At 33.3% G+C, this 119,171-nt stretch overlaps 24 protein-coding genes across 34 annotated transcripts; 12 read left to right on the forward strand and 12 right to left on the reverse strand.

Annotated features, from left to right (window-relative positions):
- Positions 1-2,275: 2,275 nt before the first annotated feature.
- On the reverse strand, positions 2,276-8,806 carry LOC116345291. Its single transcript, XM_031774541.1, has 8 exons — positions 8,396-8,806; positions 6,982-7,177; positions 6,746-6,916; positions 6,469-6,678; positions 5,918-6,381; positions 5,691-5,835; positions 5,408-5,629; positions 2,276-5,338 (listed from the first exon to the last, which is right to left on the reverse strand). The coding sequence occupies exons 1-8, from the start codon at positions 8,695-8,697 to the stop codon at positions 5,228-5,230; spliced, it is 1,821 nt and encodes a 606-aa protein (XP_031630401.1). The 5' UTR covers positions 8,698-8,806; the 3' UTR covers positions 2,276-5,227.
- A 409-nt stretch (positions 8,807-9,215) lies between these two features.
- LOC116340870 (rho GDP-dissociation inhibitor 1) lies at positions 9,216-14,434 on the reverse strand. 8 transcript variants are annotated; one of them, XM_031767623.1, is made up of 5 exons: positions 14,218-14,434; positions 13,884-14,031; positions 10,923-11,190; positions 10,382-10,606; positions 9,216-10,309 (listed from the first exon to the last, which is right to left on the reverse strand). In XM_031767623.1, the coding sequence occupies exons 3-5, from the start codon at positions 11,104-11,106 to the stop codon at positions 10,116-10,118; spliced, it is 603 nt and encodes a 200-aa protein (XP_031623483.1). In that variant the 5' UTR covers positions 11,107-11,190; positions 13,884-14,031; positions 14,218-14,434; the 3' UTR covers positions 9,216-10,115. The 8 variants fall into 8 exon arrangements, with proteins under 8 accessions (XP_031623483.1, XP_031623491.1, XP_031623459.1 ...); XM_031767631.1 differs by having other exon boundaries at positions 13,884-14,057; XM_031767599.1 differs by lacking the exon at positions 13,884-14,031 and having other exon boundaries at positions 14,218-14,433.
- Positions 14,435-14,683: 249 nt separating this feature from the next.
- On the forward strand, positions 14,684-19,295 carry LOC116340857 (histone-lysine N-methyltransferase E(z)). 2 transcript variants are annotated; one of them, XM_031767579.1, is made up of 8 exons: positions 14,684-15,175; positions 15,265-15,395; positions 15,604-16,255; positions 16,339-16,499; positions 16,804-16,818; positions 17,751-17,851; positions 17,950-18,270; positions 18,346-19,295. In XM_031767579.1, the coding sequence occupies exons 1-8, from the start codon at positions 15,042-15,044 to the stop codon at positions 19,177-19,179; spliced, it is 2,349 nt and encodes a 782-aa protein (XP_031623439.1). In that variant the 5' UTR covers positions 14,684-15,041; the 3' UTR covers positions 19,180-19,295. The 2 variants fall into 2 exon arrangements, with proteins under 2 accessions (XP_031623439.1, XP_031623448.1); XM_031767588.1 differs by lacking the exon at positions 16,804-16,818 and having other exon boundaries at positions 14,689-15,175.
- A 74-nt stretch (positions 19,296-19,369) lies between these two features.
- LOC116346087 (chromosome transmission fidelity protein 8 homolog) lies at positions 19,370-23,387 on the reverse strand. Its single transcript, XM_031775995.1, has 3 exons — positions 23,119-23,387; positions 19,899-20,025; positions 19,370-19,755 (listed from the first exon to the last, which is right to left on the reverse strand). The coding sequence occupies exons 1-3, from the start codon at positions 23,136-23,138 to the stop codon at positions 19,465-19,467; spliced, it is 438 nt and encodes a 145-aa protein (XP_031631855.1). The 5' UTR covers positions 23,139-23,387; the 3' UTR covers positions 19,370-19,464.
- LOC116346076 (general transcription and DNA repair factor IIH helicase subunit XPB) lies at positions 20,161-22,973 on the reverse strand. The gene is made up of 3 exons (XM_031775983.1): positions 22,729-22,973; positions 21,635-22,659; positions 20,161-21,533 (listed from the first exon to the last, which is right to left on the reverse strand). Exons 1-3 carry the CDS (start codon positions 22,802-22,804, stop codon positions 20,235-20,237), a joined length of 2,400 nt encoding a protein of 799 aa, XP_031631843.1. The 5' UTR covers positions 22,805-22,973; the 3' UTR covers positions 20,161-20,234.
- Positions 23,388-23,691: 304 nt separating the features above from the next.
- Positions 23,692-26,822, forward strand: LOC116342077 (E3 ubiquitin-protein ligase RNF25). The gene is made up of 5 exons (XM_031769571.1): positions 23,692-24,032; positions 24,222-24,293; positions 24,367-24,826; positions 24,974-25,210; positions 25,290-26,822. Exons 1-5 carry the CDS (start codon positions 24,025-24,027, stop codon positions 25,587-25,589), a joined length of 1,077 nt encoding a protein of 358 aa, XP_031625431.1. The 5' UTR covers positions 23,692-24,024; the 3' UTR covers positions 25,590-26,822.
- Positions 26,823-36,260: 9,438 nt separating this feature from the next.
- On the forward strand, positions 36,261-40,072 carry LOC116345066 (glucose dehydrogenase [FAD, quinone]-like). Its single transcript, XM_031774116.1, has 8 exons — positions 36,261-36,520; positions 36,592-36,733; positions 36,798-36,934; positions 37,038-37,993; positions 38,092-38,338; positions 38,429-38,558; positions 38,640-38,674; positions 38,749-40,072. Exons 1-8 carry the CDS (start codon positions 36,365-36,367, stop codon positions 38,827-38,829), a joined length of 1,884 nt encoding a protein of 627 aa, XP_031629976.1. The 5' UTR covers positions 36,261-36,364; the 3' UTR covers positions 38,830-40,072.
- A 315-nt stretch (positions 40,073-40,387) lies between these two features.
- LOC116343435 lies at positions 40,388-42,546 on the reverse strand. The gene is made up of 3 exons (XM_031771482.1): positions 41,911-42,546; positions 41,007-41,832; positions 40,388-40,946 (listed from the first exon to the last, which is right to left on the reverse strand). The coding sequence occupies exons 1-3, from the start codon at positions 42,496-42,498 to the stop codon at positions 40,888-40,890; spliced, it is 1,473 nt and encodes a 490-aa protein (XP_031627342.1). The 5' UTR covers positions 42,499-42,546; the 3' UTR covers positions 40,388-40,887.
- A 2,165-nt stretch (positions 42,547-44,711) lies between these two features.
- On the reverse strand, positions 44,712-46,569 carry LOC116344865. The gene is made up of 2 exons (XM_031773682.1): positions 46,467-46,569; positions 44,712-46,304 (listed from the first exon to the last, which is right to left on the reverse strand). The coding sequence occupies exons 1-2, from the start codon at positions 46,509-46,511 to the stop codon at positions 44,736-44,738; spliced, it is 1,614 nt and encodes a 537-aa protein (XP_031629542.1). The 5' UTR covers positions 46,512-46,569; the 3' UTR covers positions 44,712-44,735.
- A 1,884-nt stretch (positions 46,570-48,453) lies between these two features.
- Positions 48,454-50,092, forward strand: LOC116346673. Its single transcript, XM_031776856.1, has 7 exons — positions 48,454-48,563; positions 48,628-48,780; positions 48,852-49,112; positions 49,200-49,298; positions 49,353-49,502; positions 49,573-49,809; positions 49,904-50,092. The coding sequence occupies exons 1-7, from the start codon at positions 48,522-48,524 to the stop codon at positions 50,009-50,011; spliced, it is 1,050 nt and encodes a 349-aa protein (XP_031632716.1). The 5' UTR covers positions 48,454-48,521; the 3' UTR covers positions 50,012-50,092.
- Positions 50,093-51,277: 1,185 nt separating this feature from the next.
- Positions 51,278-54,058, reverse strand: LOC116347628 (esterase B1-like). The gene is made up of 10 exons (XM_031778311.1): positions 53,799-54,058; positions 53,612-53,741; positions 53,249-53,542; positions 52,885-53,169; positions 52,626-52,723; positions 52,438-52,557; positions 52,191-52,372; positions 52,028-52,105; positions 51,845-51,970; positions 51,278-51,784 (listed from the first exon to the last, which is right to left on the reverse strand). Exons 1-10 carry the CDS (start codon positions 53,991-53,993, stop codon positions 51,535-51,537), a joined length of 1,758 nt encoding a protein of 585 aa, XP_031634171.1. The 5' UTR covers positions 53,994-54,058; the 3' UTR covers positions 51,278-51,534.
- A 6,021-nt stretch (positions 54,059-60,079) lies between these two features.
- On the forward strand, positions 60,080-62,857 carry LOC116343544 (zinc finger protein 883-like). Of its 2 annotated transcripts, none has more exons than XM_031771666.1 (9): positions 60,080-60,316; positions 60,439-60,664; positions 60,732-60,923; positions 61,039-61,303; positions 61,373-61,759; positions 61,822-61,905; positions 61,979-62,095; positions 62,164-62,545; positions 62,612-62,857. In XM_031771666.1, the coding sequence occupies exons 1-9, from the start codon at positions 60,191-60,193 to the stop codon at positions 62,747-62,749; spliced, it is 1,917 nt and encodes a 638-aa protein (XP_031627526.1). In that variant the 5' UTR covers positions 60,080-60,190; the 3' UTR covers positions 62,750-62,857. The 2 variants fall into 2 exon arrangements, with proteins under 2 accessions (XP_031627526.1, XP_031627535.1); XM_031771675.1 differs by having other exon boundaries at positions 60,738-60,923.
- A 37-nt stretch (positions 62,858-62,894) lies between these two features.
- LOC116348197 (zinc finger protein 91-like) lies at positions 62,895-68,811 on the forward strand. Its single transcript, XM_031779114.1, has 17 exons — positions 62,895-63,141; positions 63,221-63,452; positions 63,598-63,813; positions 63,885-64,133; positions 64,196-64,577; positions 64,652-64,678; positions 64,770-64,970; positions 65,040-65,421; positions 65,528-65,695; positions 66,045-66,447; positions 66,550-66,669; positions 66,744-67,017; positions 67,085-67,480; positions 67,582-67,637; positions 67,712-67,856; positions 68,040-68,418; positions 68,493-68,811. The coding sequence occupies exons 1-17, from the start codon at positions 63,016-63,018 to the stop codon at positions 68,682-68,684; spliced, it is 3,948 nt and encodes a 1,315-aa protein (XP_031634974.1). The 5' UTR covers positions 62,895-63,015; the 3' UTR covers positions 68,685-68,811.
- On the reverse strand, positions 68,812-70,396 carry LOC116343555. The gene is made up of 2 exons (XM_031771687.1): positions 70,010-70,396; positions 68,812-69,805 (listed from the first exon to the last, which is right to left on the reverse strand). Exons 1-2 carry the CDS (start codon positions 70,316-70,318, stop codon positions 68,942-68,944), a joined length of 1,173 nt encoding a protein of 390 aa, XP_031627547.1. The 5' UTR covers positions 70,319-70,396; the 3' UTR covers positions 68,812-68,941.
- Positions 70,397-71,148: 752 nt separating this feature from the next.
- LOC116341229 (HEAT repeat-containing protein 6) lies at positions 71,149-75,713 on the forward strand. The gene is made up of 10 exons (XM_031768173.1): positions 71,149-71,340; positions 71,412-72,449; positions 72,508-73,082; positions 73,181-73,328; positions 73,403-73,798; positions 73,876-74,002; positions 74,091-74,214; positions 74,305-74,632; positions 74,720-74,935; positions 75,007-75,713. The coding sequence occupies exons 1-10, from the start codon at positions 71,161-71,163 to the stop codon at positions 75,274-75,276; spliced, it is 3,402 nt and encodes a 1,133-aa protein (XP_031624033.1). The 5' UTR covers positions 71,149-71,160; the 3' UTR covers positions 75,277-75,713.
- Positions 75,714-75,840: 127 nt separating this feature from the next.
- LOC116341237 (pre-mRNA-processing factor 19) lies at positions 75,841-78,261 on the reverse strand. The gene is made up of 5 exons (XM_031768185.1): positions 78,066-78,261; positions 77,213-77,838; positions 76,880-77,133; positions 76,284-76,769; positions 75,841-76,198 (listed from the first exon to the last, which is right to left on the reverse strand). The coding sequence occupies exons 1-5, from the start codon at positions 78,082-78,084 to the stop codon at positions 76,048-76,050; spliced, it is 1,536 nt and encodes a 511-aa protein (XP_031624045.1). The 5' UTR covers positions 78,085-78,261; the 3' UTR covers positions 75,841-76,047.
- A 155-nt stretch (positions 78,262-78,416) lies between these two features.
- LOC116341246 (cell growth-regulating nucleolar protein) lies at positions 78,417-79,966 on the forward strand. The gene is made up of 3 exons (XM_031768196.1): positions 78,417-78,626; positions 78,722-78,801; positions 78,864-79,966. Exons 1-3 carry the CDS (start codon positions 78,548-78,550, stop codon positions 79,869-79,871), a joined length of 1,167 nt encoding a protein of 388 aa, XP_031624056.1. The 5' UTR covers positions 78,417-78,547; the 3' UTR covers positions 79,872-79,966.
- Positions 79,967-90,361: 10,395 nt separating this feature from the next.
- LOC116345220 (protein-serine O-palmitoleoyltransferase porcupine) lies at positions 90,362-92,467 on the forward strand. 2 transcript variants are annotated; one of them, XM_031774429.1, is made up of 7 exons: positions 90,383-90,472; positions 90,568-90,769; positions 90,837-91,038; positions 91,104-91,329; positions 91,408-91,514; positions 91,584-91,810; positions 91,871-92,467. In XM_031774429.1, exons 2-7 carry the CDS (start codon positions 90,586-90,588, stop codon positions 92,299-92,301), a joined length of 1,377 nt encoding a protein of 458 aa, XP_031630289.1. In that variant the 5' UTR covers positions 90,383-90,472; positions 90,568-90,585; the 3' UTR covers positions 92,302-92,467. The 2 variants fall into 2 exon arrangements, with proteins under 2 accessions (XP_031630279.1, XP_031630289.1); XM_031774419.1 differs by having other exon boundaries at positions 90,362-90,769.
- Positions 92,468-92,718: 251 nt separating this feature from the next.
- On the reverse strand, positions 92,719-96,245 carry LOC116348277 (serine/threonine-protein phosphatase 6 regulatory ankyrin repeat subunit B-like). Its single transcript, XM_031779211.1, has 7 exons — positions 96,221-96,245; positions 93,838-93,981; positions 93,678-93,773; positions 93,284-93,397; positions 93,116-93,214; positions 92,956-93,054; positions 92,719-92,891 (listed from the first exon to the last, which is right to left on the reverse strand). The coding sequence occupies exons 1-7, from the start codon at positions 96,243-96,245 to the stop codon at positions 92,719-92,721; spliced, it is 750 nt and encodes a 249-aa protein (XP_031635071.1).
- Positions 96,246-99,969: 3,724 nt separating this feature from the next.
- Positions 99,970-101,948, forward strand: LOC116343462 (sulfotransferase 1 family member D1-like). Its single transcript, XM_031771513.1, has 7 exons — positions 99,970-100,096; positions 100,173-100,178; positions 100,241-100,291; positions 100,376-100,684; positions 100,796-101,115; positions 101,255-101,349; positions 101,520-101,948. Exons 1-7 carry the CDS (start codon positions 100,041-100,043, stop codon positions 101,799-101,801), a joined length of 1,119 nt encoding a protein of 372 aa, XP_031627373.1. The 5' UTR covers positions 99,970-100,040; the 3' UTR covers positions 101,802-101,948.
- Positions 101,949-102,634: 686 nt separating this feature from the next.
- Positions 102,635-104,980, reverse strand: LOC116343963. The gene is made up of 4 exons (XM_031772304.1): positions 104,607-104,980; positions 103,984-104,542; positions 103,363-103,912; positions 102,635-103,296 (listed from the first exon to the last, which is right to left on the reverse strand). Exons 1-4 carry the CDS (start codon positions 104,675-104,677, stop codon positions 102,743-102,745), a joined length of 1,734 nt encoding a protein of 577 aa, XP_031628164.1. The 5' UTR covers positions 104,678-104,980; the 3' UTR covers positions 102,635-102,742.
- Positions 104,981-105,177: 197 nt separating this feature from the next.
- Positions 105,178-106,029, reverse strand: LOC116342834 (dnaJ homolog subfamily C member 24-like). The gene is made up of 2 exons (XM_031770603.1): positions 105,836-106,029; positions 105,178-105,741 (listed from the first exon to the last, which is right to left on the reverse strand). Exon 2 carries the CDS (start codon positions 105,735-105,737, stop codon positions 105,216-105,218), a length of 522 nt encoding a protein of 173 aa, XP_031626463.1. The 5' UTR covers positions 105,738-105,741; positions 105,836-106,029; the 3' UTR covers positions 105,178-105,215.
- Positions 106,030-106,041: 12 nt separating this feature from the next.
- Positions 106,042-107,643, forward strand: LOC116342826 (N(4)-(Beta-N-acetylglucosaminyl)-L-asparaginase). The gene is made up of 6 exons (XM_031770590.1): positions 106,042-106,329; positions 106,465-106,621; positions 106,683-106,908; positions 106,989-107,179; positions 107,241-107,266; positions 107,332-107,643. The coding sequence occupies exons 1-6, from the start codon at positions 106,221-106,223 to the stop codon at positions 107,634-107,636; spliced, it is 1,014 nt and encodes a 337-aa protein (XP_031626450.1). The 5' UTR covers positions 106,042-106,220; the 3' UTR covers positions 107,637-107,643.
- A 3,733-nt stretch (positions 107,644-111,376) lies between these two features.
- Positions 111,377-112,719, forward strand: LOC116345301 (F-box protein SKP2A-like). Its single transcript, XM_031774552.1, has 4 exons — positions 111,377-111,761; positions 111,827-112,340; positions 112,404-112,560; positions 112,636-112,719. Exons 1-4 carry the CDS (start codon positions 111,658-111,660, stop codon positions 112,689-112,691), a joined length of 831 nt encoding a protein of 276 aa, XP_031630412.1. The 5' UTR covers positions 111,377-111,657; the 3' UTR covers positions 112,692-112,719.
- Positions 112,720-119,171: the final 6,452 nt, after the last annotated feature.

Consider the following 119,171-nt stretch of genomic DNA (forward strand, 5'->3'; position numbering starts at 1 on the left):
CACAGTTTAAGATCGTCGAAAAAAATAACAAACATTTTACTTGAGGCAGATTATAAATTGGTTTTTTTACTATTTTATTTTATTTGAACAAGTATTGAGGAATGGTGTATGTGTAATTGTGTATATATGTCACTTTTCACCTTCACGGGGATTTTTTTAAATTCTTCTCTGACAATTGTATAACGTCGGCCATTAATCTATTTCGTTTTTGATCTTCATTTGATGCTTTTGTAATTCACAAAAAGACTTATGTCTGTTTCTGAAGTCGTTGAAAATTCAACTAATAACTCAAGTCCAATTTTTCTATCCTGACCGAAATATGTGTTGAAAACTATTAATTTTCTCTTTCAAAATGAAATTTGTCATCGGAACAGATTAAATGCAGCAAATCATTGCTTTAGATCTACTTATTTATTTTGATGTTTCCACAAACTGTCTTTGTTGATGAATTTCATTGTTCCATTGTTGCCAGTGTAATGAATGTCATTTTTACTTGAATTCGAGCCCAAATATAATTTCCCACTGTTGCCGATGTAATTAATTTTGCCCAAATTCACACCAATTGTTACCCGTGACGAATTTCCAATCACATCCAAATGTCCTGAATTTATTTTCATATCAATTTTATTATCATTGCCGATGATTCGCAAGTGGATTCGATTGTTGTCAATTGTGATGCGTTTGCTATTTCCGATATATTCACGCTTTTCCATTATTATTTTCTCGTCCAAAATATGAACTCACTTACATATCAACTGTCTGACTGTACTTGCATTGTAAATGTAACGTCCTTTTTATGTAAAAAAAAATTCGATGAATCATAAACGCCTGACACACACACAGAGAGACACACACACATTAGATATCAAAACTTTTGCTTTTCTTTCCAAATCTAATACCCTTCACAAGCACACAATGAACTAGCGAACGACTTGTTTGTGTCAACGTATTAGATACAAATAACACAATTAATAGATAACAAATAGCGTTTGGCGTATGAGAAACATCGAAGCGAATATAAACACTAATTGCAAAGTTCAAACGTAAAACATGCTTCAGTCGGTGTTTCCCCGAGATGTTTTTTTCCACTTTCATCGTCATTCATTTCGATTTAATCAACCGAATGCACGCGTTATGCAGAATATTTTTACGTATACAAATATAAATCAATCTGAAGATCACCACATTCCGATGGATGTGACGTGTTTTTCCTTCGTTTTTTTGCAAAAAAAAAAAGATTTTTCTTTATTTGGTTCGTATGACGTTTTGTAGTATACAAATAGAAAATTGTAATCAATGTTCAGTGTGGAATATGTAGATGCTCTTTTTTTCAATTTTTGTTTTCAATCTGAGAAGATGATGTTCAAGATGAGATGACTGAACAGCATTCGAATTCTTAGAAATCAGAGACGTGTACTTTTGTATCATTGATGATCACACCGAACTGACACGCATTTGAATGAGTTTGATCTTCGCGGAGAGTTTGGTTTTTGAGGTTTACAATCGTGTGTTAAAAACACTTAGTACAAGGGAATGCGATTCTTATGAGAGCCATGGTGATGGAACAAACCGTAGCACCATCTAATTAGTTGGGCTATTGAAATCTATATAAATTTTAATTGAACAATAAATGGAACATTTTAAAAGCTTAAAACGGGTGTGTGAAGTTTTTTCCTTGACATTCGAAATGGGAACTTCACAGAAAAATATTTTGTTGTGTTCCTTTGTTAAAGCCAGCGATAGAAACCGAAACCAATCCATTTTAAGAATCGAATCTAGTACTGCTTAATTAACTAATATTTGATGAAAGAATCATTGCGAATGTGAGAATAAGTGAGTTTTTACACTGACAAAACTTAGGTTATGTATTTGACAACTAGAAGTTGAAATGTTTCAAATTCCAACAATTTTCATATGCGTTTTGTGATTTGTCCAACATTTGTTGACAATTACAACCATTTACATCATAACCTAAGTTTTTTCACTGTAAACTCACTTATTCTAACATTAAATCTTTGCAATGATTTGTTCTTCAAATATTTGTTAAGCAAGCAGTACTAGATTCAATTCTTTGAATCCACTTAACTATGTTCAGTTCTGTACAATTCCAAAAAAAAATCTGTTCTCTTTTGAGTGGTACTTCTTCGATTCTGTATAGCTAATATAAGCACATGCAAGAATTGAATCTAGTCTCTTGAGTCTACTTACGCCAAACGGTGTCTATGTGCTTATCGATACCTACTGTATTATTACTGTATAATTAAAACAATTGTAGTGTTTCAGGCAAATATTGACTAAGTTTATTTCGAATATAAATGCTTAGCTGTTAACATGGTGTTCTTTACATTTATTTAACATTTTTGTTCGAAATTTTGTTGTTATTAGAAAATAATTTTTATAGAAATAGTGACCACATGCTGTGACAATAGTGACAACAAAGTAAAGAGCGAGACACTTCATGCTATGCGTCTTATTCTTTACTATCCTTTTCATCTGTTTGCATACAAAGCACTTGAGTGCTTGGGTAGATGAAGGGGAATGTCACAAAGAACGTACTAGAATTAAACATTTGAAATATGCAGTTGTTTGGAAAAAAAAAAAAACAATTTGTTTTCAATTACGCCTTTTTAACGTTTAATTCTCTACTATTCGGCGAATATCCGCACAAAGAGGAACAAAAAAAAAGACAAAAATGTGTCCGATCCAAGGGGACTACTACTACAATAACGTAATTCATATAATTCCATCTAGTACAAAAATAATCCCAGATAATTCCATATAGTTCAAATAGTAGTAGAATAGTGCAGATGACTTAAATTAGATGCTACACTCACTTCGATCGTGCGATACGGTGCCGTGCGGAAATATCTTCCATATATAGTGGACCGATATAGTATAGATATCGACACTATTTAGTGCTATTTCTATATGTTATGGACACACTGTAAGCATCTAATTTAAGTCATCTGCACTATTCTACTACTATTTGAACTATATGGAATTATCTGGAATTATTTTTGTACTAGATGGAATTATATGAATTACGATGTAATGGTGGTTTACCCCATGGTCTGATCATAGGATTGCTAATGCTAATTTTTGCATAGTATGGGATGATATTTTTTACTGTGTATGCTTTGAAACTGGTTTATGCAGTATTTTTTATGATTCACAAAAAAATTGAAATGTTTCTATGTTGAACACAACAGCTTCTGTCAACAGAACAGCGTATTTTTTGACGTTTACATTACCGTTTATTACGACCTAATTCTAGTACGTTCTTTGCGACATTCCCCTTGTGTTTTGGCATGCAGAATTTTATTTTTTGATTAAACATTTTTAATGTAAATGGCAACCGTTCAGGAATACATACATTTATGCTGTAGATTGAATGATGCATGCATCATTCAATGTACATCACATGCCGCAAACGCAACGCAAGCACTGTCGTTATGCGAAAGAGAGAAGTGAAAACTGAGAGAAAAAAAACATTGGTGAATTTTAACATTGATTATTTCTTATATTGCATATTTCACACACGCGCGAGCTGCCGTCCAGTACCATATCCGAACGCAAACGACAGTGCTTGCGTTGCGTTTGCCAAAGCACGACGACAATGCGACCCTCTCTTACAGTAGACTTTCAAGCGAATCGCCATTTGCGAGCGCCATCTCTGATTGCTCGTACAAAACAAAAAAATTTCATGTTGTGAGAAACTCTACACAGCTTAGAAAATATTATTTTTGTATATCTGTCAATTGTCAAACAATTGGTATCTGTCAAAATAAACAACGCAAACAACATGAAGAGAATATTTTTCAGATTAATTATCAGTATTATGCAAATAAAAAATTAAAAATGTTGCCAGTTCTTTTTTCTTCAAAAAATCTTAACGCAAATCTGCGATTCCATCCAAAAAAAAAATTTGTGTGTTGTTGCTCCAATTTTTTTATCTATAATAAATTCTATTAATTATTTTCGTTGCTACTATTGCAAAACTTATTTAATTTAAACAATTTTCAAATAAAATTGCAAGAAAAAAATATATGAGCATTTTCCGAAGTTTGCAAGCTTCATTGTTTTGTATGAGCACTCAGAGATGGCGCTCCTTCAAATACATTGTCAATATAGGACGTAAGAGAGGGTCGCGACAATGACAGCTGGGCAACGCAGCAACTTTATTATGATTGCCACTGTTTATGTTGGGTTGCACAAATTTGTACCATTTTTGATTGAGGCGATCGAAATGTGTGCCATTTTTTTGTTTCGCTGGCAACCGCTCCATGGCGCTACTGTCAACGTTGCTTGTCATCGTCGTGCTTTGGCGTTTGCGGCATATGATGTACATTGAATGATGCATGCATCATTCAATCTACAGCATAAATGTATGTATTCCTGAACGGTTGGTAAATGGTATTGATCGTTTCAATTGGGACTTTGTTTCATTTTAAAATTGCGAAAGATATTCTTAAAAATTATGCAATGCCCACGATCATCGTCAAATAATTGTTGCTATTTTCAGCGGCATTATATCCCGAACAAAAATTCAAATGGTAACAAATATCACGATATATTCATTTTATGAATTCAAATGCTTACATAGCTTATTCTGAAAGGCAAACTTGGTGAAAGAAAACTGAAACATTAAATCTCCCGAACTTTGCTGCGAGAACTCATGCATTCAGCTGATCAAAATCATTGGTATATTCTTATTCAATTCCAATGCAATATTCAACACATCCAACCCTCTAGTTACAGAACTAGACCGATTATTATATTGATCTAACCGATTAATATTGTATCTGATATCGCACATTCTATCCTATATAATAACGTATTCCAGTGGTAAATGAGATGAAAAAACTGCTTTCCAAAAATATATTGATTCCCAAATAATTCAAATTTCAATAAAAGTCATTCGTTTCTTATTTCTGATTACTTATTTGGAAGAAATGATCCTTTTCTTCATTTAAATTTTTTCAGAATATTTTTCCATCGTCTTTTTTTTTTGTATATTTTTAACATTTCTACCGAAATGGCTTTGAGTTAAACTCCTAATAAAATTCTTCATTGTAAAAAATGAAATATTATCGAAAAAACATAGCCTCGTATTAATGAATCTTAATGCTTGATTTGTAATCGTATATCGTTTCGTTTGAGATTCTAATTTTTTGATGATTTTTCTTTAATCGCGCAATTTCTTATTGTATTCACATTGGTTTTTATCTTACGCATTTGCTCGAATGGTCTTCTTTATAGCATGGCCGAGTTGCACTAGTTCATCGTTGACACATCTTTTGTCTGAACCCAAAACTAGTTCAATGGTCGCCTTGAATTTCTGTGAAAAGTATTACATTAGTTGGTTTCGAATTATGTGAAATCGAATTGTTCTTAATTGTACACTTACCGCATAATCTACGTCCAGGACTTTTGCGTACATCTTTTTTTCATTATCAACCATCTGTATAAGAGCTTTCGCACTCGCGCTGTCAAATGTTTTACCTTTTGGTTTGATATTGCCCAATGCGCAGCACAAAGCCGCTTTTGGACACTTCCAGAACTTTTTCGGCAATTGTCGCATATCACTTATGTTGATGGTATCCCGTGTACCATGATCAATGAATGACACCTGCAACAAATAATGTCCATTTAGTTTTGCGACAACAATTAATTTGAGGTTATGTGTGTACTTTTTGTGATTCGCCCATTTGCGCATCGATCGCCTCAACACGATGCCATTGATCTTTGTAGTAAGCAGCAAAATACAGTTTGCCTTGCTCGTCTGGATCGGTTACTTTGTACTCATCCGAATGGCGATTCAATTTGTAAAATTCACTGAAAAATTGAGTTTTTTTTTTAATGAATATACTTTTCATCTCAATGGTAATGATTGATTATCATCAAAATGTTTACTTACTCCATTTCCTTATACAAATTATTAATGTCGTCTTTATACTTGGGCAATCGAACGTGAACCCAGAACTTCAATGGATTGTTGACATCTGAGATGCGTACAGGAAGCGTGTCACCGGCGTGGATTTCACTTGAAATGTTCTTTATATCAGTGTAATCCTCTTCTTCGCTGTCCGAAAACCAACAATGTGCCATTTTCTTTCGCATTACTTCTTCGGATGTTTCCGATGGTGGCGAGTTGTCAATATCCGATACGCCGCAGTAATCGTCAGAGCTGGCTTTATTGACCGTCGGTGGTTTTGCTTTCTCCACATAATCATCCCATTCATTCTCTTTTCCAATGTTTTCAGTTGATGAATCCCAAACTACCTCTTCTTTTGGTCTGTTTGAGGGTTTTTGCGCTGAGCTCATCGTCGGAAGGTTATTCGATAATGATTTGTAATTCAATGACATTGCTGATGTGTGTGGCTGTGATTTTTTTTTGTCAATTACATTAAGTACTTTGAAATTCCCGTTTTCATTTCTTGTTTAATTTTAACCTTAATTTACACTTACTTGCGGTACACAGGTATATATGTTATTTTTGACAGTCGATCGTTCTTGTCTGTCATGTGCCTTTGCAACCAACCGCTGCAATTTATCGTTGTACATTGAACGTCTGTCATTAAATGCTGAGGCATCACTCGATGTTTGTTCATTGTAATGACTTTGACTTCCTCGCGGTAAATGAGCATCTTGGCTCTGCAGTAATTTTGTTTGCAGCATCTTTGGTAAGGAGAATTTTTTAAATGTCACTTTAAATGTTGTAACGTGTGTGAAAGAGAAAACAAACCTGATTGTATTGTTCGCTCGTTCGACTGTTTCTGAATGGTCGATATTCATCCAACCGCTGCACTTTATGTTTGTACATTGAACGTCTGTCTGATGTTTGTTCATTGTAATGACTTTGACTTTCTCGCGATAGATGCGCATATTCGCTCTGCAGTAATTTTTCTTGCAGCATCTTTTGTAAAGAGAATTTTTTTTGTCACTTTATATGTTGTAACGTGTGCGAAAGAGAAAACAAACCTGATTGTATTGTTCGTTTGTTCGACCGTTTCTCAATGGTCGATATTCAACCAAACGCGGCATTGTTGGCGAGCGATTTTGTGAACCATTTGGTTGTGTTCTTCGATGATAATTCGACTCTTCTGCTTGATTTGAACAGTGTCCATTGTACGTCGTTGAATTTTCTTGGAAACTTGATGATGGTGTATTGTATCTTCTGTGAAACCAAAATGTGTATTAGTAATGATAAAATATTTGATTTTAAATTCAATAAAATGTATGGTACACATTCGTATATATGTTTATTTTAGATGAAACTCAATTAATCAGTCCATTTGAACAAGTGGTTGATGTAATTGAAGAAAATCTTTTACAATTTCAAAAATGTTTTTTAAATGTGAAACTTGAAAAGATCATTTCAAATCACCTCTTTAAACTTATCATGCTCAAAATCACTATTTTTCTCTATACATATGAAAAAATATATCAACACCAAAAACATCGAAAACATCTCAAAGGTTGAAAATCATTCGGCTGATGTCACCCGCATGCAATTTGTTTTTTATTTATTTTATTATTATTTATTTATTCACCGTCTGATCACAGACTGATTTTATCACAATTATTTACAATTTCATTTGCAATAAAACACTACCCGATCGAGTACCAGCCGCCAGTCTTTTCGACTTCGGAGCAGCAGATATCGACTGTGTTCATTGTATATTACTATATTCATAACACAATTTTTCTTAGTCTATTTTACCGAATATTAAATAACAAATTGTCCAATTTAACAATACTATTTCTAAAAATGCTTCTCGATGCCGATTCCAAAAATGTTTCTCTTATTAAATTAAAATTCCTACACGCCAAGTAAAATGGTTGACTATGTGCATGTTCAGCTGTAAACATTCGTACTCTAATAAGTTCTGTATTCCTCAAATTTCTTTGGTTTACGTTATATTGCAGTCTTGTGTATATAAGCTTATCTCTAAGCGAACGCGACACTATTTTACCTAATGAGAGATCGTAAATTGAAAATATAGAGGCATTTATGCACCGTCTCCAAAGCGGTTGAATAATTAAAACATAACATCTAAACTGATACAGTGGCAATACAAAATTCTCATCTCTTTGGTAAACAAATCTCAATGACCATATCACAATTTTTTTCTGAATTGACTCTCTTGTTTTCATATATTTTCGTCTTGTATAAATAGCAGTGCATTGTGTTCGAAAATAAATACTTCATTTTTGTATTGTTTTGTCTCATAACAATTATTAAAATGACTAAATAAAACACATTTGCACCCGTAGATTTCTAACGGAATATCTTTGTTGTTATAATGCATACCATAAGCATCGTTTGCATACCGCTAGCTGTGATAAAAATCCAGTTAAGAATGCAATTTTCATTTGTGGTTTTTAATCTTACCTTTGGGTTGGTCTTCTCGTATTTTGGTTGTTTTGGTGCGAAATCAATTTCATGACATGTGCTGAATTTGCCGTTGCAATTGGATATAACATAGTTTCGAATCCTTCTTGTACAATTTTAATATTGTTACCAAGTTCTTCTTGCAAAAACGAACATAGACTTAGATATGAGTAGTCAGCAAAGGGAATCAAATGGCCCTCTTGGTATTTGTATTGTTTGTCCAGTTTGTCGGCAGCCACTCCGTTTGGATGGAGATTCATCAAAGATATTATAATCTTCTTCACCATGCTTAAGTCAGCCATTTTTCTGTACTTTTTTAATAGATATTTTTTCTTTAAACTTGCCGATTTCGTTAAATTACTTTTCTACAAAATTGTGTCACTGCATCTGTTCTTGACGTCTCTGGTTTTATAAATATCTAACATTTGTGCATACATGAAATGTCAATGTTGAGAATTGAGGTTATGTTCAGTTTTGAATCTGTAATGAAATTACCGATATTAACTGATTTTATTTTGACGTTCTTCGACGAAAATTTTTGGTATTTTTTTTTTAAATGGGTCTCAACATATTTTGTAAAAATAAAAAAAACGATTTATTTTTATTTTTTATTTATTTCATTTTTTTGTAGCAAATTTGTTTTTTTTTTTAATTCAAGAAAAAATGTTTTATTTTTGCGTTTCGAAAAAAAGTGTGTATAAAATACATATTTCAAATATAAAGTAATTTCGAAATGCGATGAGCAAATGAATTTATGGACAATCACTGAATTTAACAGAAAATTTATGTTGGAAAATGGAATTGAAAAGATCGAGAAAAATTGCCTTGTTATCATTATTATTATAATTAATTTTTAATTCGACAATGAAGCTACAAACTATCATAAGGATCTCCTATTGCATGTAATTTATTTGTTGGCTTCTTTTCATCATGCATTTTATTTATTTAAATCTTGGATGCATGCACTGTCAAAACAAAAATATCTATATCATTGACAATAATAAATCATTTTAGTTGTTTGTTCGTACCACTACTTGTAAAATGGTTGACTTATCAAAAGAAAAAAAGAGAACGTTAATGTTAATTTTAGAAGACACAAAAATAAATGAAAAGTACAATGAGTCGATTGAAATATGAATTTTAGAGCAATATTTGATTGTTTTAAGCGATATTAAAGGCAATATTATTACACAATATAATTGATTTTTGTTTAGTTACATTCTTCAAAAAAAAATTGTTCTTCATTTTATAGATATCGACATTTCATATTTTTTTTTGGTTTGTTAAATCGGAAGAATTATTTTCCCATGGAAAAGTGCGTTGAAAAGCGCCGGCGGTCACGCGCTTTAACCATTTTTAGAGCTAAACATTGCTGAAAATGGCAAGCCGTCCATTTTGTTCATTTCGATTTGTTCAATTACAATTTTACAATATAATACTTAGTTGCTTTTCATTTTAGTTATTAATTTTTATCTCTGATCTCTTCTGTTTGCTGATATTGTTTTTGTTACTGTTTTGTTGTTCGTACTGTTTTCTTTTTCTCTTCTGCTTGTTGTTCATTCAAATGGCTTAATCATAAAATTAATTATTTATATCATATTAAGTAGCGGAATTCTAGTTGAATAGCTTTTCAGCTTCTGAAACAAATGCCTCACGTTTTTTCTTGGCATTTTTGACAAAAGCTATATACGACGATACGACATATTCATCTTCAAATTGTTTACCAATCCTCTTTGATTTCGAATTTCCAGTCCCATTTGAGATGCTCATTTTTATCGTCGTCGGTGAAAAGTGAAGTAACTGAATATGTACCACGGGTGATCATTCCGCTTGGCGCTTCTTCAAATGGTGTTGTGTAGCTTTGCACTTCCGTTTTTGGTGGATATGAGCCGACCATATGTGTCATTTTATCAACTGAAAATTACACAAAAAATTTAGCTTTTTTTTCTTCAAAGACAAGAGTTTTTTAAAAGTGATGCAACTGACCTGGCACCATCAATCGATAAGTCTTTTGCACGTATTTCAAGCCATGTACGATTTCACGTTGCACCACGAAATCAATGCGAATTTTATATTGAACACCTTCTTTAATTGTGAATACTTGCTTCTTCAATTTGGTTATATCGCCCGTCAAGTCCAATTCCATGTCATCTCGACCGGGCACACACAGTGCCAGCTTCTTCACAATTACTTTACGTGGATCAGTTGCATCTGAATTGGAAATAAATGTGTAAATATAGGCGTTAGTTATATTTTTACAGTTGGGAAATTCAAATTGAATTGGATCAATGCAGTACTGCTTGATTTATTCAAAAAAATATTATTTTTATTTTAGTTTTTGAAGCATTTTCAACGATCTTCTCTTCTTTTCGATAATAATGTAGTAGAAAATATGTGGGAAATTCCTTTGCTCAAACGTTTTTTTTTATCTCTTGCCCAATTGTATTTTCCCATTTTTCGTCGCCTTCAATCGATATTTCATATTGACAGTTCTTGATCATAATAATATTATCATCACATTACTTACCGACTATAATTTTTTCAGATTGAGCGGCTCCCAATAGTGCTTCCTTGTATTTACGCAAACTTTCGTCTTCTTGATCGGCGGCTACGATTTCTTCGATCGTTTTTTGTGGTGGCGGCTGGTAGCTAGACTCAACTTCAACGTTTTCATTCTCATTATCTACATTAACTTCCTTATCGTTTGACATATTTGCAATTTGTCCTTTCGTTTCGTTTTTTTTTTCTTCTAACTACAGCTGATAAGCCCAATATATATTCTCTTCTTTTAAATGCTGCAATAGAATGATAAATCGAAAAAAAATGCATGAGAAAAAGCAGAATGTTAAAAATGTTCATTCATCAAGCGAATAATAGTGTAAAAAGTGAAGTTCTGTTCACTTGATTTTCTATGAAAAAAAATCCAGTCGGAAATGCCATAGTGTTCGGCGTTTCATAAATAATATCACAAAAAAATAATTTTGTCATAATTTCCATTTGGATGAGACAGAGCAATGGGAAAATGGTAATATTTCCTTAGGTCCACGGAATCCAAATTTTTTTTCATTTGTGATATGAAAAATGTTCACGCACCGTAATAAAATGAATGGCAAACAGAGACCGAAAGACAAAAAAAAGCGAACAAAAAAAGCACAGTGAATCACTTAAATTCTACTTAATTTCATATTATTTTTATCCATTTTCTGTTTACAATACACGCATACATAGACACATATTCGAAACCATGCTATTCTCTACGATACGATAAAAAATATTCCGTGGTACGGGCGAACGAGAGAGTATAAACAAAAATGCGTTCACACACAACAACAAAGACGATGGCTTCGACGACGTCGATAACATTTTTTTCTCTTCCCGTCATTTTCGTACGATGTTGGTGTTATATATGTGATTTTTTTTAATCACTTTTCGGCTTTGTTCTCTTTGTCACATTGATATGGCCAAAACGGCTATCAAGTATTGTGAATATTTCAACCGTTAAAATTTTTGTTTTCCTTTGGCCTCGTCATCTACTCGCAAACGGACGAACATTTTTTTTATTCATATGATTTAAAATGTTTGATACGTTTACACACATTCGAAATAGAATTGAATTGAAAGAGAGCGAAAACAAAAACAATTCGCCATTTTCGTTGAATGAATAGATCATGACAAATACACTGAATTTAACTTTATTTTATAGCGATTAGTCATCTGAAAGTGAAAAAAAAAATAATGATATTGGCGACCATACACCGATGAAATTGCCGAATGCATACCCACAACATTCAGTCGCACTAATAAAAGCGCACACACTGCACGACACAAACGAAATTTAACGACCAAAAATTACGATTTTCATCTGGAATTGGTTCGAAACGGTATACAAGAAAAAAACTGAACGAGCAAAAAAAAATCCAATTAAACGAAACCACATCCAATGACCCCTGCACAATTCATTTTTATTTTTCGCCTTTTATCTGAAATTCTTGTTGAATTTGTGCACTGCCTGCAATTATATACATTGTCTTTTTAATGATTAGTCGCACTATTTGTGTCATTTCAGCGGCCTATTATTTTGTCATACACAGACAAAATTATGTTGTGTCTATCTTGACATTCTCACTCTAAGTTTAATTCGTTTAATTAAAGTCAAATCAATTATTTCTTTGCTGGCTGGTTAGCTGTTGTGTTAGCATTTTTATGTTATTAGCATGCATTAGCGAAGTGAATTTTACAGCATGCTATTTGATCAAACAAAAAATGAAGTATATTAGTGTTTGTGTGCTGCCAGTTCGATGAATCGAACTAATTAAAATGATTTTGCACGAACTTCTGTGCCACAGATTGCAACCGTAGTATAATTTACATATTAACTATGATATGCACAAATGAGAAAATAAAATGAACGAAACAAATCCTTTGACACCATTAAGATCAAAGACGTTTTGAAAAACCGTTCGCACGGAACAATGAAACACGTTTTTTTTTTAAGTATCCATCAAACATACTAAACGCTTATCGGAGTCCGATAATCGGATGGATCTTTTTTTCTGTCGCATTTCGCATTTTATTCGGTTTATTTTCTTCGTTGAATCAAATATTGCACGCTTCTGACCTATTAACGCACTCCAGAATTCAAAAAAAAAAAAGACCGTGGACTTTTCTTTCTTCTATTCGGTTCTGTTTCCAAGATTTCTTCTCCGAATACGACGCAAAAAAAGATGAATTTGATCGTAACACTGCGTTATGTTCTTTTTTTTTTCAAGTGTCAATTGTTTATTTTATTGTCGTCGATACACTCTCGTCAATACGATAAGCAAAACCGGATAAAACTTTTGTCGACAATGAATGTTTGTGAGTGTACATGAATATACAAACGAGGAGTGAACAAAAAATATATATAAACGAATCGTACTTCTTTTTGTTGTTTATTTACAGTCACACATGAATTTAAACAATGTTTTCAAACCATATATACTATTTCGTAGAATTTACTTAACGCCAAAATGACGAACAAACAGAATAAAATTAGAAAAAGAAAAAGTGTTTTTTTTTTAATCAAACTAACCGAGATGAGCAACAAGCAAATTTCTATCGTTCTTTTTAACTTTCAACACTTTATGCAAAACAGAAGAAAAAGAAAACAAAAAAAAATGTTGCAAAAATTCGCAATATGTATGCGATTTTAATATTTACTTTCGCGTTGCTGTTCTTTTTTTTGCCTTCGGTACGGACGTACTGTCTTCGTTTTTTAGCGTATATAAAATATTCCGTATATGTTATTCTTAAGCGAATTTTTGTCGTCTTATTCTCTCTCCGCTTTTTATCTCTCTGGATATAGCGTTTATAACAATACAACGCGAACAACACACCAAAACCATATGCTCTATTCTTTCAATTTTCGCTATCTTTCTCTGTTACACTCTCTGTTTTATTGTGATTTCAATGAAAGCGAATACATGTATCGGGTTTTCATATACAATACCGTCACTGGCTGTTGCCTCTTGTTGTTGTTGTTGCTAATTGTCGGTATTTTTGGCTATGTGTGAAAAATGAAATGCAAGCTTTGTTGTTGTTGTTGTTATTCATCGCCCAAAGCAACTGTCATGTTCAAAATTTCATGTTCGTAATGCCTTCGAGAGGGCGATAGTGAAAAAAACTGAAATATGATTACTTTTTTGCAATATTATCTAGCTTTTTTTTTTTTTAATATGAAGTGAACGAATGAATAGCAGTGAAATATGCCATATAACTTGTGCTCAAGTATGAATGCAAAAAAAAATGTCAACCCCCTTAGTATTAGCCAAAAAATGAATTACCTCTGAAATATCAACGACCAGCAAACTGAATTTATTTATTTTTTCAATCGAAACGTTGACACAAAACTTTTAAAACCAACGAGAAACATAAACTGACTTTTTGATATGGATTCAGACAGAAAAATTAAACGAAACAATTCTCAAATGTATTCAATCGCACGTATTTCAGTGTGAGAGCGAGAAAAAACAGCAAACCAATTCGACGAGTTGTGTGACAGGCTGGTTCTTTTTGTTTCATTTCAAACACATGCACTAACACAATGCCAATACGGCACAACAAACAAAGACAATCAATTCAAATACATTCTCGCATACATGCAACGAAAGTAACACACATACAGTGTCGTGTTTTTTTTTTACTTCGGCGACAGCATCATAAACAATACAACCATTACCTACGCCCAGCGATTTATGTTTGTGTGGCTGTGTATATGTGTATGAACGCGCGCTATACTCCAATTCCATATTATCGGAGACGACACAAGACCCAAATGTCATTTGTGTGTTGCATTTATTTGCGGGAAAATATTGAAAGAAAGACGCTTAGTTTTGACTAGCGCACACCAACCATCTCAATCACCAAAGAAACCACGTTTAAATACAACACACATAATTTGTGTGTTATTTTTTTTATTTTCTTTCGTTCTTCTGTTTCACACATACGATTTGATTGTTTGCACTTTCATTTTGATAAAAAAAAAAACATTTTGTAATAAGTACAGTGTAGAAAATATTCAATTTTGTTGCTGCCATAGTTTAATAATTAGTTTGAGTGAGAATAGTGTACGAGTGCGAACAGACACACAAATTCAGATAAATAAAAAATGGCATCAAAAAATAATAGTGGTAAAGTTGGTGTTGACTGGAAACGAAGAGTCAAATCGGAATATGCATTGATATGCAAACAAAAACGACATAAGCGAGCTGATGAAGCGAAAATGGCATGGCATGAAAACTTGTAAGTGAACGAAAGGGAAATTACCTGCCATTCCGGTGAGTGAGACGAAAGTGAAGTTTTGACTTTTGTTTTTTTTCTTTCATTTGCAGCACAAAACTTCGTGCTAAAGAAGAACAAGATCAAAGTGAATGGACAACATCGGTCTTAAGCATGGACACAAAATGCGTTGATCCTCCTCATGTGAATTCCATGAAACGAGCCGAAGTCGTTTCGATTGATGGTAAGTAGAATGTTTTACATTTTTCTGTTTTTTTTTTGTTCAATTTGAGAACGAAAACGGAAAAAAACGGAATAGGAAAATGAACAATGGCACGAATAACGACAAAGGTTATGTTAATATAACTGAGTAATTAGCATTTGAAGACATAAGAACAAAACAAAGACACAAAATCAATACAAAATAAAAATGAATATGTTTTCGAAAATAGGTTCGGTTCAACGTTTGCCAATACGATCAATACCGGCGGTAACGCCGATACCCACAATGTATATGTGGGCACCGACCCAACAAAATTTTATGGTCGAAGATGAAACTGAACTTCATAATATTCCGTATATGGGTGACGAAGTGCTTGATAAAGACGGTACATTTATCGAAGAACTGATTAAAAACTATGATGGTCGTGTGCATGGCGATAAGGATAACGGGTATTTGGACGATTTTTCATTTATCGAATTGGTAAATGCATTGTTAAATTATCAAGAGCCAAGCGGAAAAGACAATGGTGATTGTCGTGAAAATTCAACACGTGAATTACGCGGTCGATCATCAATCGGTAGCACGACTGATGAGAAAAATACAAAGAAACAAAGTACACCGAAAAAGAACGATACATTACCACCGCCACCGGCACCAATAACAACATCAACCGATACACCAATGGACATCGACGATAAAGATGAACCCGGTAAATCGACTGCAAACGAATCAACATCGTCAATAACCGATAAAAAAGCATTGCCATCTTGGGCAAATGACGATCAAAGTAATGACAAAAAACCATTCCCATGTTGGGGCATTTTTGAAGCAATCAGCGAACAATTTCCAGACAAAGGCACAAAAGATGATTTAAGAGAAAAGTATGACATTTCTTTGACACCCGTTGTTTTTTTACTATTCATTTTATTTCAACTAAATTTCTTGCGTTCATTTCATGAATCAGATACATAGAATTAACCGAACGCATCGATCCAGATCGACCACCAGAGTGTACGCCAAACATTGATGGTCCCAAAGCCGAAAATGTATCACGTGAACAAACATTGCATTCGTATCATACACTGTTTTGTCGACGTTGTTTCAAATATGACTGCTTCTTGCATCGTAAGTATATATTTTGTATTTAGTTCGATTTAAAAAGTGGTTAGCTTGTGCTGAACAACTGCGGAAATTGATTCTCGATTTGTGCAGTGTGTGTTTTTGTATGTGTGTAAATAAACATGTTTTTAATCTCTTTCTTCACCATATATTTTTTTCCGCTTTTCGTACCAAAAACAAAAACAAAAAAACACAAATGTGTGCGTGTTCTTATTCCCCTCCAAAACAAACAAAACACTTTGCACATGTGAAACAAAACGTAAAACCTCCCCATTCTCAACTTGAATCTAAAAAAAACCACAACATACAGGCCACCAACTTCATGGTGAGTTTTATTGATGCAGTGAACTTAATTTTAGCACCAAATCAATATACTTTTTTTTCTCTCTTCAGTTTCGAATATATTTGATTTTCTTTTATTCATCAAATTGGCTATCTTTTGTTCTTCGATTCATAATTGAGATCAATTTTATCATTATACTCTTTTGTTTTTGACATTTCTGCACAATGTCGTTTCTTTTTATTATTATTTTGGTTTCGTTTCTTTTGACATTTTTTTGGTTTTAATTTTGTTTTTGCACCTTTCAACATAGCGTTCGCTTCATGCCCATTGGCTATATAACAAATGATCAATTTCACTTATTCGATGCGGCTTAAAAAAAAATCAGCAACCCGTGCATAAAACATAACCTCTCTCATTAACCATACTCATTGTCACATTCATCCAATCATATCATATATAGATATTTATTTATTTTCCTCATCCACCTTTTTTTATCATCATACATGACTTGACTCGATGAATATTTTGTCGGAATGTGGATTTTCATCGAGCGAAGCATATCAGTTTTAACATCTAAAATTACTTTAATATTCGCACATTAAAATGATATCGTTAATAAAGCAAATCGGTTTGATTATCGAACCGAAAAGTTCAAATCATTCATTATTTTCAACAAAAATCCATTCATTTGCGCGGCTAATCAAAATGAATAAGTCAAAAATCATTTTTAACTTGGTTCAATCAAACTCTCGTGATCGCCCTTTTTTCATGGCTCTTACTGATATATGCTATATTTACACATTCATTTATCAACTTTTTATTTGTTTGTTTTCATTTGAATTGTTTTAATTTTGGTTGAACATTTATTTTTGATTTCTTCAGTTTCATGCACATTTTTCAGTTTAAAAACATCTATTTGAAACATTTAAGTTGACTCAGGGACACAATGAATTAATGTTAATTTTGTAAAATAGGATTGCAAGCATGTCATCCGGGTCCAAATTTGAGTAGACGTCGTTTTATGGATTTGAAACCGTTCAGCGAACCATGCAGCAGTAGCTGTTACATGCTTTTGGTTAGTATGGCTTATTTTCAATTTTAGAATTTAGTTTTGTTTTGATCAAAAGACTCAGTATATGAATTATCATTATATCTAAATATATTTCCAAATAGGATGGAATGAAGGAAAAATTGGCTGCAACAAAGACTAAAACGCCACCCATGGATTCTGGCAACGAGGCCAGCTCTGAAGATAGTAACGACAGCAATAGTAGCGGTAGCAAAGATTTTACTGGGCCAGCAACAAAAGATGGTCCATCTGTGTCGACAACAAACACCGATGATATGTCATCATTGGTAGAATTATTGTGCACCAAAAATGATGAATGTGAATGGACTGGATCCGATCAATCGCTATTTCGTGCATTGCATAAAGTATTTCTAAATAATTACTGTGTAATTGCTCAAACAATGCTCACAAAAACATGTCAACAGGTAAGTCCCCTCCTCCCCGCCTTTATCGATTCCTTAATTTAAATGCCATTTGTTTTGTCATCGATGTGTGCACAGGTGTACGAGTTTTGTCAAAAAGAAATGGCCGATATGCCACCGGAAGATATATCACTGGACTATGCACAGCCGCGTAAAAAGAAGAAGTATCGTCAAAAGCAATGGTTACGAAAATTACCATTCCGTAAAGATTCGGTTTCGAAACCTGTATATAATTTCTCGCCATGCGACCATAAAGGGCCATGTGATGATTCCTGTACATGCATTCAAACCGAAAACTTTTGTGAAAAATTCTGTAATTGTAATAGTGAATGTCAAAATCGTTTTCCGGGTTGCCGTTGCAAGGCACAATGTAACACAAAGCAATGTCCATGTTATTTGGCCGATCGTGAATGTGATCCGGATTTGTGTCAAACATGTGGTGCTGATCAATTTAATTTGACAAAAATTACATGCAAAAATGTCAGCGTACAGCGTGGCTTACATAAGCATTTATTAATGGCACCATCCGATGTTGCCGGTTGGGGCATTTTCCTAAAAGATAGCGCACAAAAAAATGAATTCATTTCCGAATATTGCGGTGAGATCATTTCACAAGAGGAAGCCGATCGCCGGGGAAAAGTTTATGATAAATATATGTGCAGTTTCTTATTCAATTTGAATAATGATTTTGTTGTGGATGCCACACGCAAAGGAAACAAAATTCGCTTTGCAAATCATTCGATAAATCCAAATTGTTATGCAAAGGTTATGATGGTGAATGGCGATCATCGCATTGGAATATTTGCCAAACGCGCCATTCAACCGGGCGAAGAACTATTCTTCGACTACAGATACGGTCCAACGGAACAGTTGAAATTCGTTGGCATCGAACGTGAAATGGAATTTTTATAAATCTATCTAATCATCATTGTCATCATCAAATCAAAATATTTTAATTTTTTAATTATTATTATTATTTCAACATTCTCTTTTGCAGGATTTTCACAAACAAAAACACAAACCGATACGATTCGATTTTATTTTATTATTATTTAATTTAAATTGATTTATTTCTTTCTAATTATAAAAACGAAAACGCCAACTTTGTGCAACTGTTTATTTTTTTCGAAATCAAAATAAATGCGATGTTGTTCAATTAAAGTAAAAAAAAAAAATATTTTACTGGAAGTATTATTCTCAAACAGTTTTAGCAACATTAGCAATGATAGGTTTCGGTCGTGTTTTGAACACCAATTTCTTGCGAACAATTGCTCGAACACGATATTCTGTTGTTGTTTGGCTCTTGTGCTCAATGGCAATTGTGGAATCGAGAACGGTACGATTGGCTGTTGTATCTAAATTTGACGTTTGATTTAAGTCAATTTCTTCCGATTCGGTTGCGTCGTGAACAACTTTTTCCATTACAGCATATGGTTTTTCCATTTTCTGCTCTTTTCCATGCAAAATATGATGACCAATGATCAAAATCTATATTTTCGATAAGGATCAATATAAAAAATATTAAAATAAAGGTAAGCTAACTGAAATACATAATTTTTGGATTTCCTTCAATCAAGCAGTGTGACGACAAGACATTGAGAGTTAGAGAAAGATCAAAAGAAAATGCTTACTGGCTGTCCATATTTATCGTAATTCAAATCGCCAATGAATTGATTCTCCATATTTTCATCACCACGCACTTCCAAATCGCCTTGAAGCTCAACGATTCCCCATTCTTGAAGGCCACTATCGCTTTTTCTATGGATCGAATCAATGAATAAAAATTGTTTATTTTTAACAACGCAGAAAAAATATAAATAATATTTGCAGAAAAGAAAGCAAGAAAATTAAAACAACTACAAAAATGTCATTTTTTTTGTTCGAAATGTCGTTTTATTTGATTTTATATAGAAAAAGGCCATAAATGTAAATGTGAATTTAATGTGAAAATTAACCGAAAAAAAAAATTATCCGCGGAATTTTTTGAAAAGAGGATGAACATTATGAGCCGCTTTGCGTCGTTGTTCATAGTAAACAGCATCGTCGCCACCCGATACGGAGCTCAAGCCACCGGTTCGTTTGACACCAGCTCGATTTCCCGAGAATCCACCTTCGCCCGGTACACGTTCGTCTTCGCAGTCAATGTCGGAAGCTTGAAGAACTTGTTGCAATAAATGTCCTTGTTCTTCGCGCGATTTATAAAAGAGATCTTGATCATTATCCATGCCGGCCAAATGTGTGATCACCTTATAGCTATAGCCTTGATTCACCAAAAATCGTTGACGCTTCCGTGAATAGTTCATTTCCATTGTGTCTTGTGAAACTAATGTATAGAAGAATGCGTTATATTCTTCAGCGACGGCACCTTTTTTCGCACGTAAAATACGTCCCAAACGTTGTGCCTCTTGACGCCGTGAACCACCGTGCGATGAAATTTGAATGAGTACATTGGCTTCGGGCAAATCAAAACTTGTGTCGGCCACTTTGCTCACGAAAATCGTATTGACCTTTGGATTGAATTTGAAATTTTGCAAAATTTGAATTCGTTCATTTTGTGAGGTGGGACCGTAAATGTATGGCTTATTCATTTTGATGGCATAATGTTTCAGCGCAAACACATTATCACTGAAAACAATGGTTTTGTCACCACGTTGCTCATGGTATTTGATGAGAAATTGTGTTGCCCGGAATTTTGACGGATTCATTACGTAGAGTAATAATTTTTTCGATGTTTTTGTTGTGAGATATTCATTATAAAATTCTGGACTCATTGGACACCAAACCTCAGCACATTGTACACGTGCAATGAAACCTTTCTTTTGTAATTCCAACCAATTGGCTTCATACAATTTGGGCCCAATCAAAAAGTTCAAATCGGCAATTTTATCATCTTCACGCAATAGGGTGGCGGTTAAACCGAGTTTACAATGGCTTTGCACAATGGTCAATACACGACGAAACATTTTCGCTGGAATGGTGTGTACCTCATCGAGTACCATGATGCCCCATTCTTGTTCTTGTAGCCAACGCATCGTTTGTTCGGCTTCCCATGAACGTTTTTGTGTGTGCGTTATCATTGAATACGTTGTAACTAAAATACCACAGCCCATTGGTTTGTCTTTTGCGTCTGATGTGAATCGACAAATCATACTATCATCAGCCGTTGACCACATTTTAAATTGTTGCTTCCATTGTTCGACCGATACACCCGAATTGCACAGCACAAGTGCTCGTTTGCGTACCGTACAGCATGCGGTGACACCGACCTGATTGTAAGCCAAAAGAAAATTACAAATGGTTATTGTTTTTGTATTCCAAAACATCTAATTGAAATCAAATGATCACTTTTTTTTAAAAATCAACTTACCAGTGATTTACCAGCACCGCATGGCAAAACAATAACTCCCGACCGGGCACGTCCATTGCCAAACATTTTTCGTAAACTTTTCTCTTGGTATGGCCGGAGAACGGCGGTTGGTTTTAAATCCATATTTATATCCGGATTAACGGTATCATTACGAAAATCATATTCGGCCAATAATGGATGTTCAATTTCGATACATCGTTTTTGTAGCACTTCAATTTTCTCTTGATTCACTTCAAATGATACCGTATTCAAATTGAGAGCTTCCTCATCTTCTTCGTTATCAATTTTATCGTAAAAGTTGGTAATGTCATCGGGAACAATGGTTGCACCATCGACGGCCGTTATTGTCTTGTCATCGGTTTGTCCGGTCACCGTATTGTTTTGTGTTTTTTGATTGAATAAATTGGTTTTGGTTTTATCTTGTGCATCAACAATGAATCCATCACCATCTTCGGTGCGTTTTAGTCGACAACTCTGAACGACCGGATCTTTTAAAATCTTTTGTAAAATCTCTGGATGTGGACTTTCAACAAAATACTTATTGTGTTTCAAAACCAATTTAACTTTTCCGTATGACAATGTGCACAACTGAATGAATTCAATGATACCTTGTGGAATTGATGTTTTACTCAGACGCTTCAAATATTCAATGATATCATTTGTTTGCAAACCAACTGAAACAGCCGCATACAAACTGTACGCGGTCAGTTTGTATTCATGTATGTGTTCGGGTCGACACACTGGTTCCGAAATGGCAATGAGAAAATCATGTGCATGTTTGTAAACGGGCGAAAATGATTCCAAAAATATGTGTCCATTGGGCGCAACCCAGAGTGGTCGCGATGAGTGATCAATTTTCAATTCCATTTGGGCACGATAATCTTTTGCTCCATATTCATCTTCGTCTACACCTTCGTCATATTTTTCGGCATTTTTTGCAGCCGCAGCTGGCACACCACCGTCATCATCATGACTACTTTGTGAACTGTCATCATCTCCATATAAATCCGTTTGATATTTTTTATCTGTGATTTTATGATTTTTTTTTTATGAATTATTTATTTAATCATGACCACCAATGTTGTAAAACTTACCATATTTTGACGAAGTAGCCGAATTGGTAACTTTGGATGAGTCGGATTTTTTTGAAAATTTCTTTGGCGGAGCCATAGTTTATGTTGAAAAAATTCCAACGAATTTCACTTATAAATGCGAAAGAGTAACAGAAAAAAACCGTTTCACAAAATTCATTGGACAGTTTACGCGTGTTATTTGCGATTTTTCAGCAGCCAAATAACAAAACACCAATTGTCTCTGCGAAAATGCAGTGAATTTCACAAATCGAGTGACGTTTGTATCGTGGTGATTTAACCTCAACTTCATAAAAACATAAATACTAAATCGACATACAAAGACAAATTCGATTCAAACCCAATAACATGATATGAAAATGAAAACTAATCCAAAACTTTTGATTTACTTACGTTTTTACTAAAATTGGCATTTTTATGCATACGAAAATTTCACGGTAGAAAATGAGAAAATATTCTATTATTTGTATAACAAAACAATGACAACAAAAGACCAATTGGAATTTCGGCGCCAAAACAGGATTTAATTGCGCGATGTGGTGAAATAGTGTCTATTTCATTATGGATGGTTCACATTTGGTTTGTAAGTGTCAAAAGTTACCTAGTATGAGAAATTGAATTTGAAAAAAGATTTTTTTTAAACTCAACAATAAAAACAAAATATCGTCATTCATTGTGATTTAATTTGGAATAAGTGCGGTTTTGTTGCACTACATTGTGTGAATGTTGATTTTTATTTGAGACGATGGTGAAAATGTAAATGTCAATTGCGTATCGACCGAGTAAAACAAATACATGTGAAAACGTAGTTCAGTCAAACAGTCAGTGCTCAACACAAATGCAAAAAAGTCCAATAATATTGTGTTTATTGTGTGTAGTTTTATCAAGTGGCTGCACTAACACACACGCATGCACGAGACAAACTGTGTCGATAGAGACAACGATAATGGTGTTTGTACATTGGTAGAAGTGAGATCACATGAAAAATCGAAATCGATGCTTTTGGCCTGGCCGCACACTAAACTGCATTTTTATCCTTTTCGAATATTGTTGTGATTGAGTTTGTAAGATTCAACTGAAGCAAAAAAAAAAAACTGCTGTTGCTGCATAATCTTTGCGCATTTTTTTGCCCAGCTAATCGAGCGAATTTCGCGAAAGGTAGATAAAGAGTGAAAAATAATTTGGGGTGTCAACAGTGGTCGATATTTTCATATTTTCCATTTGAATTGAAAATTTTAAATCATTTCCACCGCAACTATCCGATAGATTTGTAACGTAAATTGAATTTTATACAGCAAAATGGATGCGTAAGTACAAATGCAAGCAACAAACAATTTCAAAATTGTTAAAATAAATCATTACACAAATGAAAACGAATAATAATGATTACATTCGATGTAATGATTTCGGTAGTTCTTTTTTTTAATGTAAAGCATGAAATGAAATTTAATGATTTTTGTTGTTGTTTTTTCTTCATCTGATTTCGGTGGATGCAGTCTTTTGGACGAAGTCGAATCATTGGAGGCGATTTTGATGGACGATGTCAAAATAACAAAAAATTCTGAAACGTAAGTATAAATAGCCAAATTATTTGATTCGATGGATGTATATAATCGATGTTATTTATTTATAATGCGCTAGTGGCATTCCGGAAATGATTGAAACTATTGTATTGCCAACGGTCGGTGAAGAGACTGATTCACAATATGTTTGCATAACATTGCAAGTGATGTTTACTAAGGGCTATCCAGATGTTGAACCAAAATATCAATTACGCAATCCACGTGGATTGGACGATTTTGGCATCGAATCCATTCGTCGTGCAATCGATGCAAAGCTCACTGAATCAATTGGTGCTCCGGTAGTTTTTGATTTGATTGAAGTGACTCGAGAGCATTTAACGCACAGCAATTTACCATCGGGACAGTGTGTTGTTTGTTTATATGGATTTCAAACGGGCGATGAATTCACCAAAACCGAATGCTATCACTATTTGCACAGCTATTGCTTGGTTCGTCATTTGGACGCGTCCAAACATAATTATGACGAAGAACTGGAAAAATTGCCCACATGGCAACAGAAAACTGTTAAACCATATCAGGTATGGCATCGAATTTGATATGCAGTGCTTTTAAAATCAGGCTTTTTTTCATTTAAAGCAAAGTTTTCTTATATAAAGTCCTTGAATTAAATTGAAAGAAAACTAAACTAAAGAAGTAGAAAAACTGAAATCATTTAAATGTTATAGGCCAGTTGTCCCGTTTGCCGTGAATCAATAAGCAAAGATGCCGATCCAATACGTGATGCTGCGCAGCCAGTTGAATTACAAAATGCTCCCGATTTTGAATTGACCAGTGAAATGAAAACGCTGCAAGTGCGTATGGCCAATTTGTATATGCATCAAATGGCACGTGGTGGAATCATTGATTCGAATACAGATGAAACAAATGTGATCTCAATTCAAAGTGAAGATGCCAGAGAAGAGGTAAAATTAAGAACGACATTTTCTTTTTGTCTTCTTCTTCTAAATGTGTCACCTTCATTTGAATAATTAATTTTTGCAGCAACCGCGAAAGAGTAAAAAAACAAGCAAACCCCAGCCAACCGAGCAGCAAATGAATCAAGCACGTCAGGCAGCTGCATTAGCGCTACGAAACGCAACAATGGTTAAAAATGACGATGAAGATGATGACGACGATGAGGAAAATGATCGACGCCGACATGGATATGGACGACGCGGTGGTAATCGTCATAAAAATGCCGCCCACAAACGTAATGGTCATCATCATAATCATAGAGCACAAACGAAAATTGCCGGTACAAACAACGATGCCGAACAAGCAAGTGGCTCAACTAAAAGATGACAATCGTTTGTCAGTGTAAACAACATCGATGCGTTTCACATGCGATTCGTTGATTTTTGTGCAGTTTTGAATTCAATTTCAATATTTTGTTCGTCATGATTTGTTCGCTTCGGTCACACAATTTAACGAAATAATAGCAGCAACAACAGCCGCACAATCAGCATTCCAATCAATTTACAAATGGAATATGTTACCAATACCTTATCGAAATCCGATTTGTTTGGTCAAATGGACACAGAGCCGAGAGATTTTTAGTTTACCATTTTTGTATGATTCATCATTTTTTTAAATTTATTTTGCCTTCTTTGGAATCGTCATTTGCATTTAAACTAATTTAACTTTCCGAGAAGCGAATAAATTTAAACCAAACATTCATCTATCAAAACCATTGAAACAAACAAAAGACAACATTGATTTTTTGCTTTCGATGGTTTTTATAAACGAGTTGGAACAAATTGAGCTTAGCAACTGTGTTGGTATTAGAGAAGTGAGAAATATGTGATATCGCTTACGAATTCAAAGTGATAATAATGAGAATATTTAACAGAAAAAAATGAACACTGAAATATAATCGAAGAATTCATCTCTCCGTTACCAAATGCTGACATTTTCCCACAGCAATTAGTCATACGTTTCGTTTTCTTTTTTAAATTAGATGTTCTGTTACGACACATACACACACAAACACATCTTTCAGAATTTTATCGATTCAATGGGGATATGATTTATGCAGATAAAAAGCATTTCATCTTTAGAAAGATACTTTATTTATTTAAGTTCAGCTAATTCAAGCTTGCATCTAATTTTTTAACTTTAAGTTTTTTTTCACTTAATTTTTTTGTACTGATTTAAGAGTGAAACCAATGCAATTGATGTGTATCCTCAATCGAACAAAAATAATTCAATGATTCTGCCCTTATTGAATCGATGGAATTTATGAAGAAGAAAAATAATGTCGGAGTGCTTCAAGATACTCAAGTCCTTAATTTATTAACAACGTCAATTTGTAAAATATTGTATTTTTTGTAAATGAATTAATATTTTTAAGTTAACGATTATTTCGGATAGCCAGCTAAACGATGAGAATGAAAAAAAAGAAAGCTACTTAGAGAATCGTTATTTAAGTATCGTGATCTTAATTTTAACATACACAATTTTAATTTTTTTTGTACTTTCGCGTACAAAACCATTCAATGAATCAAACAAATGAAACGCATATTATAATGATGAAAAATTAAATAACAAAAAAAATATTTGTTTAAAACACAATATTATTGAATAAAACGTAACATTCGCCAAAAATATCTCTTGTTATTTAATATTATTTAATCGGGCACAACGAAAATTGTCTTTTAATATGAAAGATTTATTTAATCATTACTTCTTAATTTGATTTTTTTATTCCTTCAATTATGTTTCAAACAAGCAAGAAATTGTCATCCACGATTTTGACATGTATAAATCACATTCCATTTGTAATCTATTGTTTAATTTGTTGAAGCCAGACAATATATTTAGCTGTCGTCATCTGGATATTACAGCTCATCTGGATATCGTCAGCAGATGATACGAAGTGAAAACAATTGAAGTGATTGTTATAGGTATATAAGCTTGTTATAAACTGGTATTACTATAACAATCACTTCTATTGTTTTCACTTCGCATCATCTGCTGACGGCATCCAGATGAGCTGAAATATCCAGATGACAGCAGCTAAATATATTGTCTGGTTGAAGCAATATTTTTTATTTACAAACGATACAAATATTTATGAAAGTAAAACTTCTTTGGATTTTTTTAAAATTAGATTTAAACATGAGAATTTTGCTATGTTTATGGACATTTTTTATAATTTTGGAACAGACATTGTATTGAGATATTTTCAGCCGGATGAATCAGCTCAGGCAACTGACGCTGAAATATAGAAGCACTTCTATCGTTTTCACTCCATTTCAGCTCCTGACGATAGCAGCCTGATCTGATTCAGCTGGCTGAAAATATTTCTTTATTTCTTTATAAAATATTAAATTAATTAAAATATCTCAAAATAGTCTGTTTTGGAATATTTTTTTAAATAAAAAGTATTATTATGGCCGTTTTTTTATGTATTGAGTAAATTTGTTGAAAGTGACGTTATTTTTGGCCATAAGTTTTATTTAATCCATCGATTCCAAAAGTTAAGAACTTTTGTTAACTAATTTCGTGATAATACGCGCTCTTATGTCAATATTCGAAAGTAAAAGTGAATGCAATAAAAAAAAATCCGTCCGCATAGAATGAATTGGAATATGAATGATTCCGCATTCATAAAGTCTCAATGGATTATTTTTATTTTCCTCAACAACCCGTATTCAAGTGAATCGACTCTTTTTGAAACCTTTGATGCGATACAATGAATCAGATCCATTACAATCAAGCTATAAAAAAGCGATAAATCACCTTGATGCATTTATGTAATTTTCATAACCGTCAAAGTCAAGTTGGTATATCTATCTGAAATGAAGATTACCTGGGCTATTATCAATAAAGAATTAAATTACACAATACACTCTAAATGCCAAAAAATAGAAGAAAAAATTGATAAAATAGAATAAATAAGACTCCGCCTTGTGGAATTGTGCTATAGATCGCTATCGCCGAATTGACGAAAAGTTAAAATCATGCATAAACACACGTAAAAACCAACAATTGCATTTAATATTAATCGCAAACTATAGGTAAAACTGGCGATGAAGGCAATTTCAGATTCAAGAATGTGAAGTCTTAATAGATGGAGTTGATTTATTTATCATTGACCTCAAATATCACAAACTTGCAATGTTTAACTTTATTGAATTATTCGCATTTTTCTTCCTAACAAAATATGGGTGTAAAATAAGACTTCTTTGTACTTTAGCGCGAATAAAATTGCATTGAAGAATAAAAAAAACCGTGGTCTATTTGATATTTGTTCATGTTCGACGAGTCAAAAAATGTGTTATTGAATGTAATCGATTGGTGTTGCAGAAAAAAAATGAAGAAGACGAGTTTGTCAATAAATCGGAACGCAAATATAAAATTAACGAGTTTTTGGTCATAGCAAAAACTAAAACAAAGTCATTCATTGAAAATGAGATGACAAATAAAAGCTCCCATCCAAATTGATTATGCATAAATTTTTGTGCGATATGCGCCTGCCATTGGTCACGAATCACATGCTGGCTTTCTAACACACTGACTGCCAATTTATCTCGGCTCTCATACAATTCAATTTCAATTATTATCAACGTGTTGCGATTGTGAGGTGTGCGATTGCGTTAAACAACTTTCCATTTCGTTATAAAATGGTATGTGCAACAAATTGCAATCGACTAGAAAAATGTCATCCAGATATTCAAAAACCAATAAATCCCCATCAGGCAGTCAACCAGCCAACAATAATATCGTCATTCAAATGTGCACAACATTTATGAGTAATAAAAATTTCACTTCGACGAAGCGAAAGAGAGCGATCGAGAGAGAGAGAGAGAGAGAAGAGAGTTAAAAAACTTGTTCAGTAATCCCATATCATGCACACACTTAATGTGTGATGTCGGCAGTGTGAATGAAGAGAAGAAGAAGAAAAAAAAAAACAACAATTGCAAAAGTAACAACCCGAAAAAATTGCACATATTGCAAATGCCATTAGACAAGATTTATCAGTCGAATGAATGCATTGGCTCAAAAGAGTAAAAACCAGTGAAATGTACAGACATCATTCGTATTTTCCACACACGGTCAAAGTGAATGTATGTTGCGCCAATGGCCGCAACTCTGCTTAATATGTGCAGTACGGCACCGCTTGCATATGTATTGATGACAAGAAATAATAAAATAAAAAATAAAAATAAAGTAAACGAAGAGATTTCCAAGATTTCAATTTCCATTCGAATGTTTACCTGAACGATTCCAATGACTTTGAATATTTTTTTTTTCTTCTTTTATTTACTTCAACTCTTTTTCGAATGGATCCGTGATTGTGTGCGTGGGTCCGAAGTATTTGGTCGGTCGATCTATTACGAATGATCGGTGCGCTCTTCACTTTCATCGGATACATACATGCACATATATGTGAAATACGGTACAGCATGAATTTGTGTCTCTCCGTTAATATCAACACTCAAAGGCTTTCGATGGTACGGAGCCGTGGTATGCTTTAATCGTAATCTCGCCAACCAAGCGATCGGACGGTTTTTTTTTTGTATTTTCTCGCGTCTCTCACTGAACCAAAGTAACAGTACGGCAGCGAGTAAACAAACGAAACACACGAAAAAAAAGAAAGAAAGCAAGTGTGCACCAGTGTATCAACCATACAGAGGAAGCATATTATGATATATGCGAACTACTATAAAAAAATAAATAATAATAATAGGAAAACAAAGAACGTGAATTTAACAAGAAAGAAAAAATATTGTGTAAAAATTATCGACGGTGTGATACTCACTTGAAGTTTCTACGCGATTTATTTAAGTAGTTTTGTTGTTGTTGTTCATCTGTACAAATCGAATTGAAAGCAAAATTTGCGCACCAGCCGTTCAATTGGTGGTGTTTGATTGAAAGCAAAATAAGAAAGAAAATATATGGATACACACTGAACAAAATAATAATAAAACCAGTTCAAAAGCGACAAGTGAAAAGATTGTGTGTGTGATAAATCTATTATCAGTTGAGAAAGAAAAGAAGTCTAAAAGAAAGAAAAAGTTGCTTTAGATTTAAACTAGTGGGTTATTCTTGGTGTACGCGTGATCTGATATTTTGCCGTTCTGGACTTATCATCTTAATTGCAACACTTCACATCATTAGAATCTGGATTTAAAGATTATCAACAATGCACTGAGTAAGTCACATTTATTTTATAATATTTAAAAAAAACGCTCATATATGTTTATCGAATATCCATAAATTCAACAAAAATGTCATCTTTCGAAGTTTGTTCATGCTTTGCTCCATGCCATTATTATAAATAGAAAATGGGTTGCCAGGTTGTTGTAACGATCGATCTGATCTTCATTAATTTAATGTGTTTAACAAATACATAAATTAGCGGCCGTGTCTTTTCTTCTCTTCTCTCGGCGGACAAACAAATTTATTATTTTAAATTTGAGGTAATGGACACCGCACATCACATACAAAAGTTTACTGCCTACTCGATTATTAAATACTCGACCTTTATGCGGTAATAACACTGATGATGATAATGATGATCGCATGGCCCCGTGGCGCATCGCACGTACCATCTTTAGATCTGTCTCCATGCTTGTGTGTGTGTCTGTTTGTCGATACTATAATTTTATTTCACCGCTTAAAAATTGTGTATTGTTTCATTGCAACCATTTATATAATATCAATCATCACATCGAGAGAAAGACACAACAAAAAAAAGCTACACGCATTCGATTCGGCAGTGTCTTAGAGAAAAAAAAGAGTCTTCAGCGTTGTTTCCACATACCTTTCATTTTATGTAATCATTGATTTTCAAACATTAATTAAATTTTGGACACAAAATCCAAATAAATAAAAACAAATTCGGCCACCGTTTTACGCTAATTAAATTTCACAAGCTGATAGACACTTTCAAAACAATTTCAATCAAGCGATTTTCTCACGGCATTTTCTTTTCATTCAAACACCACTCAAAACCATGTTGAATGCAAAATGAAGTAATTTTCAAAATATAATTGAATTGAATTTCAACCGCTGTGTTTTTCCCTCGAGGATTCACAGCATGTTCACACACAAGTACATTTTTCCATTCTAATCGGATTTTCCCATTAAACCGGAAATGTTTTTGTATCGACAATGAAATAAGCGCGTTTTTTTTTTCTATTTCAAAGCGGAAAACTGATTATTTTTTTTTCTTTCCTTGACATTTGATTGATTTGAACGCATCGCATCTTCAGAAAAATTTTCGATTTGTTTTTTTGTTATTGTTTTTGCATGTTCACTATCCGTTTCATTGATTTACATCAATGCATCGGAAGAAATCGCATTCAAAGTCTTAAACACAAAAAATTCAACTAACAAATAAAGATTCTCATTCGCACTCTGGCATGAAATGTATTAATTCAATTATATATGCTTCAAAGAGTAAAAAAACATACACACCAATAGCAATGGGGGAAAAATATTTTCACTTTCACGGTTAACATTCATATCACATATTTTACATTTGAATATTGTTTCTGAGAGATTATATCGTTATCATCTATCTACAATATGACGCGTGCGCTCATGAAATTGAAACGAACGATCCACTCATACCACGACTCAATTCCATTTAATTATACCGCACAGTATTCTTTCGAAATCTCTTTCAGTGGGAAAATAAGATGTGGCACTGCATTTTAAGCAACTGAATTTCATTTGGACGCGAGATCAGTAAACTCATAAAAAAAACAAATGTTGCACACCTTACACATTGTACAACAAAAAAAAAAAAACATTGTTTCTTTGTTCGTTGAAAAATCGAGATACAGAGAGATTGAAGAAAACAATTACCAATTCCAAATGATTAGCGCCACCGTTTTCAAAGTCTAATCAGCCGGAACCATAAATTGCCATGATATTGAAACAATTACCGAGTTAATCGAATCAGATCAACAAGGCCGGTTTTCAATGGAAATGAAGAGCAAACAAAAAAAAAACACAATATAAATGTAAACAATCGTCTGGCTGAACAGAAAATCATAATTGTACCGTTATAAAAAGTCTCATCGATGCAATAACCATCGATTATCATTGATGTTTTGTCTTCATAATTTGATCGCCAAGCACCTTATTTATCTTTTACATTCAAAGCGCTTTTTTTCCCTTACATACTATCTCAATTGTTACATTGAAATTGAGAATCAGATAAATTCAATCGGAACTATAAGTGCGGAAATGGACAAAATTGATCACAATCTCTGAAACGAAATAAAATGAATGAACAAAAACAAAATTAGGAAATTATTAACAATATCTAATTTTTTTTCGCTCAATCATTAAAAAAAATGGTCATGCAGTGAAAAGGCGACAATTCGCTAATCCATACATGTAGAGAGAAAATTCATACATAATAATCGTTTGATAATAATGGGCACGCTTCAAAAACATTTATACACAAATTTCAACGAGATGCACGAGAAAGAGAGAAGACACAACACTTTCTTTATGACTTAACCGATTCAAACTACAAAAAAAAAATTATCAATTTTATACGTGGTCTTGTAGAAATTTTTCGATGTATACACATTGGAATGTATGTTTTGTAGTCGTCATCGCAGAGAAACAAAATGAATTTAAATATTCTGCCTTTTTAATGGCTAATATTATTTTCCAAACGCATGACTAGCAACATTTTTATTTTACAAAATCGATTATGTTTTCGGCATACACTAAGATAACACAAAAACAAAACAAAAGAAAAAACAACTATTTGTTGGCGCATATATTGCTTTTATAATGACATTTCAATGCGGTGCATGGGGCAAAAATTTAAATACAAAAAATATAAAACTTTCATTTCAAAAGTGTTTTCTGACCAGTTGAAATACAGTTGCGTCGTTTGTTTTGAAAATATTTCGTGTTTTTTTTCTTCCTCTCGAACTGAGTGATTTGTTGTCCGTTTCTTCAATAGAGGATGATAATTTGTATTTTGCACGTGGTTTCTAAATTATATAATCGACCTAAGCTGAAAGTATAAAACAGCCAAAGAAACAAAAGATTCAACTTTTTCTACAACAAACACATTTTCAGCATTGTAAATTCGTAAACGTTTTGTTTTGGAAATCGATTTTCAATCCAAGCACTAAAAAATCGACATTGAATTTTTGTCATAAACGATAAAATTATTTGCACAATAGCATGTCACACATTGTCAATGATCCGATTTTCTGATAAAAATTGATGATGATGATGATGCAATTTAAAGCACAAACAAACCATAATAGCACCGATTATGGCTCATAATTTATGAGTAAAAGTTTTCAATCGTTCAAACTGAGTGTGTAATGCGGTTTAATTACTCGCAAATTACATGATTGATTTCTTCCGTTCTTGTGTATATGTGTTTATTTGGAGTTCATTTAACGAAATGATGTATGAATGTCGGCGGTTTGTCTTTTTACGCTTCACATCATTTTTGCAAAATGATTTCATTTTGTTGCGATTTTCGAATTCACAAAATTCCGGAATGGAATTCATTTGCACGGCAGACAGTTTTACTCTTTGCAGAGTGACTATGTGACATTGATGCGAGGTGCGCTCCAATTGATAATTAAACTGACATTGATCACACTTTGCGGTTAAATTGCAGAAGTTGAAATTCATTTGATATTTTCATCGGTTCACTGCAAATATTTGACATTGAAATTCATTTGCATGGTCAATTTGTGGTCAAGTTACCAAAAAAAAAACACAGTTAATTAATCGCGCAAACTCGAATGTGGAAAAAATCGCCTGAAAGAGGTTTCTGTTAGTTTAGTGCTATGCAAATTATTCGAGCAGGATTTCGAAAAAAAATGATTCGTGCGTTTTCAAACGTGCGAAATTCGCATTGCAAATTTGGAAATAAGATCAATGAAAGTCTGCATTTCAATTATTTTTATATACACTTCGAGTATCGGTAATGCTCGCCCTTTCTTCGTGTCTTTCTCTCACAGTCTCTGGTTCTCTTTCTGTATCCGTCTTTATTGTGCACGCATTATTTGCATATGCGATGCAAAAAAGCCATGATCAATGTGAATTATATTATGTGAATAAATCAACGAAATCACGCGATATGCAATTCGCCGCTTTTCTTGTTCTGCATTGCACGTTTATGTTTGTTTTGGGAATTTCAGAGATTTGGACCAAAAATAAAAAAAAAAACAATCCGACCGATCAATTTCATTCACATTCCATAACATTCGCAAAATTGAACTGGTAAATTCTTCGCCATTGATTTGCTCGTGTGGTATGCGCACAGTAACTGTGGCTTCACTAATCCAACTTTCTTTGTTGCAATTGTGGTGTTTTTTTATGTGTCTTTACCAATGGATGGCAAAATAGAGAAAATTGCTTCATTTACGCTGCAAATTTTTGTTTTGTGTGTGCAAAATTCCATTTCATTGCTAGACGTTTTTTCCCTCCATTTCGTTGGTAATCTTAAGTGCAAACACGCAACGCCATTCACAATTGAGTGAAATATGGGCAATTAAATTCAAATGTTATTTGTGTTGGTTTTATTTGTTGATGGTATATGATACCATATCTCTCTTCTCTCTTTGTCTCTCATTTGTGTGTTGGATTCGACTGCAAGGTCAATAAACATTTGTATAGGCGTTTGAAATGTATGTGCGTGCGTGTTTGTTTCATTTGAAGTTGGTCCATCTTGAAATCAACCAAGAATATGCGTCACTATTTTCATTTAACACAAGTCCGCATTTATGGATGCATTGTTTTATTTCCATTCATTGTATTATCGTTCTGTTACATGGTCATTTGCGCAAGTTTTTCACATTCGTTTGCCAATTGTATCGACGCAACGTTGCACATTTTCCAGACCGAATTTTATGGCTTTTGGGTCTGTAATCAAAATCTTTTAATAAAAATGGTGAATGAACTTTTCGTTTCGGTCGGCATATAACTTACACTTTCTTGGCAATGCACTTCTGGCAATGGACAATGGCCCAGCTGCCATTACGCGAGTAGAGCATGAATTTTTCTTATTGTTCAACCATTCAATTGAACTTGCCGCGCTTTTTATTTTCATTTGATATTACAATCCAATACACGCGAATAACTACCAATTACATGATCGTTAATTAATTCGAAAATGTCGCATTAATTTAAAAAAAGTCAAGTATTTTTTGTTTCTTTAGTCCAATAATTATATGCATTTATGATGAAACTATAGATTATAATTAAGCAAATTTCCTAACTGATTTCGTGTGTTTCATTTGTTTGCTTTGTTCTCTCTATTTCATTCTTTTTGTCCTACTCTCTCTCTGTCTGTCTCCCCCTTTCATTCCTTCTGTGTTCACAGGTCGAAATAATTCATCGAACTCACTCATTTCGATAGTTCATTGTGTGGGATTTCGAGACACAATTTACGAATCAAAACCAAAATAACAGAAATTTCTAAAAATATAATGGGCCAAGAGAAATCCGTGCCGATTCGATGTAATACCTGTCATAGTTATTCCTCTACGAATAAATCTTCTGCATCACCGTCAGCTTCAGCTAGTAATCTACCGACATCATCATCTTCAACACACAAAACAGCACCCACCCCTGTTCGTTCCCCCTCACGTAGTACAACTAAATCCACAAAATCATCTCAGTCGTCTAAAAATACATTAAATACATCGCATACAAAATCATCATCTCGGCTTTCGACCACAACCACCAACACATCATCATCATCAACCTCATCGCCATCATATAAACGCATTGAAAACCAAACGAAATATCTTAATCATCAGTTGTATATTAAAAGTTATTTAGACATAAAAGAGGAAAATCGCGTGGTCGCAACACACTTTCAACCATCACACAACGGCATCCGAAATTATATGCCAAAAATTCTACTCGAACAAACGCCACCAACATCAACATCCGCATCGTCAACGTCATCCATCGAACAAGAAGACATCGACATTTGGATTTAAAAGCTTGATTACAGACAAAAAATCATTCAACTTTAAAGCAATTTAAGGGGGCGGAGGATTGGAACATTTCGTCGTATTTTATATTTTATTATTTTTTTTATGTCAATACTGTAGGCTGGGCCAAGTATGGCTTTTGCTGCAATTTCTAGCGTATTTTCAACTGGTACTTTATTAGCCGCACCGGTTACAGCGTTAAGTTTAATTCCACTACTTGCACTCGGCATTAATTATTATCGATATCAAAGCATCGATCCAGAAGGTAGACCAATCGATGCACAACAAGTTAGTACAATTTTCAATGCTTTTCCTCACTTGTACAGACAATTCAAATATTGAACGCTTTTCTCCTGCAGATTCGTATACAATATGATTTTATTGTTGTTGGTGCGGGGTCGGCGGGGGCAGTCGTCGCCTCTAGATTATCAGAAATTCGAAATTGGACCGTTTTGCTCATAGAAGCTGGCGGTGATGAGACGGAAATAAGTGATGTACCAGGTAATATTGCCTTTACGGAACTGAAGATGAAATTTAAATTAAAATCAAATTTGTAAATTCACAGCATTGGCTGGCTACCTACAACTCAGCGAAATGGATTGGAAATATCAAACATCGCCTCCACCAGATCGAGCTTATTGTCAAGCTATGATTGGTGATCGATGCAATTGGCCTCGCGGCAAAGTAATGGGTGGTTCATCGGTAAGTTTTAATTGAATGAACTTTCTTTAAACCAAAAAAAAAAAACACATTTCAAAGATTTGTCCCAAATGTGAGCGTATCATTTATTTCGTCCATGTCTCAGGTTCTCAATGCCATGGTTTATGTCCGTGGCAATAAACGTGATTACGATAGTTGGGCGCAACAAGGGAATCCTGGTTGGGATTACGAAAATATCTTGTACTACTTCAAAAAATCGGAAGATAATCGAAATCCATTTTTGGGCAAAAATCCATATCATGGCACCGGCGGTTATTTAACTGTACAAGAAGCTCCATGGCGTACGCCATTGTCATTGGCCTTTGTAAAAGCTGGCCAGGAATTGGGCTATGAAAATCGCGATATAAATGGTGAATCTCAAACTGGTTTTATGTTGACACAGGCAACCATTCGTCGTGGCAGTCGATGCAGTACATCGAAAGCATTCTTGAGACCGGTGCGAATGCGAAAAAATCTTGACATCATTATGCATTCGCAGGTGACACGAGTGCTATTTAATAAAGGTCGACGGGCGCATGGTGTTGAATTTGTGCGCGATGGAAAATTCCATAAGGTATACGCTAGAAAAGAAGTGATTCTCAGTGCTGGTGCTATAAATAGTCCACAATTGTTAATGCTCAGTGGAATCGGTCCATTGGATCAAATGATTGCACATAATATTTCACAAGTTGCCGATTTGCCAGTCGGTCATAATTTACAAGATCACGTTGGTTTAGGGGGTTTAACATTTGTCATTGATGAACCGGTTACATTTACACGAAAGCGATTTACAAATATGGGCGTTGGCATGGAATACATTATGAATGAACGTGGACCGATGACAATGCCCGGTGTTGAAGGTGTTGCATTTGTAAATACAAAATATGCTGATCCGTCCGGTGATTGGCCGGATATTCAGTATCATTTTGCACCAAGTTCCATTAATTCGGATGGCGGCGAACAAATTCGAAAAGTGGTTAATCTTCGTGACGGCGTTTATAATACCGTTTATAAACCATTGTTAAATTCAGAAACATGGACCATTTTACCTCTACTTTTACGGTAGGCCATTTTTATTTTATTTTTTTGAAATATTTGAAATGAACCGCTTCTCGAACAGTTTTACAATGAAAACAATCTCTTTTTCGCAACACAAACAGACCGAAAAGTTCTGGAAGAGTAACACTACGAAGTAAAAATCCAATGCATAAACCAGTTATTGAGCCGAATTATTTTGCACACCGTGAAGATATTAATGTTCTCATTGAAGGAATACGAATTGCATGTAATATATCCGATCAACCGGCAATGCAACGTTTTGGATCACGTTTACATCGGATTCCATTTCCGGGGTGTCGCCATTTGCCATTCGATTCGGATGAATATTGGGAATGCTCTATTCGACAGGTTCGATATCAAAAATCGTATACGATTTTAATTTGCCTTTATTTTGCCAAATGAAAACATGTTTTTTTTCTCATTTTTTCATGTGAATAGTTTACATTTACAATATACCATCCAACTGGAACAGCAAAAATGGGCCCAAGTTATGATGATGGGGCTGTTGTCGATTCTAGATTACGAGTTTATGGAGTTACTGGTCTACGTGTTATCGACGCCAGTATTAGTGAGTTATTTTTTTTATTCTTCTTCAGTCCTTCAGTTGTATTTGAAAAATAACAATAATGTATGGATTCTTTTGTTGCAGTGCCAACCATTGTTAGTGGAAATCCAAATGCACCGGTAACATTTTTGACGATTAATTTAACCATAAATGTTATTTGTCAATTGTTTTTTTCTTCATTTTTTTTAACTAGGTAATTGCTATTGGTGAAAAGGGTGCGGATATGATCAAAGAAGACTGGGGTCAACGCGCCAAAAAGTCAATAAACACCTGAGCGACTCCATGAACAAAGAGATTAGAATTTAGTAAATGGCTGATAAAATTTGAGACATACTCTCATGGGCCCAATGAGCATTGTGAAATTATACAAATTAATATAATGCGTGAATGCAAGATAAAATACTCTCTATCTCTCACAGATCAACATTAATTTATTCTCTTTAATTTATACCTGTAGATGAGAAAATATTCATGAAAATTAAATCAATTAGGTGTATAAGTGTTTGTTTGATATTTTGTACAATAATTTTTCATACCTAAAATTATAATAAAAGAAGCACATTTTTGGAATAAATTATGTAAAGAAACCATTCAATTTTGGATTTGTTTACAGTTGAACAGGCATACATTGGGACTGATGTGCAAATGACGTCTTTGATGAAAAAAAAAAAATCTGTATGCAAAGTGCCTTTGACAAAGAGAAAATTCATGCATATTAGTGCTGTATTTTGACAATTTTACGTACAATATTCCCATTCAGCTCGTTAAGTTAATAAGATACAGTTAACATCATTGTATGCATTTGTTAAAAGTTGAATTATCTGACAATATATCGGATGCATTTAATTCTCTCAATATCTGTTCTCTGTTGTCGAAGAAAAATTGAATATTGTTTCGATTTTTATTTGTATAAGAAATAAATTGAATAGAATATAAGAAGTGCCTAGTCAATAAGTGCATCATTTTCAATCGATAAATTTCTCAATATTATCAGCAGCACACACAACTGATGAATCGAACAATGTATGATGTTAGACGTTAATAACAAATATACCATTTGAACCTGCGTAGCACATATTACGATGTACATTTTTTTTCTCTCTCTCGAATTGTTGTTGGTTTTTTTCTAAATAACGAAATTATAACGGTTCAGTTCATAAATAGGGAAATGTAAATGATTGAAGGCGCTTTAGACTCAACCGCTCAGATGCATTAAACTGATAATGATGTTGATTGATCATTGAATGGAAATCATTTGTTTTGGCGAAACAAAAACACAAAAGTGAAATGAATATATATAAAAAAAAACAAGACTGATTATGATTTTCAAGCAGTGTTGAATCACGTCTGTGCTACTATGGCTAAAAATGGAAGAGTTGTGTTAAATGTAATCGAAGTTGAAATTGATGAAAACGAAATGAGGCGATTATCAGCACAATTTAATGTACATATAGGTTGAAAACGAATGAATAAATTTATTGCCTGATTATTTTTACAATAAAAAAAACTTCATTTCATTGGGTCTTTGTTTTGATTGTATATATGTTTGCAGTGTCACTCACGATCCAGGTAAGTAAACATAGAAATGAAGAAAATAGATTATTAAAAAAAACGCAATATATGATGCATGGCGCCAATTCATAGCCACTTGCAAATCAGATGGGCGTATATATACTGAAAGGAAAGAAAGTGGTTTTACCAGAAAATCAAACGCAATATTTAATCGGTGAATAGAAAACATCTATTTGGAAACAATAAAGAACACTTGAATTTTATTTATTGTATAAAAAAAAATATTTATCCAACAGTTGTTTCCATGGTTTACCATCTTAAAAACAGTTTATACTAAACGTCTTTGATTATTTGTCGCTCTTGTTTTTGATGTAGATGATGATGATTCATTTAATTCAACTAGCAATTCCATCCATTTCAGTCGTTGTGTATTACCCAGCAAACAATTGATAGGGCAAATGCATCCATTATGAAGCACATATTGACGGTCGTTTTCGGGGTTAGATTCGTGTGTAGTTTCAGTCATTTCCATAGGTTTGGCATGGTGGAACATTCAGGTGTGAAAACATGGAAAAGGGGAAAGACAACCATTAGTATCAGTTGAACTGGGTATAAAATACTTTTTTTAAATTAAAAACTTTACTCACCTACGGGCACTCCCCCTCCGTACAATGTTGTACTATTGTACAACTAGACCACAAGACTTTATATAGTCTGTTCATGTCTAGCTAAGCTAACTATAATAGTTAAAATATTTTATTTTATGTAATTTTTTGAATGTATGATTAATTGATGATGTTTGTTAGTTGACATTGTTGTTTTAGTCCGGCGGTCTTAACAATGAAACTGACAATGGTACATCAAAGATCCGGCAAAGTCCTATGTAATTTAAAGCAAATACATTAAATAATGAATATTCTGTTTCCAATTGATTCATACCTTTGAGCATAATGCATTTTGCTGCAACAATATCTCGGTGCCAAGTAACTGTTTGTGGAACAACATCATCATCATCAACATTTAATGGCCAATTTTTGTAGGTAACTTTAACCTTTGACATTAAACGCCCAGTCCGAAGTTTTTCGTTCACAGCCTCACGATTGCCATCGATAATTTGTCGCTTAATAATTGCACGTTTTCTTCTCAAAACACGTCTGTTGACCATTGACACAATGATATCTGGCAGTCCAGCGACTGAATCTGGCAGGCCATCAATCTTTTTCGCTCTACAATCGTAGCACACTTTAAATCGATCATCTTTTGTGTGCCTTGGAAAACGTTCCTGACAATTCGCGCATGTTTGTGATGTTCCCCATTCATCTTGCATTTCAACTTCTGAATGTCCAAGTTTCTTAATGATCACACAAAACTTACGCGATCCCGGACATCTTTTACGCTTTTTTATTCCAAACGGTCGATCGGGTTTCATCGTCCAAGCACCAAATTGAACCAACGACGGTTTGTTGTTTGTCACACGCACGGCGATTTGATCATTTACTCTGGTCGAGCGAATGTGATGGTCTAAATCCAGTCGTGCATATTCACGCGTCGCATAAGCTGCCATTCCTTTTCGTAACATTTTAATGCGATATTCAATGTATGATTTCCATGTTGAATTACGTGGTGATGGTGGACGATATGGGTATGTTTTGAGATGTTCCTTCTCTTCGATATCAAACCATCCAGCCAACTTTTTCGCTTCTTTGTCTCGTTTTTTCTGCTGAGTTTCCCAATGAAAACGCTGGTTTGGTATTATAATGTTTTCCTTCAAAATGCAAAATGATACAAAAAACTATGAGTTTCTATTCAAAATCATTTCAAATTACATTTCAAAATATCTTACCTCAACAGCCGGCTCATCAGGTGTTTTTTGAATGTTGCGACGCACTACAGTTAACCACGATTTTTCATTCGGATCGATTCCAATGATGTATTTCTTGCCAATGAGTTTTTCCGGCCCCCGATTCGCTTGGATTGTTTGCTGTGGTCGTTGTTGTCGCTGTGGTCGTTGTTGTCGCTGTGGTTTCTTGTACATTATGGATATTGAAACACTATCGGTCAAAATCTGATGATGGAATGGTTTCGATTTGCCCAATTTATTTATTTTACCGACATCGAACAACATATTCCATAGACCTGATCGATCAGTTTGGGTGTAGTACTTTAAATTTCTCTTATTCATCCGGTTGGTCCGCGTATTGAGAAAAGAAGGCACCAAATCAAGCTCGTTTACAATTTTATAATACAAGTCCTTAATGTCCAATCGCACGTTTTTCAAATGGTAGTCGCATAATGGTATAAGAGCAAAACTGCTTATTTTTGGTGGTCGATTGATTGTTGGCTCTTGAAAGTTCGGATTGTTACGAAACATTTCATGAATGGTATTCCATTGTTCGGCATGACTGTGATACACTTCTATTTGCCGTTGCATTTGACCGAACAACCACAGTGATTCAAACCAACGATATTTTGCGAAAAATTTCATATTCAGTGTTCCCGACCATCCAATTTCAGTCAAATCTCTCATTAAAATATTGAATTTTTCAACGCGTTGTGGATCCACATTATTACCATTTGTTAAATTCTTAAATCAATATGAAAACTCTTTGGCATTTCTGATGTCGATGTTATCAAATCTTGAGCCATTGTGGAATCGATTGCGATACCAACAACGCATTCGAAAAAAATTCTCAAGTCGTTTTTCACACCATGTGTTGGTATTGGTTTGAATGTTTGTGATATATTGTTTATAAAAATATCTCAAACCATTTCCCAACTTTTCATCATCTGGCCATCGGAACTGTTCTTCACTGTTTCTTTCTACCATGAAACGAAACTCGGGCAATATCCGATATTGACTATTAATATTGTTAACGTGTTGGTTTAATACCGCTCTGAAACAATCGGCAATGAACGAGCTTGGATGTGGTTGCAAAAAAAATGCACGATCGTCATTATCAAGTGCTTCATTCAAAATAAAAAGAATAAAAAGTGATGCCAATGCTGCCACTTCTGTCATTTGAACACTGCGCTCGAATAGCATTTTGGTCACAGCTTCTCCAACTCTTTCAATCCGTTCATGTTGTTGTCGCAGGATTGTTTGAAGTCCACATTTTATTACAACGTATTTGCTTTCTTCTGGTTGATTATCATCGAGCTCGTCGTCATCCATGTCTTTTTCTGTTCATTCTCAAAAAACTGATTAAATTATTCGAAAATAAAAAATAGACACAAATTTAGAAAAAAAATGCAACAAAAATAGCATAGATTACGAATAAAATGAGATCACAATTTAAATGACAATCACTTATATCACAATTCAAATAAATCACTTCTTACCTCAACGATGTCACTCTGTATTCTGATTCAAATGATGAAATGTTTTCCAATATTCCGCAGATGAAAATTTTGTTGGAATATTCACCGTCAATTTTATGAATGCTTTCTTATTTTGAAATAACAACAGAGACAATCTCAAAACCAACAGTGAATTTATCCGTTTAACATCGAACAAACAAAATCATTGGAACAAATGTTAGCCAAAAACAGTCTATGTATTTCGGATGGATATCCATCCGAGATATTTTAGAATATCTGGATATTCAACGCAACTGCACAGCGCCAGAGCTGTGTGCGTCGCAAATAGAATCTACGGTATGTCGCGACGTATATGTGTATCAAGTGCCGCACGTACACAGTCACACTGTGTCTGTATTTTACGTGTAGCGACATACCGTAGATTATATGTGCGATGCACATAGCTCTGGCTCTGTGCAGTTGCGTTAAATATCCAGATATTTTAAAATATCTCGGATGGATATCTATCCGAAATACATAGACTGGCCAAAAATGACGACAAACAAATTGTTTCATACTCTAATATAAACACTCACACATAATTCTCAAGAATTCCTTTTACAAGCAAAGCACAATTTGTTACAAACAAAAAATGAGAACACACTCATATCACAATTCAAATGAATAACTTCTTATACTATATAACGCTGTGTCCTGATTAAAACGATGAAAATGTTTTTTTTTTATTTTGAAATGAAAACAAAGACTGTCACAAAACGGACTGTGAATCTTTCCATTTGACATCGAGTGACTTCTACAGTTACGTTCCAAACACACCAAACCGTTGCTAAAATGACGATAAACAAAAAATGAATCTCATGTACAAGAATTCCATTTATTAATCACTGAATTTTGTTTTTTTTTTCAACACAATGGCAACTTAACCATAATTACTTACCTTATTCTTAACAATAACTTCAAAATATTTTGATGCGAAAAAATCCCTATTTAGTTCGGTGCCGGAATTATAATTTCATACATTGTTCAAAGAAATTAATTGATACGATGCAATGTTTACGAAGCACATTTTGAATGTAATCAGAAAAATCGGCTTCGATATGATACACACCAATACACACAGCTACCAACTGTCAAATGTCGTACACATTCAAACATGTTTCGAATTCGAAATTCGAATTTGAATTATGAAATAAAAAAATGTTTCTGAAACTAAAATCAAATCAAACAAATCTAAAAAAAAGGTACATTTATAAATTTATTTCACAGTCACTTGAAATTCCTACGCAATGTTTTTTTTTATTCATGCACAATCGAAACACACAGAGAGAGAAGAGAGTAAGATTTGTATTTTCATCCTCTTTTTTTTCCGGTTTGTTTTTCAAATTTCATTTGCTTAAAATCATTTAATTTTAGTTCAACTAGAAAGTCTATCCATTTCAGTCGTTGTGTATTATACATATGTAAAATACTTTGAACATTCCCAAGATATTTAATGAGCTGTTCTTGTTGTTTACGTAATTTTCCCAACTCCTCAATAGCGTTGGTTGTCTTTTGCAACGTTGCGGTTGTACTTTGTAAAAAATCTGTCATCAACGATGATTTAACAAAATTGATGGAATTATCAAGGGTCATTCTTGCTGCTTCTGCTTCTTTTATTCCCTTATCGAAGTTTCTATTGAATTTTTCATAAATGGTCTCCATTGTTGGTCGATATTTGTCAACACGCTGCACATGATTCTTGTTCGGCGGTTTTGGATTCCACTGTTTAAACCAATTTTCGAACGTTTTATCATATTTATTGGGCATTTTATTTGAAAATCCGTAGCAAATTTCGTCGTTAAATTCCTTAATCATGACAATTTGAAGGATATTAACCGATTCAATTTCTTCTAATAAGTAACTACGAGCATTTCTTCCCATAACCGTTAGATTTTCTGGTATTTTGGAAGTTATCTGCCCAATTATAGTTTCATTCATAAATTCGGTCACAGGTGTTTTGAGTTTACTTTGAATTTGATCAATGTTGTTGGAAATTTTAAGTATAAAATCTAATTTTGATTTCATTGCGATTCCACTTTTGGCCGCTTTAGCATAAAAACTATTTAACACCAAAGAGATGGTCAATTCTTCGTCTTTGGCCATCAATTGTCTGATTGACTGTCGATTCGAGAAAGGCGAATCTCTCAAATTAATCAAAAAGTCAAGCCATTTTGAACGTTGTCCATTGTATAAATACAAAGTGCTTTGTACATATCCAAGAGATTTTATCAATTCCTCTTGTTGCTTCAAGATTATTTGTAATATCGGTACTAGATCGTCAATTGCTTTCATTGTGTCTCGTGAATTTTTTAGCTTTTTGATACCATCAAATGACGTTTGGCCCAAATTGATGTATTTATTAAGTATTACATTTGCGTCATTTACGGTTTTCATTCCATTTCGAAACATTCCACAAAAATCTTCAAATACTTTTCCCAGCATTTTTCTATTTTGTTCGATTTTTTGCAAATGTTTTTTATCGACTGGTTTCTGGTTCCATTTCTGATACCAATTATTAAAATCCTTATCGTAATTGGGCAATTGATTTGAAAATCCCAAGCAAATATCATCATTTAATTCTTTAATTGTTTCTATCTGGTGAATATTTATCGAACCAATTATGTCGGATATGTATTTGCGGGCATTTGTTCCATTGATGGTCATGCTTTCTGGTACTTTTGCCAATACTTGACTCATTTTTGTGGCATCCATAAATACGTTTACAGGAACTTCAAGCTTAGTTTTGATTTGCTTGACATTATTCGTAATCTGGAGCATGAAGTTCAATTTCGTCTTTATGGGGTTTGGACTTGCCGTGGACGCTTTTGCATAAAATTTATCAAGAACCATAGGAATTGTCAGATCTTGGCCATGGATCAACTATTTAAAAAAAAATGAATGTTATTGATGAGATTGAAAACAAGAAGAAATCCGGTAGAATGAACATTTCTCAAATCAAATAATAAATGAACTCAATTTGACTTGGTTAAAAACATTTTTAAACAAATACCAAACAATTTCCTGGCTACTAATAGTTCATACCTGAGTAAATAGTGATAAAAAAGTCAGAAATAAAATCGTCTTCATTTTGGTTTTCACTCGAAAGTACAAACTTTTCTAATGAATATCATGTGAAATGGGTACCCTTTATATACAGTCATTTTGTTTATACGTAAATTTTATATTATTATTGTTTTCGTAATTTAATGACAGAATGTTTTTCTATCAATTCTCAATTACACAAATATGATTCAACTTTTTGTTGATTTTAAACATTCCATAATTTTGAAAAACATCATCACAATTTCACGTTGTATTCAAGGTTAGAACCAGTGTATAAGATCAAAATTGAAAAAGCCTCACTCGATATATGAGTCAAGGGCAGTGTTTTTTTTAGATCATTTTTTTTATCTAGATCAGATTTGAGATCAAAATCTTAGATTTTTGATCTCTGTGTATCTAAGCTTTTATATTTATCTCAGATCGAGATAAATCTAGATTAATCTCATATCTGATCTGAAATATACTTTTAAATTTAAGTCCAAATGGGACTTGGGTAAACAGGTAAACAGCCCTTGTGGAAAATTACTGACTGGCTTTTTTTGGGACGTTTTCACATTAAACCGACTGAGATCGAAGTCATTTTAAGTTGATTTATTTGACTTTATTAGACTATATTAATATAGCGTGTAACGTCCCACGGAACCAAAAATTTGGGAATACACTGAAATTATGGTCTATGTTTGGTTGCAGCAACTCAAATCGCCGTGAAAACTTGTGAATATTATTTTCTTATCAATATAAATAATCTCACAAAGTTTAAAGAAATTTCAATCAAAAATATAGCTCAATGGCTAACCGAAAATTTTGTATGGGAGGTATCCCTAATATGCATTGAAATTTCTTTAAACTCTCAGAATGTAATTTTCTTGTGGAAAAAACAACCTGTGTAAAGTTTCATGTCATTACGCTACCACAAGGCATGACTCCTATACAAAAATATTTTTTTTGTGAATTTTTGTATGAAAAAGTCTGTGAAAAATTGATTTCATCTTAAAACTAACGTCATATTCGGCCCGAATCAGAAAAGAATGCTTTTGAGTGTTAAGCTTGTAAATCTTAGATATCTCTCGTTAGATACAGATTTTTGTATCCAGATCCCGATAGATTAGATTTATTATACCTTTTTTCTATTGATCTAAGATCAGATTTAGATTCGATCTATCTAGAAATCTATCTAAAAAATCTCAAGATTTTTAATCTACTCGAAACACTGGTCAAGGGTACAGCCATTTGTTTGCAATCGTATTTTCGGATAGCTACTCAAATTCCATTGAAATCCAACAATTGTGAACTCTCTTGAAACTTCCAGAAGATATGATTAATGTTGATAATGAAGTTGTGCGAAGAGTACAAAAGAGACAGTTTAAATGAAATAAGAACTTCATATAGGCTACTAGTACATGTACAGCGAAAAGTGATTGCGCAGAATGTCTATTATCATAGGTGTTGATGAGGTTTCCTAGGGTTCGGATCACCCTCCAAAATATTTGGAAACCTAAAAATATTTTTCGGAAAAAACCAATTTTTGAAATGAAAGAAATTCTTCCGATTTGCTTGTAAAATTGATTCTAGCGAACACCCCCTACGAAATTTTGCTCCTCATGATGTGAACAAACAACAAACCAATTCCAAAGATGGCAAATATATTTAAAAAAAAAAAAACGTCAATTTGTATGAAAATCAAGTGGGTTTTCGCTCTTAAACTTTCTGACTGTAGTGTTTATTGTGTAACATTATTTTGTATCAACAATTTTGGTATATGACATTTACGTTGTATTGGTTTTAACGTTTAACGTAACACATTTCATGTGACTGATAAATTCATTTATTGATGATGAGTTCATTGTGCGTGTACTCTGTTTCTAATGAAGTCAAAACAAAACAACTACAACAACTGATAATCCCAATAACCTTTGGATCTATATTAAACAAAATTGAATGCTATGTTTGATAATGCATTTTCGAGAGTGCTTTGAATGCATTCCCATCAGTTTAAATCGTACACTGGAAAATCGAATACGTTAAATCATTAAGATGAAGTGGATAACAATTATATTTTGTATTTCCGTTGTCCAGGTCAGATAAAAGTGAATTTTTTTTCACACAATAAAGCGTTGACCATTTTTTATTTGTCTTTCAGATCTGTTCCAGTGGAAAATCTCTCGATCAAATTAGTGCACGTTTAAAGGCACTAAACAATGTAAATCCAAAAGCTGTTGATGACTTGATTTTTTTGTTCAAAAAATTTATTCCATCTGCTGACAGAAGCGGCATTGAGATGATTGTGTGTTCGGTACGTTTTTTTTTTTCAACTTTCAAGAATGATATTCGGTAAATTTACTGAACAATAATTGTTGGCATTAGGCTACACTCTATACCATAGCTGTAAAGGATGACTTTTATAAAACGAACCGTAACATCTCGGAACTGTATCAAGAGTACAGCAAAGCTGCGACTGAAAGTAAATTAATACAAGAAACATATATAACTACATGGGATGATTTGCATAATCAAATCAAAAGTTTACTCGAGAAAAAATTAACACCACTGCAAATTGATCGAGCATTAATTATATATAACTATATATTATTATTCGATCTCAGCGGTGGTGTAACAACCAGAAAAGTGGGTATCCGTTCTTTTCGATTGAAATGTATGTTGATTTTAAGGGTAAAGTGATGTCCTATTGTTGGTTTTGTTTTTCTCAAATAGGTCGATTTGATCGTGTCTATATATCACAATGCACTGGGTATACCTAAATCGGTAGCTTGTAATATTGATTTTAGTGAAGATTTTTGTCGAAAATATGAGGTGAGTATCGCAATCCTAAAATAAACTGAGATAACTGATTCATTTTGTTTTCAGACTTGTTCAAGAGTTAAAAGTGTCCAAAAAGTGTGCGACATTTTGAAAGCAAGATCTGACATTGATCATACCACTGTTGATGAATTGTGTAGTATGTCCAACAAACTAAAAACGTTCGATGAAAAAGATCTTGAATGGATGGCGAGTTTTGTATGTATTTTTTAAAACACTTTCAGATGCATTTGAAATGAATATAAAAATGAATATTGATTGTTATTAGGCCACACTCATGACCATATCATTGAATGGAGATTTCTCGAAAACAAATCGAAATGTATCCGATATTTGGCAAAGTGTGACCGGCGGAATAGCGAAAGGTCAAGTTTCATCAGAAAAGGAATTTATGCGTAGGCTCAAGGAAATGCTATCAACTGAATTAAGTTTATCAAAAACAGAAGAAGCACTGCAGTTTGCCTCAACAATCTATCGTCATGGTAGAATAGACGATCGGAAAGAAGTGAGCATCTTTCTCCTTTTTTCAAGATAGGAAAATTTACTCTTTTGAATTCACTAATTCGTACTTTTCTTACATCGACCAATTTGTTTTTCAGGCCGATTATGTCATATCTATGTTCCATAACCCACTTGGCTTAACAAAAGGTACTGTTTGCAGAATTGTATTCACTGACGAATGTGGTGACAATTGTATTAATGTATAAATTATTTTTTGTTGTACAAATACATTTAAAAAAAAAACATGGCAATATGATCAATAAATAATAAAAAATACTCACATTTAAGATAAATTATGATAAACATATCCATAAATTAATCAGTCAGTTGCTGTGAAACACATTCTTCACATAGCTTCACATTATGAAACATTCCACTGCTGTAAGAGTGTTTTAACCGTTCAAATAATTTAAATGTAAACAAAATGTTATAAGCTGTAAGTGGAAACACGCACTCCATTTAAAGCAATGTATTGGGTTTCGAACACGCAGATGTGCTGCCACCTGGTATCTCAAAGTTAAGCTGCTATAAAGCACATGCTCCTTGCAAATGAAGAAGAAGAGAAAAGCAATGTCTTTACATAGGGTTGAACTTATAAATGTCAGAGAGCAGCACAACTGCAGTATTCAAAGTGCGATTGCCCTTCGAGTGGAAAACACGACTTTTTCAAATATTCATCTCAAGTTCTATATCATCTTCGATCATTATTAGTATATTTTTTATTCACGAGCTTATCGTAATGAACAGGCATTATATTGAGATATTTTCAGCCAGAGATCGCCAGGATCTGAAATTAGGTGAAAACAATAGAAGTGTTATAGTTATAATTACACTTATATTGTTACAATCACTATAACAATCACTTTTATTGTTTTCACTCCATTTCAGCTCATGACGATATCTGGCTGAGCTGATTCATCTGCCTGAAAATATCTCAATATAATGTCTAGTAGTGAAAAATACAGAAGAGTGAAAAATATGAACCCATAAAATGAACCCGATTCGATGAATTTATTTTGATTACCCTTGTGGAAATATTCGGACTTCATAGTCGACTATAAATTGACTAATTTGGGACAAAAATGGCTGATATTTCAGTGACTATATGCGTCTTCATGTAACTTGAGTTGAGAAATGTCGATTGTGATCATAGTTAACTACGGTTAACTATAAGTATATGAAATTGACTTTTGTCAACTATGTTGACTACAATCACTTTTAGTTGACTCTGAAACATAACCGACTATATTCGACTTCAATCATCTATTGGTAATTTTAACCGAATAAAAGTGATTAAAATTGACTTAATTATAGTCAGTCAGCCCTTGTGAAAACATGTGTTACATGTTTTTTACAAATTTTCATAACCAAATCGTTTGTAAGCATAATTGAATACTTTTTACTTTAATTAGATCTTACCTTTGTTACAACAATTAGCAATCTAAAATTTAAATCATTAAAATAACAGTGTATAATTATGTCAAATTCGGGAAAAGAAAACATTTATTTAATTGCATTTTACAACTTATGCACAATTATGTACATCAATTATGAACAGCAGATTTTCTTCAATTCGAAGGCGAAAGTCTGATGTACCAGCATTTTTTCCGTAAAAAATATTAATTTTGAAAAAATAAGAAAAATAGAATTTGCGAATATCCTTTCATACGGTTAGTTTATGCAAAGGGTATTCGCTCCTATAATTCCCTTAAGTTATTGTTATCCAAATTTAAGTTGATGCGCTCAAATCGTCGCATTGCTGTTGAATTGGTGATTTGTTTGGTGTATCGCCATTTCGTTTAACCAAATCTTCTACCTTTTTATAAAATTTATCCAGAAATACCATTCTTTTAGCATTTGGTCCTTTGCCCGCAATGAAACCTTCATTTGTCAAATCGATAAAATTAAACTGGTATGGTTTGTTTGACCGTTTAACTGGAGCAAACGCTTTTGTGGGCTGACCATCGTGTACGGGTGATCTTTAATTTAAATTAAATCCATAAAAGATCGGAATCGGTTAAAAATTAAAGAAATCCTACCCAAATTTTATAAAGTTCGAAATCAATTTTTGGATATTCATCATCGCTTTAAAAGCCGCTGAACACTGTTCATCAGAGTCTTTATTTGCGAAAACTCTCTTTTGTAACTCCGTTTTACCCTTACACCTGTGGAAATGTTATGCTTTTTTAATCGTATTTCGACAAGAATATAATTCAATTTACCTAAATAGGAAGCATTGTTCATCTGCATGTGAGGCCCCAGCAATTACATATCGATTTAATATCGTGTCATATGAAAATCTAATAATGAAGCATTCGGTGAAATTTAGTGATTATTATTTTAATGTTTGTCATTTTTAATGAAAAAAAAAATGTGAATACAAACCGATGATAAAATGTATGACTCTGGGATCGTGCAACATGCTTTTCCAACCACTTTTCAATGGGATGAGTTGCATATAAATCAGAGTCCAAGATAATTCGCTGCCTTAAACGATCTGTTTCATCAGTTGCATTGGCAAAATAGAAATCACGAACTTCATCAAACACGCTCTGAAGATATGCGGGCTGGAAATTGAATATAAAAAGAAAATATTCATTTTCGGATTCATTTCTGGTGAAAATATACCTACTTTTTTACTGTTTATTGTTCGATATCCAAAAATTGGTAATCTAAAATAAAATTGGTCCAAGAATGCATTTACTTCGGCTGGTTCTGAATAATTCGAATGTTTCACAAAGAACGAATGCTCCTAGAGAATCAGAGAAAAAATAATTAATACATGTAAATTCATAAATTTATCGTTAATTTAAAGAATACATATTTAGTAACGGTGTAATATGAAGGCTTTGTGATTGTGGTCTGTTGTAGTTGTGTCATTGGATCTTGTTGGAGAAATGGATTTTTTGCATTGGGATCTAAAATAGAAAAAAAAATGTGTATACTGTATAAAAATCTAAAGGTTTATACCTCTACCATATACCGTTATCACCGATTTAGTATTTTTCATACAGAGGGGGTGAACATACGGCTGTGTACTCATTTTTTTTACAACAGTGAAAATAATTTTATGACTTACATTCAACTATCGGACTCCATGGTGTAGTTTGGCCATTTGAAATGGTATCGTATGAAAATTTTACAATTTTACTGACTTCTACCTCTTGAAGAAATTTAATCAGCTGTTCATCGGTGGGATCGACAGTAGTGCCTTTTTGTTGCTTATAAAAATGCTTCATTAAACATGAATGATCGCCAGTCTGATAAGCATCACCATAAATTGGTGAGCCGCTCATACCAAGAAATTGTTTGAAATATTTTGACGATTTTTTGTTGATTAAATTAAGACTACCAATAATAGAAGCTTGATGTTCGAAATACAAACAAAAAATTATTCCCACATTAATTGGTCGATTTTGAAATTAAATTTTTATTTATTTTACCTGAACTTACACCTCCCATAGTGATTTTTTCTTTATCACCGCCAAAGGCTGCGATATTATTGTAGATCCATTCTAAAGCAAGTTGCTGGTCTTTCATTGCCATATTTCCAGAATATTCTGGTAAACCCAAAGACATAAAACCCAATGCTCCTAGTCGAATGTTCATGGTTACAAGTACAATTTCATTTTCCATGAAAAAGTCGGGACCATAATAATCATCTCCGCCATGTCCACCAATAAAAAATCCGCCCGGAATCATCACCGCTACCGGCAACTTTTTATTTCCTTTTACAACTGAGCAAGAATAAACGGCATTGAAATTATTCTAATTATAAGTTAAAATCGTGTTTTTTTTTATCTCACTTGGTTGAAATACATTTAGAAAAAGGCAATCTTCACAGACCGACGATTTAAGTCTTCCAGTTTGAGGACACATACTTCCATACTCATAGGCTTCAAGCGTTTTATTCCATTTTTTAACTGATTTAGGTGCCTATGTTACATCATTATTACTTTTAATCTGAGTGAATGAGTCAGAATGAAAGCTTACCTTGAATCGAAGTTCACCTACAGGCGGTTGAGCATATGGGATGCCCTTGTATGAATAAAATGATTTTTGAAAGAAAATAGTCTTCTCCAAACGTCCTTCTACTGGACCACTTTTTGTATTCACTTTTTTTAAATTATCTTGGCCATTCACCAAGACAGTAAAAAAACACAAGAGAAAAATACTAAATTTCCACATTTTAAGAAGAAATAAATTGACTCCAATGAAGTTGAAATTTTCAATCCAAATAACAAATTTGTATTGATAGAGTTTTAGAACTGGTATATCTTTTATATTCTCGAGTTTACGAAAACAAAATAATGTAAAATGGAATTTTACTGAAGATGATAATTTTGATATCGTGCGTGTAAATTTCTGATTGGTAGTTACAAAAAAATAAAATATGTGTGCATTTCTGATTGGTAGATACAAATACTGAATAGACTAAATTCCCAACTGTTTAAATAAGCTACATCAAACGTGGAAAAACAAAAATTTTGTTTTTCAGATGATTTTGTGAAGTTTTTATAATTAGAAATTCGCAGAATTGAATTGTATCCAAGCACCAACTGTAAGTAAAAAGCTTATAATATTTTGCTTGCCGCACATATGAATGCTTGAGAATGAATGTGAGACTTTTCCTGTGAGATTTTATTAAAATGAAACAGAAAAATTGAAAAAAGCTTCCAAAAACATCTACTTTTCATGATTTCAAGAGAGATGAATTCATCAGAAATATATCAAGTGAAGGTATTGCCGATGCGAGAGCATAGCTGGGCAGACAGGAGGGGGAGGGGGGGGATTACCCCCTCCTGAGGCATCAAATTTTTGCGTTACCCCTTTACAAAATTCATGATTTTGGATAGAATTTTTCTCATTTTGCTAGGGTTTTTGGATCATAGATGAAATTTTCCTATTTTGCTAGGAGTTTTTGAGAAAATTACCACCCCCCAATCCCCCCCTGAATTTTTCAGTCTGCCCAGCTATGTGCGAGAGATTAATTTATTTATAATCTATTTAAAGAGAGATTAATTTATATGAATTATTTATAATGTAATAAATATATAACAAATAAATGTTGGATTTTTTTTATTATTCTATCGTCGAAATGGACGTTCAATAATATATATTTTTGGCTATTTTGTATTGATAGAGTTTTAGAGCTGGTATATCTTTTATATTCTCGAGTTTACCAAAACAAAATAATGTAAAATGGAATTTTACTGAAGATGATAATTTTGATATTGTGCGTGTGGATTTCTGATTGGTAGATACAAATACTGAATAGACTAAATTCTCAACTGTTTAAATAAGCTACGTCAAATGTAGAAAAACAAAAATTTTGTTTTTCAGATGATTTTGTGAAGTTTTTATAATTAGAAATTCGCAGAATTGAATTGTATCCAAGCACCAACTGTAAGTAAAAAGCTTATAATATTTTGCTTGCCGCAAATATGAATGCTTGAGAATGAATGTGAGACTTTATTGAAATGTAACAAAAAAATTGAAAAAAGATGCCACAAACATCTACTTTTCATGATTCAAGAGAGATGAAATCATTAGAAATATATTAAGTAATGGTATCGCCGATGCGAGAGAATAATTTATTGTATTTATAATCTATTTAAAGAGAGATCAATTTATATGAATTATTTATAATGTAATAAAAATATAACAAATCAATGTTGGATTTTTTTATTATTTTTTCGTCAAAATTGACGTTTAATAATATATATTTTTGGCTAATTTTGTGTTTAAATTTTTATTAAAAAAAAAATCTTGATAATAAAATGTATCAATTTTTTTCTAAATGCCAAAACATATCGAATGATTTAGATGGTGTGATAACAATATTCAATGTCTATTCTACGATTGATTCAATGCCAGATGAAATAGCATCGGATAATAGTTTGCCACCTGTCATTCCAACGGGGCCAGCAATCGCCGCCCCAGCAATTGCAGCGGTATTTGAGTTTGCATTATAAATTATATGCCGTCCTTCTTTTTTATTGCCGGCAGCCATATGAAGAAGTCCTTTTATGTGACCAATTAAGGGTAGTTCGTCGGTAATCGATTCAAGTTGATTATTTATAAATTTTTCATTTGTTTTCGTCACGCTTTGTACGACCCGGATAAGTGATTTAAATAATGGTGATTGATCCAATGAATGTTCGTGTGTTCGATTTTTGCCATCTTCAGTCGAATTATGCACAGCCGATTTTAGATTTGAAATTATTGGAATTTCATCGAAAACACTTGCACACACATAGAGACTACAAATCAGTACAAACATTAGTATTGAAAACAATTTCATTTTTATTGTGTTAAATTTTGAGAAAACCACTTCTCAATCAGAACTCTATAACTGAATTTGTATTTGAAAAAGGCAACTCTTTATATATGGATTTTGAATCAATTGTGCCGAAAAATAAGACCACTTTGTGGTCAAATCATCATTCAAATTCGGAAATTCATTGTTGTTCCAGGAAAAAGATATGATTCGGAAATGGAATAGTTTATTAGCTACTATAACAAACAAAAAAACTAACAATTGGCCCCATTGTATTTTGTCATTATTTTGTTTCTGATTCATTTTGAAGGCAATCCACAAACATAAACTATAAACATTCCGATTATATATCACTAAAATGAAACAAAACAGTGTAAAATATCTAATGATAAGAGCACTTAAAGTGGCTGGCAGTCGTAATAAGTTAATTGTTTTTCCAAAAAGTCATCTAAAACCAAAGTAGACCATAAACGTCGTTTTTGTACGGTACAACCAAAAACGCCGCACATGGGTTCCACATTTTGTATGTAAACAATTTTTTAAACTTTATTATTTAAAAAAATGCACAGAATGGGATGATATGTGATAACTCTTGGCATGCAAACATTCAGATTATGATAGTTTAAATTATATTTTACACATATTCAAATTATAAAAAATGCGATCGTTTTTGAAAATTATCATTGGTGCTATAGTGCAGGTTTGATTAAAAATTATTTTTCAGACATAATATTGAGATATTTTCAGGCAGCTAACGTCATGCGCTGAAATCGAATGAAAATAATAAAAGTGATCGTTATAGTGTTTGAAGTAATGTCAATGTTTTTATAGCTAATAAAATTTAAATAAAATAACGTAGATTTTATTCAGAAAGGGCTAAGAGGCCGACAACATATCAGACAAACCCACTAAGTGAATGATTTCGCTGTTTACAGCTCTTTAGTGCAGCTTTGTAGGCTGGTACCATCTACAGATCAAGTCACAAAACATTGCGACCAATAGATGGATACCAGGGTCTGATCGGAGAATTATCGGATAAGATTGAAAATCTACAAACAATAATTATTCCATTTCAAACAATTACGAAAATAATTGTTTCTTTTTAAAACAATTGAGAAAATAATTGTTTTTGTTCAAAACATGTCACTTAAAGCATGATATCTCGTGTTTTTGTGATTTTTCAAGTCGTTTTGCCCTACGACTTTATGTGCAAAGTTGTCTTGTTGACGAAGCTGGCCAGAGATTATTAGTAGATTTAACATCCAATTACCAACCATTTGCTACGTATTGAGCTGTTTTTTAAAGTCAACTTTTTTCGGAGTGGAATCAAAATCTTCTACACTAGATAGAATTAGATTTTTTGCCCTTCTCAATGAAAATAAAAAACAAAACTGAATGGCCAATAAGGAGGCAAATATACGCAAAAATGGTCAATTTTCAGAATTTTTGATCTGGGCGTGATTCCTGTGACCATTTTACTAAGATTAATCGAAGGAGCAACATTGATTGACTTAATATTTTCGATATACGTATACTCTCATAAAAAGCGTTAGCATTAAATTTAATTGAATTAGGAATATAGAACACGATGTCTCAGGCAATTTACGAGGAGACAAATGAAAGGGCCGAAAAATGGACAAAATTTATTGAGTTTTTAATGATGAAATCGTCACTTTTTGTCATTACTATCTCGTCTCTCGTCTTATGCTACTATCTCTATTTTGCAACCGATATGGGAAATGAAGCATTTCGTTAACCGTTTCTCTTTTGGTAAGTTGTAAGAAAATAAATTTCATCTAGTAAACAATTGAATGCTAACATTTTTTATTTCCTTCTATATTCGGATGGTTCCAAATAAATGGGTTTCCATTCGACTGGAATGATCCCATAAACTATTTGGCAGTTTTTACAGTAGATTTTATGTGTGTCTATTGCGTTTTACTCACTACTGCAGGTATCATAATTTATGCGACCACTTCATGCTGTTTGATACTTGCTTCCGTAAAAGATCTCAAACAAGAACTGAATACTATAAATGCAATTGGGAAAGACAAAAGGAATCAGGCAGAACTTAATTACAAACTCCCAGAATTCGTTAAATTTCATGTGAATGTGAAAGAGTTGAGTATATATATCCACTATTATTTTCTTATTTGACACCACTATCACAAACTGTTATAATTTAGTAAGGGGTTAACATTTATTTTAAGATGTGCCTTCAAGTATTTGGATGCTTATGAGTTCATTTTCTTGATCTACTTTTTGTGGAGCAGTGCAACAATTTGCAGCACTCTTTTAATAGTTCAGTTTGAATTGGTGGGTTTTCTTACGTTTGATAATGTTATTTTTAAGATTTAACTTCAAATGAGAGCCTGAGACCCAAAGAAGTTATAAAATTTCTTTTCGGAAAAATAGCATAAGATTTTTTTAGAGTAAAAAGAGCACATATGGTCCTCAGAACCAAAACAGCATACAAATTCGGATAAGTTAAGATTTTTTTTGTCGCATTTTAGAACTGAAAGTATATATGTTTTATTTTGACGCCCATAAATATGATATTTGGTTGAAACAATGATTCAAATAATACGACGACTCGTCGTCGATGAGATTAACTTAAAGAATTGTTTGTCGACATTCTTTCTCTCAAAAAACTTTTTACTTTTGTTGCTTCAATGTGTGATCGATCGAAGGAACAGGGTATTTTGACTACAGTTTGATTTTTAATACAATAGTACGAATCGAAAATCAGCTTTGGTTCGAGCAAATCGATTGTGGAGCAGTACTTTTGCTTTCAACATACACGTTTTTTCGATCGTTCGGTTTTGTGTTCTCTATAATTGAGTTTATTTGTGGAGTCAGTTCCATTTCATCTGCAATCATTTTTTCGGTTTTATATTCAGAAACATTTTAGCATAGTTCAGTCGATATTCATCAAATTATGAACTGAATAACAACCCTAAAAATAGGGCTCTCATTTTGATAATTTCATGTGGCAAACACAGGATATTCCATTTTTATGTTACTTCGTGAGAATTAATATTCAAAACGCTTACAAGAATAATATAAAGGTAGGTACAATTCATGTAGGTTATCAAAAATGGCATTGGTTGACTTTAAACCAAAAAGAAGTCACTTTTATCTGACGTTTGCCTCAAGTTGAGGTACTCAACCGTCTCATTATATGTTTTTCAGACGAGTATGACATCGCTTAAATGTTCAACACATTATTGATTTTATTGTGATGAGAGGTTCATTTGATAACAACCAAATACTTTTTGTTATATTTATGCACTTATATCTCACTCTGTTACTTTTGCTACGGCTTTTATCAAATAAATTTGCAACTTTTGCTCACAGAAATAGCTTGTTCATTTTTCTCAACGACCATTACTAGTATAGAAGTTAATGTTAAAAAGGAGACTTATTCTTTCAGTAATTCGAAGGCGATCTTAGTAAGTATCCTGGAAAAGTATTTCAATCGGATTTAGTAAAATACTAAATATCAAGAAAATTTTGAATTTTCAATCATTCGAACAGAAGATGCTATCAACCAATTCAAAAATTGCTTTTGAACACATCCACGCGTGTAATAAATAGGTTGTTTCCATATTTGGCCTTCACCGTCCATGCTGGATATCGTCACGTTTTCTCGTACAAAAGACATAAAATGAGATCCGAAAGGTCACATTATCAATTATTTAACATCGTACGATGCTTGCCAATAGATGATGACGAGGGTTCCTAGGGTCAGGATTTAAAACAATTAAAAATACATATGTTGTTCAGACCACGTGAAAATGTCCAATTGTTTCAATTGATTTGTATCAGACTTCTTGGAGGAAAAATAGTAGTTATAATTTAAAATTATAAAAGTTTCATGTTTCTTTGCTCCAAAACTCGTTAATATTACTCGAACATAATTTAACGAAAAAAATAAACAAATACATCTGACAACCCTTCGAGAAGGCGAATGACATTTATGCTGTCAAAACGAAGCAAATTATCAACAATATTGCTTGTAGTTGGTTTCAATTGTATTTTTACGGATTGTATCCAAAATAGAAAATAAATTCGATTCGTTTCAATGAGCTAAAAAAAGTTCAGAATGTCGATTACCAATTCGTGTCGGTTGTGTTTGAGCATAAACAATGGCAATCACCTGGATTTATTCAGTGTCAATGGAATGGAAATGAAAATGTGCGATATTATTGCCGAACATTTCAAATGCGAGGTAAACAAAATCCACGAATCATACTCACATACCAAATGTTTCTTATTTCATTTTGATAATTTTCAATAACCAACCAAGATTGATGGACATGAATCATAAATGGTTATTTCTCTTAAAATCAGGTCAACGTGTTAGATTCGCTACCGAATTTTGTGTGTCAATCGTGTTGGCAGATAACGGAAACATTTCATGAATTGTATCAAAGGTCAAAAAAAGCACAAGAAAATCTATTCAATCGACCGATTAAACTCGAACCCGATATCCATGAGCCATGTTCAGGTCATAAAGACGATGATTATATGGAAGAACAACTGGCATTTTGGCCTGTAAAAGTCGAGGCGAATTCGGGTGAATATAATAAATATTTTACCGAAAATTTGCTTACAATATTATTGGAAAATGACCTATTCCCCAGAAATAGAACACAATGCAAATGATTTGACGACAAACCCGAATGATGAATCCGATTCAAATGGCAATGATCCAATTTTTGATGAAAATACTAATGATGAGAATAGCAGTGAGAAGATTAGTAGCGAAGATAGTGAAGTCGAGGCATCTGGTTTTGAAGATATCAAACATCAAACGAAGAAAAAACCAACTGATAGTAAGTAATTGAAATTAGCTTAGCGGATATATCCAGCAAATTTCCAATCACTAGTTAAAATCACGCATTTGAAGATGTATGCTTGAAAAAATGACAAAATTAAATTGATTTTAAGCTACCGATAAGCCAAAGCGAAAAAGAGCTCGAAAGAAGGAAGTCCAAGCCAAGTTTGAGAAATTGTTTGCCGAACATAAGCAATTGTTGGATATGTCATGCGATTTATGTCCAACTATATTTGAAACACTTTTCGAAGCTCAAGAACATTATGCAAAAGAGCATAAGAATTCACGCGGATATATAAAATGTTGTGGCCAACGGCTTATCTATCAATGTCATGTGGTGAAACATTTAGAACGTCACGTTGAACCTGAGAAGTATAAGTTAGTGTTTTTCGTATATATGGAAAATAGTAATTTCGTAAATGTTCAACTTTTTTTCGAATATTTCAGATGTTCACAATGCGGCAAAGTAATTTTATCTGAAACTCAATTCGCAAAACATATGAGAAATCACACGATGCCCAATGAGAAAACAATATCGTGTAGCATTTGTAAGAAATTGTTCACCTCAGAGGTTGGCCTAAAACATCATATGAAAGGACACACAGAACGAAATGAAGCTGAAGACAGCCAAATGGTGAAATTCATAGCGGAAAATTTCGACATGAAATGTGATCATTGCGAGACAGTATTTAATGGATTTTATGATGCACGTCGTCATTACAAGGAATTACATAACGACGACAAAGGCTATATTAAATGCTGTAATATAAAATTAAGGGAATTATGCCGGGTTCGGGAGCACGTGCTATCACACTTGGATCCGGACTGTCTGAAGTGAGAAAAACTCAATCCAAATCATAATGTCTTAAGTCTCTTAAATGAATGTATTTTTTCAGATGTGATACATGTGGTAAAACATTTCAAACTGGAGTACGGTTGACCCGACACAAGCGCCGTCATAGGATGTCTATAGAAAAAAGGTGAATTTTCGCATATTATTTTTAAATTTGACTCTTGGATTGATTGAAAATGTTTGTTCCATCAACATTTCAGGTACATATGTCATTTCTGTGGAAAAAGTTGTATCGATAAACATGCGATTACACGACATTTATTTTCGAATCATGTTACTTCAGAGCCAGAATATGAGTGCGATGTTTGTCCCAAAAAGTACGTATTTTTTTTCTTCAATTATTTAATTCAATTTTCATGTGAATCTTTCATAAAACGCTATTTAGATATCATCTGGCCTCAATGTTGAAATATCATAAATATTCGGTGCACCGAGAGAGAAAACCGAATTTTTGTTGTGAAATTTGCGGAAAAGACTTTTATGTGAAATTCCATTTAGATAAACATATGCTACATAAACATACAGATAAATCAGAACGACTAATTGAACGAAAACAATGTGAATATTGTGGTGATTGGCTTCTGAGCAAAAGTAACGTCTTTTATCATCATCAAAAACACACGACTGGTATCCAAAAATGTAATCACTGTCAAATGGAATTTCCAAATCGAATTGTTCTACTCGGTCATATTCGACAACATCATCGTGAACACAAATTTAAATGTAGCTATTGCGGAAAATCGTTTGCAAATGCTTCAAAAATGAAGGTTAGTTGGGAAAAATCTAGACATTTTGATGGACAATTTATCTTTGATTTCATTCATTTATTACAGACACACGAAGAGTCTCATACACGGCATAAAATTTATCAATGCAAATTTTGTCCGAAAACGTTTCAGATTCAAAGTTCCAGACAAACGCACACACGAAGAAATCACCCAGAAGCAATAAAACAAAAAGTATTGAAATAAAACAATGGATTTTCTTTTCAATTGATTATATATGTTAAGTTAGTAAATGTTCTTGTATCGTTTCTGTAAAATTGAACGAAAAATAAACGAAAAAAACACATCTGACAACCCTCCAAGCAGAAAAATGACATTTATACTGTCACAACTAAGCAAATTCTCAATATTGTTGCTATGCTTTGTGATTGACTTGAAATGAATTCCTATTACTTTTATTCACAATAAATTTTTAAACTCGATTATTATCGAAAAGCTAAATAAAACGCATAATGTCGACGCTTAGTTCATGTCGTTTATGTTTAGCCGAGAACAATGGCAATCACTTGGATATATTTGGTGTCACTGGAATTGAGAAAAACATAAGCGAAATAATTGCCGAACATTTCAAGTGCGAGGTAAATAAATTCAAGAATCATAATATACCATATCCGATGTACTACATAAATTATAAATCTTTTTTCAAAAAACGAAAAGATTCGTTCCAGTGATTCATTGCCGAATTTCGTGTGCGAAATGTGTTGGCGGATAACGGAAGCGTTTCATGAATTATATCAAAAGTCAAAAGTTGTGCATGAAAAGTTATTAACGAATCCACCGATTAAAATTGAAGCAGATTTCGTCGAACTATGGGCAAGCACCAAGGTAATTCAGTATATGGAAGAGCCAAACATAGACATTGAGCCAATTAAAGTCGAACCGAATTCAGGTAAGTTGAGAATGAGTGTTAGACTTCTACTCGAATTTCATTGAAATATAACACCGCCTACGAGTCAACACTTTTCGTATGGCGGAATTAAATTTCAATAAAATTCAATAAAATCTCAAGCGAAGTCTCATACATTTTTCTTCAGAATTAGAACACGATATACATGATTTGACAACGAATGCGAACGATGAATCGGATTCGAATGCCAATGATCCAGTTATGGATTTTGATGAAAATACCGATTCGGATGAGAATAGCAGCGATGAGAGTAGCAGCGAAGATGACAATGTTGAACCCAGTTTTGAAGACATAAAAGAACCAACGAAGGAAAAATCACGGAAACGACAAAAAACAGTTAAACGTTAGTATCTATGCTAAGCATGTATATTTTATTTGGATTTTAAAACTTGAACGACTTAATTATTTACTTAGCCAAAGATAAGCCAACACGAAAAAAGGAGAAAACAAAAGTAGTCAAAGGAAAATTTGAAAAACTGTTTGCCGAAAATAAGCATTTGTTCGATATGTCATGTGATTTATGTCCAACTATATTCAAAACATTGTACGAGGCTAAAAATCATTACGTTAAGGTGCATAAAAGACAATACGGCTACATAAAATGTTGTAATCAACGACTTGTGTATCCATCAACGGTGTTGAAACATTTTCAACGTCATTTGGGTAATAATACGATTGTATCAAATAATTTCAGACCAAAAAAATAATTTGGCATTTTTTTTTAGACCCGAACAAATACAAATGTTCACAATGCGATAAAGTACTTTTGTGCGATCGTCAACTGGCTAAACATATTGCCAGACACAAGGAAGCAGTGAGCCCCAGAGAAAAAACTTTATCATGTAATATTTGTTTGAAATCGTTTACAACACCAACTGGGCTGGCAAATCATATGAAAAAACACAAAGAACGACCTGAAATGGATGTAAATCATGCGAAATTTATTGACGAAAATTTTGACATGAAATGTGATCATTGTGATACAATATTCACTGGATTCCATGATGCCCGTCGTCATTATAAAATGTTTCATAACGAGGAAAAAGGCTACCTCAAGTGCTGTAATGTGAAATTAAGAGAATTGTGGATTGTATCTGATCATATCAAGTGTGTGTGCCTACAAATCTGTTCCATTCAATTTTTTCTTTAACTAAATATTTGAAATCTCTGGTCTGTTTCAGATCACACTTGGATCCAACATCTTTTAGGTAATGAAACTGTTTCTTTTTTATTTGTCTACAACTTCTTCAGCCAAAAGGGGTCGCATAAAATCAATGTTTGCTTGAATTTTTCTTATAGTTGTGATCAATGTGACAAAACGTTCACGACACGTGTGATATTGGTGCAACATAAGCGTCGCCATAGATTGACTTTGAACAAGAATTTTGTATGCGATTATTGCGGAAAATGTGTACGAGATAAAGATGCCATGTTACGTCACATGTTTACGAACCATGTTGACGTCGAACCAACACATGAATGCAATATTTGCCATAAGAAGTAAGCTGCATTATGCATAATTTTAAAATGTTTAATGGAAAACATGATTTTTATTCGATTTAATTTTAGATTTCGATTGCCTCAATTGCTGAAAAATCACTTTTATTCGGTTCATCGTGAGAAAAAAGTTATTTTCGTGTGTGATATATGTGGCAAGGCTTTTCACGTAAAATTCCATCTCGATAAACATATGCTGAATAAGCATACAGATAAATCGGAACGATTGATTGAACGAAAACAGTGTGAATATTGTGGTGAATGGCTTTTGACCAAAAGTGGCATTTTCTATCATCATCAAAAACACACGAGCGGCATTCAAAAATGTGATCAATGTCAAATGGAATTTTCCAATCGAGTTGCATTGCTCGGACACATTCGACAATATCATCGAGAACACAAATTCAAGTGTGGATACTGTAATAAGACATTCGCCATCGGCTCAGCATTGAAGGTGATTTTTCTATTTTTCAATATTTTCCCCCCATTGAATGATTTTCATTGAATGGATTTTCCATATGAAATTTAATATTTAAAATGTTTGTTTGGTTTTTCTTTAGAAACACGAAGAAAGTCATACACGGCATAATACGTATCCATGTCGATTTTGCTCCAAAGTATTTTCCGTTATTTCTTCCAGACAAACACACACAAAGCGAAATCATGCCGAAGAATGGAAACAGATTAAAGAAATGGAAAAAATTGAAAAATTGGGCATGGATTCTCACTAAAGAACAAAAATAATTCTAGATTAAAATTAAGTAAATTTATAAATTGAAAGTGATTAAAAATCAAAAACAATCTTCATTTGAACATTTTTTTTATTAACTTGGTCGTAAACATTCCATTTTTTATGAATGAAACAAAAGTCCATTTTAAAATGAATATTTTGTCGTCAATTCTATCCAAGTGAATGAAAATAATCGATGCGCATCGGGTAACACCATGTTAGAGCAATGACACTTAAACTATTGTCAAATACAAACAAAAATAAAAAAAAAACATTTTTTGCATGTTTTTTGTGAGACATCTTTAAATGAATAGTTATTTTTTGTTGTTTAGTAATCAAAATAAAAGAAAGAAAAAACTATTATCGCCTTACGAATTGACGAGAAAAAATTCAGAATGTCAGACAGTTATCCGTGTCGTTTGTGCTTTTCAACTGACACTGACCGTCACATGAATATATTCAGTGATGTCGGCATTCAGCTGAAAATGAGCGAAATTATTGGCGAGCATTTTAAATGCGAAGTAAGCGAAGCAGATTCTTTACCGAATTTTGTATGTAATCTATGCTGGCAGACAACGGAATCCTTCCATGAACTGTACCAAAAGTCAAAAGCCGTGCAGGAAAAATTTCTTAATCCAATGATTAAAGTTGAAGTTGACACGATTGGGATGTGGCATGAAAATTTGGGACGTGACTTTGAAGATGATCTTCCAATTGATGTTAATGAAATCAAATCGGAATCGAATCTAGGTATCATTCGGTATCTTCATGAAATGAAGAGTTCCTACATTAGGTTTCGATCTTATGAGTTCTTTTGTAACAAAATGTCTTTCCTTTTTTCATAATCCAAAGAATATGCCGACGTACTTGATCCTCGAAACGATTTTGAAGAAGTGCACGAATTAAGTGATCGAGACGTTGCGACGAATGACACTAGAGATGGTCAATCGAATTGTATTGAAACATCTTCAGGTACGTATCAAAATGAAGTACGTTTCAAAACATAAACAACGAAACTCTTTTTTTTTTGTCACACTTTTCTGTAGACACGGAACAAGCAAATAAACCAATAAGTCGACGCATGAGAGCAAAGAATCGACGAATTGAATTCAAAAATTTATTCTATGAACATAAGCATCGATTTGATATGACATGTGATTTATGCTCACATGTTTTCGATACATTAAGCGATGCCCGAAATCATTATAATTACGCACATGGTAATCCTAGAGGATACATCAAATGCTGTAATAATAAACTATGGTTCCGCTGTGAAGTTATAAAACATATACAAAGGCATCTCAATCCAAATAAGTACAAGTGAGTTCGACAAAATGCGACCAGTTTTTTTTCTCTCTGATAAATAATCGGGTATTGATTTATTTAGATGTAACGAATGTGGAAAAGTGTATACCGCACCGCATGGACTCAAAGGCCATATAAAATCGCATCATACTCTACGAACCGAAAAAGAGTGGTTTATTTGTGATATTTGTAAAAAGAAATTCGCTTCGAAAGTTGGAATAAAGCGACATTTACATTGGCATACCGAAAGCAAGAAGAAAACTGAAGACGATCAACATAAAAAATTTATTGCCGAAAATTTTGACATGTCATGCGATCTTTGTGAAACGATTTTCATTACATTTCACGATGCACGCCGTCATTATAAAGAGTTTCACAACGAAAAAAAAGGATACATCAAATGCTGTAATATTAAATTAAGAGAGTTGTGGATTGTAACGGATCATATACTCTCCCACTTGAATCCATCTAATTTCAAGTAAATTTTTTCTTCTTCTTTCAATTCATCACGTATTATCATTTTAAAAAAGATTTCGTTGTTAACCTTGTTTTAATTGTTTTCATTGTTGCAATTGGAAGATGTGATTTTTGCAATAAATCTTTCTCGAGTGGTATGCGATTAAAACAACACAAAGGTAGATATCAGACTTCCATTTCAAGCATTTGAAATAAACATTATTTTCGTAATTTTCTATGTGATTTATCCTAGGTAGACATCGGCGAGTCATTGAACGGCCATTTACTTGCGATATTTGTGGCAAAACATTCCGCGATAAAGAGACGATAACACGACACTTATTCACAACACACACAAATACGGAGCCCAAATTTGAATGTGAAATTTGCCATAAACGGTATATTTAATTTGCATAAATTTAGAGTTTCCAAAGACTATAAATAAGAATGGACATAAATTCTGAGAAATATTCGATGATTATCATTCATATATCGTTTGCTCATGAGTCGAGCCCATCTTCAGCATTTCTGGACTTTGATACTATATCCTTTTTTATGTTTTATCGATATTTCTCCAATAGATTTCAATTGGCGGCATTGCTAAAAAATCACTTTTATTCGGTGCACCGTGAGAAGAAAGCAATATCAACGTGTGAAATTTGTGGAAAATCATTCAGTGTAAAGGCAAATTTTGATAAGCACATGCTATCTCATAGCGACAAAACAGAACGATTGGCACAACGAAAACAATGTGAACACTGTGGTGAATGGCTGATGACAAAAAGTGGCATTTATTATCATGAACAAATTCATACGAGTGGCATCCAAAAATGTGAACAATGTCACATGGAACTTCCCAATAAAATTGCCCTTTTATCGCACATTCGAAAATATCATCGTGAACGAAATCATAAATGCAGCTATTGTGATAAATCATTTCCAGTCGGCTCCGAATTGAAAGTAAGAGTCATCTTTACAAAATTCCATAAAATGGACTTTGTCGTTCACAAAGTTTGTATTGCTTTTGTTTTCAGAAACATGAAGAAGGACACACCAGACATAATGTATATCCTTGTCAATTTTGTACGAAAATATTTACACTACGAACATCTCGACTTACACATCAAAAGCGATCTCATCGCGAAGAGTTAAAACAATTAAGAGAAATGAGAAAATTAATGAAAAATTCTGCAGCGAGCATGGACTTAGCGAAAGAAAAAGTTTAAAAAAAGGGAAATTATTGGTTTAGAATCTTTATTTCAATTTTTGTAAGGGAAAAAATCCAATGTTGGACATTTTGTGGTATCATAGAAGAAGAAATAAATAAATAAATATGTAAAAAAGAAATCAAAATCAAATGATAATTATGTTATGGTAAATAAATAGATATGAAATACGAATTTAATTTAAAAAAAAAAAGGAAACTTAAGAATATTAAAAATGTTGTGAAGAGTAGCTGCTTGTATGTTCACGATGTAATAGTTTACTTGGTGACGGATTTCTCGTCACTTTTCTGCGATGGTGATGGTTCGAACTTTTTGTCATCGGTAGCATTATTCGTGGTTTCCGTATCAGCAATTCTAGTAGTATCTGAAACACTATCTGCTTTAACAGTTTCTACTTCTTTTAATTTAGTTTTTTCAAATTGTTTTGGTTTATCATTTTTATCGAGCATTGATTTAGTGCTTGGTTCGGGTGCTGACTTGCCACTTTGATCGACTGTTGATTTTTCTTCTGTTGACATTGATTTCAACAATTTTTTCTCGATTCCGGTATATTTTATGGTACCTTTCATCAAATTTACCCATGAATCTGTCATTGCGTCTTCCAATCCAAGACTTTTGATTGCCCCATATCCAACACTTTTGACTAGCGGGAATGTAATTGAACACAATGGTGTAAAGGTGCAAATGGCTGTCGTAGCAGCACCACCGAATACGGTGAAACCGAACCAACTGAATAGATAACTAATTGCTCTAGCCAAAGTTGTGCCCGCCTGACGCATCATGTCCGGTACGCTGCGCGAAAGTGACGTAAATGAACTGAACGGAGTAGCTTTTGGCTCATCAACTGGTTCTTTTGGTGGAAATGGCACCAAATATCCATGATAACCAGTTTGTATATTGTATGAACCAGGTGAATTAAAAGCATTTGGAAGGTAAAAACCACCTTGATTGTAAGCAGATGGACCATATGCAGCTTCATACTGGCTTGATTGACCACTGTATGGATCAAATGACACATCTTCGGCTGATTGATTATTAATTAAATCTTGTCCAGCATTTTTTGCCATATTTTGAACGTAGTCTGGGACACTTACTGGATCGTATGAACGTTGTTGAAATTCCTAAAATTGAATCGAATGTTAGTTGAACTATACATGAAAAATAGACTTTATCGAAGGAAATTTTGCAGCAGCCACTTTATAGTCAATGAAATTTATCCATATTTGGCGCTCGCTTAATTTTTTTTTTAGACACAATATTTATAAACAAAATGAAGTTTTCTGTGAAATTGAAAGCATTCAAGTTAATTTCAGAAGCACACTTACTTGTTGACCCAATGTTGGATCTTGTTCTGGTTGTTGCTCGAAGCCTTCTTCTTGTTGGTCGAAATCTTGTTGTTGCTGGTAAGCTTGTTGTTGATCAAAATTTTGTTGTTGCTGTTGAAAGTCTTGTTCTTGGTAAGCTTGTTGTTGTTCGAAAGCTTGTTGTCGTTCGAGTTGTTGTTTCTGAAAATCTTGTGGATATTTGAAATCCACTTCGTTTGAAAATTTTTGTTGTGCCGATGAAGGGACTAATTCGGCAACGATATTTTTGGCCAAAACAGCCGATAAAACAACTTTCAATGGGAAACGCATTTTTTCAGAATTTTCTTTGATAACACTGTTTTAAATCACAACGAAGAGCTGAACTGAATTCAATGGCACGTGGAACGAATGCACTTGAATGAATGATTTCTTATTTGCACATTTCCGTATTTATATACATCAAAAAACCATCTTTTGAAATGAAATCCCTACTAAAATATCTAGCAAAATGATTATCAGATCATTAGTTCGTTCAAAATGCATTAATGATTGAGTAAATATTTTCGGTCGAACATTTTCGGCAGATTCGGCTAAAAATAAAAACAATATTTAGGTAGAAAATATTTCTAATTTGTTAATGCATTTTCAAGTGCACGCATTTTATTTTTCAGTCATAACAACCAACAATAACAAAAATCTATTTATTATCCGTTATGGCCAATCCAAGACATTGGCATTATGTCGTTTTAGACGGTATGCTATTAATAAAAGGTATTTTACAGGTACAATTGTGAAGCAAAAAAATTTACTGCATTTTCTATCTCTATATTTTCCATTTCACATTCAATTAAAACATCATTAAATAGTTTATATTGATCATTATCATTGGACTTCGGTGAAATCGCACGAAAAAACTAAAAATCATTTTCAAGAATAAAAATTGTGCAATTTTTTCGCATTTTTTTTTATTTTTTGAAAAGTAGAAACAGAGATTTGAAAAGAGAATATCATATTTTCATAAGCAACGGTCTTTTCACTCTCACGCGTTCAAATGACGTCATTCATTGACTGCATGAACGAAATGTCAAAATATATCGCATGTTATGTCAAAAATGAATGAATGAATCAACAATCGTTTTTTTTTGTGTTTGGCTGTGTGAATTCCAACAAATATGAATCCTTTGCAGCCGCAAATTTCTAGTGATATTTTATTACGATCAATTGATAATTTAATAAACATTTGTGAAAATGCATCGTCCGATCTGAGTCGACATCGTGATAAATTAAATTCCATTTTGAATGATTTAAATTCGGTGGAATTTAAATATGTGCAAGCATTAGACATATTTAAGGTAAGTCACAACATCTGTTCGATCAAATCAAAGAAAATTTTCATTTTTTGTTCTTTCATTCATAATTTCAGCGTACAGAAGATATTGTACGAGTGTTAATAAGCCTGCCATTGGTTGAAGATACAATTATTATAAAATGTGGTCGATTAATTGTGCAATTATTGGATAAAAATCCAACGAATATTTCAATAAATGTATTTCGAAATGCACTTTGTTATGCGATTGATTTTATAAAACATCATAAATTCGTTGGTATTTGTGATGCATTGCGATTGATGCAGTCACTTATTAAAAATCACTTTAAAAATGACAGCATATCAATTGGCGACGAATCAAATGAACTAGTCGAGTCAACGAAGTTATTGATCAATTTAATTGTGGATCCCGAAGAAGCAATTACGAAATCAACATCATGCCACTATGATGGCTACTCAGTGATTGAAATTCAGTCATCGGCCGTATTTTGTCTTGAAACAATTTTATCATTTTATGATAAATTGCCGGAAATGTCAGAGCATCTTGAATCAACCATTACAAAAGCCCTATTACATTTAATTTATTCGGTTCGTTTGGCCGACATTTCCGAACGAATCTACTGCAATTTAATGCGGGCCACATTAAGTTCGTGTCGATTCATTGGATTTTCAAATCGTGAATGGTGCACCGAATATATTGGCGATATTTTGGGTGCTTGTGTATCGAATATGCAATTTGGTTTACCAGATTTTACCTATCAACCGCCACAACGAATACAATCATCACAACAAACCATACAAGACACTCATAATGTTGCAGCGAATGCGAAAAAAGGCGGAAAATTGATTAAGAGTCGCAAACCACGACAAACACCACAGTATAAAAATCGCAAGTCGGTCAAATCAAATGAAGCAAATGGCAAGACTGGCGAAATGACCAATGATGAATTAAACGATTCATACGCACATTCCAATCTGTTCGATAATCCAAGTGAAAAATTTGAAATTGGCAATTTCACCACCAGCGATTCGGATGCATCTGATCCAGAGACAACACGAACCGGCAACAGTAATCGAGAAAAAGAGGCAAAACTTCGATTGGCCGCCATTTCATTGATTGCTATCGTCGCAAAAGTAAGTGTAATTTTATTTTGTGGAACAAAGGGTAGCTTAATGCGCATTTCTTTTTCAGAATGTTGAAAGAAAGATATTTTTTGGCTATTGGCATTGTTTATTCCCAACCGAAGCATTAACACCTTGTACGCTGGCATTGCTGAATTGCGTACTTCGCGATTCGAATCAACGTTGTCGTATTACCGCTCTGCAAGCAACGTCAATCATTTTGTATGGCACCAAACCGTTTCTCGTTCAAGCCGAAACAACCGACACACCACCAACCAATTTCATGCCATTTTCAATCTCGTTGGGAAATCGAATTCGTGTTCTTTACATTACTTTAACACAAGCCCTTTGCAACGAAAGTTCGTTACCCGTTTTAATACAAATCCTAAGATGTTTGGCAACGCTAGTGCAGGCCACTTCATTTCAAAAATTACAAAAACCATCCGGCCTCATTCGAAAATTCATTGCGCTCATACGGCGTTTGGTTCATCACAAAGATCCAACGATTAAAGTGGCATCGCTTATTGTCATGGAATTTTTAATTGCACGACCCGAAATTACCAACGAAATATCGGACTGTGTTGGTGTGTCACGTTTAGACGCGAAAAGCGATTGTCGCGTACATGATTTTGGTGAAGATGAAGTGTAAGTTAGATCTTTTCCGATTTATTTACCGAATTATTTTGACTTCAACAAGGCAAATCGATGATGGGCTCATTTTCTTTGAAACATTGACTTTACAGAATTGATGCCGATGAAAATCTAGTCGAATCGGAATATGAAGACGATGATGAAATTGATGAAGTTCATAAAATTGAGCCGGCCACCAAAATTTCATGGTTACTTCAAATTGCGCTGGAAAATTTAGGTGTTACCGTCAGTTCCTATATTGTAAGTCGGATTCGATTTTTTTCATTTCATGGATTTCATTGATTTGAACAAAAAAAATGTATTTTATTCATTAGAAACCGAATCATTCAGCAACATCGGTGCAGGTGCGTCATCAAAGTTTACAAATTATTCTAATGATGGCGCCGCATTATATATGGATCAAGCCACATTTGTTATTAATTGCTGAAGCCCTTGAAACTACATTACAAGATGACATTTCAACGGTTCAAATTCGGGCCGCTAGATGTATAGATGTTGTGGTGCATTCGATAAGTGCGCATCTGTTATCGCAAAATAATAAGAAACATGTTGAATTTGAACATGATGTCGAAATGGCTCTAGAATTTTGGTCGAAAATATTACCAATTTTAACCGAACAACTACAAGATCGAACGCAAAATTCGACAACCAAATCGATTTTCTGTAATGCATATTCTGATATTGGTGTTCATGTGTATGAACGATTGGAGGTATATTCCATTTTATGAGCGCATATTTTTTTTAAACTTTGACAACATATGTTGTAATGGATATGTTATTTTTCCAGAGGCCAAAACAAATGCATATAATCTCATTATTGTCTGGTATATCGTTGAGCGATGAAGAAGCAATTGTGCGTGCATCGGCTGTACGGGCGCTTGCCATTTTCGTATTGTTTCCATCATTAAAAGAAGGTAAATTAAAAAAAAGAATGATGAAAAATAAACAATGATGTCTCATGATTCATATTAATAACCAACACCTTTTGGTAACATATTTCAGACATTTGCTATATCCAAAACACAGCCGAAGCCATTATCAATCTAATGCAAGACGACAGTCTACCGGCACGAATAAAGGCATCATGGGCACTTGCCAATATAACTGATGTGTTAGTCGTGAACATGTAATTATCACAAATGAAAACTTTCCTTACAGCCATAGCTTCTTTATTTTCTTAATGCCATTTTTCTTCTTCTTTTTTTTGACAAAATAGATCGGATCCGAGCACTGATCCAATTTCCGAGCATTTATTGTGGCGTCTATTTGAGAATACCGCACCAGTTTGCAATGACAATGATAAAGTACGAACAAATGCCGCTCGAATACTGGGCAATCTATTGCGTTTAATCAAATCGAAACAGATTGCAATGGAGAAATGGCAAACAGTTTGTATGGATGCCATCAAGAAATTATGCGATCAGGCCAAATTAAACGGAACCAATTCAAATATGAAAGTTAAATGGAATGCATGCTATGCGATCGGCAATTTCATGAGAAATTCTGTTATGTTCGATTTGCAAAGTAATCAATTTTGCTGGCAGGTAAAATTCATTAATGGAACTTGTTATTTTCACAAAAGTCTGACATTGTCATTTTTTTGTTTGTTTTTGTTTGTGTTTGAATTTTAGGAGTTGATATTTCAAACATTATCTGACATCATTATGAAATGTGTGAATTTCAAAGTTCGCATAAATGGTGCGGCTGCACTTGCCATTCCATCCAAACGAGCTCATTACGGCCGATTCTATTTGAGTGTATGCAGTGCCTTATCAGTGGCACTCTATCAGGCAAACCAATTAACCGATTTCAATGAATACAATCATCGTGATAATCTACTTGATCAGGTTTGTTTTTTTCATTTTTCATTTTCCAAACAATTACACATTTTCATATTCAATATTGCTCTTTTCAACAGCTCTGCATTACAATATCAAATTTAATCAAATTGGCCACCATTGACGATCTTGTTGATTTGGAATGTATTTTATTACAACAATTTGATTCAAATAAACAAAATTGGATTCGTGTCATAAATCGAATGGTTCCGGAAAAAGCTGCATCGCTGCTTGAAGCGAATTTATACTTGAAAAAACTGTCAACAAATACCAGTCTCACAAATGAACAACGGAATGCCATCAAAACGATTCTCAATTGCTTTGTATCGATTACCGAATACGACGAGTAAAGAATTCTTTGGAATTTAAATGAATTTATCAAGACCTACTATGTCATCGTCTCTAATATGTTTCATCATACTGCACATACTAATTGTTTTCATTGAAATTGAGCCCTAAAAGGCATGATATAAATAGAGGTTGACTTTTTTGTGGCTTACAAAGTCAAATCACTTTGATAAAGGAAACGCTCGTAAAAGTAGTAACCGCATAAAAGCAAATTTAAACAATGTTCAAGTTGGCAAGAATTATAAACTTTATCCTGTTTTGTTACGATTTCAATTGAAGGGGCACGAATAAAAATCCGCCTTGTACGCAGAGTCTATAAAAGTGTATTTTTATTCTGACCCATTCAATTCACGTGAAAACTTCCAAAGTGATTAATTTAAAAAATTGTAAAATACATTCAACAAATTTAATAAAACGCATTCGGAATTACATTATTTAATTTTTTTTTGTTGTCTTTATTTATTAAATGACCAATAATAAACATTCACATGAATTAAAAGAGGGTTGCAAGATGTTGTTGTCGAACGGGAAATGTTGGAATATTTTTTTTTTCATTTTTTTTTGCATTTGGTGTGTATATTTGTAGTTGATTTATTGAATTTTCAAATATAAAATCGGTCGTTATTTCGCTTAAATGAAACATATATACGTATGCAATAGAACACAATTGTATTCTTGTATTTTGAGAGTTTTAAAATCTAAAATCATATTTATTTTTTCATCGTTTTTATTTTGTGTGTGTGTGTTTGTTGTGTTGTGAACTGACTTAAAAATTACTTTTTGTCTAAACCATAAAATTTAACAGTACGATCCATACTTGTGGATGCCAAATAATCTGCATTCGCACCAAATCGAACGCCAGTTGCCGACGATGTGTGATCATTAAAAACACATAATTCTTGCCATTGTTTGCACAAGTAAATTCTGAAATTAAGCGAAAATTGCATGTTTTAGAAATATGATAAAAACAAAAGGAAAACCAAAATTCAGCTTAGCTGTAACATCATACCTAACGTCTGTGCCAGCGATAGCCAAATAAGTACCACTGTGATCGAAGCATAAATCTTTTACTTCATAACCATCATCCAATTGAATGGTGCGAATGTTTTTCAATTTACGCAAATCCCAAAGTTTAACGCAAGCATCATCGGCGGCTGTGGCCAAATAGTAACCATTTTCGGAGAATGAAATTGCCGAAATTGGTCCAGTATGACCAGGGAAATTGGCAACGTTGCTCTGCTCTTTAACGTCCCAAATTTTGACTTGTGAATCATCGGTGCCGGTGCCAAAAATCAAACCATCCGGATGGAATTGAGCTGCTGTCAAACCAACTTCATTCATATCCATGACCTTTGTAACCAAACGGCCGGTTTTAATATCAGAGAATGCCCAATGTTTATCGGACGAAGTAGATAGCAAATAATCACCGGTTGGATGCAATGATAGACCAGTGACCGGACCAGTATGACAACTTAATAGGAATTTCGTTTGCGATCTACAAAGATTCAATATTTACAATATTTTATCAATTAAACTGTTAAGATCAATGTGATTCAATCAATCATTTGAAGAATCGAAGAAAAAAGGGATTTGAATGAAACTTACGTTGGAACATTCCAAATACGAATCGTCTGATCTGGTGACGCGGTGATGACTGTTTCTGCATCATCTCGAGTTTCAGGATGATAAATGACTTTGGTAACTTTTTTCGTGTGACCTTTAAGCACCGAAACAATTTGTTGTGTGTCTTTATTGAAAACGGTTGCATTTTTGTCATTTCCACCAGTCAAAATCTTGTTGTCATTGAAGCTGCACACATCAAGTGCCAAAATGCCGGGTGCACTGGCTGAATGAAGACCCTGAGGATATTTTAAAAAAAAAATTCAAATAATAACTTGCTATTTCATGTCACTTTAGGCAATTGATTTGTTTCCTTACCGCATGCGATGCCAAAATTTTGAAGTTTCTAATTTGTTCGGGAACAACGAGATCTTTGGGCAATGTACGACCACGGTTTCTACGCTCTTCGGTCAATATGGTGGCTTTTTCTTGTAATTTTTCAATGATTTCGGGTGTCATACCAGTTTGCTCGACTGGTTGTGTTGTGTATGATGTTGTATCAACATCCATTGCCTGTTGTCCGCCAGCAGCGGCCGATGATGAAATGCCGGCTTGTGGTTTCAATGTAGCCAATGCTTCACGTGCAGCTGCCACCTCCTTGTTCAAACGTGCAATGACACGACAAGCGGCATCATGTTGATATAGTGCATGGCTTAATTCTTGACGAGCGGTTTGCAATTGTTGGCGTTGCGAAAATGTGTGTAACATTAAAGCGTCCCATTCGTCTTGCATTGTTTTCAATGCGGCCGGAATACTGGTCGCACTTGGTGGTTTTGGGCGCACAATTGGCGGTACTTTAACTTCAATCAAGTCTTCAGCTTTGAGTTCTTTGCCTGTAATTGGATCGCATCCATTTTCCAGTAAATATTTTTCAATGATGCGTCGCTCGAAAATTGCGCCCGATACTGGTGACAAGACCGGCTGTTCAGGCACTTCATTTGTAACTGAAATATTCCACATAAAACAATACAAAAATTAAATTCATTAAATTTTTTCATTTTTGTATAGGTCATTTTTTTGCAAATGAGGCTCGCATTAAAAAGGCATTTCTATGATTTGTTATTGAATGTAGCCGCAACGATTACAAGCTTTCACCTCAAAACCTAACCTTACTTTTGAAAAAAAAATCGAATAAAATACAAATAAATATAAAGAGAAAAATGTGACTTACTCGCACAGACTAAAGCCATTTTATTTGAATTTATATGATTATTTTGTCACCTATTTAATGGTCAATTTATTTATGATTTTACTCTTATTTTGTTTTATGCAAACGAGATTACTTTTTGCTGGACCTGTATTCGATCTATCAAATTTCGTTTACAATACACTTTGGTTCTACTGATTTAATGACATCGCGACAAATCGTTTATGTTTGTTAGATTTTCAGCTTTGGTATGGTGTCAACACTACTGTCTAGTGGTATCGCATGTGAATTTAATCGTGCGACCCCCGGGATTTAACACATCTGACACATTATGTCTAATGTCTCTGTTGACTATTTTACGGTTTCGTTTGACAGTGGTCGCACGTGTCTTAACTATATTATATTGTAAACTATCTGGTTGACTTACTTGACGATTGAAAATTATTGTAGACGCATACTTTTTTTTCAACTCATTCGTTGCTCGTTCCTTTCTTGATACAAAAAAAATGGTATTTTTTACGTGCAACCATTGTGGCGAATCGCTGAAAAAGGCTGCTGTCGAAAAGCATTACTCATTCAAATCATGTAAGTTTTATTCATTTTATTTTCAATTTGAAATAAGTAAAAAATGCAATTGTATTTAAGATTTCAACTCATATTTACTTTTTAAAAATTTTAAGGTCGGAATGCGCCAATTTTCCTAACATGTGTCGATTGTTTAAAGGACTTCAGAGAGAAAGAATACGTAGCCCATACAAAGGTAGGAACATAATTTCTTGCAAGTTTTTGTATGTATCAACGAAATTCGGAATTTATTTTCAGTGTTTGACTGAGGCTGAACGGTATTCGGCCAAAGGTTTTGTAGCAAAACCGGAGAAGAATAAGGGTGCTCAGAAGCAAGAAATTTGGACGGAATGCATTCAAGAATTGGCCGAACGTCCAAATTTCGATCGAACGACAAAAAATGTATTGGAACGCATTGCCACGCAATCGAATGTGCCACGAAAGAAACCAAAATTTATTAATTTTTTAAAAAGCAGTATGCGATATAGTCCAAATCAAGCGGAGAAGATTTGGACAATAATCGAAGATGGCTTAGAAGAATTCAAAAAGAAATCAGCACCAGCGACATCAACATCACCATCACAACCAGAACCATCTGTAGCAGACATTGACGAATCCACAAATGAAACAAAGGAAAGTGCAAGCGAGAGTGAAAAAGTGACAGGCAGTGTATCGATTGAATCGGTAATTTTGCATGCACTTGCTAAATCGGATATTGAAAAAAGTACAAAAAAAGTGCTAAAAAAATTGCAAAAGTCCACAGACATTCCGTTGAATGTCAAATCGCCGAAGAAGAAAAAATTCATCAATTTTTTGCAAAAACAATTCGAATTGGATGAAAACAATAGCAATGCAGTGTGGGAATGTTTGTCACAATCAATTCAATCGCTGTCATCTGAATCGAATGGCATTTCAAATGGAGTGAATGCCGGTAAAAAACGTAAAAATCCAAATGACACGAATGATGTGACGACAAGCAAAAAACCAAAGACAGACACAGAAGTTAGTTTGGCCGATTCAACCACCGATGCACAAGGTGAATCAACATTCGATTGGCAAAAACATATTTTACGCATTTTCAATAAAAATCAAAGCAACAATAAACTGCCCATTGATGCACTGAAGTCAAAGGTTATTAAGAAATTTTTGAAAGCAACCGGCGATGATGAGCCAAATAATGTGAAATATGATAAAAAATTTAAGAAAAACATGAAAAAAATTAACCAACTCTCCATTATCAATGGATTTGTTCAATTAAATGCATAGAAACTAACGTTTCCAATGAACTATATTTTTCATTTATTAACAATATTTAAATTACATCATTTTTTTTAGAAAATAAAGATAACATTTTTTATAAATACTGACTTTTTTCGCTCTCTTTTTGTGAATGTAGTCGAATGGAACAAAAATGTATTTTAATTAATAATGGAATAGTGACACGAGATCCTGGCCTCTAAAAGACATTATTTTTTAAATTTTGATACATAAATAAATGAAAATAAATAGAATATAAATATGTTGAACAAAAAATCGAAAAAATTATTTTGATAGCTCTCTGAATGGAAATGAAGGATTGGACTCTTATTTTGTATGGTACGGACAAGTTTTACTTTAAGTGTGATGCTCAGTCTCTGAATAGTCCAATAATTTAAATAAATACAATTAATAATTTAGCAACCTGAAATGATTCTTTTTCCCTGATGTGAAGTGAAACGTATTTTGCAACCTATGTAGAGCATTCACAACCAATTATTTGTGCATCCGTTCTTCTTTAAGTTTAAACTTTCATTGTTCCGAGTACACAAATGGAATTTTTCGAAGCATTTCGATTGAAAATATAAAAGAACAAGGTTGCTCGCTCCCAAGCTTCTTTAACTTTTTTATTATTTTTTAATTTATATTTAAGTATAAAAATACTTTTTAGTTCCCATACAACTCATTTGCGGAGTAGTTTTGTCGATGACAAGACTTTGCGGAGTTCGGCGGAGATAGCATGCAAATGCTGTGTGTTCGAGTGCAACAGCATTCTTTGCTGTTCATAACATGCTGTTAGATTTATTTTGTCCAAACGAACATCTTAGTAGCCGTACACACAGCTAAGTTATCAATCATCTGCTTAAGAATGATACACATAGAAGTGCTGTTACCCTCGTTCACACAGAGTGTGTATGTCATCTTCGCCAAACTCCACACAGTCCCGCCATTTTGGATTTACGAAAAATCAAGAAGTCCGGTCGTATTCCGAATCCGGTCATATTCAAACATTCATTTTTGGTGATTCTACATTCTAATGGTTACATCACATCCAAATTTGAATCAAAATAATAGATTTAGACACGATCATTAAGAATCAGCAAAATGTGTAACGAAAAAATTCCATAGGGTGTTAAAAATTGCGTGTTTACTTCACCTTAGAGCATGTTGCACTGAAAAATTCAACATTTTGGACAGTGAAACATTCATCGCTAAATCGAACCATAAACGAAGTGCGAACGGTTTCTTTTGTATTGATAACGTTAGAGCACTACTATTTTAGGCTAGAGACGTCGACAAACCGAACTTTGATAAGAGGGTGTTTGTATGGTTGGATCTTCTTTGGAAGGTGTTTAAAGGCCATTATTCGAAAATTCAGAGCTGAAACGTAAAATGTAGATCGAATGAAATTTACAAAATATTCGGCGTTGTTGATGGTCATATCACGGAGTAATATACGTTGAACATTTTCTTTGTTTTCTTCATTTAGGCAACGAACAACTTCTTTTGCTTGAGTGTACAAATGATCATCTAAGGTCAACATTTCACGAAATACTAGCATAGTCATTGATAATCCAATTGTCCCCATCTGCATGTCCATGACCAATAAATGAATAAATACTTTTGTCGCTAGTCTGTTGAATTTCTTTCAAAATGTACTGCAAAATTGACACGGTAATTTGACTAGCACACGTATAAAGGAAATTATCATTTAACAGTTCGCTGACTGTAAAGTTTCCGAAAAACGGTATTTGTTTAAAAATTTCCTCATTCATTGAATTCCTACGAGTAATCAGGTATACAATCCGCCACTGTGATCGCCCCGCCGTCACAGTCGCCCAGAATTTTATACACTGTGATGGTCTGGTGCTCCTCTCAGGTGTACCGTTCGCGACTGTCTAACGTGCAGCCATCCATCTCCTCGGAACGGTACCACACCTTGAGTGATTTTTTGTGTAAAAAATACCCTGTGTGAAGTTTTACGTCATTGCAATTTATATAGATATTTTGAAACTATTGATTATTTCAAATTGAAAAATTAAAACTGATTGCCTCCACTTCTATATATATGTATCCCGAAGCCGTGGTCTGTCTGTGACCGAAAATACTGACGCCCTCCCTGATTGCATTAAATCGAACCAATCTGTCCCAAACGTTTGTGTTGCATCTAACAGATGGCGCTCGCATATTCACAATAACAAAAATCCATTTAAAAAGTCTAAAAAGTACAGAAAAATAATTTGAAAATGTAACAATAAATAAATTTCAAAACGTTTTTTAATGGAAATTATTTTTCTTTGTAATTTTGTGAGATTTACTTTTCTCAATATTGAAAAATATTAAATTAGAAAAATAAAATGGTTAACATAACCTCACTTTTTTGTCACAATGATATCAAGTTCAAAAAATCTACAAAACACCAGAAAATATTTACAAAATAAATGTAAATATATTTTTAAATATTAATTTAAGTGAACATTAATATCATTTTCAATTTTGTGGGATTTGAATTCAAAATATTCGAAAATAACTAAATCAAAAAGTGTGCAACATAGCCTCACTTTCAATTGGGCAATTGTTCTAATGGCGTTTTTGAAGCAAATAATTTAGTTTTTATTCTTGAAAAACATTGAAAGAAGTAACGAATTTGTGAAATCATTAAGGTGTATAACAAATATAAATTACTCTGTACAGTGTTTTACAGCTTTAAAAAAAATATGCTATTAATTTATTTACTCTTCTGTTTCCGAATCTACTGAAGCGCACCCTCATAACATTAAAGTAAATTAATCTGTCGCAAAGTGTTATGTTTCTATTTGTATTAGACGTCTAATAAATTGCGTAATTGAAAGTGAGGCTATGTTGCACACTTTTGATTTAGTTATTTTCGAATATTTTGAATTCCAATCCCACAAAAATGAAAATGGTATTAATGTTCACTTAAATTAAAATTTAAAAATATATTTAGCAAATATATTATTTACATTTATTTTGTAAATATTTTCTGGTGTTTGTAGATTTTTTTAGCAATCAACTTGTTATCATTGTGACAAAAAGGTGAGGTTATGTCTAGGGTTATGTTAACCATTTTATTTGTCTAATTAAATATTTTTCAATATTGAGATAAGTAAATCTCAAAAAATTACAAAGAAAAATAATTTCCATTAAAAAACGTTTTAAAATTTATTGATTGTTACTTTTTTAAATTATTTTTCTCTACTTATTAGACTTTTTAAATGGATTTTTGTTATTGTGAATATGCGAGCGCCATCTGTTAGATGCAACACAAAACATTTGGAACAGATTAGTTTGATTTAATGCAATCAGGGAGCGCGTCAGCGATTTCGGTCACAAAATTTATATGGGAATTCCTATAATAGACCACGGCTTCGATGTATCCCAAGGACGTGAAACTTTGCACAGACTATTTTTTACACAAAAAAAACATGCAAAAATTTCAATCAAAAATAAGGGTACGTCTCATACAAAATTTTCGATTCTTGGCTCAAAAACGAAGTTTTTATATGAGAGATACCCATAAATGGTGTTGGAATTTCTTCAAACTTTTAGAATGTTATTTTTTAGTGATAAAAGTAACTTGTACAAAGTTTCACATCATTACGATATCATACAGGCATAGCTCCCATACAAAATCGACAATTTTTTGGCATTTTTTAGTGTGTTTTTCGATTGAACAGTTTGTAACTATCGTTTGGACCATTGGTCCAGGTCCAGGACCAATTATCATATTTGGACTCTATGTGGTGGAATTCATGTGGAGGAACGCTGGACATGTCATTAGGTTTTGTCGAAGTAGAGCACAGATGTTATAAAGATGAATGATTTTATCTAGAAATTCACCAGATCTTTTTTTTAACTTATAACTACTGTTCATAACTCGTGGGAATCATATGGATTTAAACAATAAAAGTGAGATATACTTGAGAAATCAAAATGCAGGGGCACTCATACTAGGTGATACTCATAACTGTGATAATTACTGTGATACTTTTAAATTTGTATATAGGATCGACATCCAGAAACTATCTTTGAAGAGGGATTTGAACCCAGAGAAAATGAAGTAGACAGTGCAACTGTGTATAGCCATTTGTTTAAAGATATGTACCCTGGATGCACTGTATCTGGCGAAAAACATAATGAAAACGGAATGAATGAAATAGACCAAATAATGGATGATATAGGAATAGACACATTTGAACATACTATTTATATACAGGATGACGCATTTAATAGGCTCGTTAGAAAAATTTTAAAATTTCAAAAAACCCTTTGGGGTTTCCAGCACATGGTACGCGTCTCGTAAAGCGTCGGCTTGGGAGGATGTTTGGTGATCGCATTATCCTCGTGGATCGGCATGCCTATGCCGAGACTTCGATATTTCCATGCCGAGACTTCGATGCAAGGTAACATTGCATCGCCTCTCTTTGCTTTGTTATAATTCGTTTCTTCTATCTCTTTCTTCTTTTAATGTTTGAATTCTTTTGTTGTTATCACTATATTATGTATAATTTTGTTTTATCACTTTGATTCTTTCTGTTTAGTGTATGTTAGCGTTGCGCTGAAGATGAACGCTCAGTTGTCGTTCGAAATGCATTCGATTTTCTAATAACAATAAACTAGTTTTGTTTTGCAAATATTTGTTTGTCTGTTATTTTCGATTTTTTGTAGTCAATAAGGAACTTGTACTTTGAGTTTTATTATTCGATATTTCCACTTTGGCCAGCGTGATCACCAGACCTAACGCCACTTGATTTTTATCTTTGGGGTTAGCTCAAAGATAAAATTAATTTGGCTATGCCTCCCAATGCCGAAGCAATGAAACAACGAATTCGGGACGAATGTGCTAGGATACCTGCTGAACAAATATTAAAGGCTTGTACGGAAGGAGTTGAGAAGCGTTTGCGACTCACTGTCGAAAAGGGTGGTAGCCACATTGAACAACACCTCAGGAGGCGTGTAAATGACCCATAAGGTCACTTGCCACACAGCTACTATTTCTTAGTTTTTTTTAGACATTTCAATTTAAGTTTATCGTTTTTGGGATGGCGATAAATTTAAATTGAAAAATAAAAAAATTAAGAAATAGTGCCTGTGTGGCAACCCACCCAACGGTGATAGGCTTTGACGTAGCGGGCGGGCTGAGTAAGTTGAATTTAGATTCAACTGAAACCAGCATATCACCATAAAAAAGCAAAAAGTAATCAAAAAAAATTGAAAATTAACTTACCTTGTAGAGAGTAGAGACAGACTCAAATCGACTTTATGGCCAACAAATCGGCCTCGAACCGGCTCGAATCAAAATGAAATGTTCTAAAAACTATTTTATTTTGTAGGGATGGACTCTAACAATATGATAGAAGCAAGAAACCCACAAACAGTTGAAATAATTTTTGAAAAAATTGCGAATAGCCGTACTAAAAGGAGAAAAATCTGCTTGGCGGCCAAAGAATCGACCCCAGGCCGGCCGAAATCAAATTGAAATTATTCAAAAGCTATTACTTTTCCGCACACACCTAGTGTGTAAGGTAAAGTATTGGAATCGGTCGAAAAATTAACACCCATAAAAAATGTGTTTTCTGGTTGTTTTTGGGGCCAGGGAACACGAATCTAGCGTTTTTTCGATGTCCGAATGTATGTGCGTGGTACGCTGTACGCTGTACGCTGTACGCAAAAATTTGTTAACACGATAACTTTCAAACAAGAAAAGTAATTCAAAATCTGACTTCACAGGATGATTGGGGGTGCCGAGGAATAGAAACCATTAGATTTTGACCGACTTTGGTTGACAGAGTGAAGTGTCATGTCTGGTGTGATGCCCATGTCCATCCATGGGAAAAATTCAATTTTTCTTCCAAAAGTGATATTTAATGTATACTTAAACACTCAAAAATATGTATTGGGGGGTTTTTGGGTACGAGAAAACCGAATATGACGTTAGTTTTGCGATACAATCAACTTTCGAAACACTTTTCATACAAAAAATTCAAAAAATTTGGATTTTTGTATGGAAGCCATGCCTGTATGATATCGTAGTGAGCTGAAACTTTGCACAGGTTATTTTTATCACACATAAATACTATTCCGAGAGTTTGAAGACATTTCAACGAATATTAGGAGCACCTCCCGAACAATATTTTGGATTTTTCGCTCTAAAACAAAATTTTGTATGGGAAGTACCCTTAATATGCATTGAAATTTCTTCAAACTTTCAGAATGTTAACTTTTTGTGAAAAAAATAACCTCTGCAAATTTTCACATGATTACGATATCATATAGGCATGGCTCCGATACAAAAATTCCTATCTTTAGTAGTTTTTGTAAGAAAAGTGCTTCGAAAATTATTTTTATCTAAAACTAATGTCAGATTTAGTTTTCTTTCATGTCGTGGATCACAGTGCGGAAAAGTTCATCTTACGGATGTAAGACATTTTATTTTTTTTTGTAGAGAAAGATTTGAGCAACACGAAGCAAACAAAAAATATGGAAGAAGTTGAAATAATTTTCGAAAAAATCGCAGAATATTGGGCCATGTGTGAAAAAATCGATCCAACGACCAACCGATGGGCCTCATGTCGTCGAATTTTTTTTTTTTTTGGGATGTTTAAACTGGCCTATCTTATGGGAAATTTTGCGTAGAACACGATAAAAGTAAGAAAAATAGGGGTATTTTTGTCGTTATATTTTTCTGAATAATAAGTTTGACACTTCATTCCAATGAAATGACAATTATTAAATAAAAATTCAAATGTTAAGTAAAGTGTGTACTCAACAACATGAACGTTAAATTCATAAATTGTTTTCCAATACATTATTTGGACATATTATAGAAAATTTAATAGGTTATATCAGTGTTAACAAAGTTTCATCACAGCGGACGGCAGCTCGCACGAGCGATCCGGTTCTATCAACTACAAAATTAAAAACACGTGCTTCATGGGAAATGGAAGCAAAGTCATTGAGACACTTACAAAATACACCGTTTTTGAAATCGAAGATCCAAAATAATCTGAATACATCAAATAAGATGTCATCGGCCAAAAAAGCAAGCCGCCATCGATTTGATCGGTTCAGCAAAATTCAACAAAAAAATTGAAAAGGTCAAAGCAACGAGTCAATGAGTCACAGTCACTGTTTTCAAATTTGGAAAAGAAAATCAGCGAAATTCCGTATTCCGATTCAGTTTAGTCGCTGAACATAGCTTGACTAATTTTTTTGATTTTTATTATGGAAATAAATTATATCAGAAAAATATGGAAGCTAATATCGTAAAGCTTGACTAATTTTCTTGAACTTTTTTATGGAGTAGTTCGTCTCCACGAAACCACCAGATAAACCAGACACTATTAGAAGAAGGTGAATAACAACATTTGTCGCGAATCGGTCAATGTATTGTACCAAAAAAACATCAAAAATTGAGTCTGTCGGATGATACCCACTAAACCCAACTGGGGTGAATTTTGCCAAATAATAACACATTATGTTTTCCAAACTGTACAAATTGCTTTATTAATAATTCAACTGAATCACATTCAAAATGACTTTTTTGTTTTCGTAAAAAATCGTAAATCTTCGTCTTCATCAGCAAATAATGATAGCGAATTGATAAGTGTATTGTTTATATCGCAGCGTAGCATCGATTGTACATTAAACCTAAAATTTGTATAAATTTTAAAACTTGTTATTTTCAAATTCAATTTTAAATGCCATGATATCAATGTTAGGTAAGAATATGCCGTTGTTGCGTATCTCAGATGCCAATAGTTTATATTTGTGCGATTCGGTTTTGCAATTTTCCCAATTTTCGGTGATTATCGGAATCGTCTTAAATCCAAGCAATTTCATTTGATCTATTTTCAGTTGGAAAAGTCCATAAAATTGATTATTTTTTTGGTCAATGTCTTTTCTTTGCAAACATGGTAGAATTGCGACTGCTTCGACATCTGAATCATTTTCAAATAAACTCTTTGCTTCTAAAATACGTCCATGTGAATGTACATTGAGAACATTTGTCGATATCTTCAATCGTTTATTATAGCCAAAAACCACATATGGATATCGAATGTGAGGAATTGGTCGGATTGATATGCAGTTCACTCCACTTGTCTGTAGCACATGACTTATGTCATCGGTTAACTTTGTACTAGAACCACCAAATTTTGTCATCATTTGAGCGCATTCAGTTACAGATAATTTATTGCCACTATACGTATTGGCTAAATTAATCTTCGCATAAGAGTCAATTAGCAAGAGTTGACGTTCAATTTTTTTGTCAGCCGTACTTGTTATTGTTTTTGTGTCGAGTGCCCAGTTAATTAGCTTTTCATCGACAATGCCAAATATTGCCAAATATAAAATACACTGTAAATTCGATTCCAAATATGAAATATCCGCCGAAGAACGCGCAAAGAGTGATTTGAGTAAGTGATTTTGTGCTGCATCACAAAACTTAATTTCAAATGAATCTTCACTTCGGCAATTTCGTGTTGAAATTACAAGCAAAGCACGTTCAATCTCTTTGATTCGCAGCGATTGAATTTTTTTGGAAAATCTCTCGGTAATCACTCTGATAAGAGATGTGTTGAAAACGCACTGTTTAACGCCTAATTGAATGATATGCGTCAGAGTAATATACTCGGCCTCCTTAGCAAATGGCACTAGTTTATCTTGCAAATTGTGCAATTCCGCGACATGATCGATGGTTGAAAACTTTCGAATTGCCTTTAAAATTCCAGCCACTGCCAATTCTTCTTGTTTTCGCAGATCAAATGTGTTCATTAAATAATTAAAAACCCCCTTCACTAAATTGGTGTCTATGCGATCAACATTGCCTTTAAATAATGCTAAACAATTAATCGACACTTCATCAAATGTTAATTCATCCATATTTTTATGCAGTCTTTCAGTCACGGCCGGCACTTCTGCAGGAATTAAATTTCGCTTTGATCCGGTCACATACGATATTACTTGTAATGCATGCGCCTTTTTGAGATCAAGAAAACGACGGAAAAAATCACTAATCATTTCTTCCATAAATGGAAAATCCCATCCAAAACTTATGACATTCCATAAATCCAATGCAAATAACTGCTCATCGATAGACCACGTTTTATATTGTTCAAAACATTGATTATTTAGTGGACCTAGTAATTGGTGTGCAAACCGTGTATCATATTTATGTTCAATGTTTATAACTCGTGCAGCTTGCATTAGATCAACGATCGTTTTATTTTCCGCTAGAACTGTGAATTGTTTGGGTGAAAGCCGATATTCCGTGTTTTGTGGATTGTACAAAATACATCCATCGGTTTTACGTAATATTTTTCTAATGTAATTATTTTGACTGTATTTTATTACTTCTTTTCGGGATTCAAAACGATATGAACGGATGATAGTGTGTGAATATCGACTGAGGCCGATTTTCAATTTGTTGAAATACGATTGGAACAATGACATCTTTTATCTATTATTTTGTTTATTTAAATACATAATTTAGTCTTTAATTCTTATGCTTATCTCCCAATGATTTCACTTAAATAGTCAGAATAATAAACATGGTATAGGTTTGAATTTCACAACGAAGAATTTATTTACAACATGCTTAATATTGAGTTTGACAGATATCGAATGAGAAATGTCAAAAATATGGAATGAGAAATGTCACCCACTTGATACTTCACGAGATTTCGACGTTAAGTAACCAAACGGTTATCATGTTTTAAAAAAAAGGGTAATGAAAAATCTAACACTTTTTTAAAATTTAGGAAACATTTTTAAAAATGGAAAAATCTCTTTTTTTCAAACTAATTACCGCACAATATCAACCGAAAAAAAAATGTCGTTAGTTGTATTGGGACACAAAGAATTTGAGTGAAAATGCACACAAATAAAAGAATGTATGTCTAGATGTATGTGTAATTGGAACATTACTTTGAATTTTGAATTCATGCAGAAAGACGTTTATATTTTGTCCATAATCGTTTTAAGATCTCGTTCACTGAGATTCGATATAAATCATAAAAAAAGTATGGCTCTTATGCACATATTATCAGCGGAACATTTCGCGAAATTGCACGAATCTAAAAAATAAAACAAAAATTTCATTGCGACGGGATCTATTAGGCGCATGTGCCATGAAAATGGACTTCCAAATAAAATGCATTACGTTATTTGTTTTGGTCAAAACAAATTCGGTTACAACAAATTATTCATTTATTAAATATTCAACAAGTAATTGATAATTTTAAAATAGACTTTGTTTTTTTTATACAAAAATTTCCGCAAAATATAAGAATTCTTCAAATTTGGATGGATTTATATAATTTTTCCGCATCTTCAAATTGTACCAGATCGTTACATTTTGTCTCATCTCACTAAGTATGCGAAGTACAATTTTCGACTGGTATTTTATCTTCATATGTTTTTCGGAGTTTTTTTTCTACATACGTACATATATGTGATACATAATGATGTTCATCTTTGTTTTACACACATGCATTGATCTCCCCACTCTTTCCAAACAGCCTCAAAGCACAAATGTCAAAACAGCTGTTAAGAGGATTTTTTTTTGTAAGACGCTAGTATCATAGCCGGTAAACTCTCATCTCCAGTCATTCACATTTTAATAAATTTGTTTTAGTGAATTTGTGTTTTTTTTATATCAAAATACGTATAAAAATCGAAAAAGAAACAACAACAACCAAAAATGGATTATTACGAGGTGGATCACGTAGATCAAAGAATCGATAATATACCTGATTATGAGATGTACGAACCGTCAACAGCTGAAGTGTGGGCGACCTGTGCATGGCCATCAATAGAACAAATTTTAAAATATTGTTTGCCATTTATATTTTGGAATATTGCATTTCGAATAACAACACAAACTTGCAAGTTTTATTTAATTAAAAAAAAAATCACAATAACAAATAATTGTAATCGAATTTTTTTTTATAGTTCACATACCACAGCCTCTTCAGCACATTTCATCAATAATTTGTGGTTTATCATTATCATATACAACACTTGGCGTAGACTTTTCATACAGTTTGATCTTTACATTAGTTGAGTACATTGTGTTGTTGTCCATTCCGTTTGTGAAACAAAAGAAGTATGGCATAATCTTGACAATATTTTGTTTGGCCGTTTTAATTTCGGGGTTTGTATGATTGATTCCATAAAGATTTGCGATAAAATTTAACAGTTTCTTCTTAAAAACCATAGTGAAATATTGGATACGGCAGTTTTAACGTGGCATAGAATGCGTGGCACCCAAATGATTGCTGCGGTGAAGATAATTTCTATTGGTTTTGACATTGATCGAAAGTTGATAAGATATTCGCCGAATTTCTTGGAATTTTGGGGCTATATTCTATGCCCTGGAAATGTGATAATGGGCCCATGGTGTGCCTATAACGATTATTTGAATATTTTCAATCGTTCCAAATGGGTAAGTTATTTTGAATGACAATTTTTAACTAGTCTTTACGTTTTAAAATTTACCATTATTTTATTTATCTCTCATCAGTCATACACTTGGATATTTCAAGTAATTTTGAATGGAGTGATAGCCATATTTTTCTTACTAGCTTCAAACTGTTTCATCGATGCATATGTTCCAGATTTTCATTCGGCGTAAGAGGCTCGAAGTCATTTCATTATTAAACTTTTATTAAATAAATACAATTTTTACCATTCGTTTAGCTGGGGTGGCGCTTATAAAGGAGCATTATCATTTCGATGTAGTCACTATTTCGTCTGTTTTCTGTCGCACTGTACAATGTTGATGGCCGGTTTGGGTACAACACGCCAGAAGCAAAATCGATTTTTGGGCTACTCAATTACGAGGCCATGGCTCATCGAATTGCCACGATCTTTGGTCGATGTTGTCGTTTCATGGAATCTCTCAATGCACTATTGGCTGAAGACCTGTAAGTGTTCTGCTTTCATTTATGTTTGAGACAATTATTTAAATCTGTTTTTTTTTTCAGACGTTTTCTTGCAATTGATACCGCATGGACGTTTCAAAGCAGTCATACTTACGTACATTATATCATCACTACTTCATGGAGTAAATATTCAATTATCGGCTGTACTGTTAACACTCGGCTTTGCTACATATGCAGAGCACACCATTCGCCATAAGGTGGCCGACATTTTTGATGCATGTGTCTTGGCCAATTCGTGTACCGATTGTACACATCGTCATAATAATCGGAACGTATTGGTCATTGGATTTAATCTCAGCTTTCGCGTATTGGGAATGTTACATTTGGCCTATTTGGGCATTTTATTGGACGGTTTCGTTGATAAACCCGAAATTGGAGCATCAATAAAAACTGTTCATGAACGTTGGAGTAATTTGGATTATTTGAGCCATTGGATAATTCTCGTGACATTCGGCCTCGGTGCCATCATTTGAAATATAATAATCATTACATTTTAACCGTCATTATAGTGCTGTGATCGATATCAACTCACCAATTTTCATCAACCATATTTTAATTTTTAATTTGAATTAAGATTTAAAATAATCTCAACAATTGATAAATGCACATTATTCAAGAAAAAAGAATCAAACTATGGAATGCTACATGGAATTTTATATACATAAAAAGTTTTAGTTATTTTTCATGATTTCATCAATTTGGAATAAAGATAAATAAACAATTTTTTTATGCAAAAACATAAATCAAAGCCTATTCACTAGACTATCCCAGAAAAATTGGAAATGTTGAGGGGTCCAACCGGTTTTCGAAACAGACGAATTTTCAAATAAAAAAGTTCAACAAGATTTATCAAAATTTTGGAACATCCAAAAATGGAACTCAAATAAAATTCATGTAAAACATTGATTTATTTTATGTGTATGTTCACTGTTGTTTATAAGCGCTATTGTGTATATTAGTATGATTGAATACAGAATACGTTTACCAAAAAATGGTGATATTCTCACGGCATCCGAAGCTTCTAGCGTGAGAGGGAGCAGAAATTGGAACACTTCCTTCTCACCTGGAAATCAAAGAATCAATCATTAAAATGAATTCAAAGTGCGAATTGATTGTTTCGACTATACCCATTTCACGAGCACGAACGAGGGGAGTCCTATTTTCTCTATCTTTTGCATTAAGATTAGCCCCATGATTGATGAGAAGCTTGACAATATCCATATTACCTGAAAATCAAAAAATCAAATATTATATACTTTAGTTAGACTCGTAAGTTTGCACTATTACCCCAATCAGCAGCTAAATGTAGCGGCGTATTTTTATAAATAGTTTCTGCATTAACACTAGCACCATGATTGAGAAGAAGTTCAGCCAAATCCCTCTCACCTAGAAAGCAAGGAATCAAACATTAAAAAGAATTCATATACTGTAGTTAGACTATATTATACGACTTACCACTCTCTACAGCTTCGTGTAGCGGCGTCCATTTTCTGTTATTTATAGTATTAACATCAGCACCTTGATTGATGAGAGTTTGGACTACATAATATCTGTCTGCACTGTCATAAGCTTGACAGAAAAGATAATATTAAAAATAATAATTCACCGCCAAAAACTAGCTGCCTTCATTTAATTCATAATAAGTAATCTTGGCAGGGAGAAGGTATAGCAGCACCCCATCGGAAATTGCGTTTTTACGCCGAAATAGATAAAGTGTCCTAAACTATATACTAATCCGCACATTCTACTTAAATAACAGCATGGTTGGACACTTTATCTATTTCGGTGTAAAACATCCGTTTTCAATGCAGAGTCGCTGCTAAATTTTCTATTGTGTTTAGACTATTACATCTTTTTACAGCTAAATGGAGAGCCGTTTCATTATCTATATCCCTTGCACTAACATTGGCCCCATGATTGATAAGAAGTTCGACCACTTTATGACCTGGAATACAAAGAATCAAACAATAAAAGGAATTCATAGTTTTACTCTTCATAGATTGTATTACCATAATATGCAGCTACATGTAGCGGCGTTTGATTATTTGTATCTTCTGCACTAACGTTAGCCCCATGATTGATAAGTAGTTCAGCCACATCCTCGATATATTTTACAGCGTAGTGAAGCGGCGTTTGTTTATCTTCTTCTTTTTCTGCATTATTCGGCGTTTATTTATAACCTGGAAAGCAATAAAAGAAAGTTGAAAGGAGTTCAATTGAAGAGAAAAGAAGACACAAATTTCTTTACTTCCAAAAACTTTTTTTTTATACACTGCCGCCAGAAAGTTTGGGTACGATTAAAAATTTTCATACAAATGACTGTTTTTCACACGTGTCGCGGACCAGGAAGGAGTCATTTCCGATAGATGGTCTATTCAGACAAAATGTAAATCATAGTGTCGACTACATTTCATCTGAAGACATCAACTCTCAGAAGTGATTCCATAATAAAATGTTATTGATTGAAAGCGCAGATACTCAGAAAAATCCATTCTTTCATATAAAAAAAAAACATTTTTCAGGTGATTGCAATATTGAATACCAAAAAAACTATGAAGGAGTCATTTCCATAGCTTCTGAGCAGGGGTCCGAGGGGTTGGATGACCTCCCCCCGGAGTAAAGATTTGGGAATTACCGCTTTAAAAAATTGAGAGAAATATTCTTTCGATTTGCTAGTGATTTTGGCGAGAAAAAGTGAAGACCTTTTCTGAAGTGGGAGAAAATATTAAATTTTGCTAGGGTTTTTGTTGGCGCAGAGAAATCTTTCAATTTGCTAGTGTTTTTGAGCCAAATGCTCTGAGACACCCCCCCTAGGAAGGGAAATTCGAAATCACCTCCCTTGGATCATCAACTTCAGAAGCTATGGTCATTTCGGACAGTTATTGTCTTCGTCTGAATAGACTCTCTATCGGAAATGGCTCATTCATGATCTGCGACACATGTGAAAAACGGCACTTTGTATGAATATCGTTAATCATACCTAAACTTTCTGACGGCAGCAAGGAGAGAGGAACCAATGCTAGTTTTTCTAGTTTATAGCTAATTTACTAGCTTATTGCTTGAATAATCTAATAATGCTAATATTCCTTTATGAAATTGCTAGTTTTCTAGTTTTTTGTTCTGTCAAATGACAATCAAATGATTGTACTGACACAATGAAGTATTTTGACGTTTTGTTGTTCATAGATATTTTTATGTGTTTTGAATAATTATACCCTTATAATAGCAAAAATTAGTTTAATTATTTTTTTTTAACACAAAATCGTGCATAAAGTACTTGTTTCTTTCAATAGTCTCTTTCAAAAGTTTTACTTGAAATATAAAAAACTAGCTAATGGTTTCCGTCCCCTAGGACGGCGGTGTAGATCTTAAAAAATTTCTGTCGACGAGATGGAGATTTTCCGAGCTTACAGTGTCTGTGCTCATGTACCATATGCATCATAAACATTGGCACAAATTGAGACTTTCGCCATTTGAACAACAAACACACATTAATAAGTTCTTTTTTATTGGTATAAACCTTTATTCATAGGCTATCGAATAGCACATTCACTTTACACTTAATGGACCTTTGTCTTCAATTTTTCTCAGTATGCGTTGAACCTTCAAAATCATGCTCTGGACGACCAATATGTCGATTTCTTTCAACTTTCTCTCAATCCATCCAACCAATTGTTACTCGTTTCAAGTATTTTGGACCTTCGTCTATAACATACATCCAAAAACAGACTAGAAATAATTAATTTGGTGTCTTTTTGTGAAGTTTAAAAGATGGTCCTTTTTTCATGGAAATGCCATTTTTTAAGAAGTGAGCCATTATTGTGTATTTTTCTGCTTGCAAAACACAATTTTGTCCTTAATCAGATAGTTCTCAACGAATCCTATCGATTTCAACAATAATTGGTTTTTAATGGAGCAAGTAATGGAGGTTTAACCTTACATTTCAGCACTAAATTTTCGAATAATGGCTCTAAAATACCTTCCTAAGAAGATCCTACCATACAAACACCCCTTTATCAAAGTTTGGTTTGTCGACGTCTTTAGCCTTATATAGTAGTGCCCTAACATAATCAATGCAAAAGAAACCACTTGCACTTGATTCGTGGTTTGATTTGGCGATGAATGTGTCACTGTCCAAAATGATGAATTTTTCAGTGCAACATGCTATGAGATGAAGTAAACATCCAATATTCGCCACTATTTGGAATTTTTTCGTAGCTTATTTTGCTGATTCTTAATGATCGTGTCTAAATCTATTATTTTGGTTCAGATTTGGATGTGTTGTAACCATAAGAATCACCAAAAATGAATTTTTGCTTGACCAACCCGGTTTTCGGTACTTGATGAAAATTTTGAAGGGTTTGAGCATTTAAATTGGGAATACGACCGTACTTTTTGCATTCTCTAGAATCCTCATCTTCACACTAAGTCAATAAAACACGATACATGGTTCGAAGACAGATTGGATCATCTTTAGACACATGCAGAATTTCCTTGGGGAATTTATCTGTTCGCGAATATATATTATTCGATGGTACATATACTATGCATATTTCACGAATAATGCATTGAATGTACGTATTTTGCGAATATTCGCAGTGAATATACGCAAAATATACGCAATATTCACAGTGTTTTGATTGAGATAAAAACCCCTAGAGAATTTCGTTTGTACTTAGCTGTCCAAAGCAGTTTGCGACAGACTTTCGTAAATCCACTTTGTACGCCATCGCGAATGAATGTATTACGTCGGATTGAGTTTGACAGTAGTCTCGAGGTACCGATAAATGCACTAAGTGCGTTGGTTAACATTTTTGTGTTTGTTATTGCGCTCTAATAAATGTCTCAGTTTGTGCCAATGTTTATGATTCATATGTTATGTTCATAAATGAATTGAAATGACCAGTGATTAAGTGTAAACAAAATATCAAAATTTTTATGAATTTTCATGCGATCACGAGATACACTGATGAGAATGCGAGATCAAATATCTTAAAATATAATTTCGAAGTTCATTCTCGCTTGGAGCTTTGATTCCAACTTTTTCAATTGGCAATATGTTTTGGCGAATAAATTCAACCACTTAAAAATAAATCTGAATTGTCGTGAAAACTTTACTTAGTCGTTTTCTTGATAAAATACCGTTACGAAATTGGTTTGTATGAGAAATATCAAGCCGGTTTATTTCACTGCTGGATATTTAACGCAACGGCACTTGCTCTATTTTCATTTCTCTCACTCACTTGTTCTTTTGCACATATAAGATCTATCATTTGGATTGATAAGAAACGATGTCTCCAGGCTGTATGACATCACCGTTTATTCATTTGTGAAACATTAGTCACAAAATCTTTTAACAAAAATCGATGTTTCATACAAAAAATGCGTGGAAATACGTTCGGGATCGTTAAAAAATATTTTTGCTTTCTAATAGTGAAAAACTCTAGATAATGGAAATATAATTTACATACTTATTTTATAAAAGTTCAAAATTACCATTTAGAAGAGCAAGAAATAGTTGTTTGTTCACATCAGAATGCTGTGCACGCACTTTTAGACACACACACATTAAAACAATTATACATGCCACTTTCATTGTTACAAAAGAGGTTTCGATTAATTATTTTTTATAAATTATTTCGTAAAATTGTACAAAAAAACACTTTTTTGTGGAGAATAATAAACAGTAATCGACAATTGTATATTTACTGCTCGACAGCATTTTACTGCTCAGGATGCTGATAAACTCCTGCGACTTTACATGTTATTTAAATTGCATGAGAGAGAAACATACATTGCGCCACATATTTCTTTCTCAAAATCACACAGATAGCACAAACATATGCCTTCGCATTGTGTGACTTTGCATATATTCCATTTGATACGTTTTGAGAAAAAATATGTGGCGCAAAATATATTATTTTTCTTTCGCGTATATGAACGAACGCACACGAAACACAAACCTGACAATTATTTTGTAAGGTTTCCGTCTAATATTTTGGCAGTATATTCGAAAATACGATTTCGAGAATAATATAAAAAACAAATACATCATCTTTCTTCTGATCAGATAAATAAGTTTTGAATAAAATAATTAAACTTCTTATTCTGATACAAATAAATATTTGCTTGAGTTTTTTTCTTTCTTTTTAGCGGGTCCTTTTCTTTTGGTCGTATGCATTTTTTTTTTGTTATTGCTAGATTTCTGCACCTCAATTCTCTCAGTAATTTTCAAAAAAAAATTGTGTACTGTTTACTGACTGTAAAAAGAGAGGCATTTCTGCAACGTTTTGAATGTTCAAATGTATATTAAGTTTTTATTCACAGAACACAGAAAAATTATCTATCATTTATTTTCGTTACAAAATTGATGTCAGAAATTTTGTATTTCACATTTTGGTTTCGTCATTTTGGCTCTTCACCTCGTCAGAGGTTTTTAATTTTATTTATATCTACAATGAAAAGCTGTTTTTCAAATTGTTTCGATTGATGAAAAACAACTTATTAATTAAAAACAATTTGAAATTCTACTGAAGTTAACGCATTAAGCGTCGAAGCAATTGTACTGTGACAATAAATATTTATAATACAAACAAGTGTTTTCTACTAAATAACGTTATCTTTTACATTTACACCATCGTATCGTACCTGTTTTTAAAGTACGGAATTTCTTGTTTAAGCCTGTAAATTTTGGAATTTTATTTTTGCAAAATAAAAAGGAACTTTCGTAAGTCTAACTTTTCCGCACTGTTTTCAAATTTCTTCCTTTGCCGATCGAATATTTATTTCCCGAAAGATATTGAACGTATACTGGCCAATTAATATATTAAAAGACGCTATTGACGTGTGTGCATAGCTTCTGAAGTTGACGATCCAAGGGTGGTAATTTCAAAATCTAAAGGGGTAACCCCAATGACCAATTTTTGATTTATTTTATGTATACTTGTATGCCTACAATCACTCTTCCATATAAAATACATTGTAGTATTGTATGCATATCGTATTCACATTTAGGTCCCATATAGGCATAAGCCTTCCATTTAAATACATTGTAAAAGCGTTACAATTTCCCCGTGCTGGTAGGCCTAAATGAGAGTGAAGTTTTTACTTTTTCTATTTGGTCTTTCACAAATTCAAAAATGCATTATTTGATTTCTTCCTTCCTAGGTGGGGGGAGGGGTTGTCTCGGAGCATTTGGCTCAAAAAACCCTAGATTTTTCTCTTCCCCAAAAAACCCTTGGGTCTTCACTTTTTTCGCCAAAATCACAAGCAAATCGAAAGAATATTTCTCTCAATTTGTAAAGCGGTAATTCCCAAATCTTTTCGGACCCCTGCTCAGAAGCTATGTGTGTGTGTGTGGAAAGGTAAAATCACCAAAAATGTGCATTTTTGTATGGATGCAATGACTGCATGATATCGCAATGACGTGAAACTTTGCAAAGACCATTTTTTTCACAAAAAAAATAACATTCTGAGAGTTTGAAGAACTTTCTAGAGAACTTTAATTTAAAAATAAGGGTACCTCCCATATAAAATTTTCGATTTTTGGCTAAAAAATTTGTATTGAAATTTCTTCAAACTTTTAGAATATTATTTTTATGAGTAAAAAAAAGCATGTGCAAAGTTTCACGTCATTAAAGTATCATACATGTATGGCTTCCAATTTGTTGTGATTTTTTCAAAGAAACTGTGTCAAAAATTGAATATATTTCAAAACAAACGCCAGATTTCATTTTCTCGTGCCAAAAAAACCCCCCAACACTCATTTCAAACTTTAGCTAACGTCTCTGGGGAAAGTTTTATCGAGTTAACAGATTTTTGCATACCATACCCCTTACGGGCATACCATGGATACACCGATGAACGAAAATCGCTCAAAAACAATACCACCCTATTCCTCGCACCTATTGATTTTGTGCGTACAGTGTACCACATCCTCACATTAACATGGCCAAAAAATGGTTGCTCTGTGCTTCTATAAACCCAAAATACGTAGAAAAACAATTTTTAGCGATTTCAACATTTTGGGGTGATTGCAATACACAGTGGGTGTGCGGAAAAGTAAAAAAAAAAAACAGAAATTTGAACTGAAATAAGTTTTTGTCATGCTGGAATATCGTTTTTCAAATATTCTTGCCTATAAAAAGAGTACAAAACTCATTGATAGCCATCAGTTTCCAGTTAAAGTTTGATACATTTACAGGGAATCAACATGAAAAATTCTCTTGGCATCATTTTGATTGCTGCAGCAGCAATTACAATCGCCAGGTAACTTTACTAATCATAATATAAAACTTTTAATTTTAATACTAATCAAAAAACCATTTCTTTTTTACATTTTTAGTGGAGGGTAAATTCTTTTTTTTTAATAAAATGATTAAATCATAATAAATAATATTTTCATTCGTCAAGGAATAATCCATCAACATCAAGATCCACAGCACCAAATACTACTAGAGAAACGTACGTTTTATAAATGTTTCTTAAATAATTCGATATTCAGACAAAAAATAATAAAAACGAATTATCTCTAATTGTCTTTATTAGCAAATCCACGTTTCCATACAATATCACAGCAGTCGATCCAGATGTGAACCAGCAATTATTGAAAGATTTCACAGGACCAAAGGCTGGATTTGTTCAAGTTGGCCCAAGCAAATATATTTTCCCCCAAACGTTTAAAAAGCATGCGGAGGGTTTATATAATCTCCAATCACGACCGGATGATATTTGGGTCGCATCCTTTCCACGATCTGGAACAACATTAATGCAAGAACTGGTTTGGTTGATTGCAAATGATTTCGATTACACAACTGCACAGAATAAATCCCTTGATGAACGATTTCCATTCTATGAGTAGGTTCATGAAGAACTCTGTTCCTATTAATGGATTAGTGTGATTACTAATCCGAACTCAACAGTTATAATTTTTACGAATGATTTATCTTGTTTTTTTCTTTTTTTTAGATTTTGTGTTTTAATCCATGATACCATAGCCGGACGTGAAGATGAGGACTCAAAGAAGTTTGCAGAAAAACTATTGAAAATGATTGGCGGTCCAGGCTATGAGCATATTTCAAATATTAAAACGAAACGTTTCATCAAAACACATTTACCATTTTCATTGATGCCACCAAGTGTTATGAAGAAAAAAGCCAAAGTTATTTATATGGCGCGAAATCCAAAAGATGTCATTGTCTCTTTTTATTATTTCCACCGTTTACATAGAACAATGCGGAACAGTGTTGATTTCAAACAATTTTGGGACTATTTTGAAAAGGATTTGGGTGAGTTTTTATTTTATTACAAAGACTTTTTTTGCTGTCTGCTCAGCGCTTATGTATTCGCAACATCTGAATAGCGTTATTGTCTTTTATTTATTTTCATTAATCGTCGATTAATGCTAAGAAAATTCTGTATTTATAGTGAATTGGTCACCATACTGGTCACATATCAAAGAAGGCTATGCACGTCGTAATGAACCAAATGTCTTGTTCTTGTATTATGAGGATGTAACTAAAGTAAGTTTATTATCATTTGATTCATAGCTTCTGACCAGGGGTCCGCGGGATTGGATTTGTGAAATTAGCCTTTTTTCCGAAGGGTTTTCGTAGCAAGAAATTCTTTCGATTTGCTAGGGATTTTTGTGCCAAATTCTCTAGTCTACATTTCATGTTTGTACTTTTTTCAGGATCTGCCATTGGCCATTCAAAAGGTGGCAAAATTCATCGGCAAAAAAACCATAACTGAAGAACAAGTTCAGAAATTGGCCGAACATTTAAATATTGAAAATTTCCGAAAAAATACAGCGGTTAATCAACAAAACCTAAGTAAAACGGACAATTCATTCATCCGAAGTGGTAAATCAACATTAAAAGGGTGGCCAAAGGAATACACAGATGAAATAATTAGTCGGGTGGAAATGTGGATCGAAAAGAATCTTGCAGACACCACATTACGATTTCCACAATAAACCGAATCATGTTACTATCTTTTTTGTATTTGTAAAAAAACTGCGGGTTTTAATGGTGGTGAGACCGTTTGTGATCATCCATACCTTTCCCCTGGTCGACAATTTTTATTTTGAAATAAATAAAGGCAACTAGTTTTTGACGGTGTATTATTATATTTTTGTTCAATATTTCAGTGCCGAAAATCCTTGAACAGAACTCTGCTTGAATTTCGAACGCATCTAACATTTAATTTTATTGATATTAGTAAATGAAAGCCAATTCGGTCTGGTTTGAGTTGATATTTTATTAGAATATACCGACGTTTCGAATCATTTGTGATTCTTCTTCAGGGTTTTTCAATGAATATCTACTATGTCAAAAATTTTCTGATTAATTATGTTCATTCAAACAATTTTTTTGGCAAAACAAAAATATAAAAAGAATAAACCAATCAATGAGCTAAACTGATAAATTCAGGAAAATTAACAACTGACATACGCTGCATTGCAAAAAAAAATGCTATTTAATTTTATTGTTTTAAAATCAGTACTGAGATGTAAAATATGCACACAACGAAATCAATATAAATTTTTAGACACCACAGTGTCAACATTTTGGATTTATACAAAACATATCATCTATATTTCTCGACGTATCTTGAATTTACTGATTTTTCTTACTGTTATTTATGATTTTTCAAATATCAATGAAACAATAGCGTATTTATTGTGAAAAAATAACTTACAACAACCACAAACAGTGTTTACTCTTTTTGTTTTTGTTCAGATCAAAACAAACTTTCTTCGATACGTTTCGAGTTTATTTTATTAAAAAATTGAAATTGAATGCACAAGAAACAATTACTTAAAATACCTGATGAATTTTCACATCGAATTGAGTATTTCAAATGAATTTGTACTTCAAAAATCGATGAGATAAATTCTTTTTATTGTTTATCATTTCATGCAAAATTGCGTGCAATAGGAACAAGTGGTGGTGGTTCAGTTGCTGAAAATATGATTGGTTTATGTGCAGTGCCTCGACTTTTCGGGAAAAATGCCAACGGTGGTGGTTCACTTCTGTTAACAATTTCCACCGTAGATGATCTTGATAAAATTTGTTCTGACTGAGCATCACCAATTATTTCAGTGCTCGTATATTCGGATTCATCGCCTATGTAATTCTTTTGCGTATCTTTTATCGGGGTCGATTTATTTTTTCGATTCGAGTTCGATTTTATCACACTAAAATGTCGGTCATCTGTATGCGATTTTTCCGAAAATGTTGTAAAATGCACTTGAGATGCTTCCATATAGGCATCGTTAATGCAATGGCTGCTCAACTGAAGAAATTGTAATGGATTTCGTAAATGAATTGGATCGGCGCACCACATTTGTGTTGCATTTTTAATAATAGTCTCGAGCATCTTCTGATGTTTATTCGGCGTTTTTATATTCACATTTTTCTGTTTATTACATTTCATATACGTTCTCGTTGCCAAATGAGTTATACATTCTGTAAAAATAACGAACATTTTTTTTATTATATTATATAAAAAGTTTATAGATTTGACCCATTTACCCAAGATATGCCAAATCGATTGTTGTTGCTGTGAACTGAGCAATGATCGTCGAAATTCATTGTTGAAATGTTGTACATAATTATAGACACCGTGCGGTAAACCAAATATCGACATTTTATCAGCACCAACCGACCGCAACCAATCGTGTTCGATGAATGTGCATAATTTTTCAATCGATTGATTCATTGCCGATTTTTCTTGTGCCCATTTTCGAATCGCTTGTAAACCGGGAGCCATATATTCAGCTGGTAATAATGGTAGCACCATTAACATTCGCAAACAACTTGATGTATTACTTCGACTTTTGTCCCAATGCAATCGTATGCATTTCATATACTTTAAAATGGCATCGGTGTAATAAAACCAGAAACCTTTTATTGAAGCATCCGGAAATGTGTATGCAAGTGCCAGCTGGGTTTCTGGATCAAAATCACTCATAATTGTATTTGGTGTTATATATGCCGATAGATTCTCTCGAATATAAGCAAAGATAACTGCATAAATTGCTTGTGTTTTAATCGCTGATATTGCATACAAAATTGGAATATGCTATAAAAGAAAGAAAACCATTTCAATTAAGAACGAAATCTAATTTAAAAGAAAAAATCCAGCAAACGTACGTAATAATTTTTCACCGCATGAACGATGAGCAAGTGATGTGTGAGCTGAATGTCTGGATCAGTGTTCATGGAATCATTGATGTGAATCTCTTCGATGTGGCCAATCGTTTCGATGGTTTTCATATGCATAAAAATGACGCACACACTGTCATCGTTGAGTGTAAGAGTTGTTTGATAAAATGGATCCCGTCGTGATCCACTGTGTATGCGAAATATATTCGTATTACTCAAGATATTGTCAAAATCTTGAACACTATGCGGTGCTTGTGGTAATTGTTTGTAACGTCGTGCTTTTCGCATTGCCGACTCGGCCGCACTGAATGTATAAAGTAGAGCGGCATCGGAATGTCGTTGACTTGCTTCCTCCCAGTAAATTGTTGGCAATTCTTTTGTTTCGGTAGCCGCACGATGGGTTAACACTTTTCGAAATTTATCCACAAGAATACGATCTGGTTCGGGTTCATGGTTGTGCTCACGACAAATTCGAATCCTTGTGTCTTCCACAGCACGTGCACATCGGCCCGGACATGATGTTTTATAACGCGAACATCGATAGTAACTGTAAACGAAACGAAAATGATTCATTTTGGATATTTAAGCATCATAAATGGGTTTGAACTCACATCGTATTATTTTTCTTGTAAGCCCACCAATACTTATAACCTTCTGAATACATAACCTTAGATGCAGCCATATGAAAAAGTAATATAATAATTTGGACGACGAGGAAAATAATCAAGGGAACAAAAGGTCAAAATGTAGCAAATGGCATTTTATCAATCATTTGGATGCCATTGAACATAGCATCTTTTCAATTCACACAAAATCACATCCATGAAGATGGTTTTTTTTTAATTGTACACGGTAAATTCCTGACTGCTTTAAGTGCTACTACGATTTTATTAAAATTACGAATTTACATTTAAACACCAATTTTTTTACTGGTTTTAACAATTGTTATTGAACCACAAGTTTGGCTTTTGTTTTGTGTGTATGTTTTTTTTTGGGTTGATTACAAACATTGTATTTTTTTGACAATAATATGTAGTCTAATGTGTCAACAGATGGCGCTCAATGTAAATCAATATTGCAGTCAAGATGTCTTTCTTGTACATATAACAAAGATGTGTTTCTTTTATTTTATTTATTTATTTATAAAAATTTTATATATGTACACTAAAATAGATTTTTACGTGCATTTTATACAATAATAATTTATCGTTTATCCAATATTATCGGCTACGTGTTGAATTGCTAAGCAATTGCACGACAAATGAACATTCGTCACATTCAATGTAAATTTCATCGTCGTCATTGTTTTCATTGCATCCATTTGATTTTGAGTCATCGGATGAATTTATTACGCTACTATCACAGTTGACCGATTCAATGCAATCGTCTGGCAGAACAAAGAAACTACCACATCGACATGGATAAATAAAATTCTGTGATTCTGAATCGAAATTAAAATCTTGTCGATAGACCTTTGCATGAACTATCGGTTCTGCGTCAAATTTACGCTGTTTCATTTCAGCATCGTATTTTTTCCGTTGTTCGGGCACTCTTAACATTTTCCATGCTTCATCGATTCGATAGAATTGCTCAATGTTTTGATTGCCGGATGCATTCTGTTTGTCGGGATGATGTTTCAATACCAAGTTTTGGTAGGATTTTTTTATCTCCTCAATTGAATCGGATGGATGACAATTTAATACTTCATAATAATTGATTGGCATCGATGGTGGTGGTGTCATGTTTCTGGAAAATAAACAACAAAAAATATGGTTTATTTCAGTAAATCGTGATTTTCATTGAGCACGTTGTATTGTGTCTATTTCAAAATGTTCATTACCTTAGTTTTCATGTATTTTTTGTGAACTTTTCCTTTTTTCTTTTCATTTACCAAACTTTTTAAAAACTTTTATTTCGTTGTCCCGTCGGTTTTATCTAAAAACAAAAAATGTTTCAATATAAAATTGAAAATCGACAATGTTTTGATTTTGATGGTGTTTCACGTTTACGTGAAATTGACACTTTGGTTTGTATTGTTTCGAATTCGAACTGTCAATTTCGAAAATGACCATCAGTTGTGCCAACGAATTTAATGTTCTTTGCTGGTATCAGGTCATTGCTATTCAACCATATAAACAATTGATTCAACAAAATAAATAGAACAACTCCCCTTTTAATTCATCGCCAGCCAACATAGTTCAATTCTTTTTTTCAACTTCATTCAAATGAAGTTTATTTCACTTTTAGTCACTTTAAATTTGATTTTTTCTGCCGAATGCAATAAATATCCGATTGTTATTAATACATGGGGATTTTCATCGGCTACCGCAAAGGGTAAACAGATAACGATCTGAGATATGATATTTGAAAAAAAAAATATTATAACTCAATTGGCTTAAATGTGATCCATTCAAATCAATTTTATAAAGAAAAAAAAAACAAATTTTTTTTGCTTCGTTTAAATTTCAGCATGGGAAATAATACAAAAGACTGATCGAACTGCAATCGATGCGATAGTGGACGGTTGTGCAATTTGCGAACGGGAACAATGTGATGGAACGGTTGGTTTTGGTGGTAGTCCCGATGAAAAATCAGACGTTGCACTCGACGCCTTAATAATAGATGGGTGAGTTCCATGTTTCGAACTTTTGAATTATTAATAATAACGAAGCAATATTATTCGGTAGGAAAACAATGAACATTGGTGCCGTTGGATCGATGCGAAATATAAAAAATGCTATTGGCGTTGCACGGCATGTCCTAGAAAATACGCAACATACATTTCTAGTCGGTGATGGTGCAACCGAATTTGCCGTACAGATGGGCTTCAAAAATGAATCATTAACCACACAACAGTCAAACGATATGTGGAAACAATGGAAATCAAATCGATGTCAACCGAATTTTTGGACGGTTCGCAATTTACAATTTTTTTTTTTTTTCAAATTACAAAAAATTTATGAATTTTTTTATTTGGAAAAAAATATTTTCAGAATGTACAGCCGGATTCGACGAGATTCTGTGGCCCATATGAACCAACTATGGCGAACAGTGTTTATGGTAATATGGGTAACAATGAATTTAATAGCCAAAATCATGATACAATTGGCATGATTGCAATCGATTCGGATGGTAATATTGCAGCAGGGACATCGACCAATGGGGCACGTTTTAAAATTCCCGGGTAAATTTACGAATATTTCACATTATTATTAATTGAAGGTTAATCATCCTTTTTTTCTTAGACGTGTTGGAGATTCGCCGATTCCAGGTAAAAAAAAGTGGTTTCTTCTTCAATTATATTTTTTTTAATGAATGACAATTTTGAATGACTAGGCTCTGGTGCATATGCGGTGAATGGTGTTGGTGCGGCTGCAGCGACTGGCGATGGTGATGTGATGATGCGATTTTTACCCTCATTTGTGGCTATTGAAAATCTACGTAATGGCAAAACACCAAAGAAAGCCGCTCAATTGGCAATTGAACGTATACGCGAATTTCATCCAAAATTCTTTGGCGGCATCGTTGTGATGAATCATAATGGTGAATATGCTGCCGCCTGCAATGGTATGGATAAATTTCCATTTTCAATTGGATCCAAAGACGTTGGCATTCGTGTAGAATATGTTCCATGTACTTAGTTAGTCCTTGAAAATTAATTATTAAAATTTCAAAAAGAAAAAAAAGCGTTTTTTTTTACATCAAATTTCCCATTTCACAAAAAATATATCTATTGAAAATATCGAGAGGAGAGTATGTTTTTATTCAGACATTACTCAGCCATAAGCGCTGAATAACATACTCTCTTCTCGATATATTTAATAGATATGTCCTCTGTCATTTTCTAACTTCTTCTGAAATGTTCTTTGTCTAAAAGAAGATTGAACACCAATTTTCGTACTTCTTCGCGGTTTGATCGTGTCAGCTGACGTTATCACGTTCAACATATTTTTAGAGATCGTATTTCACATGTAAATTTAAGTAAATAAAAACATTAACAAAACTGCATTTTATTTGATTTTTTCCAATCAGATTCGAAGGTCGGAAAATGTCAAAAACTAATTTTATCCGAAAATGTGATGGTAGTACAAATTTTCATGTACCTTAAAAAAAGAATTGGTACTGTTTTTAGAATTAATAAACTTCTGTACTGCCCTTCCGGCGTATGTTGTAAAGCGGAACTAATTTATTTCCCTCTCGACCAATGGCCATAAGAGCCGAAAATGCAAGGCTATATGGTGGTAATGTCATCATTTTGTGACCAATTCGACTTAACCCGGCAACGTACCTGGAAGCGAGCAAGTGTTCAAGCATGCTCGAGCAAGTAATAAACCTTTTTTGAGCAACCGGAGTAGCAGAGAGTAATTTTTAAAGACTTACTTACTAGCTGCTCGCATTGCTCCAAAAATATGGTCGGGAAATCCTACTTCGGACCAAACTTCCATTGGACTAAGCTGATGATGTATTCGTGGTGCATTAACTACTCGTACAATGGATTCTTTGAAATATAAATACCACAAAAGGACATATGCAACTGAAGTTGGTATTTTTGGGTCTCCGGATGCTCTTCAAATTAATTCAACATTTCGATTTGGATCAAGCAAAATTGTCGGCCTCATGGAAGATAATGGCATCTTTTGTGGTGGAATAAAGTTGGCTGATGAAGGATGCAAGAAATATTCATTCTCTTTCCCATCCGATGAAAAATCGTCAATCACATTATTTAAAATTATTCCAGTTCGAGAAACTAATTTGCATCCAAAACTAGAAGAAATAAAAAAAAAATCACAAAAATATAAACTTGCAAATAGTTGATGTAGCTGCAATTGCATCTCCATTAATGGAGATGCTACAATATTTATATCGGCCGTTCCGTGATCAACTTTGAACGCAAAATCTGCTCCGTAATGCTTGAAATCGTGATACGTTTTAAAATCTTCAATCTTTTGACGAAATTTGGTAGCGAATTCGATCTCGGTTAGATGTTACCGTCTGTTCGTTTGGCAAATAATTATTTAGAACATTCAATATGAATGCAACCAAGGCTCCACTTCCTGGTAATCCTGTTGTATGTAGTGTTTTATTTTCCATCAAATCAATCGAAATTGATTCTTCCCATCGAAAATTGTACTGCATCAAATCTTCGATAGTAACTATGCCACGATTGCTTTGAATATCTTCTACCATTAACCTGCCAACATATCCATTGTTATAAATTGCATTAGCTCCTTCTCTTTTTATAATTTCCAACGAATTAGCCAATTTGGGACATTTAATAAATTCGTCTTCTTTATACACATCGCTTGTTTTTGGGTTGATGAAAATCTCAGACAGAGTTGGTGATGTAAAAATATTGCCCTTTTGTTCTTGTAACACTTGAGACAAATAAAGGGTAACCTTATGGCCTTTGCGACATAATTCGATGACTGGATCGAATAACACTGACCACTTTAATTTTCCATATTTCTGATGCAATTCCCAGTAATCTTTTAGTGCGGTAAAGTTAAGTACAAATAGAAATAAGTTTGTCCATTTCAAAATTATTTCACTGCTTCGATTTACTTCCTGCTATGAACACACTGTGAATAAGCTACAATCTCTTTTCTTCCTTTATTTATATGGTCCTATTAAAAAAAGCACCAGTGAATCGAACCGTTTCTCAACTCAATATTTGCCATAGTGATTATTTATCACTGATTAAGCAACGGCTTCTTACCCATTCAATTATAAATCGTATTATTTGGAATGCCTATCAAATTTCACACTCGACCTTCTTTTCACTTTATTGTTGGTAGAAATTCATATTCGCGTGCACGAGCACACGTTTATGTTTTATAAACATAGCTTTGAAATCAATGCTTTTGTCAATGAATTTTTTTGAATTCAAAATCATCTTCATTATAAGTATTTATCAGGCAATATATTGAATTAACTGGTCAGTTGAGCTGACAGTACGTTAGCCAGCTAAATGGGCTAAAACAATAGACGTTATTGTTTTAATGATGAATCACTTTTCTTGTTTTAATAGAAGTGATTGTTCAGTTAGTTCAATATATTGTCTATAACTCGTGCATTACCTTTCAACGCCTTAAATCAGTCTAATTTCCTAATCAGCCTTCTGATTACCGAAACAACCCAAATCGTAAAAGTTTGAGTTGTGATAAGAAATTTACTTGCTTCGCTTAGCGTGTAACACAATGTATGTAACAGATCATGCATGTAAAATTTTAACAGTGGCATCATTTATTAAGAAATCTATTTATGTTTCTTTGCACGCGTGACACGATGAAAGCATCAATAAACATTTTCAACGAGAAACAATCATGTAATATAAAATAAATGAAACGTTCAAGACGTAAATTATATCACATTTTATAGTAAGTAAGTATCGTTTGGCGATGTTGTTGATACTTATTGAATATGCTGTGTTTCGCTCACAACCTTACCATTCGTCGCCGTCATTGCTTTTGTGATCCACTAAACGCATAGGCCAGTTCCTTGTTTTTCCATCATCAAGCCATCGATTTCAATGAGATATTTAACAATTTTCTCTGTTTTCACGCGATTCAACGGCCGTGTTTCACCAACGATCTTAAAATAGTCGCCGCACAATTCGCTAATTATTGTAATATTTTTTATTTCAATGAGGTATGTTCTTTCTTTTATTCGAATAATATAAAATTACTCGAATAATATATATATATGGAATTACATTTTGGAAGTTCTAGAAAACAGGCCAAATCCTGAAAGTCCACTAATCAGCCAAATTCCACCGGATTTTGATTTTAGGCCAAAATATTAAAATAAATTTGCTTATTTTTGCCGATTTCCCATCGCAAATGCGAGAAAAATCGACCGGAAGTTTTTTTGTAATTTTGACTGCCTTACTGCTGTTTTTCGTGTTTCAGTAGTATTTGCTTCTAGTAACACCAATCGAAATATACTGATGAGAAACTATACTAATAACTATACTAATAAGATACATGCATCTTATTAGTCTTCTGACTAGTAACATTCTAATAACTATACTTATTACTATACTTATTACACTAATAAGATGACATCTTATTACCAGTTATTAGAAATTATTAGTAATAAATAATAAATATCTTACTAGTCTGATGTTATTAGTCCCAACTGTATCATTTTTACCATTTTCTCCTTCTAAAAGACTTTTCACGAAAATCGCTTGAACATTTTTTCTATTAAATATATCGGTAATGTTCGAAAATTCAAAAATCAATTTCGAATATGTAAATGTCATACACACACATGTATGCGTGTGGTTTGATGTATTTTGTCAAAAGTGGTACATTTGACATTTGACATAATCACACTTGTACACACCAAACAAATCAAAACAAACAAAAATCAACGATATTCCATTGTTTTTCATGTTAATTGCCTTGCGGGTGAATGATATAAACATTTATTTTTAAACAATAAAATTGACGAATCGATTTACTGAAATGTTCAGTAAAGAAATTGTGAAATGTTTTAAAAACGTATAAATACATTGATGTGATTTCGTTGTTGTTGATAAATATTTGGCTACGGTACAAGTGAAATTGTAGATTTTTATTCAGATTTGTTTGCGTTCTGTGTGTGTCAAAATGTATTTTTTGTATAATTGACCGAAGTTTTGTTAATTTCAATTTAACAATGATGCCAAAAACACCGTTTGATTTTGGATACAAAATAGCCATTAAGTCCAATGAATGCAAGCTGCTGATGCGAAAACATTCGCTTCCAACATTATATCGACTGTAATTATCGATAAATCAACATTCCATTTTATAGATGATACGAATGAGTTTTGTTTATTTTTTAGATGTATACGTGTCATTGCGCGTAATGTTGAACAGAGCAATCAAGATAACTGGGACCTATCACAATTACCATCGACAATTAAAATTGATCTACTACAATTGAATATGAAATTGTCGATTGGATTTTCAAATGAAAACATATTTATTCAATTATTGACACCAAATGTCACGCAATTAGTGTTTCGATCATCGATCGTTACGGATTCGATGTTAGATTGTATCGGTGAACGTTGTAAATATTTACAAGAATTGCGTATTTTTGACAGTAAAGACAATGGCAAACAGTTGGAAATGTCAACCGATGGCCTAAACAAATGTATTAAGAGATTGAAGTGTGTTAAAGCACTGCAAATTGCCGGATCGGATAAAGTAACTGACAAAACGGTCGAGATGATTAGCCAAAGTTGCCGAAATCTCGAAAGTTTATGGTTAAACGACTGCAAAAATGTGACCGATGACAGTAGCGATTATTTTAAATCAATGCAATTGAACGATTTAAATTTGGCAAATACCGGGGTGAATTAGTTGTAACTCTTTTTTTAGAAAAATGTTGAATTTGACCTTTCATTTCAATTTTAGGTCACAGACAAATGGTTATCGGAACTCGCTAACAGCACTTTGATGGAAAGTTTACGGGATATTTGTCTGAAGAATTGTAAATTGTCACAAGATGGACTTCGAAATCTAAACTGGAATCGATTAGAAAACGTAAACATTATCGGTGTATCGATTCGAGGTAAATTTCAATTTGAATCTTATATGATTAATTTTATTTTGACCCAATTTTTGTGTTTTTGTTTGTCATTCACAGATTTATCGTTCATACCAACAACGGCTAGCTACAAAACGTTAAATTGGTCCGTATGAATCGACATTAAATTATAAAAAAAAAACGTGAAAAACAAACACGAGACTAAAACTACTCAACATTATACGGACAAACATACACCAGCCAAGAGAAACTGGTGAACTATGCGATTTGTGCTAAACAAGAATTTTTTTTTGTAACTTTAAAGACCCAGTTTATTGAACAGTATTTAGGAAAACAACTTGCTCAAATAAGCAATTGGCAATATTAGGAAGTAGAAAAAAAATTCTATCGATTTTTATAGAATTATTCATTTATTTATGCAGACCTATTTTGCAATCGTAGAGATAATTTTGTGTGCTCGTGCATATTTGTTCGATTCTGTGTTAACACAATTTTTATTCACATCGAGATTTTTTTTTTCAGAATTTTACAATCATTTATTGATTGTAGTATAGCATTTTTTATCAAATATATATCTATGTATTTTTTTTTTTGAAAACAATAACAATAAATGAAACATGAAAAATGTTCTTGCTTTTTTATTTGTAATTTAACACATTTTTCTCGGTTAAAATTAAAATTGTACATTTATAAATTTAATGGATAAAGAGCATGCATCTATTTGAAAACTGTTATAAACAGCATTTTTATGGATCGTAAGATTTAATTGGCAATTTTAAAAATAATACACGATGGGATTTTTTCAGCATATTACATGAAATACACCAGATTTCGATGACACTGAAAACAGCAAAATATAACTCCCGTATGCAAAAACATTGAACATTCTTGAGAGAAGTATAGTTTGAATAAAAAAAAAACATTAATACTCTTCGAATAATTTTTATGTCCATGGCATACCAATCTACCCATATAAATCATTTGCGGAGTAATTTGGACGATGGCGGGACTGTGCGGAGTTTGGCGGAGATGACATACAAACTCTGTGTGTGCGAGGGTAACAGCACTTCTATATGTATCATTCTTACGCAGATGATTAGTAACTTAGCTGTGTGAACGGCTACTAAGATGTTCGTTTGGACAAAATAAATCTATGAATAGCAAAGAATGCTGTTGTACTCGTATACACAGCATTTGCATACTATCTCCGCCGAACTCCGCACAGTCCCGCCATCGACAAAATTACTCCGCAAATGAGATATATGGGTATTATTAAGTTTTACAGCAGTATTTGTGACTTTAACGAAAAAAATCGATTCATTGGGATTTTATTTTAATTGAAGATTAAGGGATTTTTCAGCATCGATTACCGTTCATACAAAATTCATAACACATTACAGATTGCTTGATGTATCGCCAAGCCTTAAAAATGTTTTCGATAAGTTTGTTTGTGACATGCTGTATCAGCTACTTGAAACTGTTTTTTTTTTTTTGGATTCTCGAGCCGAATGCACAGATAACATATTTTTCTTTAAATCTGAAGACAGCTAGTTGATGAACTTTTTTGTTTGTTGGTTTGAATTGGAGATGGTCAAAGCGACAAGTTCGAAGAGTGCCAAGAACATAAAGCAGAGTTTTGCTCAGCGTATTAAAATATATTGCTGAGAATGCGTCGTCCATCGCATGCGAAGGTACGTAGCAGTTTTTACATCACAGCGAACAACAATACATGCATTCTTCTCTATACAGTCATTTGAATGTTTTGACTTAAAATTTTGAGTCACATAATCGTGAATGCATTCTTGTTCGCTGTGATGTATAAGCTGCTACGTACATTCGCATGCGACGGACGACGCATTCTCAGCAAGATATTTTAAAATGCTGTGGATGGCAGAAAATATACACGAAATAAAAAGTACTGATGAATCCAACGATGAATGATTTGCTTCTGTCAGCCAATTGGACATTACCACAGTGTATCGAAGTTACAATTGAAGAACGAAAGCACAAATCTGGCCAAATCGAAACAGAGCGACATCGAAAACGAAGCATATGCCATGCATACTAAACAAAACGAGTTGAACAAAGAAAAGGTATCTTCATCAAGACATTTGATGAAGGCGATAAAGATACAAATAAAGTCCGATTCAATGGTAAAGGCTTCAGGTAGCGAAGGCGACAATCTTTAGTGTCGAATAAAAACACACTAATTTTCAATTCAACATTTATTTATTGAAGTATAAAAGAGCACTGAACTGACAAAAGAGCTGTTAATTAATTTATATTTGATAAAAAATGATGAAGATAAAACTATGCTGACAAATGTCAGATATTGAATGGTTCAAAATTGAGATACAATAAATAAAATAGAATTAAGGTTTAAACGTGCTCTAAAATCATTCACTAAATTAAATATTTTATTTCTTTATAAAAATTGCAAACGTGGAGAAATAGAAACGAAAAATAGTTGATAAAAAAATAGTCAACAATTGGAAATATTTTTTTAAACTCCACTCATTTATACATCGATACATCAAGCATTACTTCCAAGTACATTGGCAGTGTATTTTCAACCTATTTAAAAGCTAATATATGACATTTTGGTGCTTCCATGTAAAACAATGGTTTCATTGGATTTTCTCAATGGCCGGCTGACCATTTTTATTATTCAAAAATCACATATTAAAACATAAATTTTATCATTATAAAAAATATAGTCCATCGAAAATTTGGTATCAATTTCATTCGCTTCAAAAAGGTGTTTAATTATGTGACGTTGGCAATGGATTCATAAAACAACTCAATTATAATTATGGAATTCACTGTCAATTCCGCGATTGATATTTATTACAATTTTTTGAATGTAGGAATATTTCTTTACAAAAAATCAAATTAGGCAAAAAAGACAAAAGAATATTTCACAAAATAAATGATAAAATATACTTCATGAGACTGTGTAAATAAATTAACTTATGGTTGAAGGTGCTTATTTATTTCTAATTTCGGTGCGCTCTTATTTATGATTGAATGTTGGAAGATTTCATTACGAATGTCGAAGCACCGGTTGCAATTCTCAATAAAAAAACCGGCAAACTTGTGTCAATACTTACGACTAATGGAGTTCATTCACGGATTCGTTTCGTTTTTTCTGGAATAGTCAAAAGTTCATTTTTAATCCGAAAATTAAATATAACTCACGATTGTTTGATTTTCCATTGAATTGGATGACTATAAAATACTGATGGGCTAAAAGGATCTTATTAATTTAAAATGCAAACAATTAATAAATAGATTTCACGTAAATGCCTTACTCATGCAATATTATGTAAAAAAAAAATTCGTCGTCAGACTTTCTTTCTCATTCACACGCATTCCAAATTTCAACAATCGAAATATTACTTAAAACCCCAAACACTCCAAAGACTGCGTGCATCAATTTAAATTTCGGAATGAAAATCTAATTCAGCCGCACCTTGTGTTTCGACTTCCCGCCAGAGTTCAATTCGGAAGTGTCATCAATCAAAATATTATATAAATTGAAAATGAATTTTATCGACCAGACAGTGTTCAATCATTTAACATTTGTATAAAATTTACAATATCCAATTTATTCATCATGATAATTTAAAAAATAATAAATGACAGCATTTGACTGCACTACACAGCGATTGATTATCGAAAACAGTAGCATCAAAAACAAATTCGTTGATTTTAGTTTTTTTTTTTTAATAATCGTTGATCTGGACTAATGCGAGAGAAAGAGAAAATTGATGGCATGGTGTCAGCGTCCAAGTGTTAATCTGTTAATCGGATTTACAGTGATCACAACTTTATGACGATGTCTTATATATATATATAACGTAATTTAATGAATTCCTCAAATTTGTTCGACATTTGTAATATTCTTTGATGTTATGTGCATGTCAGCTCAATGTTTGGCATTTCATTTTGGCAAAAGACTGTGCGATTTGTTTCAATTCTCTTTTGAACACATACTTAAAAGAAAAAGATCGCATATGATAACGATAGCATAAAATGGCGTTGTTTTGGTATGAAAACGGTGTGGTATGTGCATTTGAAATGCCATAAAAGCATAAGTAGTAATTATTAGGTCGTAAACGAAATCGAATGAAAAAAACACTAACAACAACAGCAGCGGCATCGTTAAGAATGCGACAAAATATGTGGAAATTGACGTTGATGCGCAATACGAAGACAGAAAGCGGGTTCGCTGCCTGAATCTTTCAATAAAAAGTAACAGCATCTCCACATCGTCGTGACCGAAATGCACAAACATTGAATACCGGTTTTACGAGTCGTCGTCGCATTTTCTTTTCCTTCCATCATCATATTGGTAAGAAATAAACAATTTTGCTTGCGGGTTACATAACAGCGGTGTGTCCAAGACTCTAACGATGTTTTAATTAATTGTGAATTTTATGGACCAAACGAACACCATCCACATTGACTATTTATCACTTTTTGACTGTTTTCTAACAATCAATCAATTCGCCCGTTGAATGAATCTAAATCCATCAAAATGAAAACCATTTCTTTTCTTTACTGCTCATTACGTTCGGCAGCAGATCATAATGAACGTCATTTCTTTTCATTCTTTCTCTTTTCAATATTTAGATGTCATGGTGTAATTGTCTACTGTAAGTTGGTCGCGTTAACAATTTTTTTTTATTATTTGCCATTGGTCCGTCGGCGTTAATTCAATAATAAAAATGTATGTGTGTACAACGAACGATGCTGAGCACTTTGGGTATTTTTTTGCGGTTTACCCGCACTACGATTTGTGTTAATGAACTCATGAGTGCGTTAAAAATATATGTTTGCATAACATCAAAACGTTTTTTTTTTTTAGTCGAACGCCGACCAGACCAATCAATATCTCATCTCACCGAAAATATGCGTATGTACTTTAGTGTCGTCGATTCCAGCTTATTCGTTTTCAATCTTGCTTACGAAAAAAAAAAAAAAACATGAATAATAAAATTTAATGAAAAAAACCGTTATCAAATCGCTCGTTCTTTGACCATTTCTTTTCCACTTCTGACTGTGTATTTATCTTTTATTGTTGACATAAATGCGTATCGTTTTTTTTTCTAAACAACTTTTTTTGGCCTTCAAAATTTTACAACAGCTCAAATCAGCTATAATGGGCAATTTTCAATGTCGCGACGCTATTTAAAGATATTTACTAATTGCGCGGCGTTTTTTTTTCTTCTTCGTCAGGTTTTCGCACTTTTTTTATGTTTTGTGGCGGGGGTTTAGTGTATATACAATTCTGACATCGAATTCTACACACCTTTTTCCACATAAATCATTGAAAATACACACTTTTCAACTGCAACATGTTTTATGCACTGTTGCATGCGATTTGCGTTCAATTGCGTGCTTCATTGCGTAAAACTTGATTTTTATTTCACTTTTCAATGTGAACTGAATCATCACTCATTTACACCACATTTTCGTTCGCTTACCTCACTGAACCAGATAATAGTCGATGACTGATATACATCGGTATAATGATCGTTTTACACACATTTATTCATTGAACAATATTACTTTTCATTTCAATTGCTTTTCTAATGAAAGTTAAACATTTAATCAATTTGCTTTTATTGTAAAATCGCACAAATTTGCGTTTGAAGAAAAAAAAAGAGATTTTCATATTATTTTATCCACAATTTGATAAAGCTACATTTTGTCAACCTTCTTTCACCAATCAAATGAATAAATTGACCTTAAACTTGTTTTCTTTTGAATCGGAGATGCGTGAGCTCGTGCGTTCGAGCATATTTTATGAGTCAACCAATGAATTCCAATTAATTCAAAAAAAAAAAATCCAAAATTTTCAAGGAAATTCTGTATCAGTGACATTTAATCATGGTGGAAAATCCCACGCGACCAAAAAATTAGCGTTTTTTTTTCTCGTTAAATATCAACTGTGCCATAGAATCAAGTCGCTCATTTCTATCAAATGATATCCATACAAAACATGTTAATGAAGAAAAGTGTGGTAACTGGTAAAACGGTAAAACCGGCGACGGTTATTCGATTCTATATAAAATGCTTGCAACACACCGCAATTTCTTATATAATCGATTCGAATGAAAGAGTTATATTGTTCGACGACATGCGGTCATGCTCTTTTCGTCTATACATGGATGTTGCCCATTAACCTTGATGCTAATGAAATGCACTAGACGACATTTTATCACAAATTTCAAAGACCACAAATATGGTAATGATGTGATGTGTTGCAGCGATCACGTCTCTTCAATTCCGAAAATGATCGGTAATTTTGAATGTTATCGATGTTGATTTCGTGTATTTTCTTCGAATTTTCTCATCTTTTGTTATTCGTAGTCGCTCCATTGAATTTAAGCGGTTGGATGCAAATGCATTCAAAGATACAATTGTGCATCATCAAAAACGGTGAATAAATGTGACGGAAAATGTATTTTAATAAAATAATGTTAGTGAAAGTAAAATTTTGTGCCGCAATTGTTTTTAGAAGTGAAGAAGAAGAAGAAAAAAAATAGCAAAATCACACTGATCATTCGATGTGCTTTACGTACCACGGAATGTCGATTTGTTAAAGTGAATTGCATAGCATGAATCTC

The sequence above is a fragment of the Contarinia nasturtii genome, unplaced genomic scaffold, assembly GCF_009176525.2.
Source record: "Contarinia nasturtii isolate CC-2019 unplaced genomic scaffold, AAFC_CNas_1.1 Cnas_scaffold_129, whole genome shotgun sequence".
Classification (NCBI taxonomy): Eukaryota; Metazoa; Arthropoda; class Insecta; order Diptera; family Cecidomyiidae; genus Contarinia; species Contarinia nasturtii.

Coding starts and splice junctions, on each gene's coding strand:
- LOC116343435 (XM_031771482.1), bottom strand. CDS start 42,498: ATGCAACGGCAAATAGAAGTGTATCACAGTCATGCCGAACAATGGAAT. Junction 41,833..41,910: donor CTGATGAGCCGGCTGTTGAG/GTAAGATATTTT, acceptor TGCATTTTGAAG/GAAAACATTATAATACCAAA. Junction 40,947..41,006: donor AAAATGCATTATGCTCAAAG/GTATGAATCAAT, acceptor TAAATTACATAG/GACTTTGCCGGATCTTTGAT.
- LOC116344865 (XM_031773682.1), bottom strand. CDS start 46,511: ATGAAGACGATTTTATTTCTGACTTTTTTATCACTATTTACTCAG. Junction 46,305..46,466: donor TTTTATCACTATTTACTCAG/GTATGAACTATT, acceptor TTTTTTAAATAG/TTGATCCATGGCCAAGATCT.
- LOC116348277 (XM_031779211.1), bottom strand. CDS start 96,245: ATGAGGATTCTAGAGAATGCAAAAA. Junction 93,982..96,220: donor GATTCTAGAGAATGCAAAAA/GTACGGTCGTAT, acceptor CGAATAATGCAG/AAAAAGAAGAAGATAAACAA. Junction 93,774..93,837: donor ACATGTAGCTGCATATTATG/GTAATACAATCT, acceptor TTTGTATTCCAG/GTCATAAAGTGGTCGAACTT.
- LOC116345291 (XM_031774541.1), bottom strand. CDS start 8,697: ATGGCTGACTTAAGCATGGTGAAGAAGATTATAATATCTTTGATGAAT. Junction 6,917..6,981: donor CAAACGAACAATACAATCAG/GTTTGTTTTCTC, acceptor TCTTTACAAAAG/ATGCTGCAAGAAAAATTACT. Junction 6,679..6,745: donor CGAGCGAACAATACAATCAG/GTTTGTTTTCTC, acceptor TCCTTACCAAAG/ATGCTGCAAACAAAATTACT.
- LOC116342834 (XM_031770603.1), bottom strand. CDS start 105,737: ATGACACCACCACCATCGATGCCAATCAATTATTATGAAGTATTAAAT.
- LOC116345301 (XM_031774552.1), top strand. CDS start 111,658: ATGATGCCAAAAACACCGTTTGATTTTGGATACAAAATAGCCATTAAG. Junction 111,762..111,826: donor CTTCCAACATTATATCGACT/GTAATTATCGAT, acceptor TTTATTTTTTAG/ATGTATACGTGTCATTGCGC. Junction 112,561..112,635: donor TATCGGTGTATCGATTCGAG/GTAAATTTCAAT, acceptor TGTCATTCACAG/ATTTATCGTTCATACCAACA.
- LOC116341246 (XM_031768196.1), top strand. CDS start 78,548: ATGGTATTTTTTACGTGCAACCATTGTGGCGAATCGCTGAAAAAGGCT. Junction 78,627..78,721: donor GCATTACTCATTCAAATCAT/GTAAGTTTTATT, acceptor AAAAATTTTAAG/GTCGGAATGCGCCAATTTTC. Junction 78,802..78,863: donor AATACGTAGCCCATACAAAG/GTAGGAACATAA, acceptor ATTTATTTTCAG/TGTTTGACTGAGGCTGAACG.
- LOC116342826 (XM_031770590.1), top strand. CDS start 106,221: ATGAAGTTTATTTCACTTTTAGTCACTTTAAATTTGATTTTTTCTGCC. Junction 106,330..106,464: donor TTCATCGGCTACCGCAAAGG/GTAAACAGATAA, acceptor TTTAAATTTCAG/CATGGGAAATAATACAAAAG. Junction 106,909..106,988: donor GTCAACCGAATTTTTGGACG/GTTCGCAATTTA, acceptor AAATATTTTCAG/AATGTACAGCCGGATTCGAC.
- LOC116343963 (XM_031772304.1), bottom strand. CDS start 104,677: ATGGCTGCATCTAAGGTTATGTATTCAGAAGGTTATAAGTATTGGTGG. Junction 104,543..104,606: donor TACAAGAAAAATAATACGAT/GTGAGTTCAAAC, acceptor TTTCGTTTACAG/TTACTATCGATGTTCGCGTT. Junction 103,297..103,362: donor ATCGATTTGGCATATCTTGG/GTAAATGGGTCA, acceptor TTATTTTTACAG/AATGTATAACTCATTTGGCA.
- LOC116347628 (XM_031778311.1), bottom strand. CDS start 53,993: ATGTGGAAATTTAGTATTTTTCTCTTGTGTTTTTTTACTGTCTTGGTG. Junction 53,543..53,611: donor TCTAAATGTATTTCAACCAA/GTGAGATAAAAA, acceptor ATTCTTGCTCAG/TTGTAAAAGGAAATAAAAAG. Junction 51,971..52,027: donor GAACAATGCTTCCTATTTAG/GTAAATTGAATT, acceptor ACATTTCCACAG/GTGTAAGGGTAAAACGGAGT.
- LOC116346076 (XM_031775983.1), bottom strand. CDS start 22,804: ATGGCTCCGCCAAAGAAATTTTCAAAAAAATCCGACTCATCCAAAGTT. Junction 22,660..22,728: donor GGCTACTTCGTCAAAATATG/GTAAGTTTTACA, acceptor ATAAAATCACAG/ATAAAAAATATCAAACGGAT. Junction 21,534..21,634: donor GCGGTGCTGGTAAATCACTG/GTAAGTTGATTT, acceptor GCTTACAATCAG/GTCGGTGTCACCGCATGCTG.
- LOC116343555 (XM_031771687.1), bottom strand. CDS start 70,318: ATGCGTTTCCCATTGAAAGTTGTTTTATCGGCTGTTTTGGCCAAAAAT. Junction 69,806..70,009: donor ATCCAACATTGGGTCAACAA/GTAAGTGTGCTT, acceptor ATTCAATTTTAG/GAATTTCAACAACGTTCATA.
- LOC116341229 (XM_031768173.1), top strand. CDS start 71,161: ATGAATCCTTTGCAGCCGCAAATTTCTAGTGATATTTTATTACGATCA. Junction 71,341..71,411: donor AAGCATTAGACATATTTAAG/GTAAGTCACAAC, acceptor TCATAATTTCAG/CGTACAGAAGATATTGTACG. Junction 73,329..73,402: donor TTACCGTCAGTTCCTATATT/GTAAGTCGGATT, acceptor TTTATTCATTAG/AAACCGAATCATTCAGCAAC.
- LOC116345066 (XM_031774116.1), top strand. CDS start 36,365: ATGGCTTTTGCTGCAATTTCTAGCGTATTTTCAACTGGTACTTTATTA. Junction 36,935..37,037: donor AAGTAATGGGTGGTTCATCG/GTAAGTTTTAAT, acceptor TCCATGTCTCAG/GTTCTCAATGCCATGGTTTA. Junction 37,994..38,091: donor ATTTTACCTCTACTTTTACG/GTAGGCCATTTT, acceptor CAACACAAACAG/ACCGAAAAGTTCTGGAAGAG.
- LOC116340870 (XM_031767623.1), bottom strand. CDS start 11,106: ATGTCAAACGATAAGGAAGTTAATGTAGATAATGAGAATGAAAACGTT. Junction 10,607..10,922: donor ATCTGAAAAAATTATAGTCG/GTAAGTAATGTG, acceptor TTTCCAATTCAG/ATGCAACTGATCCACGTAAA. Junction 10,310..10,381: donor TTATCGATTGATGGTGCCAG/GTCAGTTGCATC, acceptor TGTAATTTTCAG/TTGATAAAATGACACATATG.
- LOC116346087 (XM_031775995.1), bottom strand. CDS start 23,138: ATGCCAATTTTAGTAAAAAC. Junction 20,026..23,118: donor ATGCCAATTTTAGTAAAAAC/GTAAGTAAATCA, acceptor TTCGATCCATAG/AAAAAGCGATAGTGGCCTTC. Junction 19,756..19,898: donor ACGATAAATATGGACAGCCA/GTAAGCATTTTC, acceptor TCGAAAATATAG/ATTTTGATCATTGGTCATCA.
- LOC116341237 (XM_031768185.1), bottom strand. Junction 76,770..76,879: donor CGTATTTGGAATGTTCCAAC/GTAAGTTTCATT, acceptor GAATCTTTGTAG/ATCGCAAACGAAATTCCTAT. Junction 76,199..76,283: donor ATCGCTGGCACAGACGTTAG/GTATGATGTTAC, acceptor GCTTAATTTCAG/AATTTACTTGTGCAAACAAT.
- LOC116342077 (XM_031769571.1), top strand. Junction 24,827..24,973: donor AAACTGTTAAACCATATCAG/GTATGGCATCGA, acceptor TAAATGTTATAG/GCCAGTTGTCCCGTTTGCCG. Junction 25,211..25,289: donor GTGAAGATGCCAGAGAAGAG/GTAAAATTAAGA, acceptor TAATTTTTGCAG/CAACCGCGAAAGAGTAAAAA.
- LOC116348197 (XM_031779114.1), top strand. CDS start 63,016: ATGTCGACGCTTAGTTCATGTCGTTTATGTTTAGCCGAGAACAATGGC. Junction 64,578..64,651: donor ATTGTATCTGATCATATCAA/GTGTGTGTGCCT, acceptor GGTCTGTTTCAG/ATCACACTTGGATCCAACAT. Junction 66,448..66,549: donor CAAATCGGAATCGAATCTAG/GTATCATTCGGT, acceptor CATAATCCAAAG/AATATGCCGACGTACTTGAT.
- LOC116343462 (XM_031771513.1), top strand. CDS start 100,041: ATGAAAAATTCTCTTGGCATCATTTTGATTGCTGCAGCAGCAATTACA. Junction 100,292..100,375: donor CCAAATACTACTAGAGAAAC/GTACGTTTTATA, acceptor TGTCTTTATTAG/CAAATCCACGTTTCCATACA. Junction 101,116..101,254: donor CTATTTTGAAAAGGATTTGG/GTGAGTTTTTAT, acceptor CTGTATTTATAG/TGAATTGGTCACCATACTGG.
- LOC116343544 (XM_031771666.1), top strand. CDS start 60,191: ATGTCGATTACCAATTCGTGTCGGTTGTGTTTGAGCATAAACAATGGC. Junction 60,317..60,438: donor CCGAACATTTCAAATGCGAG/GTAAACAAAATC, acceptor TCTTAAAATCAG/GTCAACGTGTTAGATTCGCT. Junction 60,665..60,731: donor AAAAGTCGAGGCGAATTCGG/GTGAATATAATA, acceptor CCTATTCCCCAG/AAATAGAACACAATGCAAAT.
- LOC116340857 (XM_031767579.1), top strand. CDS start 15,042: ATGGCATCAAAAAATAATAGTGGTAAAGTTGGTGTTGACTGGAAACGA. Junction 15,396..15,603: donor CGAAGTCGTTTCGATTGATG/GTAAGTAGAATG, acceptor TTTCGAAAATAG/GTTCGGTTCAACGTTTGCCA. Junction 16,256..16,338: donor AAAGATGATTTAAGAGAAAA/GTATGACATTTC, acceptor TTCATGAATCAG/ATACATAGAATTAACCGAAC.
- LOC116346673 (XM_031776856.1), top strand. CDS start 48,522: ATGAAGTGGATAACAATTATATTTTGTATTTCCGTTGTCCAG. Junction 49,299..49,352: donor ATTTTTGTCGAAAATATGAG/GTGAGTATCGCA, acceptor TTTTGTTTTCAG/ACTTGTTCAAGAGTTAAAAG. Junction 49,503..49,572: donor TTGAATGGATGGCGAGTTTT/GTATGTATTTTT, acceptor GATTGTTATTAG/GCCACACTCATGACCATATC.
- LOC116345220 (XM_031774419.1), top strand. CDS start 90,586: ATGGATTATTACGAGGTGGATCACGTAGATCAAAGAATCGATAATATA. Junction 90,770..90,836: donor TCGAATAACAACACAAACTT/GCAAGTTTTATT, acceptor TTTTTTTTATAG/TTCACATACCACAGCCTCTT. Junction 91,330..91,407: donor TTTTCAATCGTTCCAAATGG/GTAAGTTATTTT, acceptor ATCTCTCATCAG/TCATACACTTGGATATTTCA.